The sequence below is a fragment of the Bactrocera dorsalis genome, chromosome 1, assembly GCF_023373825.1.
Source record: "Bactrocera dorsalis isolate Fly_Bdor chromosome 1, ASM2337382v1, whole genome shotgun sequence".
Lineage (NCBI taxonomy): Eukaryota > Metazoa > Arthropoda > Insecta > Diptera > Tephritidae > Bactrocera > Bactrocera dorsalis.
Window position 1 is genome coordinate 79743596 of NC_064303.1, and position 144179 is coordinate 79887774.

General features: G+C 36.8%; 5 protein-coding genes across 7 annotated transcripts; 2 read left to right on the top strand and 3 right to left on the bottom strand.

Annotated features, from left to right (window-relative positions):
- Positions 1–7354: 7354 nt before the first annotated feature.
- Positions 7355–45361, bottom strand: LOC105231584 (lipase 3). Of its 2 annotated transcripts, XM_019992524.3 has the most exons (7): positions 45306–45341; positions 44281–44605; positions 22060–22237; positions 21558–21769; positions 21325–21474; positions 21088–21246; positions 7355–9962 (listed from the first exon to the last, which is right to left on the bottom strand). In XM_019992524.3, the coding sequence occupies exons 2-7, from the start codon at positions 44545–44547 to the stop codon at positions 8952–8954; spliced, it is 1977 nt and encodes a 658-aa protein (XP_019848083.1). In that variant the 5' UTR covers positions 44548–44605; positions 45306–45341; the 3' UTR covers positions 7355–8951. The 2 variants fall into 2 exon arrangements, with proteins under 2 accessions (XP_019848083.1, XP_019848081.1); XM_019992522.3 differs by having other exon boundaries at positions 7356–9962; positions 44281–45361.
- Positions 45362–69643: 24282 nt separating this feature from the next.
- Positions 69644–70578, bottom strand: LOC125778062 (histone H2B.v2-like). The gene is made up of 5 exons (XM_049454237.1): positions 70515–70578; positions 70273–70452; positions 70047–70216; positions 69837–69987; positions 69644–69773 (listed from the first exon to the last, which is right to left on the bottom strand). Exons 1-5 carry the CDS (start codon positions 70576–70578, stop codon positions 69655–69657), a joined length of 684 nt encoding a protein of 227 aa, XP_049310194.1. The 3' UTR covers positions 69644–69654.
- Positions 70579–82721: 12143 nt separating this feature from the next.
- On the bottom strand, positions 82722–85419 carry LOC105231572 (TBC1 domain family member 15). Of its 2 annotated transcripts, none has more exons than XM_049446687.1 (4): positions 85154–85419; positions 84212–85022; positions 83683–84143; positions 82722–83615 (listed from the first exon to the last, which is right to left on the bottom strand). In XM_049446687.1, the coding sequence occupies exons 1-4, from the start codon at positions 85247–85249 to the stop codon at positions 82968–82970; spliced, it is 2016 nt and encodes a 671-aa protein (XP_049302644.1). In that variant the 5' UTR covers positions 85250–85419; the 3' UTR covers positions 82722–82967. The 2 variants fall into 2 exon arrangements, with proteins under 2 accessions (XP_049302644.1, XP_049302647.1); XM_049446690.1 differs by having other exon boundaries at positions 85160–85418.
- Positions 85420–86206: 787 nt separating this feature from the next.
- Positions 86207–86835, top strand: LOC115066627 (uncharacterized). The gene has a single exon (XM_029553171.2). The coding sequence runs from the start codon at positions 86262–86264 to the stop codon at positions 86772–86774; it is 513 nt and encodes a 170-aa protein (XP_029409031.1). The 5' UTR covers positions 86207–86261; the 3' UTR covers positions 86775–86835.
- Positions 86836–102090: 15255 nt separating this feature from the next.
- LOC105231567 (dynein regulatory complex protein 1 homolog) lies at positions 102091–105034 on the top strand. Its single transcript, XM_011212931.4, has one exon. The coding sequence runs from the start codon at positions 102582–102584 to the stop codon at positions 104808–104810; it is 2229 nt and encodes a 742-aa protein (XP_011211233.2). The 5' UTR covers positions 102091–102581; the 3' UTR covers positions 104811–105034.
- Positions 105035–144179: the final 39145 nt, after the last annotated feature.

Below are 144179 nucleotides of genomic sequence, written 5' to 3' on the forward strand. Positions count from 1 at the left end.
ATGTATGAAGAAAAACAAATAGAACGAAAATCAATGTTTATTAAGAAATGAACACTTACTTATGTATGTATGTACATATTTTCTTAGATTACACTACATACGTAATACTAAACTGCAGCATTAATCATGAAATACAATAAAATATTTAGGTACGTATGTACGAATAATTTGTCTACAATATGTATTTGGTAATTTGCATTTGGTTATTTCATGATAAGTAGGTAGGTAATAAGTTTAATTTGGTTTAAAATATTTGGTAATTGTCATTTGACGTAAGCAACTTTTTCTCTTCATTGCTGCTTTATCACGAATTCGTTTCAGTTGTAGTAGACTCACAGTATCACTCTAGGGGTATTCTCTCGCTCTTGCAAACCCCTTGCACGGTGCAAGAATTGCATATATTTCCTCTCGGTGTACCGGCACAACAACAAACACACGCAGAAAATTATTTGCAAGGGCTGTAAAATATGTCAGACCAAAAACCATGTATATTTGCGTGCAATGTCATGGAAAAATATAATTGCAACCCTGTTTTAGCTGACGTTTTACATAAAGTCATATAGTGTCGTTAAATTGTCTCTTACGCTTTGGCAGGTTTAAATATGTAGACGTGACACGCACGTCAGAGCGGAGTCACAATTGCAAATGAACTAAAACAATAATGAAACGCGCGGGGCAGCGGCAGCGACCCCACACTGCGCGAGCGGAATATGCAAGTTCCGACAAGTTCATGATTCCATAATTTCTACGTAGGTACATATAAATTGGTCGCGATTGGTAGTCCGGATAATCGCGAATCCGTATAACTGAGGGCCGGATAAACGAGTTTCTACTGTAATCGAACTACTGACTTAGATCTAGAAAAACGAAACTTCGAAAGTGCGGGTAATCTGTTGGCTGACCTTTGGGGCAAGTTAGTCATTGATAATTTTCCAGTCGTTGTTGAATGTGTTGCACCAACTGTTACTGGACTAGATATTGAACAGGCTATGATGTTGAAAAATAATGCTACTTGGTAAGCTAATGTACGTGAGTCACAATATTTTTTAGAAATATTTAAATGTGAAACTATTGCATGCTGCGGTGTAAGACGTTGTAATCGTTGGAAATTATTAAAAGAAGGATTTTTACCACCACCTGTGTTAATTAGACAGACATCATAAGGTTATGGAGTCACAGGGAATGATGACAACGCTAAGTTTGTCCATTATTACTACAGATATTATTAAATCTCCAAGCATCATCCCATCTGAAACAAGTTCCATATGGTAGTTATTGCCCTAGTGTCGAGTCATACTTATTTAAAAGATCGTGCAGCATATGTGGCCTATATTTTTCTACATATTAAGCCACCAATCAACACAAACAATCATATAAAAAACAAGAGCTGTTATCTATCGCGAAAATTCGTCCTCAAAGAATTGCGGCTAGACGTGCCCGAGAGATTCTCTGTTTAATGAATGATGGCGATGCTTTATGGATGGAAGAAGACGATGTTGATACGAAAAATGTTCCTGTCCTCCGAATTCAGAACGAAAATGAAGTGCCTGATTTACCAGCAATAAAGGATATAAAGGAGTGTGTCAAAATTCCATGGACACAACATGATTAAGTTTTGTATTTTTAATTAGCATAATTAAGTATCTATTATTTCTTGACTAGTCATTCGTTGTGTCTGTACTTTAATATTTAACGAAATGTTGATTTTATTAAAGATTATTCAATAAATATAAGATTAAATAGAATACCCTTTTTTTTTGATAAATCCATAAAATTGGAAAATGTGTGACGTCACGAAAGGGGGGGCTAAATCAAAATGTGACAACTTGTTACAAGGAGGGGGGGAGGTGTTAAAAAGTCCTTAAATTCATGTGACGTAATTTATGGATGGCCTCTAATTAGAATTATAAAAGACGATGCGATTATAGCATCGGGAAAACACAATACATACTTGTATTACTAATCAAATAATAAAGGGAGCTTACTTAGTAACTTAATAGATGACAAAACATATGAAAATCCTACAGGGAAATTTTTGAACTATTGAAGATAAGGAACATTTGAATCATTCTTTGTAAGAGAATATGTTGAAACATAAAATATTAATTTAAAATTAAGAAATATTAATATACCAACTCCTATAAAACAGGAAAAAAATATATCCAGTAGTAATATTTATAAGCATAACTGCATATTTTTTAGATAAATTTTATAAATAAAATAAAACAGGAAAACGAAAAAGAGGACATTTTTATACAAAACGAACAAATCACCTCACTAATGTATACTCGTATTCGAAGATGGGTCGCTTAGAGTTAGAGGTGGGGGAGTTAACATCATCGATATCACAAAAATATTCGAGAAATAAATTGATTTGCTAAAGGCGAAATCTGTTTTGTGAACTTACTGTGGGAAGTCGGTCCTTACGATGAGATTTACGAAAATCTTTGTATGAAAAACTGAATTTCTGTTGCAGTGTTATCGTATCAGTAAAATTTTCAGCAATGCATGAATGAAAATAAAAAATTGAAGTCTTTGCCACTAAATCTCGTAGTTTGCTATTAAATAAAGTTTGCTGTTCATAAAAAATAAATATTTTGTCGCTTTGAGAATATTTTACACTTTACTCGTTTCTGTTTCAAGTGGTAAATGTTCGTTTAGTGCTTGGGAAAAGATCGAAAACTTACATCGATCATGTTCGTCACAGGGCAGAATCTCAGGACTAGCTACTACTGTCCTACAGACTATCATCACCGAATTCCTTGCCGCTAAGACTCGAAAAACTCACTTTTAAATTCAAATATTTGAAAAGAGTGAATAATTTTTAACTGCATATGCAATAACTTTGTCAAGATAGTCAACGGTAATGTAATATTTACATTATATGTTTCTCTCTTTTTATTAGCTGTCAAGTTTTGTTATTCCTACATTCCCGGACCGGACGCAGAGCGCCCGGCAGTACTACTGAACATGTAGAACGCCTGCCTTGAAGCCGGAATATTCCCTGAACCCTGGAAAAAGCAACTGCTGCTGCTAATAAGTAAGGGAAAAGGAGACCCCAACAGCTTACGGTCCATTATGTATGCTTGACACAGCGGAAAAACTATACGAAACCCTGCTTAAACCCACACTTGAAGCTATCAACCAAGAACCTTCTAGCATACGAAAGGAAAAAGCTGTAGGAGCTAAAGAAGTCATCCGATAATAACAAGAGCGCAATAGAACAAATAAAGAAAAAACAATAATAACATGCCAACGAAGATGGGACACCGAAAGCCGCTATTATTCGGTCACGGGTACTTCAAAAAGTACCTCCACAGAATGGGAAAAGTCGAAGAGCCGTCATGCTTGTACAACGACGCGACAGAAGACTACGCTAAACACACGTTCTTTGAATGTGTGCGCTGGCAAGGAGAACACACCGCCGTAGGGGACCTGGTTGGGCCAATAAACGCGTATAATTTAGTCAGCATCATGTTGGAGAGTGAGGCAAAAAAAATAAAAAAATATTTCGCCATAAAGTGAAACAATATTTTTGACTAAAAGCCTCAACAAGATGACAGTTAATAAAAAAAAACATTCTTGTAGGGAAGGGACCCACCCCTTTACCCCTGGGACAGACAGAAACAGTTATATGGTTTTCAATATAATCGGTATGAGGAGTTGACAGTGGTTGTAATCCGATTTCAAACATTTCCACAATAACGGTAAATGTGTTGAAAGAATTTGTTCTGAGTAAATTTAGTTGATATACCTGTAGTGTATTATGGGATTTATGCAGTAGACCTAGCAGGGGTTTTTAAACTACAGATATTTCCACCTAATGCGATTAGTAGTGTTTTGTGGGCTTGGCAACGAACCCGAAGATGGAAGATCACTAAGAGACTTTACGAATATTTTACTGTTTAACTATCAAAAGGGTAGAAATGCAGTTAAAGCAAGGTGAAAATTATATGATGTTAACGCCAATGCCAAAGTTGGTTTGCAAAATTTCATTATCGATCTTGAGTATGCCTCCTTGAAGACGTCTTGAAGCCGATGTGGATAAAATCAAGTCGTTTGTCGATGAAAATCGTCGAATAATAATCCAAAACAATCAGTACACAAGCACATGAAACATTAAGGACTAATTTTGAAGCTTGGCACTTGGGCTCATCATGACCTCAGAAAACGAAATCAGCTCCTTCGGATTAACGACTGAATTTGTTCATCGACTGCTTGCGAGCAACGAAAAATTGTTTGTTTACAAGATTGTTAAGCGCAAAAAATGATAGTCTAAAAATAAGCTAACTTTAAGTGTATGGTATTGTGATCAGCAGGACAAATTCAGTGCTGTACTTTAAGGGAGTAGGCCAGAATTGGTCAATAGAAGAGATGGGATTGTATCTATTTAAATCTTATAATATATAATATATTTGGCTGGCTGGCCTCTTGATATGAACGCCTGAACTTGGTTTTGGAATTTACATTTGAGCAGCTCTACTCTCAGATGTTGAGTAAGGGCAATAGGCTTTAATAGCTTTAATTGATCGGAAGTCATTGTATCATTATAGTAATATTCATATTTAGCGTGAGCCGATGACCAAAAATTATCTGATAAATCTGAATCGTCAATTTCTCCAGTTGTGTCACAAGCAGGTTAGAGACACGTCCAAAAATTGTCAGTAATTTGATTTTTAATTTCTACCATTGTTTCAAGGTTATTTTGAATTGGAGAAGACGAAAATCGAGTGCAGTATCTTGTTAAACTCTCACTTTCTGAAATAAATTTAGTAACAGAACAATCTTTGATTAATGGTTTGCTGTATAATGATAGAGGATGGACTTATGTGGTGTGAGTTTCGTGGTGGGAGAGAGACTCCGTCGTCAAGTACTATCATTCACTCCGGTGGATGAACGTCTAGCCACAATCCGCATCAAAGCGAGGTTCTTCAACATATCGCTGATTTGCGCCCATGCCCCAATGGAAGAGAAGGATGATGTGACCAAAGATGCTTTCTACGAGCACTTGGAGCTCACCTGTGACAGCTGCCCCGCCTCGATGTCAGAATCATGCTTGGGGACTTTAACGGTAAGGTGGGCAAAGAAGGGTCTTTGGCACAACAGTCGGTAAATTCAGCCTCCACGAGGAAACATCCCCAAATGGGTTGATGCTGATCGACTTCGCCGGACCCGAAATACGGTCATCTGTAGTACTAGATTTCAGCATAGAAAAATTCATCAAGCTATCTGTCTGTCTCCGGATCGAAAAGCCACCAACCAGATCGATCATGTTGTGATAGACGGAAGACACGTCTCCAGTGGTTTAGACGTGCGTACGCTCCGAGGTTCTAACAACGACTCGGAGGACGACCTAGTTGCAACCAAGATACGCACCCGCCACTGTTCAGCAAAAAACGCACGTCAACAAACACAAGGAAGGTTTGACGTCGAGAAGTTGCAATCACAACAGACAGCAGAACGGGATTCTACTCGAATTGCACTCCTGCTCTCTGAAAGCACTCATCAGAAACTTGGTCGGCATTTCAAGCTCCTTACGTACAGCTGCAAACGAAACCGTTGGTTTTCGGAAAAAGTAAAAGAACAGCGGATACGATGGCTGCCACGTCGCAGCGGAAAGAAACATACTGTCTACCGCGCAACGTTACAATCGACCACAACAAGTGCGGAATGGGAGGAAAACGCATTCAAGACCGGATCATGTTCTTCTAGAAATCCCAGAGCTGGGGAGCAGTACCAGCTGGGGGAAGCAAAGAAATAGGAAGACCTCCACTCCGTCATGCAAAGTGACCGATAAAAATCTTCATTAATGATATTTTTTACTTTTTCTGTAACTCTAATTCGACTTGAAGTTTTTTACAAGTTTAACAACGTATACAGAAGAAAGGGGCAAAAATTAATGCAAACAATTGAACGGTTACGTTTTGAAACATAGTTATATAGTATATACAGGTATGGACACTTAAATGGCATAAAGTTTGATTTCATATAAATGCTAAAATTGTTTAATCGAAAGTTGATTAAAATGTAAAAGATTTTCATTCAATTTGGTGCTGCTGTACTAGAGTTGTACTGTACTGCCCAAATATCCCGTTAGGTTTTGCTTTATCGTTACCGTTATCAATTATACGTAGTCAGTGCTGATTTTGAGTGGACACATACGTACTCGTAAATATATAAATGGCACAAATTAGTTGCTCTGCACCTCGCAGATTTTAATATAAGAACATCGTTTATTGTGCTGTCAAAAAATAAATAATTAAAAGTATTTCAGTGAAAATATAAAATGTGATCCTGAAAGCAAACTACAATAAAAGAAGGCAAATAATTTCGAACATGTATAAAAAAGGGCAAAAAGTTGCCGAAATTGCTAAACTAAAAGAAATTGCTCGTAAAAAAGTATACAACGCAAGCAAATCATGTATGGAGAATTCCCAAGTATTGGTCAAATGCAGGACTCGGAAGCCAAGACCACATAATACGTACAAACACTGCTATAGTAAGAATCGCCAAAACTGATCCATTTAAATCATCAAGGCCCAATTATTGGGCTTAGAAATATCTCCTAGACTTGACAGAAGACGTCTGAATTAGGCAAAGTATTTCGGACGCATATCGGGAAGAAATCACTTCTTTCAAAAAAACAATATTCGCCAAAGCTCATCAAGAGAAAAGCTTAAATTTTTGGAAATATGTATTGTACTTGTAGAGTGACGCAATCCTAAGTACACTCAGCAGACGATAAAACATGGTGGTAAAAATATTATAGTTTGAAGAACATTTTCTTGGCATGGTGCTAGTAAGAATCAATGGAAATGGCCTCGAACCTAGTAAAAAATTGATTTTCGGCGGAGAGGATAGATGTTTTGTTTTGGCCAGGGCAAATCCCTAACCTATATCCAATTGAAAACTAATATTTTTGCAAGTTTCTTTATTGATGATTAATGACTTAAAACCAAATATCAGGCAAGTAATTGGATTATCCAAATATTAAAATATAGGCATACTCTGTAATGGTAAATTATAATCATAATAATACGATTCACTGGGGTAATTAGTACACATCTAATATCGATGAAAACAAAATACAAATGTACTATATATTAGAATATAAGAATATGTTAAGTTCACTTTGCTTTTTTATGTACCTATTTAGTAATCCCACGAAAAGCCTGTTGCGTTACAAATGGCTAGGTAAAATCGCCTTTTTAAATCGTTCTATGATTCGATCTGTAATCATCGTATAGTTACGAAGTAAGATATTTCAGATGTTTTAGTTTTAATTCATTTAATCTTATTAAGACAAGCAGAGAAGGAAAATGACAAAATTAGTATGTATTAAAACAAATGTTTATACCATAAGAAGAATCAGAAAATATGAAAAATATATTTATTCCATTTTGAAATTATACAAAAGATGTACGCATTGCCAATTAAAACTATCCATATATTGAGAAATTTTATTGATTATAAGAATATATATACAAAAACAAAATATAAAGATTAAAAATAATTTTATTTATGTACATATATATTTACAAACTAAACTAGTTAAAAATACTAAGTTAGGGCTAAGATAGAGTGTCGTGTGTATACTCTCGCAATTTGTAAGAAGTATTTGTACCAAGTAGCCATATTTATGTTGATGCCTATACTGAAATTTGAAAATTGCCTTACTTTGGAACTGGTCAGGGCTTAGCAGTCTACTTTTTCCAATTTTTTAGCGGTGAATGATAGGAATGTTAATAAAATGTGTGTTATTAGATACATACATATGTACATATATGCTGATAAGCCGTATTTTGTATGGGCATAGCAATTTTTTGGATTTAGGGATTTTCTACGCAATCGCAATATAACTTCCTCTGATATCAGGCATCACCGTGAAGTTAACGTTGCAGGGACAGATGGATGAGCTGACGAAAATTAGTGTAAGTATTGGTAAATATTGACAAGTTTGAAAGCACAATTACGCAATACGAAATGGAAAATATGGACAGAGTGCGCCAGCTTGTGTACAGAATCAAAATTCAACATAATTGGAATATAAATTGAGCTAAAATTAAAAGCTGAATTAAATAAGAAGCAAATGAGTTTTTGTTGAACAGGAAAATTAAGCACCACAGCCAACTAGGAGGGAAGTGTCAGGTATTGGAAAGAAGGAAGCATAAATTTGCGGAAGAAAAAAAGTTGTGAGCACATTTACCTTGCTAAATATTAGGCTTATATGAATAAACTATGTATTTATACGTAGGAATTGTTACGTGATATATTTAAAATGAAGCCATTATTATTATTTCGACACGCTCACTGTTATACAGGCATTTGTTTCTATAGATGTTTATATATGGATAGTAGTTACTTATATAGCATTCAAATGCTTTGTTAGATACAAGTATATGCTTAATTATATTTTTGTACAAATTATGTACTAATTAATCGCCATCAGAAGATACTTTTATTCGTTTGTTTATCGTTTGTCATCACAGTCAATAATTGCGGTTTATACTTAAAAATCTAATATTCTATTCGACTTATAAACAAAATAAAATTTAATAAAATAATATGCATATATGCGTACTTATTCAAAAATAAACGTACTGACAGAGTAAAGCAATGAAAGAATAAAGTTTCTGGTGTATTTTTCATCTAAAATTTAGCGCATTTTCAGAGTAAAAAACTCAATGAAAAAATCAAAACTAAATAAATAACAAAAATATAATTCTGCCAACTAAATTTTAAGAATAAGAAAAGAGTATTAAGAAAACAATATGTAGCAATATTATTATTTACAAAATAATTTAAGAATGAATAAAAATTATAAGCAAATATGGATGAACCAAAATAAGACTGTTTCCTCTGTGAATCATGATGCGAAATTTTAAAAATTACTTAAAAAACATTATTAGTTAACCGGATTTGATAAAAACTAACGACAAGTGTAGTGTATTTCACGCACTCCCTTCTACTACTTTTTCCGTCGTTTCCGAGAAGTCGGATGGTGGCGCATTCGTGCTCATGTCCTCCATATTTGATTCTGTATTCGAGAACAAAACTGGCATGAAATCTAACGGTATATTAGAATTTGAAAGCCTTTCTTGGTCCATAGTTTCATGCTCATTTTCACTTGGCTTATAAACTGGATGTATATCCGCGTCTATCACAGATAAATCTTGATTCGAGTTCGTGCTGACGATTGGCAGCGCCGTCGGTATTGGCAGTGTTGGTTTTATAGATGGCGCTGTCGCTGTTGCCGGCAAGAGTTTCGGCAAAATTGAAGCATAAGTCGAATATACGATCCCTCCATGTGGATGTATGCGTCCATTTATAGGCTGACCTGCGCTGCCAATTGTGTTTGAATTTAAATTCGTATTCGAAATTGTTTTGAAATTTCGATCTGTGCCGGAGCGTGTGTTTCCGCTTTTTTTTAATTGTTGATTTTCCAATTCTTGCTGTTCCCGCAAATGTTTCTGCTGTTGCCGATATTGTCGTTGATGTAGTACTTGTAAATGTTGTTGGTGTAGATGTGTGCTAAACTGCTGTATGCTCGCATTAATTTGTAGCGTTTGCTTTTGCTTGTAATTCTCCACGCGCCTAATATTCCTTACGAGGCGATTGTACACTAGTGACTTGACATCGATCGCCCATAAAAAGTCCAAATGATTGAACTTCTCCATGGGCACTAAGTATTTGTCAATCACATCGGGCAACTCGCGTGCCAAACGATCGACACCCGTTGTCGATACCAACATATCGTTCATCGAATAGTAAAGTGCCACCGGCACCTTCACCTTGGACAGATCATAATCGGGCGGTGTCATACGATTGTATTGGAGTTGATTGCGCAAAAAGCCACGATCGAATTGGCGAAAATTCCCCGATTTCATTAGCTGCCCGAAGTGTTCGAGTTGTTTAATTGATGCCCCTGAAGGTGTATGACTCAACATGACTGGTAGCATTGTCTGAAAACAAAAAAAAAAAAACAGAAACTGCAATACAGAAATCAGAGTACATACATATTTAAGTGGTTTCGTCTATATATCTCAATACCTAAACTCAGGCGATAGCCGCGCAAACTCGGATTTGACGGTATCGTTTGAAACTACGAAATGTTAGATATCAACAGTTTTCAAATAGGACGGTATGAAAATGTATAAAATCGGACCACAACACTGTTACTGTGAATAGATTAAGCGCAAATATTGAATAGCTTTCATATAAAAAAGTTCGAAATCAGTCCATACCCTTTTTTCGATACTAAATATCGGAAATTAGAACTTTTCCCATTCGGTTGATTTTAATCTCCCTCAAAGTAATCCCCTCCCGTTGCAATACACTTATGCCAACGAATTTTCCAGTCATCATAGCACTTGGAAAAATCTTCCGTTGTGATGGCCATCAGATCCATCTTCGATTCAGCTTTTATATCTTCAATTGAGTTAAAACGGTGTCCTCGAGGTGGTCATGCGAGTTTGCTGAATAGCCAGAAGTTACACGAAAGAAAATCGGCGAATGTGGTGGTTTCTTTTTATCGATTCGAAAAACACGCGAAGTATAAATTAAAAATTCACCTTTCAATTTGATCACAGTAGTACATATTAATTTGGAAGCATTTACGCATTACAATATATAAAGGGTAAGAGTGATATGATTTATTAATAAAAACATTAATTGCTAAGAAAATTCAAATGTTTTTTGTTTAGTATGAAGTGCAACCGATACAATTAAATTCTAAATATAACAACACACAAATCCCTCTACGAATTCTTTTGCAGCAACGAATTTGATGAACCTAATATCTGAGTAGGGTAGAAGGGGGAGCATTCGCCACTGGGGCACATTCGCCACCCACGGTTATCTCTAAACTCAGTATAGCAATCGAACTTGAATTGTCGATAATGTTTGCTTCATCTGACCACCTCTTGTTTAACTTACTTTGGAAGGTGAAGTTTGCAAGTGATCGTGAACAATCGCGTTTATTCCGTTTTTTGTGTTGCAGTGGAAAGTTTTTAAAGTTTGTATATTTTGTAATAACTTTGTCAATTAGGGTGTTCAGTAAAAGATTTTCATAAGTGTGATACCGACTACATTGCTTTTAGTAAAAATACAAAAAAGGTTTTGATAAAGTGCTGGAGAGTGTAAAAACAAAGTGAGTTTTGAAGCATGCCTGCACCTGGGGCACATCCGCCACACTACAAGTGGGGTTGTTTCGCCGGCATATGTACCCCATGGGGTAAATGCACTACAGGCATTTGTACCATGATGGGGTAAATTTACCATACCCCATCTGGAGAATGAGCACATGAGTAGACATATTAAAACGTGGGAAATATTTTATAAACCGATAAGCGTATTTTGGTACTTGTATCTACATTTTCCACATAGGTTGTTATTAGCACCATGGTTCGAAACTTAAAAAAAAGATAGACCGAAGTGATTTGAATGAGAAAAAAGTTAAACTTGCAATCAAGGATGTTCTTTCAAAGAAATTCAATATAAGTGAATCTGCGCGAACCTATGGCTTGAAACGCACTACGTTACGAGATCGACTAGCGAAGATAAATAAGGAAAGAGCTAAAGCACTTGATGATTCCGGGCAATCCTCGGACGATGAGTCAATTTTGTTCTCTTCGAAATATAGCTCAAAGCAGATATTTAAAAAAAAAAAAAATGGAAAATGAAATAGCAGAATACTTCAAAGTATGTTCAAACCTCCAACATGGATTCACGTACAGAGCTGCACGGAAGTTCGTTTTTGATTACGCTGAAATGAATGAAACTAAAATCCCTTTATCCTGGACAAATAATAAAATAGCAGGAGTTGATTGGATGCAAGGCTTCATGAAACGACACCGTGATTTCAGTTTGAGAAAACCTGAAAACGCCAGCCTTGCGCATTCTATGTCTTTTACCAAAACAGCTGTTATGGCATTTTTTGACAATGTGTACATTCTGTATAGTAAATTTTCGTTTGCTCCTGTCGACATTTATAATCTTGATGAAACAGGAATAACAACTGTTATGCCTCCTCCAAAGGTATTTTAGCACGTTTTCGCATTTGTACATACATCTGTGTCTCGCGAGTTAAGTACAAAAATCACTTTGTTAATGGTGGTCCCAACGGCTGCGTAGGTATTGCTGCTAAAAGTGGGTGCATGTCAACGGACGGCTTCTGTGAAGTTTTGAAACATGTTCAAAAAAACACCCGATGTTCCTTAGAAAGACCGATTTTGCTTTTTTTGGATAATCATGTTTCGCACTGCAGCTTGGCTGCTATAATGTTTTGCAGGGAGAATTGCATCCACATGATAAGCTTCCCACCGCATTCGTCGCACAAGTTACAGCCTTTGGACATATCGGTATTTGGACCATTTAAAAAACATTTGGCCACGTCATATAGTGATTTCCTGGACGAGCTATTACGATTTACGATATACCTCAACTTTCAAAAGTCATTCGTTTCTGAAAACATATGCAAAGGTTTTTCCACAGCTGGAATAAGTCCATTTAACAGACAAGCAATTCCTGAGGCAGACTTCATTAGCGTAGATGTCGAACATCAAATTGCTGATATTGACTTTGCATTAGAATTAGTTACAAACCAAAACAATGTTTCAATTGAGACTGCTACTCCTTGCGAATCTTCACCCATACCATCTGTTGGAAAAATTCCAGAGCAAGTTCGCCCTATTCCTAGAATAATCAAACCTTTTAACTCTTCGAAGTCAAGGAAAGGTTCATCTAAAATTCTTACATCTACACCTTCCAAGGAAGAAAAGGAGAAAATTAAATCAGGGAAGGTGCTGCTACGAAAAACTACCAAAAGGTCCTTGACTTTTAAAAAACGAATATCCTCGGATGAATCATCAGATGATGATTCCTTAGTTACAAGTTTTGCAGATACCGATAAATCTATTGGATCGTTCTTTGACTCCGAGAGCTTGGATTTGAATAATTACGTTCTTGTGCGGTTTCAAGGTCCACAAGATCAGTTTTACGTTGGCCGCATAGTACGCAAGTTCGAAAGTTCTCTTGAAATCGATTTTTTAAGAAAAAAACGCAATTGTGGGTGTTTTTCCAACCTCCAACCGCCAACCGTGGCGTTTGTACCCTTGGCGCATCTGCCCCATGGGTGGGGCGGTTTCACCAATTTGGGAAGTTTGAAAATGTGTTGAAAAAAATATAGAACAATTAAAAACAACCGGTAAGGGAAGATAAGGAAAAGAAGCCCAAAAATGTAGGTTTACAGCCAAGCAAACATTGCTGGACAAAATTTTTTGGTTTGACTTCCACAGCAATTTAAAAAAAAAAGGCGAGTGTGCCCCCTTTTTCCCTTCTTTTTCCACTAAATCAAGTCGTATGTCAAGAATGGCACATTTAATATTGACTTCTAAAGCTTGAAGAGAATCTGGTTTATTGGTAAGGACCGATAACTTCAAATAACATGAAGTAGTCTAATGGTGTTAAATCACATTTCCTTGAAAGACATTTAATGTCATAATTTATTGAAACAATCGAGTCTCCAAACTTTTCTCGCAATAATTCGGTTGTGGCATGTGCTATGGGCTACGTAACCACGCCCTCTTAGAACCAGATGTTGTCAAAGTCAAATTCTTCCAACTGCAGTCATTAAAAGTTGGTTATCATTGATCTATGCCGATCTCCAGTAACGGTATCACCAGATTGATTTCGAAAGAAACACGGACCGATGATTCCACAAGACCAATAGCAACACCAAACATTCAATTTAGGTGAATGAAAAATCCTGTATAAGATATAACAAAGATAGATAGCGGAATAATGTAATGTAGTAATGATGTTTGTCCTTCCAGTTTACTAGTTACTGCCTATATACTCGTAGTATATAGAGCCATACCCAAATTTTCAAATAATAATCTTTATATTTGCACGTTATAATCTGGTTGACTTTGTATGATATCAAAGAGAGTTCAAGATATATCGGATAAAAGAACCAAATCAATATTCAATATATATGGTTAGGAACTCACAGCAAATTATAGTTATCTCTCCATCGAATGCTGGGCGAAAAATAATCTATACATACGAGGAGTGTTCAAAAAGTATCGCGAATTTTGAATTTTCGCGGGTTACGTATATTCGAATTACGAATTTTTTGTGGCGTTATATTGGTACTCATGTCTCTCACTTATGCCGATAAGCTCGGTCATTTTGAATGTTTATTTAAGTTTTGACAGCTACTTTGCTTGCACGTGCTTTGGGTCGTCTTCGATTTTTACCTATCAAAAAAATTACACCACGATAACGCCCCTGCTCACACATCGTTGCTTGTGCGCGACTTTTTGGCCAAAAACAACACACTAATGATGCCGCAGCCACCGTATTCCCCAGATCTGGCCCCCTGTGACTTTTTCTTGTTCCCTAAACTAAAGAGGCCCATGAAAGGACGACGTTACGCTTCTCTTGAAGAGATAAAGACGGCATCGAAGGAGGAGCTGAAGAGGATACAAAAAAATGATTTTTTGAAGTGCTTCGAAGATTGGAAAAACCGGTGGCACAAGTGTATAATGTCTCATGGGGATTACTTTGAAGGGGACAAAATAGATATTCATGAATAAATAAATAATTTTTGAAAAAACACAAAATTCGCGATACTTTTTGAACACACCTCGTACATATGTATGTAATGTATATAATTTCGATTGCTTTCAAAACGTCACTTAATTGACAATGGAATTGAACCGTCAGCTGATTTTCCACAGTAGTTAATACATCTCAATTTTACAATTTCGCTCATATGCAATAACAAGTTTTATTAAAATCGGTGAACAGATGAACGGACCTACAAGTATATCCCAATAAATTATTTTTTTCACTCTTAATAATTTTCAAAAAATAAATGTATATTACTGTAATGTTCGGAATTCCATCCATTCAACAATACTCTTGTGAACATTATGCTGATGATAGGTTTGGTTTATTATTTTTGTACATAAGTTGAAGCAATAAGACTAGAAGTCGAACTTAGAAAACCCAAATGTGTTTTTTTTGGTAATTTGGTCTGAAATAAAACTCTGATCTAACTACAAATAAGCGTTATTTATCTCTTTATGTGAAATAACCTAGATCATACTATCATTCATATTTCGTGAGTTTTGTTAGACCAAAACATTGAGGCGTAAGCTTCTTATGTTAACACAAGGTATTTAAATACTGTGAAATATATGTAAGTTTGTATTTATCTTACGAAGTTAATTATTTTTTTATTGCAAATGCGGTTTGAGTCTTCCCTACTGCGCAATGCGGCATTCTTCATCGTTGCAATAGCGTTCGATTCCAAAAGAACATTTACATTATTATGATCAAAAATTTTTATTTTATTATCTATCTATTGGGATGGAGTCATATGTGGAAGTTCTCGCAAGTGAGGAAAGTTCTCTGATCGCCATTCACTTGGGAGTGGCCAGAAACGATTCTTTAAAATATGGCTCAAGCAGCTCACAACTTCCGGTCTTTGACCAAGTATCCTCTGGGTAGCCCAAGAATATTCCCTACTTAGGGTTGTGCGCTGGGCATGGGACCCGCCACGTAAAAAAACACCCTCAATGAAAGAAAACAACAAGCCTCGGATGTGTGACCCCCCTTTTGATGACGACCATGGCAAACGAATTAAGTATTATGATTTGAGGGCATGCACCTGGAATGTCCGGTCTCTTAATTGGGAAGGTGCCGCTGCCCAGCTGGTAGATGTCCTCGTAAAGATAAAGGCTGACATCACAATCCGCATCCAGGTTCTTCAACATATCGCTGATTTGCGCTCACTTCCGACGGAAGAGACGGACGATGTGACCAAAGATGCCTTTTATGAGTACTTGGAGCGCACTTATGAGAGATGCCCCCGCCACGATGTCAAAATCGTGCTTGGCGACTTTAACGCCAGGGTGGGCAAAGAAGATATCTTTGGCACTACGGTCGGTAAATTCAGCCTCCACGAGGAAACATCCCGAAATGGGTTGAGGCTGATCTACTTCGCCGGGGCCCGAAATATGGTTATATGTAGTACTAGATTCCAGCATAAGAAAATTCATCAAGCTACCCGGCAGTCTCCGGATCGGAAAACCACAAACCAGATCGATCATGTTGTGATAGATGGAAGACACGTCTCCAGTGTTTTCGATGTGCGTGCGCTCCGAGGTGCTAACATCGACTCGGACCACTATATTGTTGCAGCAAAGATTCGCACCCGCCTCTGTGCAGCATAAAACGCACGCCAACAAACACAAAGAAGGTTCGACGTCGAGAAGCTGCAATCACAACAGACAGCCAAATGATTTTCTACTCGGCTTGCACTCCTGTTCTCTGAGAGCACTCGTCAACAACTCGGTATAAGGGAACTGTGGGATGGCATTTCAGACTCCTTACGTACAGCTGCAACCGAAACCATTGGTTTTCGGAAAGTGAAAAAAAACAGCTGGTACGACGGGGAGTGCTGTGTCACATCGGAGAGAAAACAGGCTGCCTACCTCGCAACGTTACGATCGACCACAACACGTGCGGGATAGGATAGATACCGAGAGTTGAGAAGGGAAGCGAGACGCATTTGTAGACAGCATAAGAAAGAGGCAGAAATGCGTAAGTACGAAGAGCTTGATAAGCTAGCCGACAGGGGTAATGCTCGAAAATTCTACGAAAAGATGCGGCGACTTACAGAAGGTTTCAAGGGCTGAGCATACTCTTGTAGAACCCCCAAAGGTGATCTAGTCATCGATCCCCAAAGCATACTTAAATTACGGAGAAAACACTTCTCCAGCCTGCTGAATGGCAGTGAACGGACGACGCCAGGAGAAGGCGAACCCGATTCCCCAATCGATGACAATGGAGCAGACGTTCCATTGCCCGACCATGAAGAAGTTCGAATAGCAATTGCCCGCCTGAAGAACAACAAAGCGGCGGGGGCCGAAGGATTGCCCGCCGAGCTATTAAACCACGGCGGCGAAGAACTGATAAGGAGCATGCATCAGCTTCTTTGCAAAATATGGTCGGACGAAAGTATACCCAACGATTGCAATTTAAGTGTGCTATGCCCAATCCTTAGAACAGGAGACCCCACAATCTGCGCCAACTACCGTGGGATTAGCAACATCGCATATAAGGTTCTATCGAGCGTATTGTGTGAAAGATTAAAGCCCACCGTCAACAAACTGATTGGACCTTATCAGTGTGGCTTTAGACCTGGAAAATCAACAACCGACCAGATATTCACCATGCGCCAAATTTTGGAAAAGACCCGTGAAAGGAGAATCGACACACACCACCTATTCGTCGATTTCAAAGCTGCTTTCGACAGCACGAAAAGGAGCTGCCTCTATGCCGCGATGTCTGAATTTGGTATCCCCGCAAAACTAATACGGCTGTGTAAACTGACGTTGAGCAACACCAAAAGCTCCGTCAAGATCGGGAAGGACCTCTCCGAGCCGTTCGATACCAAACGAGGTTTCAGACAAGGCGACTCCCTATCGTGCGACTTCTTCAATCTGCTGCTGGAGAAAATTATTCGAGCTGCAGAACTTAATCGAGCAGGTATAATCTTTTATAAGAGTGTACAGCTGCTGGCGTATGCCGATGATATTGATATCATCGGTCTCAACACCCGCGCCGTTAGTTCTGCTTTCTCCAGACTGGACAAGGAAGCAAAAGAAATGGGTCTGGCAGTGAACGAGGGCAAGACGAAATATCTCCTGTCATCAAACAAACAGTCATCGCACTCGCGACTTGGCTCTCACGTCACTGTTGACAGTCATAACTTTGAAGTTGTAGATAATTTCGTCTATTTAGGAACCAGCATTAACACCACCAACAATGTCAGCCTGGAAATCCAACGCAGGATTACTCTTGCCAACAGGTGCTACTTCGGACAGAGTAGGCAATTGAAAAGTAAAGTCCTCTCTCGACGAACAAAAGCCAAAGTCTATAATTCCCGTCTTGCTATATGGTGCAGAGGCTTGGACGATGACAACAACCGATGAGTCGACGTTCCGAGAGAAAGGTTCTGCGAAAGATTTATGGTCCTTTGCGCATTGGCCACGGCGAATATCGCATTCGATGGAACGATGAGCTGTACGAGATATACGACGACATTGACATAGTTCAGCGAAATGAAAGCCAGCGGCTACGCTGGCTAGGTCATGTTGTCCGGATGGATGAAAACGCTCCAGATCTGAAAGTATTCGACGCAGTACCCGCCGGAGGAAGCAGAGGAAGAGGAAGACCTCCACTCCGTTGGAAGGATCAAGTGGAGAAGGACCTGGCTTCGTTTGGAATATCCAATTGGCGCCACGTAGCGAAGAGGAGAAACGACTGCGCGCTGTTGTTGACTCGGCTATAGTCGCGTAAGCAGTGTCTACGCCAGTAAAGAAGAAGAATATGCCAATGTGCATAATATAGTCGAAATGTTTCAGAAAAGGGTGAATAAGAATAAAAATTAGCTAATCATAAATGTTTTTTTGCACCACGTACAACAATTTAAGGTTATGATATATGTAAAAGGGAAATTCCAGTTGACTCATCGCGCTCTTGTGTTTATCAGGTACTCGGTTATGTAACACCCGATATAGATATACATAGATACACATACATATGTATATGTGTATATGCATTGCACAAATAAAAGCTACTATATTTACATAAATTTGTATTTACACATACATAAGTAGTACGCACATAAAGTGTTTAGAGCTTAGCGCAGTAGCTCTCCCCGATTATACACTAGTATTTGTTTACTTTTTTCATTGAAGTTGAATAAAAGAGTTGCCAACGCTGTTAGCAATGTATAAGCTCGCTCATCAGCGAAAGTTAACTCAATAGCATTTAGGAATTTTAAGTGACAACAATTTTGCGGTGTGCATTAAATACAAAAGTGTTTTGTGCATTATTTAGAGACACACATACATACACATGGTTCACTTTTACGTGCTCAGAAACTGCTTATGGTAAAATTATGTCACCAAAGTCAGAGGTCTTTGACACACTAACGTCTGCTTTGGTCAAATAAAAGAGGAAAAAATTAACTTCGGTTGCACCGAAACTATAATACTCCTTAAAAGATTCCATACAAGAACTTTATTTTTATTCGTCAGTTTGTAACGCATCTACATATATGCTACATTAATCGATCTGACCAATTCGTTCGGAGATTTTTTCATTACCTTAGACGATAATTCATACCGAATTTCTTGAAGAAATGTTGGAAAAGAAATTTCGTATAAGGACTTGATTTTGATTGGTCAGTTTGATTGGCATGCATATGGGATATTCCATACCAAATCGACCACTTTTGAACCCGACCTCTTTAGATTTTGCTGAAACTTATCAGTCCTTTTCTACCCTTTGAAAAACATTTTTGAGAATTTTTTAAAATTTTTTGTCCAACTTCAAAAAAGTTATGAATTTTTCAAAAAAATGGCTTTTTTATTTTCCAATAGCCATAACTTTTGTAGAAATTGACTTTTGGGGACATTTTTTTTTAATTTTTATATTTGAATGAACTTTTCGAAAAAATCCACGAAAAAAATTTAACACGATCAATTATATAAAATAATCGGGTTTTTTTAAGTAAAATCGTCGTTTTTTGGAAGTTCGCAATTTTTTTGAAGTTTGCAATTTTTTTTCCTCAAAACATCTTTTTTCCGTAAACTTTATTTCTATCATATAAAAAATATAATTTAACAATTTTATGATATAATATTCTCAATTTATAGACTTAATTTACGAATATAATCACCAAGAATCAAATTTTTACCTATTAGTAAGGTCGATAAACTAGGGTTGGACAATTATAGACTTACCTATAGTCAGTATACTAGAAACTATACGCTATACGATTTATGAATACGGTTTTTCATAGTGTCTGAAACATAACCATAACATATATTTTTTTCTTCAAGATTCGAGGCAAATTTAATAAAACCTGTTTAGAATATAATAATGTCTTGTGCCATTTTCCATATTATACTAGTTGAATTTTATCTTCAGGAGTAATTATTTACGCAAAATTATAAGTCCTATAAATCAATATTGACATGGTGATATCTCTAGAAATTATTTAGAATTCAATATTTGGCAGAAAATATCGGGTTCGCATCCATGTAAAATAATTCGCACTCACTTTTGAATTTGCTGATTTTCTCTTGGAACAACTTGAAAACGATAACGATTTTTTTAAGAAAATCATCTTCTCCGATAAGGCTCACTTTAATATACGTAGCGCGGTAAATAAAAAAAATTCGATTCTGATGCGAAGAAAATCCACAAATTATTCATGAATAACCATTACGTTTACCTAGATTGACCGTTTGGTGTGGTTTTTAATCTAGTGAAATAAATGGTCCGTACTTCTTTCGAAATCAAGGTGGTGATACCGTTACCATCAATGGAGAGGGGCATAGATCAATTATAACCAACCGTTTATGACCGTAAGTGGAATAAGTAGATCTTGAAAATATCTGGTTTCAAGAAGACGGGGCTACGTACCACATAGTACGTGTATCACTCGAATTATTGCGTAAAAAGATTCGATTATTTCAAGAAATTGTGATTTGACTACTTCTTGGGGCCAAACTCTCTTCAAACTTTATAAGTCAATATTGAACGTGTTATTCATGACATTTTCATGGAAGAAGTAGGTTCATCGAATTCATTCCTACAAAAAAACCGTGGAGGCCATTTTGATGACGTTATATTCAGGACTTAATTGTACTTCACATTAAATAATTTTTAATAAATCATATCACTCTTATTGGATAACCCGGTATTACCCTTTGGTGCAATTAAAAACATGTATGTACATATACCAGAAATTGCTCATATCATTAGCTTAAATATGGCGATTAAATATTATCTTCTGCCCTAGAAACAAGCGCTATCGGTCACTACTACACCTAATACACGTTTCAATATTTTAAGATTTAATTAGTTTTTATAGCTTTCAAAGCATAACACTGGAATAAAGAAATATTTGTCCAAACTTGGTGGACAAGTCCACTTTCTAAAGGGTGTGAATTTAGTATACAAATTCAGCTTCATATTTCATAATTAAGCGTGTGTACTTACCTTATTCAATTGCTCCGAATTGTAGCCGGCCACCAGGAACAAGATATTTGAACAGACGTCCTGCGTCATTGCGTTGTCGTGGCACACCACTTGCGTGTGATCTACAAACAATTTTGTATTGGGCATAAATTCGGTGATGCGTAGCATGCGTGTCGCTGCCTGAAAATAGTATACAATAAAATTTTGGATCCGAAAGTTGCCTCAGATAGTTTGTAAAGAAATTTCAGAACAACGTACCGTTAAAAAGTCTAAAAACACAACCAATGTTCGAAAAAGTGGACTCTTCATATCAGAAATGAACGCTATGGGAGCTAAAGCGTGCATCGATAGTATTTTTTGTGTATAGGAAGGCTGCTCGGAACACAGAACCCAAAAGACTGCAGTGCCCTGTGGAAAGGAAATAAAATTATTGAAAAAAAAACTATTGGAACCCAGTAGCAAAATAGGCAAAATCGTCGACGTTAATTTACCTGAGAGTGTCCTATATAGTGCAGCTGTTCGTAACCTGTTTTGCTGAGGATATAATCAATGTTTGCGGGTAAATCATATTTGCCCATTTCGTGAAAGGTGAAATCCCAGAATTCCTGGTAATCGCTATTAAGGCTCGTGTGATTCTTCGAATATCGATTGCCACGCGCATTGCCCATCCATATGTCGTAACCGAGATCCGATAACATGTAGCCTAAGTGCAATGAGCACAGTTCAATGAGATGCGGAGAAAGAGAAATTGGAAATAGAAAAATGTGAGTTGTTAGTTAGCAAACAACACATACACAAACATAAGTATGTAGCACACAAGATACATGGAAACACAGTAAGTTAATTAAGAAACCCCATTGGGAAGATATGTAAATGAGGCAATCCTGACAATGTTGCTCAAACGAAGTGAAAGCATGGAATGTAGAATGCAGTCGAAAAAGAAGTGTAATGTAAAAAATAATTGAAGAATAAGAAAAGTGTATTTGGACTTACCCAACCCCGATTTTGGTCCCATCAGCACCCATGTAGCCGATGTGTCCAATATGCCGTGCATCAGAAGCACTGGCTGGGCGCCACGTTTTGGTATGCGATGCATTTCCAGAATATAGCCATCCTTTGTGACCACTGTATGTGTCTCCGATGGGTAACCGTACTTGCGTATCAATTTCGGCTAAAAAGAGTGGAAGGAAATACTACAAACATTAGTAAACGGGTTTTGGAGCTTTTGATTTGCAGCTTGCTGTTTGCTGTTTGTATTTTAGGTTAACATCATAGTGAATAACTGGTGTATTACCTGTAACCACCAGTTATAAATGTTTCAATATGTTTGCTTTTCAGTATTGCAAGTTGAAAAATGTTATATTTGACGTAGAATTTAATTACATTTCAAAAAGTTACTATCTGGACTAACACGGCACTGGGCCGAAAATCTGTTATTCAAAAGGAAAATCTGAAATATTAATCTTAATTTTTTCCATGTATCCCAACACCAACAAATCATCCGAATAAAAAAATGGGTTATGAAATACTTAGATCACATAAAATATAAACTGATAGGATTGAACAATTATGCCCGCAATTAAAAGATGAAAATTAAAACCTTAGAGAACAAAATAGTAGCCCAATTTTTATTTTCAACCACACTATGAAATTGAGTTTTTATCTCAACTATCGACTGTCAAAACAGATGACATCTCGTTTTTGAAAAGTACCAAATATCTTAATCATTATAAATTATCAGTAATTCACTCTGCACTTCCTAAGTAGTATTCAACCAGGTCATACAAAAATTGCAGCAATCACCATCTGTGAACTTAAGAATGAAATTAAATGGCTTAAGCTTAAGGAAGCACTCCGATTCGACTTAACTGCAGCCAAAGTGTTAAAGCTTTTACCATAACAAAGATTACTAAAGCTCACCTATCAATTAACTCATCAATACGCCTGTTACTTTTTCCAAGATTTTAGAAAGTTGGTTCCTAATCTATTAATATTATTTCATAAATCTTAAAACTTTTTGAAAAAAAAAAAATTTCCAAAAATTAAAATCCATGAATCAGTTCAGTTCATTACATCGCATCAGTTCGGCTTCAGAAATAGGCATTCAAATTTTTTGGCCATAAAGTAACATTCCTTAACGTGAAACTAAGCGTGATAGTTAAATGGTTATATTGGGGTTTGTCCGGAAAGTAATAGGACTGATTTTCTTTCACCGCGACTTTGGAGAGTGCGCGCACCGACTAGCTAACGAACGAGCAGTTGGAGGCGATTGTTTTCGAGCTCCTGAAGAGTCAGGACACACATTTTCGTAAAATGTTTTTATTAGTGGTACGGCGTTCGTTAGAGCAAAGGTACGCGATTAAATTTTGTGTGAAATTCGGTAAATCTGCGACAGAGACGTTTGATATGATCAAGCAGGCTTACCCAGATGTTGCTTTAGCAAGAAGTGGTGTGTTTCCTTTTTAGAGGGCCGGGAAGAGGTCGCTGATGAATGAGCAAATGCTTATTGTCTTTTTTGACATTAAAGGCATCGTCCACCAAGAACTTGCTTCGACAAGACATCGCAGCCGATTGGATGTTGCACCGCGACAATACTCCGGCTCACACCGCCTCACACGCCCCAGCTCTCAGGACTGTTCTGGAGAATGCTGGATTTCAAACAGATTGTGTTTATACAGATTTATTTAAAGCCTTTGATAAAGTTTACAACGTTCTATTTTCACTCTGTCTTCTTGCAGTGGACTAAGTCATATTTGCACAGTAGACGTTGTATTGTTATTTTTGATGGGGATGAGGAAGCGTTTTAGGTCCTCTTCTTTTCGTGCTGTTTATCGATGACATTTCCAGTTGTTTTTCTTTTGCTAAATTTTTGTTATATGAATAAAAAATTTCACAGTAAATAATCAAAAACTCCGAAGATGTAATTAAACTTCAATGTGATATTGCTGGTTTTTATGATTGGTGGCTGCTGCACTTTCAGCCTTTTTCTGAATTTAGATAAATGTTCTCAAAACTCGTATGTGGGAGAACGTAGCATCTTACCTTCTTACAATATTTCAAATTGCGCCCTTAAATGTGTAACTGAAATCAAAGATCTTGGGGATATCTTTGACAATACATTTTCTTTCAATAATCACATCAATTATATCACTTCTAAATCGTTTTCTGTGCTTGGCTTTGTCCATCGATATGCTTTGATTTTTTTACTTAATGGAGATATTGATTGTCCCCCATTTTCCCACATTTTATTGTAAATATAAAATATTTCCGAGCGTGTTTTATTCATAACAGTAAACACGGTGCGTTCCAAAGTAAACAGGACTTAAAAAAAAGAACAAATGTATTTTTCGGCAAAATCAATTTGTTGTAAAATATTCAAAATAGTTTCCTTTTGCTTCAATACAACTTTTTACACGGTCCAAAAGCATGTTGACCAAGTGTTTTAGCATGTTGGCCGGTATGGCCGCTAGTATGCCGGAGCAAGCCTTTTGAATGGTCTTTACGTCTCCATAGCGCTTTCTTTTCATGGGCAAATGCATTTTTCCGAACAGAAAAAAGTCGCACGGTGCCAGATTAGGTGAATACGGGCAGTTGCTAATGGTTAACATTTGATTTTTGGTCAAATAATCGGTAAATGTTGGATTCTGAGCAATTTTTGGTCAGTCAATTTGTGTGAAAAAAACCGTGCACACACCTTTGGTAAGCCCAAATGCGATAAATCGATGTTTCGGAGATGTTCAATTCCATTTCCATAAATTTCAATGATGATTTCGGCTGATTTTTAATGAATTTACGCACAGTTTCGATGGAATTTCCGGTGATCACGTATTTTGATTGACCTATATGTTGATCGTCATTTATGTCCTCAAGACCACTTTGAAAACGTTGAAACCACTCGTGCACTCTGCTACAGGATAGGCAATAATCGCCATAAACTTGCTTCATCAATTGAAACGTTTTCGTAAAAGTTCTACCAATTTTAAAACAAAATTTAATTTTGGCTCTTTGTTCGAAACTCATTTTGGCACCGATAACACAAGCATATTGACACACTTCATTTCCAATCACTAAAATGGCATGAAATTCTCAGTGGAAAATCGTTAATGATAGCAGATTCTAACGCACCAGTCGACATATAGGTGGCGCCACCGGGGGGTGCTAGATTCAAAAAGTCCTGTTTGTTTTGGAAAGCTCCTTGTATTTGTATACATAAAATAAATATAATTGGGCGAAAACTTTACCTAGCTCCTATATACCTGATATCAGGATTTTCGAAAATTCAGCTGACTTTGCTCTATAGATTTACTTATTTGTTATTTATTGAGTTATCGCACTCTTAGTAGTTTTCAACATAACCGTTATTTTCTTTTACATTTCAGTAGAGATTGGTTGATTCGGCTTGAGTGATTAAGGAGATATTAGGGGACGGGGCCAAACCACAGGTACCCCTCATCAGTGGAATACTCTGCACAAAATTACAGCTTTATACCTTTTTTTTTTGGTTTTAGCTATGTCATTTTATATATTTCGATTCAGCATAGTTCATTGACTTCTTTTGTTGAATAAATAGATATTATTTCCCGCCATTTAAAGTTATATAAAAAATCATGCTCAAATGAGATATATCTGACATAGTCGTAAAATTTAATTTATTGAATTGGTATGCAAAATGTCAACCAGTAGATCGAAATAGATATTGGGAATATGAGATTAACACCAACCATTGATGAAATCCATTCATGTTCAGCGTTAACCCATGATTATAAAAATGTTTGTTGGAATAAGTAAATTATGTTTAAAAATCCTGTTATTAGTTATATGGGAGATTTTCACGATTTTATCTATTTTAGGGACAAAGATTTACCGTTCGTAGAATATATCACATATGGAGATGAAAATAATTCATATATTGGCCGATATATGAGGTATAAAGTCACCCGAGTCGAAAATATTCTATTAGATATATGGGGCTAAAGAAATATTAGCTCTATTTAACCAATATTTAACACACTATTATCAGGAAAAGATTATTTCCTTACTTCAATTACACACTTTGACCGATAATCAGCCCTAAACAAAAACCAAATACGGTTGAAAGTAGGTCTGGAGATATGAGATTTCACCCAAATGTGAGCGGTACCACTCCCATAGTACAATTTATCTAACGGATTTAGTTATTGATTTATCGCACTTTTAATCATTTTTAACAAAACTTGTGTAAACTTGGGTGATATGTACATACATATATGTGGAATGATTTTGGAGGTTTAAACAGTAAACCTGTCGTAGCCACGCACACTCTTTACAAATTTTCAAACCACAGCTGGTGTTTTATGGATGTGACATTAGTCCGATTACGCCCCTTTACGAACTCAACTTTCTCTCTTTTAAGTTTCATCAAGATTATTCAAATTCTACTAAAGTTACAACTTGCACAGACAAACGGACGGACGGACAGACATCCACACGGATTTCACCCCGTCATCCTGATCATTTACTATATATATATAAACTTATATCTGTCTGGATTAGTTTTAGGTGATGCAAGCAACCGTCAGGTGTACAAACTTGTTATACTCCGTAGCAACATTTTGCTAAATTTATTTAATTGAAAAGAGGATCGCAGAATCGAGTTGACGCGTGCGCAACAGCGTTGATCGAAGTACATAATTGAATGAGGTGGGGCCGATGATGCGGTCCTTTTTGTTAATTGGTTGGGTGAGGTATCACCGTGTGTGGAGTGGTCACATTATATGCGGAGTGTCTCAGGTGTGGTGGGTAGAATAAGGGATTGTCAATATATTTAGTTACGATTTCATTGATGGGTACATGTAGTGATGTTATGTATTACAAATATTATTATTGAACAATAAAAATTTTTATAAGAATCATCGTAAAAGGGAACTAGTTAAATAAAATTGTCCAGAAGAAGATTATGCTAAATTAAATAAAGCAAGCCCAGTTAAAATATTTTTGGGGAAATATGAGTTTTTGAAACAACTTGTGCACGACCAGTTGGATAAGTTAAACTATAATTTTATGTGGGATTCCTCACAATAACTAACTAATTCTTACCTGAAAAGGAATCCAAAAAAACAACGAAATCCCTACCATTATACTAGAGCGTTTTAAATGTTAATGTATTTATCTTGTTTGCAAAAACCTGTTAGATTTTAATGATTTTGACATACTTTTATTAGCATGTAAATATTAAAATAAAGGTATAGTGTTTGGGTCAGCTTGCACATTTTGGGCAATGAGATATCGCATTCAATGGGCTTGCAAACACGGGCCACAAACTGAACAACTCTAAAGCACTCATATTTTCACACATTTCGATGCAAATTTGCAAAAGCCGATAACCACCAAAAACACTTCATAAAGTCAGTGAAGCGGTACTAAACCATTTCATAATTGTTATGTTATACCCATGTTCACATATGTATGTAGGTATGTATGTTTAGTATTTTTTGTTTCTTGTGGTTTTTTTGCTTCTTTGCCACTGTCTGATATGCCATTTTCATGGTAACATAAAGTGTGTCAGGGAAGTGTTAAGGTAAAACAGAAAAAATCTGCACTCACCACATTGCTGCTGCTCGTCAGATCTGCTTCTACTGTAAAAGGTACTCAGTTATGAATTAATGGTTTAGCTACTGGTTTCGCCGACAAAAATATGTTAATTCATGATAATGTCTGTAATTTTTATTGTAAAATTTGTTAAAATATTTTTTGTAGATTTGAAGAGCTCAGATATTAGCATTACAATGAGTATGGAATTAGTAGGATGGCTTTTTCAATGCGTATTTACGTACAGAATCTACAAAGATACATGTTCACTTCAATATTTATTAGTTATATACAATCATAGTATTACGTATGTACATATGTGAATGTATTTAATTATAAAAGTTGAATTTACATATTTTTCTCTTGTTGCTATTGGCATTACTATTTTGTAGAGCAAAAGGGCTACACAAATCAGAACTCCAATTGCATAGGTAAATTTTAAAGTACAATACTTTTACACTTTATTGCACTTTTGGTTAATTTTTACTAACATATTATTATAACGTTAATATTAATCTGCATATTTGAATGCCAGCTGGACTAACGATAATTAATTGTAATTATTTCGTAGCATTAAATTGGCTTTTATATTTAATAGTCAAAGTGTCTAAAGACATTTCAAAATATAATTCGCCAAGCTTTTGCCAATTACTTTTACCTTCTCTGACGCCAGCTTTTAAACGAACCCTAAAGTAGCTTCGTTGTCTACCCAACTCGTGAATTCAGGGAACGCTCTTTATATAAACAATTTTTTGTGTACCTACTTAAATGTTCTTGAAGTTGTTCACCAAACTTTAAACTAACTAACCCCTGCTTTTGGAGTTATTACAATTATTCGTCCACAACGTTTATACAGGGTGTACCAAATTAATGCAAGCTTTCAAGTTTTGTTTCTATAGAAGAGTGTTGACAACCCAAAACAAGTAAGGAAAGGCTAAGTTCGGGTATAACCGAGCATTTTATCGGCTTGCAACTTGCAAAGATCAATGACTGGGAAACTCCTTCATGTGCTGACAAAACTTTATATTAAGCATTGATTATGCCACATACTAAAAACTTTGACTTCGGCTCCATTTAAGTCCTCTCATACCACCTCGGAAGTAGAATTTAATGGCTCTGGTATATTTAGTTAATGATGCATCGCTCTTTGAGTAGTTTTTAACAATACACGATACAGCAACGTGTTTCATTTTTGAAGAATATTTCAAAAATGATGAAAGCTTGACGGCTCTATTTCGAAAATTTCATACAAAATATGGAGGGAATACTGTTTTAACTTCGTCAACTTTGAAGAGAATAATTAAAAAATGTCGGGTGACAGGATCCGATGTAGACGCTAAAAACTCTAGTCGTCCAAAAAGAAGTCGCTCAAATGGCAATATCGAATCTGTACGTGATAGTGTCAGTGACAATCCAGGAGCCTCCATTCGGCGTCATGAACAAGAATTGCAAATTTCAAGAAGTTCCCTCTAACGTTTACTGAATGAGAAATTTTCAGGACATGTACTATCTCGTTTTGGTGACCACAGGTCTATTACAAAAAGCCAACAACCACGCGTGCTTTAAAGGAGGAGATGCAACATTGCATTAATGAAACTCAGTCACATTTAAGCAGAATAGTCATAGAAACTTTATGGAAATCCTTTGCTGCACAAATAAATAAGAAATGTTAAAAAATCTAAAGTTCGATAAAGGAAGCTTTTATTACGATTGTATTAGAGCTAGACGACAAATCGCTATCGTTTTCCTCAGCTTAGGATGCTGTGCGTAAACTAAGAAAATCGCTTAAGTATGCAGAATTATGCAGCCCTAAAGCACAATAAGCTTCAAATATGCCCATAAAAGATGTGAGTGGTATCGAGTTTAATCTGCCAACTTTGTGAGATACTGCTAACAAGTACCTCTTGTCTATTATGTCTACAACTTTGGAAATTAAAAATATTATAAAAGAAGTAAATCCAAAAAAGTCAGCAGAACACTATAAAATTACTCCAAAAATGCTAATGAAGCTACGAAATATTACTATAGTTTTTCTCTCTTTGCTTTTTAATGAAATGTAAGATTCATGAAAAAGTCGCTCATCATCATGATATAATAATCCGGGAAAGCCTTAACACAGGCGTCTTCTTACAGACAAATAAGCCCGCTACCCTGTCTTTCCAAAACAAAGTGTTACCAAAAATGTCTGTTTCCCTACATGAAAGCAAAATACAAAATACAGTTTCAATGCACCCAAATTCGGGTTTCGTAACATGGCACAGCAGGGCAATAAATAGAATTTCTAACGAAATTCAAAACACATTTAAGTACAGAGAGTTTTGTTCAACAATATTCGTTGATGTAGTCCAAACATTCAATAAGGTGTGGAATGCAAGCTTATTACATATATACAATTAAAGCATTATTTCCATTCGAATGGCTAAAAATATTGGTGTGTTATTAAAAAAGAATAGGAAATTCACTTTTTAAGTGGCTAGACCTGCTCTTTATAGTCGTATCTTCTATATAGCAGACATTTCAACTGCATAACTAGCATGAAAATAAAAGCAGTAAATTGAAACTGTCAACATACTGACGTTCCAGTCAAAAATTCTTAGAGCTATAACGGGTACACTAGGGCACATTCGTAATGCAAATACTTACAAAGATCTTGGTTCTAAGTTAAAGAAAGAAGAAGAAGACACCAGAAAAAATAATGAACTTAAAATTCGTAACTATCCAAATCCAATAGCTATTGCCTTGCTACAGTTCTGTAAACAAACCCGCTACAGAGCAACGTATCACCAAGCAGGCTCAACTAAAACCTTGAAATTGTCTAGTTTTAAATAGATTTAAGATTTTATAAGGTATTGTCATTGATTACTTTTAATTGATTTGTTTGCTTACAGTTTTTTCTCTTTGTAGTGTCTAAACAACAGCAAACCGTTAACTACATTTGCACCGAATTTATAATACTCTTCACAAATACAAAAGAGTCGTTACAAGAACTTGATTTCGAAAGTTCAGTATGTGTGCCAGATAAATCTACAGTTATTCGATCTGAAAAATTTATTCGGTGACTACAATATTGCTTTAGACAATAATCCTTGCAGAATTTCCTGAAGATCTCGTAAAATTAAAAATTTAATATACACTGATGAGCGTTTAATGAATTACCGCAAATGAATGATAATGCGTCATGTTGTTGACCGGTACATCCCACTGCCCGAAGGCATCAAAATCACTACATAGTAGTATTAAGCGCTAAGCATTGGCCACTTTGCGACCATTAATAGTCTGCTTTGAGCGCTACGGCTCGCCGGTTTGACAATTTGTTTTGCATATTTACGGCATAGTTGGCAATAATTCGCGTCTCGAGTGCTCACTTTTAACTTATTGGCTTTGTTACAGATATTTATGGTATCTATGTATGAAATTTCTTCCGTATTTACATAAATACGCTGTTGCTTCAAACATACAACATACATATGGTATATGTCTTTTTTATACTGCCTCTATCAGCAATGCAATATTGTTTGCTCTTTTTGTCGAAAATTTAAAATAATTTTTGTGCACTTTTTCATTCATAAATAATGAATCAAGAAATTCAATAAGTTTTGGAAAACAAAAGGTGATTAAAATAGGAAAATCTCCCCAGTTGATACTGTGCGCTGTTAGATATTGTAATCTATATTGAAAACTACAAATTTAGTATAGCTTACTTGAAAAGAAGTAAATAAGTAACAGTCAATATTTACAGAAGGCCTCAATCGACTTTGGGTCAATTTCAGTTGTTCACGACACTTAAAGATAAGTGGCTTACCCTTTGAACCATATTTAATTTTCTATTTATAAAACTTACCAAAATGCATTTACATATAATATATATGTAGCAATTTTACTAATTAGGTTGCAATTGTCTCTCACTTAAGCGATTAAGGTATTTTAAAGCTTTACGGAAAGGCTTTAATGTGGCAAGTAAGAAGTTGAGGACGGCGTCTGAACAATGAGTTATTATATATATTAAAGAGTAATTTGTTGTACATTAAAGAAACAAACTATTTGTAAATTTAGCTTTATTCCAGGTTGCATTTGTATTGCTTCGGACCTCCTCAGTTCAAAGTTATGTGTGCCCAGTGTCGATTTTTGAACATCTCAATATTAATATGTCTGATTTTAAATTAATACAAATTTATGATAATATACCCGTTCATTATGAATAAAAATGAAATAAATATAGGTCAAATGTCAAGGTCGATCGCGAAATACAAAAGAAAAATAAAAAAGTATATTTACATATATCAAAAGGCATTACGAAATTGGAAAACACGGTTTCTTTGATGAAAAATAAAATTGAAACAACAACAAATCTCATTTCATTTCATTGATCTATATGTATGTACTTACATGCTTATACATATTTATAGTTAATTCACGCTATTGGCACTAGGTTATGAATTCAAGCAAAATCAACATTTAAGCGACCGGCGTCTGATGATAATGGGAAAACACAAGAAAGCACAACAAAAGACGCTCTTGACCGCAAGATAGTGAATGAATAAAACGTTTTATTATACAATCATATATACATACGTCCATCCACTCATACATACCTACATAAAGCTCACAAGACATTTTCAATATTGGAGATCATTGAATTGTTATGATTAGTGTTGCAGTGCTATCAGCGGTCAAGTTGGTTACAAGTATCAAAATATGAGAGTTGAGCCACAAAATAATTTCATGAAGGTGATAATTATTTACAGTGTTTAACGTATTACCAACACAATAAAAAAATTAAAAAGCTAAGTTATTTGTATAAATTTACGTATCTACTGTAATTCAAACTTTTTAAAAGAAAGAAGTAAGTCTTTGTAAAGTTAGGCGTCGTTTTCAAAATAAACCTACCCATTAGGTGCAGAAATAATTTACTCGGAATACAAAGAAATATCTATGCTTATTTTTAATTCTATCCTGAACAGAGTATGATCAGTTTGCCACGAAGCCTGTATATATGGGTCATTCCATTCAAAATTTCCATTAACATATTTTTCGCGTGGAAAATTTTTTATGAGTTCTTTGAGGCAAAATATTGGCACATATTTTATTATTTTGACTCAATAAGAAACTCAACGCTTGAAAAAAACGTCTTTAAATATTTGCCTGTACGAAGAAAAGTTTTTCATTATAAAATCAAGTAAGGAAAAACTAACCGAACGTATTATACACTTGCAACGATCGATATATCTATATATAGGTTAAGATGGGTATAAAACGGATGTTTTTGTTTTCGCTTTGAAAAATTGGTTGATAGGCATCTTTAAGAAAGGCTCTCCAAGTATGAGTTCATAATTGCAACGCGAAGGTCTTCCGACTAACAGTTTCCATTTTTTTATATTGTCAGCAATTTAATAGTAAAGCAAAATTTCTACCTTGGTACCAACTTTTACAATGATTTTTCTTAAACCTAACAATTTATAAGATACTGACGGATAAAATTTCATCAGTTTAAAGAAAAATGTTTTCATTTTTCGTATGAATTTTATAATTCATTGAAAAAAAATCATTTTAAATTGGAATGCTCATAGTCTAGTAAAATATTATTAAAAAAATAACTGTCAATTTTTGTATGAGTTATAAAGTTCATAAGAAAAAAATTATTTTCTTTAAAATAATCAAACTTAAACCGTTAATATCTCTAATAGGGTTTAAGCTATCTTTGTACTGTAACATAATAATGGGATGGCGGACAAAATCTTTACTTGAATGGATTTTCACCTAAATGTGGGCGGTGCCACGTCCCCCGTTTCATTTTGACAGCGGCGCCTATAAAGCCTTCTCAGGTGTAAAATTTTCAGTGGTCCGATAACATCCATCGATAAAGCCGTCCCCACTTTTTTGACAAGGACGTCTTATTTTTTACCCAGACGAACAGACCGACAGACACACTGTCATCCGGATTTCAATTCGTCTTATCATCCTGATCATTTATACTATACATACGAGTATAACGCTATATCCATCACGATTAGTTTTAGGTGATACATACAATCGTTAGGTGAACAATAGTATTATATGTATATATTCTGTAGCAAAAGGTTGCAATTATACTCTTGCAAATTATTATTTTTTAAGCTTCATATGAGTCAAAAAGCATTTCTAGACATTGAAACAATGGAATAATAAGCAAGTTCCGCCATCTATCTCTTTTCTTGGCGAACTGCACCAATATATATACTTATTGACTCAATATATATGTAAATGATCAGGTTGACGTAACAGTGGAAATCCGTCTGTCCGTGCAAGCGATAGCTTGAGGACACATTAAGATGTCCTAGTGAAACTCTGTATTAGTGATCCTTGGCTCCTAGGCTATAAAAACGCCAGAAGCATTAAATGTATAACTAAGATGGTACCGAAGATGGCTTTCATAGGAGCCGGAATAAAAATTGGACAATGGGCGTGACATCGCCCACCTTTATATGAAATCATGCTTATAAATCAGGAACAACTTTAAAAATTTCAAACAAAAGTAGTACTGAACACTATCTTGACATTTTAATCTTACGTAATGAAAATGAGTGGAATCGGAATACAACCACGCTTACGTTCCATATTAGAAAATTTTAAATTTCATTGGATCTTGCATTTTTCATTACGCAAATCAAGCACCAATAAAGCTATCAGAATAAAACTTTGCACAATAAATTTTTCGAAATCGTGCTATAATTTGTCGAGTATCTAGACAAATAGAATACATATGTGGAATATTTTTGAAATAACAGCATGCCTTTTGTCCAGATTTCAATACTACCCTCACCATACTTTGGTCAATATGTAATAAATCTTAATCAGTCCTATCACGCAATCCATCGTAGAGTGTTTTTTCGGGAAAGTTACGAAACTGCTATCATGCAATTCGAACAGTTCCGAAAGTAAGTTCGAACTTCGTAGAGTTGCGTTCACTGAATTCACTCGGAACGGAAAATTTTTAAGTTTAGCGGAATTTTTGTACGACAGGTTTGTGCTAACGGAGAAATAAATTTCCATATGTGAGAGTCATGATTGCTGCCAGGAAACTGAACATTCACATAACGTATTTTCATTTTATTGTCACATATCTTGAAAACGTTGATTAAGATGTTTGAAATGCGAATTTGTCACCAAACTTACAATCATGGCATTGATACTAAAGTATCCTTTGCGGTTATAATAAAGAAACTTATCTTTAGTTGGGGCAGCGATTTTAATATGTATTTCTGAAAAAAATCCTTTTTCGCTTCCCTTTTTTCAACATCACTTAAATCGAGGTTTATCCACTGAGGGCACAAATGAGACTGAAGCAATCCCAATACTTCTTTTAAGATGCAACAAAATGTTGACTGAGCCATTGGAATATCGAAGTCTTTACCCACTCCATGCTGATAGCCTCCTTCAGCTAAAAATCGTAAAACTGAAGACAATCGATGAAGTAAAGATATAGACGACGATCTTGAAGAACTTGCATTCCTCTCTAGAACATCGAGGACATACGTAAAGGCCGCCTTATTTAAGCGATAGTTTTTAATAAACCTGTTTTAGAAAAATAATTTTAATAAAATTTAACAATGAATTTTTATGGATTTATGAACTGTACATTGTTTCGTCCACATCGAAAGGGTTACTCCTGTCCCTCAGTGATTTTCGGTGAATTTTTATATCACGCCGACTTCTCTCACGTTCTTCCTCAAGCAACATAAATGAAAACCTTAGCGAATACATATTTTTTGTTCGTAAAATCAATTTGAATATAAACGTTTCCACTTTTATTAATCCTAATTTTTATTTTTTCTTCTACACAGCTGATTTCGAAATGTCAAAATTCAAATTTAAGTCTGGCAACAAAAGTTTCGAATTCACATGAATTCAATGATAGCAAATTGTTCGTATTCGTAGCTTTGCTACGATGGATTGCGTGATAGGGCTGAATGAAATTCATTAATAAATCTTTTCTAATAACGGTGTATCCCCTTGGCTAAAAAAGTTAAAATCAGGGCAACACTTTCCCAAGTCCCGATATACCTAATATTCAGATTTTCAACATCCGCTTGACTTTATACTTCTCTAAGGTTTCTAGTGAAATGCAGATATTTTATTTATAATTCAAAATATCAGCTTTTATATAAAGTTTATGTAACAAAGTGTACTCACCTTTTTTTTGTTCAATTTACCATAAAATAAAAAGAAATAGCGAAAGAAAAACGAGCTTAACCGCCCGTGTGGATATTTTATTGGCACTGTCCGGGACACCAAATACATTTTTTTTGTACAAAAACGAAACGAAATTATACAATGAAATTATGCGAAATTAGTTAAAATTCGATGTTTATCTTAGAAAGATGACGGAGGATAAAACGGAAACGTGAAAACGTAAGCCGATCGCTGTTAAGGTCGAAAAACGAACTGAGCGGGATCTGTTCATCAGTCCTTTTTGAAGCAGATGGCTTGGATCCCCTCTGAGGTGCGTGCTACTCGGAAGATTGCCTCTTTGTCTCGGGATCATACTCAAAGATAAATGGCTCGTCAGTTTCACACAGAATTTAATCGCGTAATTCTGCTCTAACGAACGCTGCGTTTTCGGATTGCACCACACACAGAAACACGTCGCGCGTCCGTTAGCTAGAAACGCCCTCTATCGAATCCAGTTGGTGCGAAGAAAATCAGCCATAGCAAATCAGACGATTTTACTTTAAACAATTTCTCACCAGAGTAGCTTGTAAAACTCAGCTATGTCACCTTTTTTGCTATTACAAAGAGGGATTTCTCGGAGAGTGGAATTGTGAGAATTACCGAATATAACAGTATATATTTGACCTGAATCTGGTCATTCCAACTATTCTAAATAAAACTTTCAATTTAATGTAACAACAAAATTCAATAATAGATTATTTTGTTAGTAAGTAAAAGCATTGTTTAGACGAAAGATAACTCTTTCTAGTTGGCTGTAGCAGGAGCAATGATGCCATAGTACATAAGTTGGAATTATTGCTAAAGATATGTAGTGTTGGTGTGCAATCAGGAGATTGTTTGCTAAAGAATAACATATTTGCACTTATTTTTAGCGTCTTTAAACGCTGCGACATAAATATAAACAAGTGTGCGATTGTCTACCATGTATGTGACATATGTATGTATATACTAACATATATATATGTATGTACTCGGCTTAGTGCATTGATTGGCAAAGCGGCTGAGGTGAAATGATATTTTTACCAGCCGCGCTAAGAGTAAACATAAATGAAGAAAAAAACAAGTAAGGAAGGGCTAAGTTCGGGTGCAACCGATAATATAATCCTCTCACAACTTGCAAAACTCAAATTCTGGAAAAACCATAAAATGTAAAACGTCAGCTAGAAGATCGGAATATAAGCAATTCGGCATAAGATTTGTTTGAAAAACAAATAAAATTGTGCGGAATATACGAAGGAAACTATGAGTTATGGGGTATAGGTCTATCTTGCAGTTCTTTAACGATTCCGATGCAATAGTCGATAACTTGTTTTCTTTTGACTTTTGCTTCTGCCCCCAATGGCACTATCAGTGATCAAGTACAACTTTGAGCTTCAAACGTCTCAAGACTTTGTCATTATATAAAAGGCCTTTGAATCAATCTATCAAGCAGTTAATAATATTTTCCGTTTGTGTGGTTTTCAAAGCTGGAGCAGCAATCTCAGTTGAAATCCATGCAATACTTCCGTTAAAAAGCGCGTTTTCAAATCTTTGCCGATTGTATCCAACAGAGAAAAGAACACTGAGATCGTGTGGTATTTTTGGCAAGTTCTCACCCAGAAATTTTCGCGTTTTGTTTGTCGGCCGCAGATTCTTGGATTTTCTTCGTCAACTTCCAGTTCTTCTGCTATTTTTTTCGTGTCCGAATAAATGTATCGAAATTGTACCTCAGCTTTTTGTTCTCGATTTGAAACGTCTGCGACAGAGACGTTTGATATGATCAAGCAGGTTTACCCAGATGTTTCTTTAGCAAGAAGTGGTCTGTTTCCATGGCACCAAGCCTTTTTGGAGGATCGGGAAGAGGTCGCTGATGAATGAGTAAATCCAAAGTGAAAACTATGGTCATTGTTTTTTTTTTGTGACATCAAAAGCATCATCCACCATGAATTTTTTCCTCCTGGACAAACCGTCAACGCCAAGTTTTACGTGGAAGTCCTCAAGAGACTCAAACGAAGGGTCAATCGGGTCAAGACTTTTCCGAAGAATGCCTTCCATGACGCCTTCAATGCTTGGAAATCGCACTGGCAGCACTGTATCGACGCAGAAGGAGCCCATTTTAAAACTTTCTAAAGAATTGTAACGTTTGGTTAAATACATGTTTTTAAATCGACTCGATCATATTACTTTCCTGACAAACCCTGTAGGCAAAAAATTCAAATTATAAACACTACAGGTTGTGGCAATAACAGGGAGTTACTGCAGAATTTTTCGTTTCTTTGCTTATTTCGTTGATCGATCCGATATCTAACTGCGTAACAGCACACGCATCTGTTCTAATAGATGTGCATAATTTCAAATTAAGATTAATTTTTTTCATTTGTTCATGAACGATTCATCCAAGGGCAACCCCAGTGGGAGATAACTCTGTGTAAGTTTGAGTGTGTTTGCTAACAGTCATAGGAGATATACATAGTTTCATCTTCTACTTTGGAGTCATCAGAGCCACTATCTTCCACAGTATGGTTTTTTAACAGCTTAGCAAAGGCATACGAAATCGTCATGAAACATTCTCTTTCCAGCAGAAGTGAAATCGTCATAACGAAGTATGAAACCTGAAACAATCAAACCTTGGGGGCGAAGCCTCACATTTCTCCCCTCTGAATCCGCTACTGTATATATACACAAATATTTACGAACTTCCATTTCACATTATACTGCATTTACTAGTCAATATGCAAAAAATCCTAATAAATTCAGAAAGAATGTATGAAATCATGACGATACTTTTAAGTTCAATTTCAAGTTTTGTTAACTCTTGAAGGTCCTGCAAGATACGAAAGTAAAAAATGTTCGATAACACCTGAACTTAGCCCTTCTTTACTTTTTATACTCTTGCAACCAGTTGCTACAGAGTTTTATAGTTTCGTTCAACTAACGGTCGTACATACCTATCACCTAAAACTAATCGAGGTAGATAGAGAGTTATATATTTATAAACGATCAGGGTGACGAGAAAAGTTGCAATCCGGTTGACTGTCTGTCTGTCCGTCCGCCAGAGTTCGTAGATGAGCGTAATCGGATCATTGCCACGCCCACAAATCGCCATTAACCGAAAACTTATAAAGTGCCATATTTAAGCACCAAAACTCGTATTTGGCTCAGGGGATTGCAGTAGCCAGGGGCACCAGCGAGAGAAATTTTTGAAAAAGTAGGTTTACTCTAACAAGTTTAATGTATATATCCCGTAATCCACTTAAGCTAAAACAACCAAATTCGCCCAGCACAAATTTTATAAGAACTCCTACCTATAACGGTACTGTTCAAAACTACTAACAGCAAAATAAATCAGTAACTAAATGCGCCAGAGACACTAAAATTTACCGCCGGTATGGTATGACAAGGCTTTATAGGGACCAGGGTAAAATATTGGTGAAATCCCTTATCCCGGGACCCGACTTACCGATTTCGATAAAATTTGGTATGTGGTATTTTTTTCTATGTCGCGTTTTAAAAAATAATCGAAATCGAACAATAACCACGCCAACTTCCCATATAGCACAATTTTAAATTCCACTTGATTCTTTTACTTACCGGTACACCAACCAAGAAGGAATTAGTAGAACGGGATAAAACTTTGCACGAATAATGTCTTTAATGTGTGAATCGGACCAATACTTCCCTGTCCGATTTAATCGGTTTTTGACATACAGACATACCATTGTAAAAGAAAGATTATTACTTAATTTCAGTTATATACTATGTCACACATTGACCAACATTTTCAATCAAAAGTCAACTATAAGTGCCCCCTTTTACTTATAATAAAGATTTTCGAACTTCCGGGTATTTTACACCTTAAAGGCTTTTTGCAAGAATATAAAATGTTCGGTTGCACCCGAAATTAGCCCTATTTTCCTGGTTTACTTCAATTATTTTATTTACCCTTCCGCAAAACAATTTTTTCTCCCATTTCGACATATAAATAAATGTACCAGAGACACACAGAGACTCCCACTTCTCACAAAATTATCATTGTTGCTGTTATTGTTCGTAAATGGACAATCCCAACTAGGAAGTCACAATTTTGTAAAATTACGTAGATTTATTGAAGGAGAATGTCGAGCGTTGAGTGATTTGCATGCATTCAACAATGACGTCTGCATCAAAAGCATAACAAATAAACATATCCACAAAGAGGCTCATGCTAAATTAGTATGTGAAGTGTGTGTGAGTGTTCATAATCTTTAATGGTACACTGCACTTTTATTAGTTTTTACTGTTTCATGTTACTAATTTCATTTTACTGCTTATTTTACTGTTGTAAAAGTAGGTGAATGGATATATTTGTATGTGCAGACACGTTAGACCACTGACTGAGTAATTTCTTCGATAATAGTATACTTGAATGTTGAAATCCTAGTAAACTCCATTTAGAGCTCTAATGCTGGAGTTTACTAAAAAGCTTATCAGTCATTAGCAGTCATTTCAAATGAGAAAAATATTGATTCCGACTGTGACGTGACAGACCACCGATTAAGAGTGCGCTACATACGAGTAGAGCGCTAAAACTGTAGCATGTATTGGGCATGCTGTTTAGCAACACCGCTACCGTGAGATCACATCGTTGCAGTATTTGGTGTTCAAGCGCGATTTGCGCTATCGACAAAACATATATGTATGTAACTCTTCTTATACTCTTGCAACATGTTGCTACAGATCATAATAGTTATTTTGCACCTAACGGTTGCTTCAAATATTTAAAATCTATCGAGATAGATAAAGTATTATAAAGGTTCATATAAATGTTCAGGTCCTCTACCGGCCCTCCAAAAAGGCCTGAGGCCCCCGATACACACCACTTCTAGCTAAAGCAACATCTGAGTAAGCCTGATTGATGATATCAAACGTCTCTGTCGCAGATTTACCAAGTTTCACACAGATTTAATTGCGTACTTCTGCTCCTACGAACGCTGCAGTTTCGGCTTGCACCACTCACGGAAACACGTCCCGCGAAAATGTTTGTCTTGACTCTCCAGGTGCTTAGAGACAACTGCTCAGCCGCTCTCCCGAATCCAGTCGGTGCGCGCACGCTCCGAAGTATAGTCGCGACGGGGGAAAATCAGTCCTATTACTTTCCGGGCAAACCCTGTATTAGCTTTTAATTACCACCGCTATAATTTTTTTTTGCGCTCCAAGACATATTGATATTCAAAATAGTTTTTGTCTTTCTTTGCCCGAAATATTATGAAATGTTATATTGTTAAATGCAACATGTGTGACTTTCTTATTAAACGCAGCCGGCTAGGAGTGCCATACAAAAACAAACAAAAGTAAGTTGTTACTGGTAATTAGAGCTCACTTTATTGTCATTTGTTAAGCACGATTTTTGTGCAGTTTACGAAAAAGCGTAAGATCACAAAAAACAAAAACATTATATACGCGTGCGTTGCTGTTTTTGAAACGAAATAGTATTTGCAATGCCAGCAACAAGTTATTACCACTTTTTAGTATTCACAGACAAATTTTGCTATGTACTCGTATGTATGTCATTTGTCTTCAACTCGTTCATCAAATGACTTTGTTCGGTAATCGATGCGTGCTGAGCATTACAATAGACTATACAAATATATATCTATGCATATATGTATGTATGTACATACTTATAACATTAACACAGAGCTCACTGTTATGAAGTGCCAAAGAAGCCTATAAGTTTATGCTTGCCTAATTCCATATATTGATATATGTATGTATGTATATCTACATATGTATGTACATATGTTCATGTAACGAGAAATTTATCTGCGGCGAATTCATAGGTACGTCCACCTAATAAAATATTATCGACATATTTGTTTATTTATAAGGTTTGACAAAGGTGTGTGCCCTTGGTCGCACAATTGAAGAGTTATCGATCTATTAAACGAAAATACACACCTTCATACATGAATATACTACATATGTATGTACATACATACATATATGCCCTATCATAGGTTATGAATATATGCGCTTAGTAAAGCACATATGTATGTACGACCAACATCTTGATGGCAACGTGCTCACCTGAATTTACCTACATTACTGCAACGCTTCCGATTTTTCACTTTGTTTATTTCCATTGCCTCTATTGCATAATATTGCTTATGCGCACTTTTTGGCAAGTCGCCACTCTTGAATAAATAATTTTTAACATGAAGTACAAATATACATTCATATATATGTACGTAAAAAAATGAGCACACACAGTACACATTGCAAATTACATCCTCGAATTGTTTTCAAAATGCATGTGAAAAATTCATCATAAGTGAGTTGGGACATACATATGTATGTTGTTACATGCATGCATAAATAACAAATAAGGAAGGGCTAAGTTCGATTGTAATCGAACATTTTATACTCTTGAAGCTTGCAAGCATCAACGCCGGGAAAATACTGTCAGGTAAAGCCACAGAGATCCACGCTCTTTCAATTTCATTAAGATAAATCAAATATTGACCGATGCACATTCAAAGTTCAACTGGAAATTTGTATTAGATATATGGGGGTTAAGGGAAGTATTGATCCGATTCTACCTATACTTGACATAATTTCATTAAAACCCCGGCCGGCCCGGCTATAGTAAAACAGATTATTTAGCAAAATTTCGTTTTTTTTTTGTTCAACCTTTCAAGGGTGATACATTGTTTATAGCGACCCTCTTTCGATACAGTTTTTTTATTCTTGGAACATTTTCAAACGGGAAGCTAAAAGGATTTGTAATGAGCTAGTTGGATTGGTTTAGCTTAAGTTGGTTGGAGGATATGTACATTAATCTAATTAGGGGCGGAGCTCCAATCACTTTTTATACTCTCGCAACAAAGTTGCTAAAGAGAGTATTATAGTTTTGTTCACATAACGGTTGTTTGTAAGTCCTAAAACTAAAAGAGTCAGATATAGGGTCATATATACCAAATATACAGGGTGACGAGTAGAGTTGAAATCCGGATGTCTGTCTGTCCGTCCGTCCGTGCAAGCTGTAACTTGAGTAAAAATTGAGATATCATGATGAAACTTGGTACACGACTAAAAGTGCGTTAACCGACTAACAAAAAACGTCAGAAACACAAAATTTTACGGAAGAAATGGCAGAAGGAAGCTGCACTCACGCTTTTAATAAAAATTGAAAATGGGCGTGGCATCGTCCTTTTATGGACCAAAAACCATATCTCAGGAACTACTCGACCGATTTCAATGAAATTTGGTATATAATATTTTCTTAGCACCTTGATGACATGTACGAAATATGGGTGAAATCGGTTCACAACCACGCCTTCTTCCAATATAACGCTATTTTGAATTCCATCTGATCTGTATAATATATACATTAGGAACCAATGATGATAGCGGAATAAAACTTTACACAAATACGGTATTTGAGCTGAGGTATCACGTTTAAAAAAATATGTAAATGACGGATAATGAAATCTCGATTATCACTTTATCATGCGAGAGTATAAAATGTTCGGTGACACCCGAACTTAGCCCTTCCTTACTTGTTTAAATTATAAATATTGCAATCCTCTGCACCAAAGATTCTGCCCATCTCCAATCCCAACCCTTCTTGGGTACCAAGCAAATATATGTATATTATATGTACCAAGTTTCATCGAGATATTTCAATTTTAAGAATTAAGTTAACGGAGCATCAACACCCAAAAACAGATATTAACAATACAGCTCAAAATCAGCTGAATTTTTCTAATTCAAAAACTGCTTTCACTTAAACGGAATATGGCGACTATGTTATACTGACTTCGTATTGAGTTGGGTTTTCTAAGAATGGGAATGAACATTAGAACCAATTGTAAACACTGTAAAGAAGCTTAAAGTTTTCTTTGTAGATATGCTTGTGTATATACATACATATGAACGTTATTATATGTTTATACAAAATGACACCATCTAAAGGCGTCATTTGGTGTATTATTAGCTGATTGAAGGCTTTCCTGCTGCTCTTCAGCTTCTAAAACTTGTAGGAGAAACTCATTAACAATATAGTGCGAATCAAATAATAACTACGTACTTTTCTATACAGCAAGGTATAGAATCAATTAATACAATTCAAATTGGGTCAAAACCATTGTGTTTTAATGATTGCTTTTATCAAATGTAAGCCCTATGACAGATTAGAAAAAAATCTGTACGTTTAGAAATATATTGTGGGGCTTGCGCTATATTTATAACGAATAGTACATATGTATAGTACACAAAAACAAACGTTAACTTCGGCTGCACCGAAGCTATAATACCCTTCACAGCTTGATTTGTTATAGCAACTACTGCATATCATATATATGTATGAACATATTGAATAGTTTATTATATAATATGAATAATAGTACAAATTTATACCACAGCAACGCGTGGCCGGATCCAATAATACTAACATAAAATTACAGTTATATATGTACGTACCGTTATCAATGACGCATCCTCAAGTATATCTGATTTTAAATTTCGCCCACCACCCGCTAAATTCGCATTACTGGCTAAAAACACTGAATTTAGCAGATTCTTAAAACTCAGAGATGTGTAACTGAATGGGGAGAGTATAGTGAAGGCTTCAGCGGTGCCGGCGAGCAGCTGCAATGCAAGGAAAGAGGCAAATGCCAGCGGCCATAGACTGAAAATTTCACTTTTCAGCATCTTTACCGTTGTGTTATTATTATGTTTTCTCGCCATTACTCACAGTAATTCAAAGAAAAACACACTTAACGCACCCAAAAGTGTAGAGATGTTGCTTAATAAAATACAGAAAACAAAACGCGCGTAAATAGTAAAAAATTGGCACGCGTACGGTTAAAATTTTTTGTTGCAGAAATACGTATTTTTAAGAGGCAAAAATATCTGAACAAAGCACTGCACATGCGCGGCACGCAAACGACGAGACATACACGCGGTAGTGCAGCGTGCATAAGGTGGGCGACTGTTTGCGGTTTCTTGCACTTGTTGAGCTGTTACGTTTCTTAGTTTTCTTCGCCACTTTCCCACTGGCTTAGTTTTTTATATTTGTTTTTGAAAAAAAAAAGTTATTTATAGGTTTTTATTTATTTTCTCACTTAGTTTCTTGACTACTTCCTATTTTGAAATTCTGCCTACTGACTTTGTAGCTATAAACGAATTTGGCTAATGTGTTTTAATGCACGCAGTTTCAATAATTTGCTTTCATTATTCAAAATTTCATGCACTATAATTATTGCTTATCGTGTTTTCCTCTGTAGGAAATGCAGTTTACTCAATTTTGAATTTCCGCGCTTTGAGAAATATATATTCAAAATATTTGCACTAATTTCGCGCGAGCTTCACGGCTACCGATATTGCAACATATAAACAATGCACATTTATTTCTGCCTTTGATTTACTGTCGTAAAATGCAATGCTTATATATCTTCATACATTTGCACATATTCACTAATTTTTATGTTTTACGCTCAACATACCCGTAACAGAATATATTTCTTTCGAACACTACCTTTCGCCTCAAACTTCGCAAACAAACTGCAACGAAGCTAAGCGCGTTTTGTAGCAAAGCTTTCATTTTGAACCACCATCTCGGATCGTTGCTTAGTGCTGTTGTTGGTATTGGTCTGTCCAACTCAAGTTACTTTTGCTCACACCAGATTGAGGCGAACTTGTTTGAACGTAGTTTTTAAATGTTGGATCAGAGAACATATAATTTTATGTTCTCTGGTTGGATGTTCTAAGACTCTTGGTATATCCGATTTACAGACACCAAAAATCAGAAATAGATCACAGACGTCTCAGAAGAAGATTTTAACACGGCCACGTGAACAGTACTAAATATTGAATGAAAATTATGATCAGATACTTATTTTGATATTGCAGCCGAATGTTAGTATTTTGGCTTATTTTTCATATGTTTACTGTTTACTTGATCATGCTGTTATATAAATGAAGCAACAATAAATGTTTTTAATAAACTATTCGATTATTAATTACTAGCACCTCACATATGAAGTTCCTATTGGTATTAACCATGCTGCTCTAACAAAAAATGTTTAATCTCCAAATTTCGGTGAGGTATTCAACAGGCCATGTTCTCCGACGCTGATCACAAACTATGGTTCAATGGATTAAAATCCAGACTTCCAGACAACGATTAATTTACAGCTATGAAACCAGGAGTATTGCCGCTGTTACGGTTTTTGACATACATAGGTGTGCTGGAGTAGAATCTTTCTGGAAGATTCAATGCTTTCCATCGAAGAAACATAAAAAACATACTCTAGCTTTTTATTCCTGTAAAATTGATAACATTCTAATTAGAATATGTAATTTTATAAGTAATATTTATAGTAAATGAACAAATGGATCTGTACTTTTATGAATTTTGTAAATTTGGTTTTTACATAATAGTTTTGTATTATCTTTGTTACTTATAGAAATTAAATTCATAGATTCAAAAATCGCTAATGTTTTAATTTGTATTTTTAAAATGAAGTAAAATGAAAAAATTATAACTTCGAAAAGAAAAATACATCACCCAATGTTTGAAACGGGGAAAAGGCTATAAATAGACACAATGAATGTTCTTAATTGAATTATCGATGCGCATACCTATTAAAATTTTTGTTTTCAATTTCTATGATATCACAAAATTAATAATTATTCTTTAACATTCTCAGAAATTAGTTGGCAGGGCTTTAGCAGAGAATGTTAATTGAATTCCGTTAACATTCTCTGTTGGTATCAATAGCGTTCACACTCGCTTATCAATATTTAAACGTTTTTTATACTCTTGCAACGTGTTGCTACAGAGTATACAAGTTTTGTTCACCTAACGGTTGTTTGTATCACCTAAAGCTAATCGAGATAGATATAAAATAAATATCATATATACACATACATCAATTATAAGGATGGGAAGACTGGTTTAATTCCGAGCGATAGTCTGTCTGTCGTCCCTGCAAGCTCTAAATTGAGTAAAAATTTAAATATTATTGATGAGTTCCTTCACAAAAAAGAAAGGGCGAGCTCGTAGATGGGTGTACTCGGACCACTGAGCCCACAAAACTCAATCGAAAACTTATAAAATGCCATAACTATGCACTTAATTAAGCTATAAATCCGTAATTTGGTGCAAGGGGTTAAAAATTTTGTTATAGCCAAGTTAACAACAGCGCGCCAATCGTTTCTCCTTTTTGCTGTGAGACGCCAATTGGAGATTCCAAGTGTAGCCAGGTTCTTCTCCACCTGGCCTTTACAAAGGAGTTAAGGCCTTCATATCTAAGAAAAAAAATTCGTAGAAAAAGTCTTTTTTTACCTTGAAACCCTAACCCCTCCCTTAAGTTGCTACACCTCAGTAGTGCGTTGGATAAAATATCGATTAAAGAATTTGTCTCAAATTTTGTATTTCTAACCAAAACTCGTGTGCGGAATCCTTGCGAATGTTGGAAAATGCTTAACGATGATTCAAAAACACAAAGGCGGTAGAGAGATCGTTACTATTGACACGATTCAATACATTTTTGACACACTAATATACCAATTTCAGCAAAAAACTATTCCGGAATTTCAATATTTATGTACATATATTATATATAATATTTCACACATTGACCGATATTTGCGGTAAAAAGTCAACTATAGGTTCTGAGGTCCATATATTCGGTACCTATTCGCTTGAACAGTTTTATTTGGATTTGGGCGAATACTCTAAAAGCAATATTCGTGACAAGTTTCATCCCGATATATTGATTGCTTCTTAATTTGAACACTGGAGAGGGAAGAAATAAATGAAATTTAAAATTGCGTTACATAGGAAGTGAGCATGGTTATAGTTCGATTTCGCACATTTTTGCACTGTGAAATAAGAATTCTAAACAAAAAAAGCTAATTTCACATCGGTTTCTTTAACCCCCCTTATAAGAATTGTCCTAAGCGAATACGGCTGTAGTGGTCTAAATTTTCAGCCCACAGGTGCCCCTTAATACTACAATCCTCTGTGCCAAATTACTGTAATATCTTATTTTGGAGCTTAATTATGGCGCCTTACTTCTTTAGCATGGAATATGTGTATCAAGTTGCAGCAAGATGTTATCAAGATCAAGTTCTTCCAGTTGCGACCCTACAAATTGTACCACTCTCCGTTGACAGTAACGGTGTCATTAGCGAACATATCTTTATAATTTTTAAGGAAACATAAAACAGGTGGAAAGTCTGTAATTTAAAATGATTACAGACTTTATAATGATTACTTTCCACCTGTTTTCAGTTTTTCAGATACATTGGGGTGGTAATGGTCTGGGCTGATTTAAAGTATGAGTAAAACATGTTCTGTAATTTCTATTGAGATAACTCAAACATTGGCGGATAGTTACAGCATAAAGACATATGGAAGTTGGAAAATCTTTATATTGGGTAGTCGAAAAATTCAACTCTAGATACTGAGGTTCAGTACCCAGAGGCTTGAACAATTGTGGCTGGATTTGGACAATTTTTGGTTATAAGGCAATATTTGTGAAAAATTGTATCCCCTTATATGGATTTCTTCTTGATTTATGTACTGGAAAGTGAAAGAATCAAATGAAATACAAAATTGTGCTGCATGGGAAGTAGACGTGATTGTAGTCCGATTTCGCCCATTTTCACATGGTGACATAGGATGTGAGAAGAATGCCACAAACCAAATTTAATCGAAATCGTCGTACGGTTTCAGAGATATATGATAAAATCACACACAAGTGCTATTAGCTACTGCGATCTCCTATGCCAAATTACAGTTTTAGACAGCGAACAAAGCTATTATACTCTGAAGCAACATGTTGCAAAAGTATAAAACGTGAGACAAATGCATTACATATCACCCATTCACACATGTGTTTGAACAGCTGTTTCTTCATGTGGCAGTAGCTGTTTTCTGCAATCAAAAATTTTTCTAGCAGAAACTAGCAGTGCTCTCTCTTTTTATGCTCTTAACTTGTGCTCTCATTTGCTAGTTTTTTGGGTTAAGGAACGCTTTTCCAGCAGAAACTTGGTTAGCTAGTGATAGTGAGCAATTATGAAACAAACCTGTTTTCTTTGCTAACTTTTGCACGATCAGCTGATCGCGAGATGGGAAATCTCTATTTAATTCAATTGCCATCAGCGTAGCGATTATTGAACAGGTGTTTGACGACATTCCACAGCTTATATCGCCAATTTTAGTACCATCAGTATTGGTTTAAGTTGTACACGTATGTGCGAGAAAAATACATAATGACTGTTGAACGTTTTGACTTGATGGCAGTATGATTTCGGCTCGCGCTAACTATTATAGATGAATCTAGATACAGATGTACAAGTATATATCTTTTTCCAATCTCCAAAACCATGTGTCTATGTAATGATTTTCTATCGATTATTGGGAAATTTCGCAGAATGTGAATACAGAATGTTAGTCTAAAAGTTCCTAAGAGCCTCTGAAATTAAACTTTTTAAATTTATACTCTTTGAAGGGTTTTAAGATGTGAAGTACTTAAATCTACACCAACTCTCTTCAAGATAGAGAACATGGATAGAATGCATTAAGGTAGTAACAAAATTATAAACAGGAGTAAACATTTCTTAATAAAAATAGTATATATATTCTAAAAAATGTAATAATACTCCATTGTTCCATTAAAAAAGAAGGAAAAGAAGAAATAAACAGTTTTCAATATGTAGCACCAGTTTACCGATTTCTGCTTTGCTCATAAGCATTCTTGTGATTAAATATCTATGAATATACATGAATAAATGAAGATGTGCATATGTATGCACACCTAATACCATTTTTACATTTTGTACTGTTCGGTACTACCGTATACGAGTACATACACGGCTACTAATGGCTTATTTCTCTGCTTTCTTCTTTACGTGTCATTTCTCAATTCCTATAGACCAATTTTATTTGCCGTTTTACTGTACCTTTCTTTACGTCCTCATGTTATTAAAATTTTGCTACCCGGCGGCTGTCTGTCCGTTCGTCCGTCTGTGTAAGCTGTAACTTGAGTAAAAATTGGGATACATACATGCATAGTATGTTCTTGGCTACCACAAAAATTGTGTAGACTTAATTAATGTTTTCAAAAAATGCGCTCGGTGCCATTCTCTAATAACTTTTTTGAACTTATCTATTAAACCCCAAAGGCTGTAATACCCAAAATCACTCAGGACAAATGACAAATACTCTTCGCAACCTTACCGACAGGGTAAAGTCAAATTATAACCACGTCCAATCCAGTAGTTGAAAACTACTGAGGCAAACATTATATTTAAAAGCCAAGACGGTGGTGAAAAGCTTTATAGAGGCAGGTGCAAAAATTGGACAATGGGCGTGGAACCACCAACCTTCAGGCTACATGCTATATCTCAGGAACTACACAACCAATTTCATCCAAATTTGGTAAGGGAGGTTGCCCAACCATTCCTATCATGCACTGTGAACATGGACGAAGTTAGATGATAACCACGCATACATACATATAGTGTTATCACGATTCTTTCACCGCCAGTATACAAACCAAACATCAATGAATATAACTTTGCACAAGTAGTGCCCTTAAGGGGCTATACCAGTATGACGCATGAAAAATTAGGCGATTTTCGAAAATTTTTTTAAGAGAAAGTACGCGATTGAATATTTTGAACTTCTTTGAACGTAGTAAGGTATATTTTCAGCTATATTTTAAGATTTTTTTTTTACAAAAATGATGAAAAATAACGGAGTTATGGGCTGTCTTCGGAGGTGCCAAAAAAAAAGTGCCCCAACTGCTGACATGATTCCGGCCGAATGAGTAGCTGAAAAGTTTATTAAGCTTAAAGATATTTCCTATACAATGACTCATGATCTTTGAAAAATATCAAAAATTAACAAAATGACCTAATTTTGAAAAAAAAAATCGTTTTTAAGGTAAAAAATCGTCGTTTTTTAATGCCAAATTGACAATTTTCAATCAATCTAAAAGATCGTAGTCCATTGTATAGTAAATGTATTCAAAAATACTCAGTTTTAATTTGAAGTCGATCGGTTAATTTTTGGTTGAGTTATGATGTCAGCAATTTTGAAAAATGTCGTTTCGAGAAAGACGCGTTTAAAGTTTCACTTATATACTACATATGTTTGCACCTCCGAGCGGTCGCTCTTTAGAACGCTGCCATTCAAAAACTATGCAAGATACGACCTTCCCGATTTCACAGGATATTTACGGAAATATATTCTATCGAAAAAGCAAATACAATTTTTTTTTTTAAGTGTCACACTGGTATAGCCCTTAAGGTGTTCAACCCCAAAAATGGTCGTCAGGCACAAAATATCTGAACCCCAGTACATTTGGTTGATATTTTACCGAATAAATATTGTGCCCAAAAGTGGTCACCAGACACCAAATATCTGGACTCCAATACAACTGATTGAAATTTTTCCGAACATGTCTGTCAATCTGTGTAATCTGGTATTGAAATTTGGGGAGAACCGTTTATTTCTTTTTTTTGAAAAAATCTCTTTTTAATAACAGTGTATCTTTATACCTGTGATTATAAATAATGATCATAATACTTCATAATTTTAATTAAAATTTATGTGAAAATCGCATATTCGGTTACACCTGAACTTAGCGGTTTCCTTCCTTGCTTTTTGCAATTTTTGTATCTAGTCTGTGGATAATAGTATCTCTAGGCTGTTTTTTTAAATATTTTTATTCACGCAAATATTTTTTATGTGTAAACAATTATTTTTAAACAAGTAATAAAGGGATAAGTTCGTTCCAAATATTTTATACTCTTGCAATTCGTAAGAATCAAAGCCAGGGAAATATTTAAGGTGTAAAACGTCAACTAGAGGATCGAAATCCAAACAATTTTTTATAAACATATGTATACTAAATATAACTCATACACTGACTGACATATTCGGCATAAAGTTTGTTAGAAAAAGAAAATCATTATATATGAGAGTTGGGGGTAGTAGCTATTTTCCTCAATATCACAAACTAAAAAACCAACCATATGTAGTGAAGCCAACCGGATGTTCGAAAATCCTAATATTTGTTATATAGGGTAAGTAGGTGTTTGTTGTCCGATGTAAGTTTTGCCGAAATTAGATGGTCGTGTCCCGAGATATAGGCTTTCAGCAAAAAGTGGGCGGTGCCTCGCCCATCGTTCAATCCGGTTCTCATAAAGCTTTCTCATACCATCTCGGTGGTAAAATTTAATGTCTCTTATAGATTTATCGCGCTTTTAGTAGTTTTTAACAGTACCGATAAAATTTGCCTCAGATGTTTTAAATTTTTACGGCATACTCAGTAAGATTCCACTTTTGTTGACAGTAGTACCCACACACACATTTAAAATTTATGTAACTCATGGCTAACTACCAGGTTGTTCAATAAGTTTTGTCGTTAGATAAAAACACAATTTTATAATTCAAAATACACTTTATTAATCAGTATAATCACCCTGAACATTAATACATTTGTTAAAACGATCCTTCAATCCGTGGATCCCATCCCTGAAGTGAGAATCCGGAAGATCTGCAAAGTAAGCTTCAACAGCCGTAATGACCTCTTCATTTGATGAAAAACGCTTGCCACGCATAAATTTTGGAATTCTGGAAACAAAGAGAAGTCGGTGGATGCTCCAACAATTCGAACTTTAATTCATGGATTTTAGCCATTATCAAAATGCTCTTGTGACACGGTGCATTGTCTTGATGAAAAAAGATTTTTTTCTTCTGAGAACAGGGTCTCTTTTCCTCGCGCATCCCAAAAAACTGATGTCATAACCTTCCTGGCCTATTTCCGAACACGAGACCGTTGCGAAGCCGAACAACCAGATTCACACCACTCTCTAGCCTCTTGTTTTGATTCAGGATCATGGTGATAGACCCAAGTCTCATCCAAAGTCACTCCAAATGTTGCGGCACCCATTGTGCACAGTCAATCGACGATCTTCCAAAATCATATTTTGATTATGATTTCTGGTATTTATGCACTTTTTGGACGTCTTTCACGTGGATCGTCTTCAAGGCTTGTGCGACCACGTTTAAATTCAGCAACCCATCTTTCTACTATTCTAACTGTAGGTGAACAATCATTATATATGTACTTCTAACATTCGTTCGTGAATTTCTTTTGGTGCTACACCTTCCAAAAATAAGAATTTTATAACTGCCGATATTAAATTTTTTCCATTGTAAAAAAATACTGTGACACGGTGACAATAAATGGCTTGTAAACAAGAAAAGAATTGTCAGATTCAAAAAAAAAACTTCACATACGTTAATATAAAAAGTGTACCAACAAAACAAAAAAATTTTGAGCTAGTAGGAATGCTCTCTCTTTTCGAACGACAAAACTTATTGAACAACCGTATATGCTCTGTGTTGCTACGAAATTATGTTTTGAATAATTACTACCTCTCTCCAAAATTTGAAAAACTCATTAATTTTGTCTCTTTTCAAAGACTATGAATATTCCACCCAAATTTGCATTCAAACAATTTTTTCGAAAATTTCGTATGCGGGGTAACTTTTTCCATTATAAAAATAACTAGCCGACCTAATGTTTACGACTTTTTCAGTGTTCCAATGGGAATTACGTTGGATTTGTTTGACCTTTTCTCATAAAGAAAAGGTTCATTATAGCAATTTTTTTATTTCAATTTGGAACTTGTTTTATCTTGCAAGGTGGTTTGTATCGCCTAAGACTTATCAAGATACATAGATATAGTACCATAGTATCATAACTAAGCACTAAATTAAGAAACAGAGCGGTGAATTGACACAGAGGATCGCAGTAACAACAGTTGAAAATTGGGCGTGGCCACTTAAGATACAATTACGAAATTGGCTCGAAAAAGGTCCCTTAATAATTCCTATCGAGATTGTAAAAAAAAATTAAATCGAATGATTACCCCACTTCTCATATAACGATTCTACAAAAAACTACTAAAATTGCGATAAGTTAATTAATAAAATGGTCAGAAAAATACAATACCACACCCAAGGTCTTAAGAAAGAGTTTTGTAGGAATACTGCCTTTGATGTATACCATCTTATGACCAAAAACCCCCAGGTACCGAAAATATGGATTCCAGTTCTAATTATGAGCTTCTTATCAAAAATATAGTTAAATCTGTGAGATATACTGTAAAAGTCATGTAGGGGTTATATGATAAAAATATGACCATGTGCCAAAAATGGGTTGTATTGGATCAATAGTTCCCTTAGTTCGAAATACCGCAAAAAAATTTTTTCAAAATTACGGAAGATTTCATACAGGAAGTATTGGTCAATATGAAAACAATTAAAAACTTGACTAGCCCCCATATAACTAATTTCAGGATTTTCAAATATCCGGTTAACGTTAAGCCTTATATTATATATTGTTTTTGGTATGTGGGGTACCTTAATGACACTCTGATAGCATCCGTTTTTGTTAATAGTATGTAGTAATACCGAATAAAAAATATAGGGCCTCTCTGCCAAATGCTTAATGAACGATTTTCAGACTTCCCGTTGGCCTTTTATCGTATATATCGGGTTAATGCCGAAAATATGTGAAATTCCGCTATTTTAGCAAAAATTATCACATTAATGTTTAAACGCTCTATATGAACGAAATTGGTCTATACTTTGGCTTATATTGAATTTTTGCCAAAACCTAAACGTATTTTCCCGGTCTTGATCCTTACAAGTTGCAGGAGTACAAAATGTTCGATCAACTTTACTTTCTTTTTTCTTTAGATTTAAACGAGTTCCTAGAATCACCGTCGCCGTAGACGTTCACTTGAAAGGCGAAGAGCCAGTTCCTTTCCTTTTTCCTTACACGCGGAATAAAAAAGGAAAAACAGCTCTAGACTGCCCTAGCCCCTTAAATTAGGTGAAGCTCTGTTCTGTTGTCCTAGAACTTAAGATATCTTTTGATATTGAACATCAACACTTTTTGCAAAATTATGCAGTATTTGATTGCATAGAATTAGTATTTCGTTTTCGTCGAAAGTCGTTTTGTTCTTTCATAAAATCTTGAAAAAAGTAAAATTAATTAGGGCTTTTATTCAAATATCTGCTTGAATTAAGACGATGTGTTAAAGATACGAAATCAGAATTAATCAACGTAAAAATAATAGCACTTTTACATTTGTAAATTTCAAATAGTATTTACTGTAGGGACAGTATACTTGTATCTCTTTATAAATTCATTACCGTACACACTATACCAAAGTCCTTGTAATACTTTTCTCAACTGTGTCATACACTAACTTGGCTTTATGCGACGGAATTGTGTCAACTCCATCAACACCGTTTTTTCTGTTGTATTCCCTCTTAACTTTCGGAAAAAACCAGAAAGAGGATAACTGAAGAACTGCTACAATATCAAAGTGGAAACTGAGAAACAGAAAAGAAGGTTAAAAGGGCCAAAATGCAGCAATCAACCTTCTCTGACGACGTATGTATGTATGTATAGTGATATTGAATGTACATACATATGTACGTACTCACGCATCCACACAGCGGCTCTGATTCAACTGTAACATTAACCGGAGTCGCAGCAATTTCTGTCAAAGGTAACGGATTTACTAAAAATTTCACAGATGTCGACCAGTTCCTATGTTTTTGCGAAGTTTTGCGGTTGCTTTATTCAAAATTAACGTGAAAGACAATAGAAGAGTTAAGTAAATACACAAACCATCAGTAGTGATTAAATCAATTGCACCAACGAAATATACTCGTATCTACATTTGGATGTATAGCACTAATATAGATATCTGAACATATTCATACACATATGCAAGTATTTATTGCTTGATACCACTGTGGTCTTGGTCTTCGCTCTCAGCTAGAGGTTTGATCACATGGTGGCACAGTTACCACACGTTGTAACTCTTGCTATGTGTCTTCTTTATGACTTACTTTACTTTCGGTTGTTGCTATGTTTTTAGAGTTTCAGCGTCATGCACTATTTAAGTCAGAGTACACTCGTCTGAAAATTATTACAGCCACAAGGTGATGCTGCAGCGGTAGCGTTTTAAGGTTAAGCAAGTGGTAAATAAGCTGAAGAAATGGGGATTAAAAATCATTACGTTGCTCTTAACCTTGAACAAACTGCTGTTGAAAGAAGAAAAACCCGTAGCCATAGGGTATTATCTTTACAAATAAAAGTTCCCAGACAAGACTTGATATGGATCGCTTAGTTTGTAGGGAAGTTATAAGCTATAATGGTCCGATAAGAATTTTGATCCAAATGTATACCATTGCCTTAAACAATAACCCATATCAAATTTAATGAAGACATTTTGTCAAATAGAAAAGTTTTCAATACAGAAACTTGGTTTTGAGCGCTCAGTGTGTAAGTTAACACAACAAATATTTATTTTAACACAACAAAATTAGTTGCAACCTTGTTAAAGTTCAACAACATTCAGAAATTTATTAAAACAAACATCCGCGGCAACTCCCAGAATCGATCGACATTATTGCAGATCATTGAAAATTAACAATCATCTACTTCAATATTTTGTAAATTCTGCTGACCATTCAACATCCGCTAAACACTGCCGTTAAGAACGCCGACGCTACTGCCGTTGAACCACAGCTAGTTTAGGGTATTTTTAAGTTACTATGTTCAGTTACATTTCTTAACTCAATAAAGCAAAACTTAACTTGTATGACAGCTATGTGCTATTGTGGTCTGCAGCTTCTTAGAGAAAAAACATTTGTGTAAAATTTGAGATCGATATCTCAAAAATTGAGTGACTAGTTCATATAGTATATATATAGGCTGACGCTGACAAACGAACAGACGGAGATGGCTAACACTGACGACATCTCCGACGCTTTGTTCTAAGAGTTAAAAACCAGGTGGCAAACTTAATATACCAGGGTATAAAAATACACACATCAGCAACATGAGTATTTGGAAGAGTTGCCCTCCAAAAGAAAGTTACAGGAATGTTCGGACCATTACTAATTTATGGTATACCTAAGTTTGAACTTAAGACATGATGCAATTTATATTATTTAAAATATGAATTCAGGTTTACTCCTACAACTATATACATATAATATAACTATATCGACCTGGTGGTCGATACCTCCAAACACTATTCAAGGAGGCTCGAAAATGTAAAGACCTATTTCGATTCGAACTCTGCCTGCACATGAATAGACTTACTAACGAGCAACGCTTGCAAATCATTGAATTTTATTACCAAAATCAGTGTTCGGTTCGAAATGTGTTTCGCGCTTTACGTCCGATTTATGGTCTACATAATCGACCAAGTGAGCAAACAATTAATGCGTGACCAATTAATTGTGACCAAGTTTCGCACTCAGTTTACTTTATTGGACATTAAACCAACCACACGAATGCGTACAGTGCGTACAGAAGAGAATATTGCGTCTGTTTCTGAGAGTGTGGCTGAAGACCGTGAAATGTCGATTGGGTTTGTGTTATTCGACCACATGGAAGATTTTACGCAAAGATCTTGGTGTAAAACCGTATAAAATACAGCTCGTGCAAGAACTGAAGCCGAACGATCTGTCACAACGTCGAATTTTCAGTGAATGGGCCCTAGAAAAGTTGGCAGAAAATCCGCTTTTTTATCGACAAATTTTGTTCAGCGATGAGGCTCATTTCTGGTTGAATGGCTATGTAAATAAGCAAAATTGCCGCATTTGGGGTGAAGAGCAACCAGAAGCCGTTCAAGAACTGCCCATGCATCCCGAAAAATGCACTGTTTGGTGTGGTTTGTACGCTGGTGGAATCATTGGACCGTATTTTTTCAAAGATGCTGTTGGACGCAACGTTACGGTGAATGGCGATCGCTATCGTTCGATGCTAACAAACTTTTTGTTGCCAAAAATGGAAGAACTGAACTTGGTTGACATGTGGTTTCAACAAGATGGCGCTACATGCCACACAGCTCGCGATTCTATGGCCATTTTGAGGGAAAACTTCGGACAACAATTCATCTCAAGAAATGGACCCGTAAGTTGGCCACCAAGATCATGCGATTTAACGCCTTTAGACTATTTTTTGTGGGGCTACGTCAAGTTTAAAGTCTACAGAAATAAGCCAGCAACTATTCCAGCTTTGGAAGACAACATTTCCGAAGAAATTCGGGCTATTCCGGCCGAAATGCTCGAAAAAGTTGCCCAAAATTGGACTTTCCGAATGGACCACCTAAGACGCAGCCGCGGTCAACATTTAAATGAAATTATCTTCAAAAAGTAAATGTCATGAACCAATCTAACGTTTCAAATAAAGAGATGAGATTTTGCAAATTTTATGCGTTTTTTTTTTTTTAAAAGTTATCAAGCTCTTAAAAAATCACCCTTTATATCGACCTGGTGGTCGATACCTCCAAACACTATTCAAGGAGGCTCGAAAATGTAAAGACCTATTTCGATTCGAACTCTGCCTGCACAAATGGCTGAATCGGATAAATAATTACTTCATCTCAGTCTACATATACCTAATAAAAAAAATCAAACTTTTGGCTGACCTTTTACCAGAAATATCGGTAAATATGAAGCTGTTTTAATGAAATTCAAAGGGAGTGTTATTCAATATAACTAATATTAAAATTTTTAAACATTCGCTTAATAAATATGTAGTAATGTCAAAAATAAATAAAATGGAGTATCGACCCCTATTCCCCATCAAGCGAATATAAGATTTTCGAACTTCCAGTTGGATTTATATCGTCCAAATCGGTCAATATGTTAGATACTTTAGTAAAATTAACTGAACGTATAATGCCGGGTATACTATAGTTTAATGCCGAAAATATCTGAAGCTCTATTATACTACATGTCATGATTTGCGTTACTCTAACAAGCCGGCTTTGGTCCTTTCAACAATATGAAAAATTTGGTCCCATAAAATGCCATTAATTAATAAATTAAGACGTAAACCTGTTATTATTAGTTAAGAAAAATATTATAAGAACCCCTACCCACAGTGAGGAAAATGGGTGAAATCGGATTATAACCCCGCCCTCTACTCACATAACAGTTTTGTTAAAAACTACTAAAACCGCAATAACTCATTAACTGAATACGTGAGAGATATTAAACTTTACACCCAGGAGGATACAAGAAGGCTTGAGCGTGACACCGTTAACATCTAGTTGAAATTACATACGAACCTATTGGACCCATTTCAACTAAAGTCAATACATATCATATCCTAACGATTTTATGCTACATTGTGAAAATAGGTGCATTCGAGCTACAACCACGTCCAATTCCTATATAACACAACTTTAAATTCCATCTGATTTTTTCACCTTTCAATATATACTTACTATATGCATATACTTACTATGGGATTAATAACATTTTGTGGGTATGGCAATGGTCCGCTTACGCCCATCTACCAACTTGTCATTACTTTTTTGCCATGGAATACGTGTACAGAGTTTCATTACAAGATATAAATTTTTCCTCAAGCTCAAGCTGGTATGCTGGTAAGACGCACCGATAGACTGACATTCCCTCGAATTTCTCTCCGATTGCCGTGCTGATCATTTATATATATATATAAACATATATGTATATACTTACGAGTATATTATTATATATGTATATACAACTCCTTATCTATCTTTTTTTGGGTTAGGGGCTAAGCACAACCGTTAGGTGAACAAAATTATTACACTCTGTAGCAACATAGCAACACGTTGCAAGAGTATAAAAAGAGACTGGTAAACTTGAGACCACACTTGCACAAAACGTTATGCATAATATAATATTATATACACATTACACCAGTGACGTCACAAAAGTACGATATGTTTTGTAATGTTGTGACACAAGGCAATAAGACGGAGCAGTCGGATGGAAGCAATAAAATTTCGCAATAAAGACGCAACAGGTAAACGGCGATATGAACATTTATACTGTTTATCTTCTACTCTCTTTGCTCATTTAAATGTTTGGCGTGACTAAAAATAATAGGAGGAAAAAATAAAAACTAAATAAAGAATTACAATAACAATATGAAATAAAAAGAAAAGGAAATAATAATGCAAGCGTACAGTGTTAAAAAAATAGACCATTAACTGGAGCGTTCGCAATGAGTAAAAGTAATAACAACTCATACATACAACGCACAACAGTGCGTTTACACAAGCAAATATGCATCTCGGTTGATTTTAGTTGTTCATTTACGCTTTATATACCGGAGAAAGAGACTTACTGAAGATGTTGGTGCGCAATTACCTTTCGGAAAGCCTGCTACTTATCGGCTAACTGCTAATTGTGTATTTGTTGTCTGTCTGCCTACTGACAGTACGAGCCGACTCTATTTACTGTTTGAGTGACTTCGGTTGATGACTGCCACTTATCGGCGGCATTGTGGCCAGGGGTAAGCAAGTTGCAGTGTTCTGCGTACTCTGACTTACAACTGTGAAACATTGAAACTAAAATCACAACAAACACTGGTCTACAGTGATTACGTTGTCCCAGATGTAAGATCGATTATGGACATATCTACGCTGACAATTCATGCAACTATTACTGATTTTGTAAGATTTATTCTCGTTTATCTTTATATTATTACAACTTGTGGATACAGCGCATATAATAGTTTTCTACACCTAACAGTTGTTTGTATCACCTACAACTAATCGAGAAAGATATAAGGGGTATTCGCTTGCTCTTGCAAGATTGCAGATTGCAAAAATACTATACCGAAATATACAAAGGCACGAGAGCACCCATTGCAGAATCTAGTGATATATGAACGGCTGATTCGGTTAATTTATTGTGAATGACTATTATGCATGGCTATTGTAAATGGGCGCACCTTCTGCATACATTTTTAACAAAAAAAACTTTAACAAATCTTTATAACTTACCTTCCTCAACAATTTAACAACGTAATATGTCTTTATGTAAAATGACAGCTAAAACAGGGTTGCAATTATATTTTTGCGTGACATTGCACGCAAATATACATGGGTTTTGGTCTGACATATTTTACAGCCATTGCAAATAATTTTCTGCGTGTGTTTGTTGTTGTGCCGGTGCACCAGGAGGAAATATGTGCAATTCTTGCACCGTGCAAGGTTTTGCAAGAGCAAGAGAATACCCCTACTGAGTTTTATATGTATGTATATATATACAAGTATGATGAAGACGACAAGATGAGTTGCATTCCGAGTGTCCGTCTGTGTAAGCAATAACTTGAGTAAAAATTAAGATACATTCATGAAACTTCGTATACGTGTTCCTTGGTACCAAAGTAGATTGGTATTGTAGATGGGTGGAGGTGGTCGATTACCACGCCCACTAAGCGCTGTTAATCGATAACATATATGGTAAAGTGCCATAATTAAGCACTGAATTAAGATTCAAAACTGTTAATTAGTACAAGTGGTCCTAGCAGCGAGAAAGACCTGTGGACCAAAACTTACCAAAAATGGGGGAGGCCCTGCTCTCTAAAGAAGAGCTTAGGTGCTACCCGGCCAGTTGTACATGTACTGTAAATTTTTAAATTCCAACTCTTTCTTTCACGTCCAGAAAAATAACTAAAACACAAATTAATATCGGTATGAAAATTTGTACAAGTAGTGCCTTTAAGATGTTATGCTTAAAAATTGTCGCAATTGGTCTACAACTTTTCAAGGACCCAAACACCAAATATCTTACCTCAGTGCATTTCTGAAATATCTCCGAAAATTAATCATTGATTACGTATGTATGTATCTAGTCTAACTTTATACTATTTATGGTTACTTAGGAACAGGCGTAACTTTGATCATTTGTTGATTTGAGGACAATCAAATTTTCTCACTTCTCCAATGAAAGTAGAAATGTAAATAAAGTAATATATGTACATACTTTCACGTCCAACACTTTGAAAAAATACATTATTAATCATAACTTGATCACACATTAAATGACTGACTTCATTTTGAGAAAATAACTTTGGCGTAGAAGTTTCATCTTCCCATTCTTATAATTCAAAATTTAAGCTATACAGCAATCATAAAACAAGAGCACATTCAAGACTTTCTTGAATAAATTCGCATTCTGGAAATTTTGCTAAGATAACATATCCAAGGCAGCAAATAAAAAAATAGTTTGTAGATCTGTGTAATGAATGAATAACTACAATTAAGTGATTATAGACACACTCGCTCTCTGCGCCAGTAGTACTACCACATACAGCAAGCAGAAAGAGTGCTTTTTCCCCATGTGAAGTATTATGGTACTCAGATGTTGCTACCGGTGTTGGCAAATAATGCAGCGAAAGGTGTTTGGCAATCAACGCTAAACTCACCATTTAATTGCCACTTTTATGGGGCATGCCACTGTGCTGCTGTGTTACCAATGACGGTGTTTTTTTTTATTATATTATGTGCTAATGCTCCAGCAATATAGTCTGTCTTTATACCACAGTAAAATGTCGCTCTAATTATTAAATTTTTTTGCGTTTTAAAATTTTATTTAGGAAAACTGAGTCTGATCTTAATAAAATGTACGTACATTTGTATATATTATGCTACTGCAATCTCGACCAAAATTGGTTAGGTTTAACTAAATTGAAAAAAAAGCTCGACTAACTTCGTAGAGTGATAGAACCAGTAAGTAATTTTCATGTCCAATAAACTGATATAATGTAATAGTTAATTGAATTTTAACACCTACACTCTATATACTCCCTTAAATTAAATCCAGCTGTCTAACTTTTTTTTGCTTTCGGATAAAATATTATTGAGCGAATTATGGACGACTAATATTTCAGGAATTCAGTTTGATTTGGAAATAAGCACAATTTAACTACACTCTTAGAAAGTGTGCTCTATCAAAATAACATTTCGGTACAAAGTTATTGAATACCTTTATATTACATGTACATTAAAAATACTGTAACATTTTAATTCTTATAATTTGTGAGAGCACATATTTCTCGGCCCTACCCGAGTTTAGTTCATCCTTTTTTCTGTTTTATAATTTTATTTGTACGTATTGTATATTCGTGTAATTAAATATCTATGTTAATTAAAAATACGGTTGGAAAGTATTCTCATCTTAATTTTACAAGGTTAAATCATGACCAATTGAAAATTTGTGATTTTCTTTTACCTTCTTATTTAAAGAACATTTCAATAATTACAAAAGACAAACGCGGCTTATGATTAATGAAAATAATGTCTGGAAGTCCACAAGGGTTCATTTTGATGATTTCTATAATAAAACCTACGAAATAACTTTCTCTATGATATAAAAGTAAATACTCGAGTATATTTATTTCTCACTTTTAAAATATTATATCTGTAGAGTGGAATAATTTAATCTCGAATAAAACTTGGCACACTTTAAAGTTACATATTTGCTCATAGTCTGTCATGTGAAACAAGAAATAAATGGAAGAGTGTGTAAGAGAATTTTATGGGACATCTCGTTGGCCAGCAAGCTTCATAAACAACCTTTGCACGAATTACGACAACAAAAATACTTAACAAACCACTAAAGAGTTGGCAAAATGTTGTAAGTAATTAAAAGCAGAAGCAAATGTCGTAACGGTAAATCGTAAGCAGACTAAAAAAGAAAGAAAACGTCAAAGACTTATGTGATACAATTGAATAATTAAAATATTATGTGATATTATGTGTGTAAAAAGTAAAGAAAATTCATAATCGCTTAGGCATTGCAACACCACAAACGCTAGCAAAGTGAAAAGATCACTGAATCTAGTGATTTTGGTTAACGTACTAAACTGAAATATCTGTATTTTACATTTTTTTATACAATTACTTGTTAAGCCTAGGTCCAAAGTTTCATCTTACATTCTAGGAAGTGCAGCGCTTAGGTGAATATCTCTATGAATTTCTCTATTTATTTCAATTATGTCTGATATAGTTTTGTTGATATATAAAAGTATCAACGAAATATGTAAAATTGTCTTCATTGTGCCTACAAGATAATTTAATCAAACTCTAATATTATCTTTATGTATTATTCTATTTATATTATGTATTTTTATTTTAATTTTTAAGTCTTTTTTTTTTTGTTTAGGATTTAATTTATTTTTTCATATATGATTTCTTCTTTATGATAGCTTTTTGTAACCCTTTTCTTATTATGGTACTGTAACATCTATTTCTGAGCCTTTTTTAACGTGGCTTTCAAGTCTACGTGGGTTTTTTGATTAAATAAAGTATTAAAAGTTTTTTTTACTTGTTACTAAGTGTATTGTATTATAATATTGTTGAAACGTTCTAATAAAGGCTTCAAAGCTACTAATTTAATTATATTCCTGTTTTATACTTCCTGAAATTTCTACTAATGTCGCATTAGGGAGGGTCATATTTGAACGTAATTTTTTTGGAAAAGTGGGCGTGGCCCCGCCCCCTACTAAGTTTTTTGTACATATCTCGAAAACTACTATAGCTATGTCAACCAAACTCTATAGAGTCGTTTGCTTCAGGCATTTCCATATACAGTTCATGAATGAAAGAAATCGGATAATAACCACGCCCACCTCCCATACTAAAGGTTATGTTGAAAATCACTAAAAGTGCGTTAGCGGACTAAAAAATTTTACGGATGAAATGGCAGAAGGAAGCTGCACCCACGCTTTTATTAAAAATTGAAAATGGGCGTGGCGTCGCCCACTTATGGTCCAAAAACCATATCTCAGGAACTACTCGACGATTTCAATGAAATTCGGTATATAATATTTACTTAACACCATGATGGCATGTACGAAATATGGGCGAAATAACTTTTCAAGGTCCCTGATATCGAACACGAAGAACTCAGTGCCGGATAATGAAATCTCGATTATCGCTTTATCATGCGAGAGTATAAAATGTTCGGTGACACCCGAACTTAGCCCTTCCTTACTTGTTTTCATTTGGTTATTTAGCTGAGCTATTTCAGCTCTTAATTTCATCGAGCCAAATTATGTTGTACACTTTAAAAAATCTTTATTTTTCTTTTTTATATATATTTAATACAATAATGATATAATTTATCTTGTTTTCTTTTTTATTTACATACATATGTATATAAGTTAGCACTCCACACATTCAAAGTAATTAAATACGACACCAACTAAATCGCTAAGAGTGCGACACGTGTAGTGGCGACCTGTGGGAGGCGCAGCGTCAGCAAACTCCATACCCATTGCAGCGGCAAACGTAGGCTTAGAGTTAAGTGTAATTAATTGTAATTTTTAGTTATAAGACAGAATTCAATAAAGGAGCATAGCTCACAAAATATTATTTTTTTATTAAGAACAGTATTTTAACTGGCGCCCGAGCAGGGATCAGCGCGCAAATTAGCAAATTCTCTGAAAATCAACAACGCGAGTGGCGAGTGACAAACGGTACTAAATTAGAAATCAAAGCAAAAACAAAAACACACAAACGCGAAACGCAATAAAAACGCCCGAAAACAAAAAATTACTGTAAGTTTAAAAAGAAATCTTAATATTATTAAAGATATTGAGTGCTATTACAAACAAAATGAAATTTAATTAATTGAGATAAAAAGAAAAAGTTTAATATAATGCCAGACATTGCAGAAGAATTGATCGAACAACTAAACCAGATGAGGTTAGATTATGGGCAAACCAGCCATCCATTAAACCCTCGCACCCCTAACCCCACTCTAATAACGACAATAGGTCGAGAAGCACTTGAACGAATTAATACGCAGACTATAACTGACTTTACCGAACCCGACCACAGCGTTACGCTGAACGCAAACAATATAAACGAGTTAGACAAGATTCTGGACATGGTTAAATTCCTTGGAGAATTTTCGGGACGACAGAATTTAACTCCTGAAGGAAACGCGTGGATAGAATTTTTAAAGCGTACTAGCGAAACGAATACCCAAAATAATTTTAATAACAGCAGAGCTTTTTACTTCGATCTAACATATTCTCACTCGCCCAGACGAAATTAGACCCGAACGGAATATATGATGACATTCCCACCACAGCAATTATGATAATGCAAGTCAAAATGATTTTTTCGCTGCCTTATTACGAATTTAAAACAAGGTGCGGAGACACAGTAGATTTTCTGATCGATACTGAATCTAATAAGAATTATATTCAATCAACTAAGATTAGAAACCCAATTTTGAGCGAAAAGCCCTTTACGGTAAAATCAGTTGACCGGACAATTGAAATTACCCACCATACCTTTAAAGACAGTTTTGGACCAGCGATAGGAAAAAAAATACTTCATATTACCAACTCTAAGATTATTCCACGACATAGTAAGCAACGACAAACTCAAACTTATTGTATCTACAGCCCACTTTGAGAATAAATATTTTTTTAGCGCCCCCCTTTTTTCACCAATTTAAAAACCACTATAACTTCAAATTAATTATTGTGACCTATATATGTATATTAACGGAGAGTTCTAAACGAAACTTTTACTATAACCAGCAACTTGAAACCTGAGCGCAGTAGGTAACATCCAACGGCGCTTAGGTCTCAAGTTAACTCTTACGGGCTCCACCTGCCAATAAGAATGATTATTGAAACACAACTTTATAGTATTAAAACAGAGAATCTTTTATTAAAAAGTAAACTAAAATAATCGATCCATATATAAAAACTAATGTGAAGAATGAATCTGATGCTCTTTAACACGTTCGCGGACGCAAAAAATTTTAAGGAGCTGCAAAAATATACAGGCAATTATTTTTGAAACTAGTTGTAATATCCGAAATCTAATTAGACATATATTATAAGAGTAGTCAGAACATCGTATTTTAACCGTTATATACAATGAATGCTATAGCATCCACGACGATATAGATAATATTTTTCAACCAGAATGACGTGAATGAATTTGTAAATACACTGAGAAAAGATAAAATAATATGAAAGTATCTAATGAACCAATTGGTCATTATTTCGAAATGTGTATTAATTACAAAAACTTAAGATTGTATAAAATTAAATGAATAAAAATTGGCTTTAAAGTTTGAATGCTATAGCATTCACGTCCGCGAACGTGTTAATAAGTTTGTTAATATCAGGTTCCAATTTACTCAAGAACAGTCGCAAGTCGCCAAGTTCGGTAACAAGCAAACGATTTCTATTTTTAGTACGCAGTGTTGTCACAGCACTAAATACACGTTCACACAAATATGACGATGGGAATGCTGTCAAGAATCGTTGAACGATTGACCACAATCCAGAGTACAATTGCGAGATCGGTTTTTGTAGCCAAAATTCTTGGTAACCATTTTTGAACTTGATTTTTATTTCCTCGCTTGTTGTAAATTCTATAAGTTCTTCTTCCAGCTGAGGTGACATTGCTGTGTTGACATTTGAAAACATTCCAAGTTTAAAATATCCTGGTATCGTTCGGTGAAGTCAATGTGGAGGTTTTCCAAATGTTGGTAGTAGGCAAACAATTCGTCGTTACTGCATGATCCTGATAAATTCGGAAAATTGTGAAACTCACGTCTGCCCAGATTATTTTTGTGTAGAAGCAGTTTGGCTGCGAAAGCAGCATCGACGTTTTTTGTTTTAATTAAATTTAGTTTATCGCTTTGCAGTTGGAGATTCATGTCGTTGATCAATTTATACAGGTCTGTCATGTAAGCTATATCATTCTTTGATGTTATGAGCTTGTCTTGAAATTTTGTATCTTTAGTTTCCAAGAACTCTATAACAGAGTCAAACTGGTTGTAGAATCGAGTCAGACAATTGCCTCTTGATAGCCAACGAACTGCAGCATGAAACAACAAACGATTGAAATCCTCGTCATTAGTAACACAAAACTGATGAAATAATTTATCATTCAAAGAGCTGCTGCGGATTTTATTGACTGCTTTGATGACATATAGCAGTGATTGAAATAGTTTTTCACTTAAGTTTCTAGCAACTAAATGTTCTCTATGTATAACGCAATGTACACCAAGGACATCTGGAATTTTATTTTTTAGGTGCGCTATTAAGCCTTTATGGCACCCTATCATAGCAGGAGCGCCATCCGTAGCAATTGAAATAATATTTTTCAAAGGAATCTCTTTCTTATCGCAAAACTTTTCCAATATATTGAATATGGTTTCGCACATTGTTGGTGGTGCTAATGCTGGTTCCTAAATATATGAAACTATCTACAACTTCAAAGTTATGACTGTGAACAGTGACGTGAGAGCCAAATCGCGAGTGCGACGACCGTTTGTTTGATGACAGGAGATATTTCGTCTTGCCCGCGTCCGAATTATTTTCTCCAGCAGTAGGTTGAAGAAGTCGGGCTTGTCTGAAACCTCGTTTGGTATCGAACGGCCCGAAGGGGTCCTTACCGATCCTGACGGAGCTTTTGGTGTTGCTCAACGTCAGTTTACACAGCCGTATAAGTTTTGCGGTAATACCAAATTCAGACATCGCGTCATAAAGGCAGCTCTTTTTCGTGCCGCCGAAAGCAGCTTTGAAATCGACGAAGAGGTGGTGTGTGTCGAAAAAAAAAACTGTACGCTAACGGTAACGGGTATTCCTTTAGTCTAGGAGAAGGTCCTAACGGCGGTCTGTTTTGCAAAATTACCCCCGATTTCGCAATTTATTTACTCTATTTATTTATTACTCAAGAACGGCTAACCGATTTGTCTGAAAATTTCTGATGAGATAGCTTGGAATCTCGAGACGGACATAGGCTACTTTCTATCGTTCTATGTTAAAAGTCACAACAATTCATAAATAAAAAGAAATATACATACATATTTCAAAACATAAGCATGTGTTCAATATTCATGAAAGAATCTTTTGAAATATTCTTTACTTCCAAAATACAAAATAATATCACACAGCTACTGGCAGGGTACAGTGGTTTTTGGTTTGGTTTAGTGGTTTAAATCAAAAAACGTGATTTTTGAGTTAATGCTGCAGAATTGTTCGTTATATCATACTTCATGTTGAGTGAAAAATTCATATGAATACCTCTTATATGCTCCGCTTGAGAAGAGGTGTAAGGTTGGAGTCACCGTGTAAGGTTGTAGTCAGCTGAAAACTTTAAACGCGTTTTCTGGAGAATCGATTTTTTTGACTTATGCCGGTCTTGCAGCAAATGAGCGATATATAGTATGTATATGTGTAGGTGAATTATAGTGATACCCTGCAAAAAGTGAGTCCAGTCTTAGACTGTATAAAAGACAGTCTTTCGTTGACTTACAACCGGACCAAGTCTAGACCAATCTCATGTAAAATCATAGGACCAATTTACACGGAGCATGTCCTAGGCTTGGTCTACCATTCTACCATTTATACCGTCGACAGTCCAGACCAAAGATAGACGGTTTGGTCTATGCATAATACAGTCAGATGCTAGACCAAGTAGACTGTACAAATAGTGCCTATTCTAGTCTATATACATATGTTGCAGACCAAAGTAGATAGGTATTATGCAGTCCGATTGGTCTATGCATAAGACAGTCTCATTGATAGACCAATCGACCTGCACAAAAGCTATTTACTTTGGGCTATGCATTTGACTGTCTTATGCATAGACCAATCGGACTGCATAATACCTATCTACTTTGGTCTGCAATATATATTTTTTTAAAAATGAAAATTGCTGGTTTTATATTTTGGTTTTTTTATATTTTTGATTTCATTCATACATTTCGTTTAATTTAAACATTTAAAGTCTTCTCTTCTTAAAACTAAGTATAATTTATAATAATGATTCCAAAAATAAAAAAAAAAACAATTCCTCAGATAATGATTTCAAAAATTAAAAAAAAAATAATCACATATTCAGTAAAAAAAAAACTTTTTTTATACTAAAACTAGATAAAAAAAGTCAATAGTGTTAATTATATTAGTTATTTCCGATTTTTAGTTTTTTCACTGTGGTCAATCTATATAGCCTTTTTTTAACAATGTGGAGGCATTTCGATAGTTGCTTATCGGGCTTTTCTGACGTCGCCGACAATCCACCTGTTATTAAAAATAAAAGAAATTGAAGAATATATTTAAACAAAAATTAATTTATATACGTACTTATAATCGCATTATACAAGGAAGTATATTTTTTGAGGCAAATCTTGCCATGGACGCCGCCTACATTGACTTCGTTGCACATAGATCTGGAGATAATTTTCTCAAAGTGCTTTTCAGGATCCCCCTTTAATAAGTGTTTTATTGCGTTAATCTGAAATGTTCATTCAAAATTATTAGTGGAATTTACAATAATTCAATTATTAAACTTACATATTCATTGATGTTCACCTCATTTATGGCGTTATTGACGCTTTCCATTTCTTCAATGGTTTTTATAGGGAAGAGTTTGCTCAAGTTCCTCATATCTGCGTCCTTATTAGCAAGAACGCTTAATTGGACACCTTGCTTTGCCTGAACTTCCATCATTTTTTTAAGGTAATCTGGAAAATAATCATTTTTAAAACTATTTGCATCAAAACTTTATTTAAAAAAATACCTAGCATGTTGTCAAATTTGGTGTTCAAATTGTCAATTTTAGCCTCCAAAGATTTGCACCGTTCACAAGTTTTGTTACTGCTATTGCTGTTGGGGAAGTTGGTATTATTATTGCTTTTGAGATAGTTGTTGTTATTGCTGCTGCCGCTATAGTTGTTTTCGGAATGAATTTGCGAATCATCTATAGAATTATTTTAAAAATTATTAATCCGTTATGAAAAGTTAGAAACAAAATATACTCACAAAATATTATTTCATTCTCTTTGCAGTCAAATTGTCTTATCTGATTTGGTTGTTGCTGAGTCATTTTCATATAAATATTTGGTTTTTTTTTATATTATATTTTTTATATTATATTTTTTTATATTCGTTTTGTTTTTTGTTATCTATTAAAAAGTGCAGCTACATATTTAATAAAGGCAATAATAGAAAATTTTGTGAAGAAGGAAGCAACATCAATTTATATGCTACATCATCTGCTTTAAATTCTTCAATTTCTTCAGATAATGAATCCGAAAGTGCTATTCCTAGAGCTAATGAAGTGAACGGAGCTGTAAAGAACGGATGGGCATTTTTAAACCGGACTGCTTCCAATATTATTTCTCCTGCATTTGACTTTTTAATTTTTTTAATTGAAATACGTATATCTGGCAAAATAACGCAGGTATTATCTGGTGTCTTTGAACTTAAATAAAAATTTTTCATCCTATAACTTGTAATTATACGAGTATTATTTTTTTCTTTAATTTCTATTTTGCTTTCATTGAAAAAAAATTCTGAAATTTCATTTATATTTGCCAATTGTTAAAGAATTTGTGTCGGCTTCCTGACATTTTTTTTAATTAATTGCAAATGATTTTCAAAATTATATGCTGAAAATGTGTAAAGACAACCCAATTCTTCAACACAGTTGCAAATATGGAGTAAACCATGGACGTTGTACGATACAGACTCCCGGCCAAATATAACTGCAAAATTGTCAACAAACAATTGTAACATAGCTCTGGCTGTACTCAAATTTCGTAAATAATTAGATGCACAAGAAAGAAGTCTACACGCGCAATGAAGAAGCAGAAATTCATAATAAAAATCTTCGTGCACGTGGTCTTTTAACAATAAGATTCCAGTGTAAAGCAGAAATTGTCGAAACTCTGTTGCTTTCCAATGGTGAATTTCTTTGAAACTCCTTGGCAATCTAACAAACTCTTTTGGAATATATTTCCTTATAAACTCAAATTGGGATGACATTTGTTCTTTTTTGCTTTTGCTCATTTTGTACTTTGATTTTTTTTTCAATAAAGCAATCAACATTTTCTTGGTAACACCCATGTCAATCAAATGCATTGGATCCAATGGCACTTGACTGATCATATTTAAATTTATTTTTTCCAAAGGTGATTTTGAAGAAATAAATTTATTCAAATGATGATCTTTATATTTTCTTGCAACAAAAACAGCATTTGTAATTAAATTCCCAATTTGAGTGGAATACGCAAATTTTTTTTTTGTTTTTTGGCTATTTGTGTTCATTTGGAGCAGCCACGAGCTGATAAATGATGAGCAATACCACAAACAAAAGATTTTGCTGGTGCATCACATATCACAACTCGTACATTCAGTGGAATAAATTTGCCATTGATGGCAACACCATTATTTAATAAAATTTCCAATTCTGCAACAAAACTCTCCAAATATACACAAATATCATCAGGTTTAGTTTTTCCTTCGTAGATTGCAACAGGAAATACTACAGATTTATTACAGCTAACCACTTTCACTAAAATTGGCCATAATTGTTTTTGTGAAGATTTGAATAGAGGTTATCCGTCAATATTTATGTCCACTATGATTTGAAGTAAACTCGAAATTCCTTCAATGTTTTGTATTTGGTTTTGTAAACCAAAATATATTAAATCACCAGGAGATACATCTTTTGTTGATATTTTTTCCAAGTTTACTTGCATCAAAGTAGACGGACTTAACGGAACATCTAATCCACTTTCATTTAAAATTTTCAAAAGTGCACGCAGATTTTTATAAGATATTCTTGCATCTAATTGCCATTCCCTAATTTTTTCAAGGAATGTTCTTGCTTTCGGAATTTCGTCATGAATTTCACAATTAAAACTGTCTTCAATTGTGTTTCCAAGAATGGCGTCATGACGCTCTTCTACCGCGTCATTTGGATTTTCGCTACCACTTAAAAAATATTCATCACGCTTCCCCTTCACTAATCTTCTCTGCCTTTTAGAATAACTCATTTTTTATTGATTATTTTAATTTAATTATATAAATTGTAGCAATTACACTTAAATTTTTATAAATTTTTGTTCAACACACACAATTCAAAACGACACGTGTTCACTTGCAGCCTTTGTTCTTTTTTGTGCTCATTAACATAACAAGTGAATATACGTCGTATATTATACGAGTATTTAGTCGTAATTCGGCAATGCAAAACTACAAGCCACCATCTAGTCACATTGGTCTAGATAAAAAGTAGATTTTTCTATCTATCTTTATACCACTGATTTTGTGTTATAGGACCAATGCTTTTTGCAGGGTAGTTGTAACTGAATAATAAAATGTTGAATAATAATTTAAGATGAGTGCATAGTATCTGACTAATAAGCCTTGCATAGAACAATGCAATACTTATAAAGAGCGATGAAATCTGTGTTTTCTTACGAGTGGTATCTGGGTTTTAGCCGCCAATTTTGCAATTAGATTCGATGAATGTTGGACAGAACATTACCATATAATTAGATATGGGGCGTGAGACGTACCCTCTCCTATTATTCGCTATAGTGTATACATATGTATAACGATATACGATGCAGATGCAGAGACTGTGAATATGTTGTTACATTATACTTATTTATGTATGCACTATTCCTTAAGTGATTCACGATGTCAATAAAGTAGATTGCGAATTTAACTATTCCATTATATTGTTATCACGCTAAATGATATCCTTGACAATCCACGTAGCCGCGGGTTTAAACTAATACTACATATAATAGTTTTCGTTTTTCTAACAAACCTTATGTGCTTCTTATACTATACAAGAAATGGTGAAAAAAGACAGTGGTGCTCTCTAGAAGATAGGGACAAAATGGCCTAGCGGTAATCAAACCAATCTTGTTTTACATTGAGAGTAAAATCTCATACAGAAAACCATTGGGAAGAATACAGCCGCTCTCGGCATAACATGAGAACTAACAACCACTCCACCTGGGAGTCCATATAGGCGAGTTAGGCAATTGTCTAGGGTGTAAGAATTTACTGCGGCATTTTGGCTAACTTTCTATATACACAATCACTCACACCTTATTTGATGCAGATAGAATTTTTATACCCCGAAGGAAGGAGTGGTTGGAGAAATGGCTATGATACAGCCTAAAACCCACAACGTTACCATTGTATGCAAAGACGAAATAACAACTCCCGGCACACAAATAGCACTTACATATATGCATGCGCGCTCAAGATGCTAAGGCCGCACTCAAAGTGGGAAAAAGAAAGGTTGGTTGGTCAATCTGTCGCCTTCGGGAATACTCGCCTATCCCCAGGTGTTATAAGTGTTTCCATTTGGGTCACATGGCTCGTAAATGTTGCAGCTTGACAGACAGATCTTCCCTATGCACGCGTTGCGGAACCGCAGGACACGTAGCGAAGTCGTGCACAAACGTTCCGAGCTGTATGCTCTGCAAAGGTGAGCACTCTGTATTAAGCACGACTTGCCCAAAGTACCTCGAGATGATGAAATCGCTAAGTAAATGAAGATACTACAGCTGAATCTAAACCATTGCGCAGCAGCACAAGGTTTGCTAGATCAGATAATCATAGAAGAGAACATTGATGTCGCCATACTAAGTGAACAATACTCCCAGCGTCCGGAAAGCATATGGATTGCAGACAAAGCTGGCAAGGCAGCAATATGGTCCTGTAAGGGGCAACCCTTTAAGACCTGCTCCAGAGAAAAACATAATTGTTTCACATGGGCGAATATTCAGGAGATTTATTTTGTAAGTTTCTACGCTCGTCCCAGCGCAGCAATTGCAGAATTCGAAGATTTCCTCTTAAGGCTGTCTTTAGAAGCCAGAGGCAAAACACCTATTATAATTGCGGGTGATTTTAATGCTTGGACAACTGCATGGAGCAGCAGATGTACAAACCACCGCGGGCGGCTAATTCATGAATATCCGAGTCAAACTCACTTAACAATAATGAACACCGGAACTCGAAACACTTACCAAAAAGGCAATAAAGGATCCATAATTGACATTATGTTTGCAAACGATTCGCTGAGCAGGCACATTAAGTGGGCAGTGTCCGACATATACACAAACAGTGATCACATGGCAATTATTGCACAAATTTCGTACTTCCGAGAGCAGGAGCTTCTTAGCAGAAACCCCTCCCGAAAGCGAAGTTTGAAACAACAAGAGTTCGACCCAGACCTGTTTGACCTAGTCTGGAGTGCATCAAAGGCATCTGGTGACAGTGCCGCCCACTTGGTATCAGCAGTTCGAAAAGAACTGGTGGCACCATGCGACGCAACAATGCGTAGAACGTCACATCACAACAAGCAGCGACCTGTATATTGGTGGAATGAGGAAATTTCCATGCTGAGAAAGCTTTGTCATTCAGCTAGACGGCGCTTACAGCGTAACTGGGGCGAAACGAACGAAAATCGCCTTAGGGAGGAATTTAAAAGCCACAAGAAGCTCCTGAAGTCGGCAATTAAACGAAGCAAAAAATCATGTTTTGAAAAGCTGTGTGAGGAAGCAAACTTTGACCCTTGGGGTACTGCATACAAAATATGTATGTCCAGATTTAAAAACAAGCAGCAGCAACCTAAAGATGCCTCTTTTATGGGAAAGGTCGTCGAAACACTATTCCCGAAACACGAGAGGATTTCATATGCCAAGCGAAGAAACGAAGCTGTAGAGTCACCCCCGTTAGCCACGGAAGACGAACTATTGGCAATAGCAAGGAAAATCAAAAACACCAAAGCGCCTGGTTTGGATGGCATACCAAACAGAGCTCTGCAGGAAGCCATAAGCTTAAAGCCCCGAGTTTTCGCTAAAATGTACAACGCTTGTTTAAAGGAAGAGGTATTCCCCGACTCTTGGAAGGTACAACGTTTGAATACCTCGTTAACATAATAACGAGTTATTTTAAAAACAGAAGGCTGATTTTTGAGACGGACGAAGGTACCAAAAGCTACTCTATCTCTAGTGGTGTACCCCAAGGCTCAGTGTTAGGCCCACTATTATGATATCTTATGTACGATGGGGTGCTAAAAAGACAGCAACCAACAGATATTAAACAAGTAGCTTATGCGGATGATCTTATGGTGGCAGCAGTAGCCAAACAATTGGCCGACCTGAGAAATAAATGTAATGAGTGTATAAATGGTCTACGCCAATGGTTCTCTTCTGTGAGTCTGAAACTGGCGGAGGAAAAAACAGAAGTTTTACTCATAGGTACTAGGAAGATAGAAGAACGAATAGAGCTCACTATAGGGGAGTGCGAGATTATCTCGCAGCCGCAACTGAAGTATCTGGGAGTAATATTGGATTCCAAATTAAAATTTAAAGAACACCTGGAGTATTCTTCCGCGAAGGCAAACAAAATCTATAATGCCCTATCGAGAATGATGACCAATAGAGGCTGTGTGCGTTCCAGCCGGCGATTCTTAATAGCGAAAGCAATGAGTTCTGTAATACTGTATGCGGCACCAGTTTGGATACAGGCAATGTATATAAAAGCGTATGCTAAACAAATAATTGCAGTGCATATGCTTTCTGCAATTCGAGTAATAAGTGCTTTCCGGACTATATCAACCGACGCTGCTGAAGTATTAACCATCATGCCGCCCATTGACATCCAGGGAGACGAACTCGAGCGTCTATATCAGCTATCAACGCCTAAAACAGAATCGGCAAGGATCGAGGAGAGAAACAAGAGCACTAAAATGTGGCGGGAGCGGTGGAATTCCTCATCCAAAGGGCGATGGACTCACCGACTTATACCAGACATCCACTCATGGATAGACAGGCGACATGGGGACCTAGACTTTCATATGATTTGGGTCATATATGTGCTTAGTGGACATGGATGCTTTAGAAGCTACCTTTTCAGATTCCACAACGACATCAGTCCGAATTGTCGACATGTGCAGGGTATATAGAAGACTTTGAGCATGTATTATTTTATTGCCCTCGATTTTCGAATACAAGGGAAAAGCTAAAAACCACACTCGGTGGTAGTTTACGGTCGATAATTTAACGACACTCATGTGTCAATCGACTGGTAAATGGAAAGCTGTCAGCGAAGCGTCAGCATTCATAATGACCAAACTGAGATCTTTTCAACAGAATAGACGTCCGTCAGTCCGCGCGATAGAGGAGACTTAAATGTCTTGTCCCTCCCACGAAGTAATACTTAATCGGTGGTTCCGTGGGGGAGTCTTGAGTTGGGAGTAGGTTAGGTTTAGCGGATTAAATACTATATAAAAAAAAAAATACCCCGAACAGGGTATATTAAGTTTGTCACGAAGTTTGTAACACCCAGAAGGAAGTGTCGGAGACCCTATAAAGTATATATATAAATGATCAATATGTTGAGCTGAGTCGATTTAGCCATGTCCGTCTGTATATATACGGGACTAGTTCCTCAGTTTTTAAGATATCGTTTTGAACGTAATTTTCTCTTCAGGAAGACAATAATATAATATACAAAGAAATTGTTCAGATCAGCTAACTATAGCATAAAGCTGCCATACAAACGGAATGATCGGAATCTAGTGCTGGTATGGAAAACTTTTGCATTTCACAAGATATATTCACGAAATTTGGTATAGACTATTTTTTAAAGCAACAATGTAATCTCCGAAGAAATAACTCAGATCGGAATTCTATAGCATATAGTTGCCATACAAACGGAATGATCGGAGTTTGCTTCCCAAAACCCTCTTCGGACAAATTCAGGGTGGCAAGTCTTGCTTAAATCTTTTTGGCCATTTTAGTAAATTTTGGAGCGCTTGTAGCAGGATTTTTTTTAACTTGACGCATGAACCACTTACAGTCTCTTTTCGTAAAAATTTTGTTTGAAGCCTGTCGTCCTTTATTCACCACACGATTTTCATGCACAAAACGTACAATAATGTGCTGAACTGTGGATCAACTCAAATTTACTACTTCAGCCATTTCACCTGCCGTCATTCCTTTTCTGCGTGGGAATGTCCGCAATGCTGCAATATTAACTCACGCTTTTCTAAAAATGTGCGTGATCCCATTTTTAACAAATGCAAGTTTACGTAAATAATATAATTTTATGTACGACTCATTCTACAATCATTTGCACACTAATAATACAATTGTGTTTGTTGCAACTTGCGACGAAAAATAACGGTACTTTTAACTGCATCATCTAAGCGGTGTCGCGAGTTTCCATATGTAATTGTTTATTTTTGCATTTCAATGAAACAAATGGACACTTTTCTGTATGTTAAGTTGAACAAGTAAAGAAGGGCTCTAAGTTCGCTTGCAACCGAACCTTTTATACTCTTGCAACTTACAAGAATCAGACGCAGGGAAATATTTTATGGTGTAAACCTCAACCTGAGAATCGAAATCAAAGCAATTTTGTATATACATATACTACATATAACTCCTATACTGACAGACATATATATAAGGTTTGTTAGAAAAACGAAAACCATTATACTTGTATGTAGTATATGGCAGTTGGGGTAGTATTGCCCAAATTTTAGCTATGTATTTTTCCCCAATTACTATACTATCAACATGTCACATACTAAAAGACCAATCATATAGAGTAAAGACAATCGAAAATGATAATATTAATTATGTAGGGGCTAGGACAAATATTTTCCAAATTTTATTTATTTTAGGCACAAAGATACACTCTGATGAGTAAAATACGCTTTCTTATTTTCGTTGAGATAACTCACGTATTGTCCAATAAAATGAATTTCACCAAAAAGTGGGCGGTGCCACACCCATTCTCCAATTTTTACCCCGGCCTTTATAAAGCCTTGTCATACCATCTCGGTGGCAAATTTTTATGTCTCTAGCGCATTTAGTTATTGATTTATCGCGCTTTTAGTAGTTTTGTACAGTACCATTATAAGGGGAGGGAACGGGGTTTCCATCCGATTTCATTCATTTTCACATTTTCGGGAGGAGTTTCTTCGAGCTTTGCAAATTAGGTCGTTGTGTCTTTAGTGGTTTAGGAGATATCCACATTAAACATTTTAGAGGTGCCCCTTGCTACTGCGATCCCCTGTGCCAAAAAGAAGAGTTTTGCTATATATCTTAATTTAGTGCTTAGTCATAGCAGTATACAAGTTTTCGGTTAATTACGATTTGTGGGGGTGGCAGTGGTCCGATTACGTCCATCTACGAACTTGAAATATTTTTTGTACTAAGAAATACCAAGTTTCATCGAGATACTTCAATTTTTACTCAAGTTACAGCTTGCACAGACGAACGGTCGGACAGACAGAGAGACAGTCAACCAGATTTCAACTTTTCTCGTCATCCTCATCATTTATTTATATATAACCCCATATCTATCTCAAATAGTTTTAGGTCATACGTACAACCGTAAGTTCAACAAAACTATAATATTCTGTAGCAAATAAATAAAACTTACTCTGTTTCTTGTCGTTTTTGCAAAATGTTAAGAACTATTTTTTATTTTCCATAGATAATTCTATCTGCATCAAATAAGGTGTAACTGACTGCATTTCATTTTTATATTCTTGCAACCAGTTGTTTTTATTTAATTTCAAGAAAGTTACCAAATTTTTTTAGATATGTACATATATGACTTATATGTATCAGCTGCAAAATTTGCTTACAGACTGCGATTTTTGAAAATTTAATTAAAAATATCATTAACTCACCTTGAATCCTTTATACATCGATGTGGAACATGTTTCTACGGAGTATAATAGTTTTATTCATCTAACGGTTGTGTGTATCACCTAAAAATAATTGAGGCTATATATACGTACATATGTATACTAGGGGCTCCGGCCACGTGTTGCTGTGGTATACATTTTATACTATTATTCATACATATTATATAATAAACTATTTAATACAGTGAAATTTTCATTTACGAATAAAGGCGAAAACGTTTTTGTTGGTATAAGAATCCAGGGGATTGTACTTGAGATTTAATTTTGAATATGTTTGTACTATTAAACGTCAAAGGAAAAAAATAACGAATTTAAGGCTGTTTTCCCAGTTAAGTCAGTCCTAGTTAGAAAAAGGTTCTTTACCGAAAGAAGGAACCTTGGTTAAGTTTACCAGAACTTAACTGACAGATGGCAGCTAACCAGACATTGAGAAAATGGTCCTTAAGATGTGGCATTTTACTGAAAATTATAATTACAGTTGAACCTTCTTAACTCGAATCACCATAATCCACAAAAAAACTTCAAGTTATGGTAGGAAATTTTTATGTAATTTGACTTCTGTTGCTATTTCAAGAGTTTAAATTATGGAGAACTTCGAGTTATAGCAGTTTGAGTTATGGAAGTTCAACTGTATTCTATTTTTTCGGGATTGTGAATACATGCGTATTTATGAATTGTTTTTACCATCCTCTCTTCTAAGTTGGTTCGAACGGGACACAGTGTGCTAAATTTTACTAAAATCGGTTCAGTAGTTTAGGAGTCCACCGCGGACAAACAACGTGACACGTATTTTTTACTAGCTCTTTACCCGCGGCTTCGCTCGCAGTGGAGCCATTAAATAAGTATGAGAGATAAAGGGTAAGGTAAACAGGCTACATAAAGTTGACCATGAGAGAAGCATGGGTTTTCTAAATGCACTCCTGCTACCTGTAATGCTTGTCCTTGTGCCTTCTTTATAGTAACAGCAAAGCTAAGCTTGACGGGAAACTGAACCCTTTTAAATTTGAATGGAAAGTCAGTGGGAACAATTGGTATCCGAGGTATTATAACACTATTTCCCTTATCGACACCTGTTAAAATAGTAGCCCAAGTATATTCTGTCCCAATTTTGTTATCCGAAGCTTTGTTCCATTACATAGCAGAGGAGCATCTAGATTTCGTATAAGCATTTCTGGTACATTTAGTTTCAATTGAAGTTTATGTGACGGTACACCCGATAGTTCAAGTGAATTTAAAAACTCCACAGGATATGAAGTACTTAGTTCCGTATCTATAATTGTATCCATTGACAAATATTCCTTAATTTTTCCCTGAACCTCGTTTAAAATATCAGTGTTGATCGTATTAACAATTTCATTTCTTGGTGCTAATATTGCTCTTGCACACAACCACTGATCACTACACAAATTTTGTCGCAATTCCGGAAAAACATTAGCAATTAAATCCACATCACTTTCTACTAAATTACAAAATTCTCTTGACAGTAATATGTAGCCTTCAACGTCAACATCTAAACAACCATCACCAATTTTCAACAACATTTCTGCGTAAAGTCCTGAATCCACGTCATTATGAAGATGCACTCTCATATTCGTTTTCAGGCGGAGTTTTTCAACTGTCGACAATAAGCGTGATGATTTAATTCAAGCTTGAATTTCATCTGCTGGTGTCCTCCTCTGAATCACTGGGAGGGTTTGACGGAAATCACCGGTCAATAAAACTACCATGCCATTTTGGATATACCAGATTTCCGCTTCCGTGGCATTAACATCAGCGAGTAAGATCTAAAATAATAAAATGACTGCTAACCACAAAAATTACGGATTACCTCAAAAATTTGAATAGTTTTATACTGCATGTAACGACAGAAGAAAATAACAATAAATATAGAAAAATTAATATTATTATGTTAATACAACTCCAACAAATAATTTCGACCAAATTAGTTATCACGAAAACGGTACTCACGGACTTTTATTTAGATCATTAAAAGAGAAATAATTCTTTCATACATAACTTTGTGTATCTTGAACCGCTTTCGCAGCGCAAGGAACGGAAGCCCTCAAAGATAAATAATTTCCCCCAATGTTCCAAAAACAACAGTTACCTTTTAAATACTGTGTGTGAAAGTCTGTAGTAATAAGGGCGTAAGTATCTTTACAATAAGGGAAATAAGGATTATTGCTTGATGTGCCATATCTTCGCTTGAAGGCAATCTTGACCCTCCACCTTGATATAAGCAGTGATATTTTAAACAACCGTCGAATAGCTTGAATTTGTTGTTGTAGCTCATGAAAGTTTGAGTTAGGTGTTATAGATATCTAAAAAAGGAATTAAAAGTTCTCAAGACCTTTCGCGAGCAAGACCGCATTAACTCGAGTTGCAGGGATCATCTTATGCAATCGTAAAAAAGTGTTTATACGTAGGTTGTCTTTTATATTTCGGAACTAGAAAATAAAAACAAATATAAATCATCGAGAATTATTATTGTTTTCTCAAAATTTTCCCCATCTCTCCCTTTTGAATGCGTTTGCACCAATTTTCGAAGCACTTCTGCCACTCTAACTGAGGTATCTCCAAAACATGCATTCTGAATACATCAACCGCTTCTTCAGGTGTCGAAAAACGTTGACCTCTTAGTTTATTTTTTTTCGTACGTGAATAAAAATAAATCATTCGGTGTCAAGACTTTATAGTGGCTTATTCATCAAATCGAGGTTTTAAGTGCTCAAAAATTCGAAGATGATTTCTTGAAAGACTTCTGACACAAAAATGTTTGTATACCACTCAGAATATATTGCTCTGGTATGTTCTAGTGGTTTTGTGATACGTACAGTTTTTCGGAAAAACATGCAACCATTTGCTCGGAAGTGCTTCGTTCGCGCTCAACAAATTATGTTGAATACCGCGTAAAAATGTCAACAATCAAATATTCATGCAATATTAATGCCAGTCCCACCAAAGTCCATAGTTGTTTTAATCAATCCACGATATGTACATACATATGTCACATGGCAATCTTGCAATATCAGTTTTCAAACTGCATCAATAGTTTCTGGAATAAATACTGATTTTAGAAGACCTCTTCTTCTTTTTGGAGTGATCTACGACCTCGATTGGGTTCACCATACCATCGATAAACACTAGTCCTTAATGTATGTAGCTTCATCGCCAAAAATTGGCCGTATGTTCAAATCATCAGTAATATCTAATAATTTAGTTTTGAATACAATGAAGGATTTGATATGATTTTTTTTTTTAATAAAATAGAGCATACATGCATGTAGATATACAAAGAAAATACAATTAAAAAATTTTCGATCACAATAAGACATTTCGTATGATGAGTCATGGTATATGTATGTATATACAATGGTATATTGTAACCTATGGCTCCGCGGGGAGCAAAGGGTCACAGTAAAGTGAATGTAATCATTTCAATAAAGTAGTCAGTGCTTCATACATACATAGCATATACAAAAATATTGGAATTTCGTGTTGGGTTACTTAAAAACCACTATACATGTTTATACTTGCTGATAACATCGATTACGCGAATACAACTTAAGGCGAAATTAACCTTAGAAAATTGAAAAAATATTACTCATAACACAATGTAAAAAAGGGCACTCATTGTCAACTGATCGTTGCGGTAGTTTTGCTTAAAAAACACGGAGTCGTTATTATATTTAGCAACTAAACTTGATATATAATAGTGGTTTAAGGAACCACAATGTTTATGTGTAGTTAAGAAACATGGAACGTTCACACGCTTCTTCGAATTGCTCTTCCATTCGCTTTTCGTTTTCTGGTTTGCGTACCAATTCATATAATTCATCGGCAAAATCAGTGCCAGTGCCAGAGTGTTCTTCGCCATTCTCGGAGTCTGAAATCGGCTCTCCAATAATCTGACGAATATCGTTAGGCAGGTCATCTATCGCCTTGATTTGCAGATAAATTGCCTCAGCGATTTCCAAAGTTCGCTTCACATCGATGCGGTTCGTTAGTTCGTTGATGTGCTTCAAAATCTCATTGAACTGGTATTTGTTTTCGATAATTATATCGGTTTGTTGGTCTAATATGGCCACTGATATGAATAAATGGAAATTGGGACAGGGTAGTCCAGTCCAAAGGCACTCCCACAGCTTCAGCACATCGTCGTTGGAGAATTCACGTTTATACCAAACAAGCAGCCAGCGAAAGCAAAAGAACATATTGTCAGCCTCTTGCATGACCATATATTTAAAAAAACGTGGATTGCAAAATTCTACTAAACGACGTAATTGGTTAAATTGTGTTTTCATTGCAGCCTGATCCATGTCAAAATTGGCAAACACCATATCCATAAAACCGACAAAACACCAAAATGCATCGACTTCATTGCCCTGGAAAATGTTTCATGATATATATTTGTAATTACTGAAAGTGTAGATATATACATTTATATATTACCTGAATGGAGAGTATGGGTGCTAGCAGATCAGACATACCCTGGACGTAGCCCAAGTCAAAGTTGTACATTACATAAGTCATAAGTATGCCTTGTAGTACCATCAAGTTTGGATTATCTTCACCAGCGAAGAATTCCAGTGTACGATCTGTACGTTTAACGTCCTTTTCGATTTGGCATTTACGATCACGAAAACCGCTGAAATGCTCTTCTTGTGTAGCAGTCATTGATAGCCATTGGGCTTTCATTGTATAATATTCTTTAGACTTTTGTTTGTATCGTTGTATGCGTTCAACTTCAGTTTCATCCCATTGGTAATAGTTGAGCAGATATTTCCAAACTTCGGCGCGTAAATTATAGTGAATCCCACCATGAAAAATAAGGTTCTTTATTCCGGAAACATCAGAAATGCGACCATCTGCAGACTGGAACTCCAACCACTGTGCTTCATTTAACGGCTTAACTGTAAAATGATTAAAGTATTATGTTATTAATATTATTACATTAAATTGGAAAAGCAGAAAATCTTACTTCTCTCAACCATTGGACGATCTGGCAATGTATTGACTACCTTCTCATCCTCTTCTTTGACGTTTTCAAGCTCACCTTCTACCGGTGACTGGCTCTCACTGCTGTTACAGCTACGAATTTCATCATTGTTACCTATGTGTTTATTACGCATGGTATAATTTCTAGGAACACTACCCTTAACACCCGAGGCTATGTCAGGTAAAGTTACTAGTAGACCAGTCCACGTATTCTTCACCCATCCTTTATCTTTCTTTAATTCTGTATTCTTTAGATCCTCGATGTTTAATTCGGCAAATGTACGTTTTAATTGTTGTGTTTCCGTATTGAGTACTGCATACTCTGCACTTCCATCCAACCTACTGTATGTGTGTTCAATTATGTGTTGATCGCACATGGATTTTAAAAATTGATCAGCATTGCCGTGTTGGAAAAAGAATTCACTGTTCACATTATTGTCGACTTTCTGAATAAAGCATATTACTTGGCCACGGTCTTTTACAATTATTGAACTCAAATTATCAAGGAGGGTGCGTATTAAACGTGGTTTGTTCGATGCTATCGTTTCTGGAGTGGCCTTTATATTGAATGCTTTACATTCGGAAATTGTGCGCGAACGTCTTGGAATTGTGTCCACTACTGCCCAATCCTGACTATCATCGGCAACAAGGATGCTATCATTTGGTCGCCATTCAATATATAGACGTCGCGGTGTATCATAACTAATGACCGATAGTGAACCACTTGTATTCAGATCTGCTATGTGTTCTACACTGCCTCTCCGTAGTAATACTCCATCATGTGTGCACAATACCTACAAAAAATAATGCTGATAATCAAAAACAACAGTATGGGTTTCTTTATTATTTATAAATATTTAAATCTTTATTTACATTGGTATATATAAAATATCTTTTTAAATATTGAAATGGAAAATAGTATTACTTTTACCGTGCTAGTTGGGAATTGCGCCGTTGGTGGAGATCCTTCCGAACCCAGTTGTACGCCCTCCTTATTATTATATTGGACAGAATTTATCATTTTGCAATATTATGATTTTTTACAAATTGAAGGCTTGTACTCCGCTTCTTCAAATTAAATAAAAAACACTCTTCAATATCTTCTATTTTATAAACAATTTACGTCTTCCTCAAATTTTCACTTTTTCTTTACTGACTTGGCTTTTCTTTAACTTCATATAAAACACAACAGCTGGTTGGTAATAGTTTCAATAGCACTGTAAACTATATGTTTGAGGAGCAATGAAAGGAGTGTCAGAGCTAAAAATGAGAGATCCTGTAAGCAGTCTCTAATCACTATTTGAGACATTTTGAGGTAAAGTCTCAATTTGCGACTAGTTACTGTTTACTAACAGTCTCTAGCGTTAGTCTCAAAATTGAGACCTGATAGTTAGCAGGTCACAAAACTAAAAAGAACTCTTGAATACACCAAATAGAGATTATTTTATATATTAATCGATTGTCGTTTTTTTTATATTTTGTAAGCCACTCTAACACTAAAAGGTTAAAAATAAATCAATTTTAGAAAACTACACAGCACGACTGCAAAACGGTAGGCTTGCAGTTTTCGCTGTCGCTAAATTAAAACCATTTTTAATTTTGCAAACGACAATGGGCACCTGCAGTGAAATGAAAAATTACCCAAAACTGTAACAAGCTAATGTTATTTATCAGAACATGCATAAAAGAGCTTTGATTTCTAATTACAAGCCGGTGTCGTCTCAAAATGTTCAAGAAGATAGAGTTAGACGACACTTGCAGACAAGAAAATTTTGCTGTTCGCTTGTCGAAACAGCAGAAAACGTTGATTATAGAGCATGTTCAGAGAGCATTGATTAACGTTGTCTGCAAATATACGACTTCTATTAGGTTTGCTCCGATTGCTTTTGTATTATCATTCTTTTAGAGAAGATGAAGCACTCTGTACTTTTTTGCTGGATTCACAATGATGTGTTTTTACACTACCCTGTTGCCAGCTGATTTGTGTTATGTTAAATTGTCAATAAATTATTGTTTTGGCATTTGGTTTATTTATGTTCCAAATGAAAAGTAAATCGGTTAGAAAGCGTCAACGCAGTAGACGACGCGCTAGAAATGCAAAAATTCAAAATCAATCAGAAAAAAATGCGAACGTAGAATGTTCTAAAGGAACAGCTTCAAACAGCAAGTCATTTATTGATCCCGTTACCAAGGCTGCTTCTTTATGGCGTGGTATATATGAATCGCTTGTGATCCGACAATGTGAGCTCAAAATCGACTACTGGAAGCAACGAGCAATGAAATTGGAGGAGGAAAACAAAGAATTGCGCAATCAATTACAAACCATCGTCCCAGACTATGAAACATCGTCAGAGGAGGACGATGAAGAGCAACGTTACTTAAATGGTGAACATCAATACGATGATGACGAAATTTCACCGGAATACATGGAATTTAGGTCTGTGACACTAAAACATCGTGAAGAATTACAAAAACAGCGAAAAATAGAACTCTTAGAAAGTAAAAATGATTATGATACTCCCATTGTAAGCCCATCGCCATCTTAAATCTCTAAGGACTTTGTAAACAACAAATAAACGATCTTTTTATATCACAGGCAAAAAATTATCTAAAACGTTTTAATCAGGTTGATTTAGTTTAAAAATATGTGTGATATCCAAACAATAATAAATAGCGAACTAGTCGCAAATTTTCATTTGTGCCTTTCAGAGGAGGTTATGATACAATTACAATGAGAGACGTGCGGGGTAATATTTTTGTTTATCGATAAAATGTTGGAATAACGCTAATGATACTTGCTGACTTCCAGGATGCCTTGATTATCGCCTTTCCTTTGTTCAGCAACAGACCCATTTGCTTCAGAGGTAGAATAGAATTATATAAAAGGTCCATGGTGTGTCGATTGGCGAAACGTTCCGCTTTTCGAAGGGATAATCGTCAGGATTGGTGGATTTAATCACACAAAATTATTAACGGATTTTGCCAAAAAGTTTAACACCAGGAACTCGAAAATTACAGAATTGAGCATTTTCAGTGTTAAATGAGAAAATTTATGCTAATTTCAATGTTTAGAAATGCTTACAGATTCGTGTATTTACAATGCGCAAACCACTACATATAATTTATAGATAATATAAATATGTGCAAATTGACCTATTTCATGATTAATTCCATAAAATCTATTAAAATGTATTTATAATAAAGTAACCTTTTTATTATTACCTAAATATGTAGCTATATGTAGCTATATGTTTATACATTTATTGGTTTTGGTCATTAAAAGTTTTGATGAAACTTGGTACTGCCAGTACTTTTTGCTTTGTCTACAAACCATCGTTAATATGTATGTATGTATGTACATTAATTCTCAACACTTTGTGCTGTTGTTTAGGGTTTGTTTGTTATTGAAACCAAGTTAAACTTTTATAATATAGATTATTTATTCAGCACTATGTGCTGTTGTTGAAAGTCTGAATTACAACTAAAACTTAAAAATAGAAGCCCTGCTTGATTTCCCTGCATTCAAGCGACAATTTTGGCATTACCAGTGGCTACTGCACCTGATGTTGCTTGATGGCACCTGCTGTTGTTGTTGTTGTTTAGACAACAGGTGAGCCGCTGCTCCCGCGCTGATGCTGTAGCGAAGAGTTTGCTGGGTGATGGGAAAATGCCGACGCGGACTATTCCCGCGCTTACTGGTTGACGTGGAGTAGTTTTAAGAAATTTTATTATACTTATTTGAAGAGTAGTTATGTATTCTGCTATTTCCTTTATAGTTGTGACGATCGAGGCCAGCGTCGGATTGTGTGTTTTCTTGATCGTAAGTATTATATACATACATATTTCGTATCTTATCTTATTATCTTATTTAACCTTCCTATACTCGCGCCAATTTTTGTAACACCTATACTCGCGCACTATATCAAACAACTATATCAAACAACTCTCTAATAGGTGCCAGTTTATCCAGTTTTATTATCTCTTCCCGAGTATCTTTACTGTCAAATCTGAGACAACGCATCAATAGAAAGAACCTGGATAATCCCATAGTCAATCGAAATATCTCCGGGGATGACCCGTCACTTCTGGAAAAATCTTTGGCATTTAGACGAGCGTTCCTTCTGACTCCAGCAAACAGTAAAAGGCCTAAAAAAGCTTCAATTTAAATATTGTCTGTATCGGCGCAGTCTCTCTCTCTTGTGAAATTATGCTTCATGCGATTAATTTGTTCATTAGTGTACTTTACTATCAGGTTGATAGTGCCCTCCGAAAAAAAAGCCGCCACAGCTCACCTGGTTCTTTCAAATTTCTAGCTTCTCCTCTAGCGCCTGGAAGTTGAGTAACTATGTTTCTAGCACGTCGCCTAGGTGGGTTTGAGGCAGGATCTCGTCATTGTCATCGTCTTGCTCGGTATCGTATGTCTCTTCTTGTACCTCCACGTTATCTTCAACCTCACTGTCATTTTCGTCTTCATAGCTTGAGCTAGAACTTAATTCTTCCAGCAACAATCTGATTTGATCATCGTCCGTTTTGATATGAATTAAAACCTAAAAAAGAATGATAAAATTGGTCAAAATATAATATATTTTACTATATATACTTTATAAAGTAATCAAAGTCCGTAAAAATATACAAATGCACGAAATAAATTATATTAATACTTACACAAAAAGTTACACCTATACTCGCGTCGGTCTTGTGGACCGATTGGTGATGAATGCTACAACACGTGCGTTTCGCCCGAACGCGCGGCGTGCACTAAAACGAAGTTAACCACAAATCCGGCAGCTAGCAAGGAACTCAACTTCTTAGGATTTATCTGCATAAAAATAATTACAAAAATGTATTTCGTCGGTCTCACAGACCAACACGCGAGTATAGGAAGGTTAAGATAACGAACATGTTCAATTTTGAACATATGTATGTAAAGTTTCAAATGATAAAAGGTACATAGATTTTATATAAATTATTATTGTAATAACCGGTGATCGAGGTAGAGGTACTTTTTTTGACAGATCACACGGAAGTCATGTCCAGCTGTCTTGTGCCACGTTTACAAGTCGTTCAACTTTATTACGAAAGTTCACATTCTGTAAAGAAAATGTTTCGCGCGCGTTATGTATGGCTACCCCAATAATTGTAATTTGAAGACAACCATTTTCTCGTCATTCTGATCATTTACACATGTATACATAACCCTATCATATGTATACAACCGTTAGGTGAACAAAACTGCAGTTATACATACAAAAAAAATATATATGTAATAACAATTTAGTAAAGTAAAAAAAAAAACACAAATGAATGCAGCGAAATAAATTACAAATATTTATAAAAACAAGAAAAACTCGCACGTCTAACCGGATGCTTGCATTGCCAATGATGGCACCATCCAATCATTAAGAAAGAATTTAAAAAATGATACATCAAAATAAAGGAAATATCTTCTTTTTTATTTTTGGAAACTTAAAAGTAATAATAAATTAATTCACAGCGTAAAACTTAAAGAAATAACTCTCAACATACAAAATTCGTTCCACATCACTAATCGGAGTTTTAAACAGCTAATGATTACTAATATTCGTAGCATATCCTTTTGCAGATAAAACTGCTTCTAGTCGCCTTGGTATAGAGGCGACACATTTTTGACAAAATTCTGGTGGTATTGCGTGCCAAACCTCAAAATAGCCGTTTCGAGCCCAGCAACATTGGAATACTGCCGTTGCCCACTCTTTTAGCCGATATGCATCCCCCAACCTTTACTGACCCACCGCCGTGCTTAAGTGTTGCCCTAGTATGTTTTGGCAAGTAAGCTTCGTTGGGACGCCGCCATACAAAACTTCGGCTATCAGATCCCTGCAAGTTAAACTTGCTTTCATCTGTGAAAAGAACCTTGAACAAGAAGAAATAATACTGTTTTATGATTACCAATTCAAGATTATGCCATTAAGACTATGTGTGCTATTTATGTGACCATGGCTGTATGTATGTATGTATGCATAAAATAAGACAAGTCATCAAAGACCAAGACCCAGTGATTCAAAAATTGTAGAAAGTGGAGTAAATCTTAAATTCCCAGTGACGTCAAAATTGTAGGAGCAAGTTTTTGATAGATCTTGTACTCCCAGTGCAAGTAAAACTGTAGGAATAAGATACATACTGAAATTTCCATAAAAAAATGAAAAAAGAAAGTGTTAAAAAAACAAACAGACAAAAACGTCGAAATAAGTGAAAATATTTATATTTTAATGAAACAGAAGTTCTCGAAAAAGAAAAATAAATCAATTTAAATAAAATGGCTCATAATAATAGGACTTTAGAAAATTATGTAGATGCAATTACACAATTGTTAGAATTAAATTCAATACATAATCAGAGGTCAATAAGACAACGTATTGAAAAATATGTAAATTCTTTTGAAAATGATGCCGGGCAATTTCCAGCTTTCATTGATGCAATAGATAGGATTCTGAGGGATTATCTAAACCAGCAACAAGAAGTTTTTAGAGGAGCGTACGATCCTCAGGCCATTCACCAGTTGGCAGTCAACGAAACTCGAACGAGTTATTGAAAATTGACCTCAACGGATTGACCAATTAGTTGGTAAACACCAAAAATCTGCAACGAATATGATAAAATCAGAACAAACACTCGCGTCAAAAATACAATAAAATCAATGCAGTTCATCATAAACAACATTGTTGATCGATTCGAGCACCCGCCAGGGTCAACTGATCTGATGCAACACGAACAATCTGTTCTTCGGCAATCACGATCGAGTAAACGGTATGGCTGGCTTCGGTTTCAATCGTGTCATGTCAGTTCTTAGCGTTGCGACGATTGTTTGAATCGATGTGAAACTTCGGGAAAACTATAAGTAAATCTACGAATTCAAACATACATATGTATTTAAAATAGAACATAAGTGCACGAGTATATCAGTCTTTGCATGAGTTTGCATCACTTCGGGTATTTTCTGCTGATGCGAACGTTCGTAAACAAATCAGGTAGTCGTATAAGCTGATCGCTAGTGATTACATGAACCGAACTGACAGAATCAGACAGTGTAACATATCAGTAATTAAGTACATATAAACAAAAATTTAATACTCGTTGTAGTTCTCTGGTAAACACCGAGATCCGTATGTTCATGTTCAAGAAAAAATTGTGGCTGTTGCATCGTCAATTAAATCGTATAATTCATAATGACATAAACCCGGTTAAATCCTCTAGATTTGTCTATTCGCCTAGAGTTTTGCCAAAAATTGTTGACATGGCCTAAGAGACACTAACTTGATCAATTGCCTATTAATGTCTAATGAGGCCCATTTGGTTCTAAATGGAAATGTAAACAAGCAAAATTGCCGGATATACTAGAATATGGAATATCCATAAAAATCCAAAAGATGGAACTTCACCCAGAGTCACTGTGTGGTGCGCAGACGTATCCCTTTCAATAGCTTTTGGTTCCAGCAAGATGGAGCACCTCCATTAAATCCATAATATGGCAATTCGAAACTTCTAGATAACAAAATAAAATTTTCTATACGAAAACAATTAATTTAATGCATTTATTAAAAAAAGTGATTACGCTTTGTTTTTGTAGCACGACTTGTGCGTCAATACAACATAAGAAATATTTAAATATTAAATCTTATTTGCACATTGTCTATAAATATTATTTTGAAAATAGAATAATTTAATTAGTTTTGCTTGCATTCATAAATAATCGCAAAATGATTTTCATACAAATAAATATGATTGCAAATAAAGGTATCAAAAGGCCAACTTAGGTCTGTAAAGTCGTTGTATGGTTTATTTATGAGCACAATTTAAAATGAATGCTCAGCTCTGTTCACGCATCTCTGTTGCAATTTCTCCTTCCGAGCCTGATGTCTCGTTTTTTGTTAGATTTTAACAATTCTTCTCTACAAATCTACATTCTGTGGTTTAAGTCTCATGTCGAAAATTAACGCTTACCTGATGAGTACTCACACATATGTTAAACTCATATTCGTGCAACAAGCGTTGGATTATTCCCACAATGCCTTCTTCTCTACCTTGACTGTTTCGTATTACACATTATGCTAAATACGAGTTTGTGTACGCGATTCCATTTTAAAGCCCAACGATTTAGATTTAAGCAAATTTACAATAGGGTGTGTCTTCAAAGCTCCAAGTTATGGCTTTTTTTATATCTTTTGAATTTTCTACCTGACTCGGTTAACTACCAAGCAGCTGACACGATTTCTAGTGGCATGAAGATCACGTATACTCGTATTCTGGAGACTAATAATGAAGTTGGAAGTATAGAGGTCGGAGGGGTTAAAATCAAGTTTGAATTCTCGGTAGCGAATTATATACGATTACGCAATTGCATCGGTGGGTTTGTGAATTTCAAAGCTTATGGCGATGGTTCTTCAATAGTGAAAAAAGAATGTGTAGGACACGTTCTATAAAGGAGCGTGAAACAGCAAAAAAGACCATTATAGATATTGCAACCAATACTATTAGTATAGTTTTCAACTCCACTCGGTTAAAGCAATTCAACTTCAAATCAACCCAACTCTGCTTTGGTGTTACGATTTTCAACTATAGTCGAAATTTGATTGGTGTTGGCAATCTTGATTTGAAGATTTAACAGATAATTAAACAGCTGACAATTTTTACACAAAAAATCAAAACAATGTAATTTAGTAGTGCTCAAGAAATTGTAAATAATTATTAATTTTATTGCACATTACTTTTGTTTTTTTGTATAGTATATTGCGATGACAAAAATGTTGTGTTTCGCATAAGAAAAAGCCTTCGTGATTTAAACTTCCTAACACCAAGAAAGCCAAAATTTCACTGACAATTATATATTTATTTTTAATTATGTTTATTCTATACTCATTAGTTATTTTCATTCAAATGAGGAATCATTTAGGTACAAATTATCTAGGTTGTTACAAAACCTGCTTTAAAATTTTATGAACACCATATTTGTTAAATGTTTCCAAAGTGTAGCTTGGCCTGTCCATTTTCGGGATTTCACTTCATGAGCTTCACAAATTTTTCACTTTTCTATGGATTTGTACATAATAACTGATTAAATTTGTTTGAAATTATAAAAAAAAAAGTTTGATAACGCATCAAACCAATTTTTTTGACGGAATGAGTTGAAAACCATAATACAGAATTTCAAAACTACAACTTGAAAACCGTAACAGGAGTCGGTCAAAAAAGTCTGTTTGGTAAAAAAAAGCTTAAAGCTATAGATTGCCGCTTTGGCTAATAAACGTCACTATGATTCCATGACAAATATGAAGACTGCCTAGTAGGTAACGTACTTGCTCTACACCTGGTAGGAATGGCAAAAAGCTGCAACTGCTAATGCATGGGATTCAATGAAGATTTGAGCAAAGAGAGTTTGAACTAACTTACTTGGTGAATCGCAACGAAATACTTGGGAGGAAACACTGTCAGCCTGTGTATTCAACGAAAGTGCATTTGCCTGTATAACCCTCATGCAAGACGGGGTGAGTAGTGGAAAAACCGACTAGAAAAGGATGCTTAAAAACAAACAAAATAAGGCAGGATTTATAGTAGACAGGGGCAAAAAGCTGCTTTTGACACCGTGGGTGATTGCAACATCGATTATGGAACTGGCTGTGATGATTCAGTGCGCAGTAAGCCGATAGAACTCGCTTATTATGAACGTTTAATCCTAGGTCTCTTAGTGTCCAAACCTTTAAAGCATTTTATCGCTACTCATATCTTCAAAGTCGGTGCCCCTAATAATTTCAAAACTAGTTGAGAGTTTTTTCTTGAAATTTCTTAATATTTTTTTTATTACACAAGGTTAGCCGATTTTTCTCAAATTTCTGCGTTACCTGTCCAAAGCGATTATCTAACGATATAATTTTAATTTTTTGATTTTAAATTATTCATAGCTATGAGGGACACAATTAAATTTTTTAATACTTTTCCATGAAAATTTAACAAAATATTCTTCAAATGACATACTACAATGTACAATTTATTTTAAAAATATACTTTAACTGTTTCATGAAAAATGGAATTAAATTGGAACTTATTTTGTACCAATTAACCCTACTCCCTCCTTACTGCGAAGTATCACCACAACCCTGGTAATGGCATCTACCTCAATAATCTTAGCTAGGGCTTGAGACGTCAAGATGAGACACTAAAGAAAATTATTTGCTGAATATTTAAGAATGTTTGTAGCCGAACCCTTAATCATCATTAAATCCTTACAGATTAAATCCCATCATACCTCATTAAAATCGCTCAGTTGTAGAGACTTTCCCTCTCTCTCTTATACGAGCCACCCTAATGAGCTTTTGGTCTTCATCAATCTCAATACACGTATATCTTACTCGTTAACTTGCACATCTATACTCACGTACGAGTACAATGCAGTAATTAATTAGTTGCCATAAATTTGGCACCTTTTTGGAAGAAAAGGCTATAATTTGTACTTATAACGGTAATACGCCCTACCGTTCTTAATGTCTTCATTTGCTTTGATGAGTTTGTAGCGTCAGTGGGTTAATTTGAGTAGCGGTAAATCAAAGGTAAAATTAATGCGCATAATCTTTTCCACGTGAAAAATACTTGACTAGCTTCCAAGTTACAAAGGAAGAATATGGTTCAGGGAGCTCCAGTAAAAAATGATATAAAAACGTAAAGATCGGTCGAGTTGATGTGGAAAACGTCAATCAGAGGGAACTTATTACATTAGGGATATGAGGCTTAGACCAAGGTCTAGACTAATTCCATTCATAATTCAGCGCTAAACATAATTTTTAAGAAAACTTGCTCATATTACAATTCGACCAATTTGAAAGGTTTAAAATTGAGGAAAAACGGAAATGAATTTCTGTTATAGTATATCTCACACATTGACCGATTTTTCAATTGGAGATTCCAAGCGAAGCCTCTTCCTCTGCTTCCAATGGCGGGTACTGCTTCGAATACTTTGAGAGCTGGAGTGTTTTCATCCACACGAGATGTTGTCATCGTCCATGTCCCTGCACCATATAGCTGGGCGGGACTTATAGACTTTGGCTTTTGTTTGTCGAGAGAGGACTTTCTTTCTCAATTGCCTATTCAGTCCGAAGTAGCACCTGTTAGCAAGAGTTATTCTGCGTTGGATTTCGAGGCTGACATTGCTGTTGCTGTTAATACTGGTTCCAAGATAGACCAAGTGACGTGGGAGCCTAGTCGTGAATGCGATGACTGTTTGTTTGATGACAGGATATATTTCGTCTTGCCTTCGAAGAAACTACCTTCTCTATTTAGTTCTGCAGCTTGAAATGTTTTCTCCAAGAGTAAATTGAAGAAGTCCCACAAAGAGGAGTCGCCTTGTCTGAAACCTCGTTTCGTTGGTATCGAACGATCCTGACGGAGCTTTTGGTATTGCTCAACGTCAGTTTATACAGCCGTATTAGTTTTGAGGGAATACCATATTCCGACATGGCGACATAAAGGCAGCTCCTTTTCGTGCTGTCAAAAAGAGCTTTGAAATTGAGGAAAAGATGGTGTGTGTCGATTTTAAAAGCCACACTGGTAAAGTGCAATCAGTTTGTTGACGGTGGGCTTCAACCTTTCGCACAATACGCTCTATAGAACCTTATATGCGAAGTTGAGGAGACTTATCCTACGGTAGTCGGCGCAGATTGTGGGGTCTGACTTTTTGTGGATTGGACAGAGCACACTTAAGTTCCAATTGTCGTGCATGCTATCGTCTGACCATATTCTACATAGAAACTGAGGCATACTTCTTGTCACTTCTTCGCCGCCTATTTGAATAGCTCGACCGGCAATCCATCGTCCCTCGCCGCTTTGTAGTTTTTAGACGGGCAATTGCTATTCCAATTTTTTCATAGTCGCACAATGGAACATCACCATCTCCTGGTGGTACGCTTTCACTGCTATTCAATAGGCTGGAGAAGTGTTCCCTTCATAATTTCAATATGCTCTGGGCATCAGTTACTAGATCACAATTGGGAGTTCTACAATAGTGTGCTCCATGTTGAAACCTTCTATTGGTCGCCGCATCTTTTCGTAGAATTTTTGAGTATTACTCCTGTCGGCCTGCTTGTCAAGCTCTTCATACCCACGCATTACGGCCACTCTTTGTATATGTCTGCAAGTGCGTCTCGCTTCCCTCTTCAACTCTCGGTATCTATCCCATCCCGCACGTGTTGAGGTCGATTGTAACGTTGAGAGGTAGGCAGTATGTTTTCTTTCCGCTGCGACATTGCACTACACAACGTTTCAGCTGTTCATTTGCCTTTTCCGAAAACCAATGGTTTTGTTTGCAGCTGTACGTAAGGAGCCTGAAATATGTCCCACAGTTCCCTTATACCGAGTTGCTGATGAGTGCTCTCAGAGGACAGAAGTGCAAGTCGAGTAGATAATCTTTCGGATGAATGTTGTGATTGCAGTTTTTCAACGAAGAACCTTCCTTGTATTTAATATCGTCCGAGTCAATGCTAGGAGTTCGGAGCGTACGCATATCTAAGCCACTGAAGACGTGTCTTTTTTCTATCACAACAAGATTTATCTGGTATTTCGGGCCCGGCGAAGTTAATCAGCCCCAACCTATTTGAAGATGTTTCATCATTTAGGCTGAATTTACTGACCGTTGTACCAAAGATACCCTCTTTGCCCACCTTGGCGTTAAAGTCGCCAACTTTCGTAAGTGTGCTCAGGGCAAAATTCAGTGATATTTTAGATGCGTATTGTGGCTAGACTGAATCCACCGCGGTGAATTCAAGGACTTAGTCTCTTTCCTACAATGAATCCCACACCGAATTTGCGCTTCTTTATATGGCAACTGTAGTAAATGCCTTTACGCCTTTACTCTTACGAGGATATTAACCAGCTGAGCAGTAGCACCTTCCCAATTATGTGCCGGACATTCCATGTGCATGCCCTTAAATCGTAAGGCTTCACCTTTTGGTTACCCAGATGACAGGAAGTTGTGAGATGTAAGATAATCGTTTCTGGTCACTCGCAAGTGAATGACGCTCAGAGAACTTTATTCCTTGCGTGGATTTCTATCATGGCCTCATTCTCTTTTTGGTATTAGTAGAATAAGAACATTGCGTTCATTAAGACTTACATAGATTAGTGTTAGAGAGACTTATAATTTCACAATTTATTTTCCTTTAAGCTATGCTTTATTTGTTACTTTTCATTACTTTTTTAAATTATTTTGTTTAACTGATTACTAAAAAGATGGCAACCTTCACAAAGAAGTTTGTTTGTTTTATCAGTATACGTTTGTTTATAGAGTTTCAATTCGACTCCAAAGGGCTAAAACATTTTTCAAGAAGCTATACATGATGACACAAATAAGGTCGTTGATGGTTTGCGTTCAGTTTTGAGGAACCATGTTATTACAAAAAATTCGTTAGATTTGCCAATGTTGGATTTAACCCAAGTCTTGCGAATAGAATAATAGGATAATGTTCTATTTTCCCTAAAAATCCCTGATCTTATTTAGGACTCACATTTCTAGAAATATTTCCATATTTGATTCTCCTTCGTCCTTTCTTCTTAGTCCATATGACTACAGGGTACAGTTTTTAATGGGTCCAACAAAACTTATTGAGGTACTCTCCGGACATCTGGTATAAACTGGACCTCTTAACCTTTCGTTCTCATTTGGCTTAATACTTATGACTGAATTGGTTGCGTTCAGTGGCTGCCAATCATACCTTCAAGGCAGTCTCTTAACAGGTGGACGCGTCACAAACACGTTCGCTTGCGGACTGCAATTAAAAAATTAACAATTTTCTGATTGCTTGAGCCAATAACCAGGCGAAGCTTTCCATGGTCCTCTTGTCGAGTTCGCCATGCCAGCCACCATTCAAATAATGCAACTACATTACTTTTAAAATATGGCGCGTTGTCATGCAATGATCTTGCTTGCTTGCTTGTGTATGCATATGTATGTATTATATATATATATTTACAGCCTTATGTTAGGGTACTGAATGATGGAGCTTCGTCGGTTATGACAGAGACAACACCGAAAGTTGTCAGGTGGCACATGTTGCGGCAACTCCACACGACAGACATTAATAACGCTCCGTAGTCAGCAGCTCTGTGAAAAAAATGCGTCAGAAAGAAGATATTCTCTTCTTTTTTGCACACCACATGCAGATATCGCCATTTAATTAGACCTGCCATACGCATACATACAAACGTGTGTGTGTGTTTAAGTAGTAGTGAGGAGGTGTGTCAATGCCAGTGAATGCTTTTTATAATCTAATGGACGCCATTTTGTGATCACTTGCCTCATCTAATATGTTTCGTGTCCAACAGTATAATAAGCACATATTGAGCAAGTGGTAGATCTTAACAAAAGTGTTATACTACGTATATGATGACTAGGGTTTTGATCTACTTACTTATTTATTTACAAAAGTTTTAAGTACAAGATCTAGTTGATTTTTGCACTTTTACTCGAGATATAGTTTGTCAGTTAAGATGAAATTTTCCAATTGATAAAGAAGTTATCGTAAAGATCGGTACAACGATCGGCTCCGGCAAAGTGACATCCTAGAGCGACGTTTTTGCTTTCACAAATCATTCTCCACTGTACAAAAAACGTGTAAAAAGAAGTACAGAAGAGCTAAGTTCGGGTGCAACCGAACATTTTATACCCTTGTAACTTGCAAGAATCAAAGCTAGAGAAATAATCTAAGGTGTAAAACATCAACCAGAGGATCGTAAGCTACACAATTTAATATTTATATACAAGGTGTGTTCCAAAGTAAACAGGACTTTTTTAATCTAGTGCCCCCTGGTGGCGCCATCTACATATATGCCGACTGGTGATTAGAATCTGCTATCTTTATCGATTGTTCAGTGAGAATTTCATGACATTTCATTAATTGTAAGTGAAGGAAGTTACCCACAAAATGCCATTTTATTTCAGAAATAAAATTAAAGAGTATTTTTGAATATAATAAATAATGTTAAGATACCAATGAAGTTACAAATTGCAGCAACGTATGCAGATTAAATTGTTAATAAATCCAGATCCGTAACTGAAAGTGATAAATTTGAAGCGACGTGGCTTGATAGAGAACTTGAAATAGGTGCTGCATTCAGCTCCATCTGTGATATGTTCGATTGATATTATACATTCTCCGCGCTTTATCCTCCAAGTTTTCTAACATAGAAAAATTAGTGACTGGAAAAATAAAAAATAGCGGGAAAGACAACGGCAGGGGATTCTTTAGAAATAATCGATCGATTTGGTAAAGTCATCAAATATTATGGATACGCTTCTTGTAACGTTCCGAAATTTAATCAGACACGAAAAAAATGGCGGCAGCGCTGAAAGTTTACGAAGAAAAACCAAAAGCGAAAATTTCTACGTGCGAACCTGCGAAGAATACTACGGGGTATCAGTGTACATTACTCTGTTGAATACAATAAGCGAATATTTGAAGACGTGCTTTTCTAGAGAAGTATTGGATGGATAAATGGAAAATGCTATTTACTGATTCATAGATAGATTCAAGAGCCTTTTGGATGACCACAACGTCGTCCGACGTTTAAAGCTCAAAGGTGAACAGTGCCATTGGGAGCAGATGCAAAAGTCAAAAGACAATAAGTTACCGACTACTGCATTGGAAACGTTGAAGAACTGTAGACCTTTACTCCATAATCTCTAATTTTCCGCGCATATTCTGCCGAATTTCTGTGACGGATGTGAGCTCTGAAAGCTCTTTTTCGACACTATGCCGCATGAGGACGTATCTGAGGACGAACATGCTTCAAGATATATTGATTGGCCCGGCGTTGCTGTACATGCATCATGACATTGAAGTCACTGTAGAAAATAGAGTTTTTCAACTAAATATTTATTGTAATTGGTAGCACTCGAGACTGGCAAGGACATTTATGGACAAAATATGAAAAGACTTTTTCAATATTAATTGCTTCTTGATTTATGTACTGGAACGTGACAGAATCAAGTGGTGTTTAAAATTGTGTTATATGGAAGTAGGCGTGGTTGTTGTCTGATTTCGTCCATTTTCACACTGTGACATAAAAATATTAAAGTAATATAAGATTTCACCAAAAAGTGAGCGGTGCCACGCCCATCGTCCAATTTTGACACCGAATCTCATAATGTCCTGTCATACCATTTCGAAGGTAAAATTTAATGTCGTAATTAGTTTTTCATTTATTTAGCTTTTAGTAGTTTTAAACAGTACCGTTAAATGGGGAGTGAGCGAGGTTATCTTCCGATTTCATCCAATTTCACACTGTCGGTAGAAGTTCTTACAAGATTTGTATTCACAAAATTTAGTTGTTGTAACTTAAGTGGCTTAGGAGATACATACATTAAAATTGTTAGAGGGCGGGGTCTCGCCCACTTTTTCAAACAATTTTGCCCACAGGTGCCCTTTGCTTCTGGGATTTTTTTATATATTGATGTATGGGCGAGGCAGTGGTCCGATTACGTTCATCAATGAATTCATATTTTTGTTTTGTAGATACCAAGCAAGCCTCATTCCAAGATACCTAAATTTTTACTCAAGTTACAACTTGCACGGACGGCAGACGGACGGACAAACAGACAGTCACACGGATTTCAACTTTTCTCGTCATCCTGATCATTTATGTATACATATATATGTAAAACTCAATATCAATCTCGCTTAGTTTTAGGTGATACATACATATAACCGTTAGGTGAACAAAACTATAATATTCTGTAGCAACTGGTTGCAGGTGTAGACAAATCTGTGCAAAAAGAAGATCAAGTGTATTTGATAAGAACTGACAAAAATTAATCTTTCGCGCTATGTTAACATAAATAAACTTTCAGCGCTACTTACGAGTACTCATTAATAATCTGGTTTTCTTGTGGAAAAATAATACACATAGCGTAAACTCAACTTATTTCTATAATTCAGTGAAATTGATTAGACTTAAGCTGAAGGATTGTAAAGTAAAAAAAGTGTCAAATTATATTCGTTAACAAAGCCATCGAAAAGAAATAAGCCTAAGTAGTATCTTTGGCGTGCGATATTTGTCATCTTAAATTAGTCGACATCTTTCCTTACTTTTTCTGAGCTTATACATATGTACATACTATACATATGGTATACCCAATAATATCCCTGAATGACTTTATAGAAAACTAAATAAATCAGAATCTTGAAAAATAGCAAGATATAAGTGTGAGCGGTGCCACGCCCCTCGTCAATATTTGACACCGGCTCCTATAAAGCTTTCTCGTACCATGTCGAGCGTAAAATTTAATGTTTTTTGATGCATTTAGTTGATGTTTTTGGGGGAGTGGGAGCGGTTATAATCTGATTAGCCCATTTTCGTAAGAAGAATTAAAAAAAATCTCCTGTGAAAAATTGAGCTATATTTTCTTTAGTTTAGTTGTGTCACTTTATAAATTTTCGATTAATGGCGTTTTGTGGGCTCGGCAGTCGACCGATTACGCCCATCTACCAACTCGTCCTCACTTTTTGCCAACAAACACATGTACCAAGTTTCATCAAGATATCTTAATTTTTACTAAAGTTGCACGGACGGACGATTAGACAGACAGTCACTTGGATTTCAGCTATATACTTGTATATAGGTGTTACAAACAATCTTTAGGTGAACAACTATTATACCCTTACCAAAAAATTTTGTCGTGTCGAATAATAATTCTTTTCTTTAGTTGGCCCTTGGTAAGGCTGTATGCTATAATAATAATATTAAGCAGATCATTGCAGTATTTATACAATCCCAAAATTCAGAAATTTGTTAATGTTTTAAAGGTTGAGTTTTAAGGTACGATAATATTGTAAAATTATTTTCTTATAAACTACTGCAGATAAATCGATGAAACTTTGTGCACTCAAAGAAAAATGTAGTAATCTTTTACATATTTTTTTTTTTAAATGGAAAATGTAAAGTATACGAACAACGCGGAGAGGCTTTACGGGAAAGTTGATATTTCAAAAAGACAGTAAATGCGGTATTTTGAGAGATTCGCCAATATATTTTTTTTACTAACTCTTTTTACTTTATTCTATAATTTGATTTCGTTAGACTGAGCTCGGATATAAAAATGTGTTTTTGATTCGTAATGTACTTTAACCAATAGAAGCTAACCAAATAAACTTGGTAACCAATGCTTTGTAACGAATCAACATTCAAACTCAAACAACTGCCATAGAAACAATTGAATTTGTTTGCTAACAAAAATAAATAAATCAGTTTGTTGGTAAAATATTTTCGATATACCGCGAAAAAAGTATTTTTATTGTAAATATATTTGCTAAGAGTTGTACTAGACACCCACCGTCATGGCTTTGGAACCTACAGGATCGATTACCTCTTTGGATGCTATGTCGGGCAAATCCTCTGCTCACGCCTCTATCGTCGACATTGGATCGCGCTCTTCAAATGCTAGTAATTGGCAAATGGAGAGAATGAAAATGTTGGTAAACTCCGCAGATCCAATGAATTCATCGAAAGCATTGGATGAAAGACGAAAACTTGTTCGAGAAGAGTACAAGATGCGAATGAAGGCCGCACCAAAGACTTTGGTACAAAAGACCGAAGAGAAAAAAGATCCAGTTGAGCGCCAACTAGAAGATAGCGATCATAAATTAAAGGATTTGATAGAGTTTGGACAGGAGTTGGTGACGAATGTGAAGGTGGCAAATGAGAGGCGAGAACTTATGCGTCGCGAATATGAGAGTGAGCGTAGTGGTATACTAAATAAGGATCTCGAAAAAGAATCCATTGAGTCAATGGCACGATTCAATGAAATAGCATCGAAATGGTCGGAGCTGGAGGAATTCAAAGAGCCGATGGCATTATTCGAACACTTGGAGGAGCAAAAAGAAAAAGTAGCTGCTTTAATGGCGAGCAAAGATAGTCTCATTGAACAGTGTCAGAAAGAGATAGATCGCATAAATGCCAAGTACTATGCCGATCAAATGGCACAAGCAAACGATGTGCGCTGCTTAGTTGAACGCATTGACCGTCAAATTGAGGTTATTAAGATGGCTTACACGAGTCATTTAAATATTTTGGAGAATACGATAAGTGAAGAGCGTGAAACGATCGCTCTGTCTGAGACCAACAAGTGGAATAAATTCTACGATGATATGGCGGAGAGTGAAAAGACGAAATTCGATTTGGCCAAGCAGAAGGAAGAATTCTACGCGGCTGAGGTGGCGCGTATTGCAGCGGTACAAGAGGAGCTAACATGCAGCACTCGTATACGGCTAGAAAAGGAGGCCGAAATGTTGGAGTGGGAACTGCGTAATGTTCGCAATACAGTGTTGATGAATTCAGAAAAGCTGGACTACAATTATCAGGTGCTACAAAAGCGTAATGAAGAGAATATAGTGATTAGTAATCAACAAAAGCGTCGTCTGGCGAAGCTTAGTGAGAACATAGCCTCGTTGAAAGTGAGAATCAGCGTGGTCAATAAACAACACGAAACTAAATTGCAGCGGTTTTTGACTGAAATACAAAAATTGCATGAGAGCATAAGCGACCTCGAACTAAAAGCGCAACAGTTTCGTTCTAACAACAAACGGAAGTTCGATCTCGTGTGGGAAATCAATTTCAAAGAGTTGAAAGATCTTTTAACGAAGATCTTCGAAATTGATCGCATATTACACGAACAGCAATTGGCAGCACCATGGTCTATGCCTGATATCGATTGGACCGACATTAATGAGGCTGCCAAAGCATCCAATAGCAGCACACTGAAGGCCGCTAAGAAGAAAAAAACGACTACTGATTTTCCAACACGCGCGTGCGAAGAGTTGCTGGAGAAGGGTTTAGTGCGTAATATTTTGCGGAAAATTGCTGATCGCGCCGGTTTTCTCATTGAAGAAAAACTTCTAAAGATTCTAGAACCCTATTCGGAGAATGAGAAATGCATTGTACGTCTGGATAATATATTCATCGCTTTGCGCGTCAGTAATGTAAAGATGATCTCAAGGTTGACAGAATGTTTTCTGCCATACGCCTATTGCCCGAATTGTCCAGGCGGACTACCGAAGCAGGCCATGCACGAATTCTATCGCATAGGACGCGAGTTCGAAGATATGGTTGCTCCAGATGAAGACTTCGATGAGTACGCTGAAGAAGAAAACCCAACGGAGAATATTAGAATACAACAACAGTCGGAGGAATGCCGCAGCAAGCTCAAAGCAGCACATCCCAATTGTAAAAACCACTATTTGGTTGTCGAACCAGTATTTGTACTAATGGCACTCAACGAATTCACTAAAAAGCAAATGCAACAACAAATGCACTACAAGAAATTCCTGGAAGCAAATGTGTTGCTTAGCAATACGATTCCATTTGATGACGAGACGATCAAAACATTTTGGAGCAAGTTCAAGAGCTTTTTCCCCAAGGAGAAGCGTAAGCTGTGGGTGACTCTGGAGCATGGTCTGAATCACTATGTGGAGGTGCTTAAGCAACGAACCAAACTTGATCAAGAATGTGCCTTCTTGCGCCGCCAAAATATGGAGCTGAAACATCTGCTGCAGAAGTTTAAAGTATAAGCGATGTATTCGATGCAGATATATTTAAATACTACACTGCTTTTAATAACTGTATTATTAGGACCTTTTAGTATATTTATGTACGCACACACTTTTAAATTTTTTCCAATAGTGTCTTTGAGAAATAATACGTACGTATATATTAATGTTGCATACTGTCGAAATTATTACTGTAAAGAAACTTGATACATAATAAATACCAATCAAATAGCATCGATGCTATTAATTTAGACTCATGTCGCTGGACACCATGCCGATTGACCTTTAAAGGTCAAACTTTTACTTTTAATGACTTCTTAAAATAACGGTCCGATAATTATTTAACCTGACTGCTTCAATCGCAAGAGAAATTCACTTTCGTGAGCATATTTTCGTAAACGAATACTGCGGTTAGGGATTCTTATTTTTTAGAAACCGAACAAGTGAAAACAAAGGTGTATACAGCGATACTTTTTCTTCCATGGAATGCGTCAAATATTGGTATTATTGCTAGTAGTGGCAAGATTAAGCGAACAATTAATTTTAAACGATTATTTCTTCTCAACTAAGGAGCTACAATTAAAGAACTAAAGCGTAAATGCCTCCAATACGTAGTGCAGTGTGGAAATTCCTTTTCAAAGAAAATTCAGCGAATGTACGAAGCAAGTTATGATGCAAATATTATGGTACATCAAGTATGATTCGGCATTTAAAATTGAAACACGCAAAGGAGTAAAAAAAAAAATAAGTAAAAGTAAAAAAAATTGAACCCTTGTTTGGCAGCTGTAACGCTAACAGCAGTGTTACGTTGCTCGTCTCAAGTCAATATCAGCAGCAAAGCACAGTCAACTAAATATTCATTCCGCTTTTTCAAATGTGCAAAGTTTTGCATCAAGTGGTTTCAAAAATACAAATTATCGCAATCAGTAGTGGAAATAATTTTTTCCATTCTAATTTTTGCATTGTTGCAACTCCTATACGAGGTGTGTTCAAAAAGTATCGCGAATTTTGTGTTTTTTCAAAAATTATTTATTTATTCATGAATATCCTTCAAAGTAATCCCCATGAGATATTATACACTTGTGCCAACGGTTTTTCCAATCTTCGAAGCACTTCAAAAAATCATTTTTTTATCTTCTTCAGCTCCTTCTTCGATGCCATCTTTATCTCGTCAAGAGAAGCGTAACGTCGTCCTTTCATGGGCCTCTTCAGTTTAGGGAACAAGAAAAAGTCACAGGGGGCCAGATCTGGGGAATACGGTGGCTGCGGCATCATTAGTGTGTTGTTTTTGGCCAAAAAGTCGCGCACAAGCAACGATGTGTGAGCAGGGGCGTTATCGTGGTGCAATTTTTTCGATAGGTAAAAATTGAAGACGATCCAAAGCACGTGCAAGCAAAGCAGCTGTCAACAATTAAATGAACATTCAAAATGGCCGAGCTTGTCGGCGTAAGTGAGAGACATGAGTACCAACATAACGCCACAAAAAATTCGTAATTCGAATATAAGTAACCAGCGAAAATTCAAAATTCGCGATACTTTTTGAACACACCTCGTATATATTTTCAGGAAAAGGTTTATTGGAGTTGATGAACAACATTTTCCACTTTACCAAGTTCAAGCTAGGAACACAATAAAAGCATAAATGGAAAAGATGGACGACAATGAAGCTGAAAAATTTAAAACAATGTTGCCGCATGTGCCTAATATCAGTTTGATCACTGACATATGGACGAAGAGCATGTTTGGTGTGACAGCGCACGGTTTGTTTAATAGCAAATAATTTTATGGGACAATTGGCGTTTTCAAATTGACAAAAGTTCATACAGCTCCACATATTTCGAAAGTATTACAAAATTCTCTTTCGAAATTTTCCTTAAACAAAAGGAATGTTCTCGCAGTGGTAACAATAACGGCACTAATATTGTTAAAGCTATTTTGACAGTTCATTGAATGACGTTGAAGTCTGCAACATCATCAGGAGCTGCAGAGCAGTAGTAATAGCTGAAGGTAAAATGCTAAAACCTATTTTAGATGTGAAAACTAGATGGAATTCCATAAGACGTGGATGCTCGATCACTTCCTGAAGCTGATTCAATATATCAGCCAAAATCTAATAAGCTTTTCTGAACCACCACCGATGATTACAAATAAAAACCAAGATGAGATAATTGAAATTATACATTTGTTGAGACCCTTGGAAGCAATGACGACTTAAAAAGTAGAAAGAAAACGCCACATTAAGTCAAGTTATTCCATTTGTCCATTGTGAACGCCAACATAACGCCATGAACTTTATTTGCACTTCTGTGGTAGCAGAAAAATTTAAAACAAATATTTTAAGGTGGGTTAGGGTTTTAATGTAAAAAAAATACTTTTTTTGCTAATTTATTTCTTAAATATGGATTGAGTAATTTTATTTGGACCTTTTGTACATTATTGACATTTTCATTCAGAAATATTGAAGTAAGTATAAAACGGTAACAGAGCTTCCCCCAGAACGTTTTGAGAAAAAAACACTTTGCGGTGTTCACGATAACTCGGCTGCTAGTTATCCCAGAATAAAAAACCAAGAGAAAGTAATTAATCATAGTCCAATCTTCATCCCATTGTTCTCTGATAACTTTTTTTAATTGAAAAATTTTTGGCGGTCATTTAAAAGAAACCTGTTATTTTCCACTAAAAAATTCCGCCATTTTGTAAAAGAAAAAAATATTACTGAACGGTGTGGGGAGGCATATCATTTGTCAAAAATAGGTACAAAGTTCGAAATGTTCAATAGGTCCGCTGTTTTTAATGGCGGTATCCACTTTGCTAGATCCAAGATTCAAAACAATTGACTTGTCTGCAGTAATGCGTCATATAAGACAGAGAAATGACGGAAATCGAGAATAAAGATGACAGTCTTGGGAGTGGAAGTGTAGCTTCCTCCGCAGACGACACCGAATGCGATCGTTGAATTACTCATAAGATCCTGGCTCAGAAAAGAAAAAGAAGCGACCATGGTTCAACGCTACCACAAGACAAGACTGTTTTTTAAGCCACAGACATTATATTATTTTCTCGAGAGGGTGTGAGAACGATTTATAAGAATCGGTGCCAAATGGGACGATATGCGTGATACCGCCCACTTTTGGGTAAAATGACAAATTTCAGAGCCCGATCTTTTAACTGAATGTAACAACCTTCTGACATTCTTATGTTACAGTGCGAAAATTGGCGAAATCGGACAACAACCACGCGTACTTCTCATATAACACAGTTTTAAATTCCATTTTATTCCACCACTTTATAGTATATATTTCAAAACGCAGTTAATTTAGCGGGATAGTTTTTTGCACGAATAGTGCCTTTGAAGTACGCTACGTCCATCAGACTTCCCGAAATCGATTTTTGAGACTAGTTAAAGAAGTTGGAACCTCACTGGGTCAATTATTTCAAGCTAATAACATCCTGAATTTGGCAATAAAGAATTTTTCTTTTGTAGGCTAAATAGTTTTCGGACCGACCGACATCGTAATTGACTCAAAATTGGACCCCTTTGGTTACAAAACAACCAGGTTACAGTTTTGTAATACCTTTGTATAAAGATTGAAAAACCTTTTTATATTAAACTATTTTTATTCCAATGTTGTTTTAAGCCAATATCCAAAAAATAGTTTTACTCATGTACTTTATTCGATGTCACCTTTGTTAGAGGAGTGGAGACAAGCCAGTAAAGTTGTTAGATATGCAAATGGTAGATCAAGACTAGAGAGGTGAGTAACTCACATTACACTTAGGCATTTTCTTACACACGTATGTAAATACACATACATATATGTTTGTTCGCCGTCGAGTGCCATGCCGCCGCTGTCGTCAATGTAGCGCACTATGGTAAACACTAATTTATGTCACTCGCAATTCATTAAATCACAAACTCAATTTGGCAGATATACTAATTAAATTGAAATATTTGTGATTCTCAGTCAACATGAATTTCGGACACAGGAGCGACAAACGACTCTATTGCCATGGCCGCCGCTGGCTGATATGAACGCATAAATGCGCAGTGCTTATATGTAAATATGGTTGTGTGTACGTGCATCTGTGTAAGTACGTGAATTTCATACGCTTCCTGCTAATTGCACGCGGCCGTTTGCTTGTATGGAAAAACTCTTCTTGGTGGCCGAAGAGCTCCTTGGGATAGTAAGAACAAGCTCGCATACATAGCTTTATTATGTACGTTAAGCCATTTGTCGAATTTTTTCTGCGCTGGTGCCATGTTGTTGGTTTCATCGCGGCTGGTTGCGAGTTGCAATGGCGGCGCGTAGTTTACGCGAACAAGTGACAGTTAGCAAATGCCAAATGATACTGAGTGTGGTTCTATTGGCTTTGAATGGTACAAATGTAAAGAAAAAGGTTTCCGACTTGATTAAATGGCCGAAGTTATACTAGCTTACTATTCTAATAATGACTTTCATGATAATTTAAGAAATCACAAAAACATTTTGAAGTTTTCTTGTATTTTATCAGAATATATTAGCTCTTAACGAATTTTATAATAATTTGTGGTCTATTACAGTTCTTATTTTATGTGGTTGACAGATCCGTATCATGTTTCGCGAATATTAGATCAGATTTTAGTCGTCTTATAATCTTAATATCTTTGTTCGTTCAAATCTTTCAGTATGCACCGAAGCAAATAAACTTACAAATATCCCCCTTACAAATACTACGCTATTTTCTTCTTATCGAAAGACGACCTGAAACCATGTGTCACTGAAGACTTTAGTCTTCTCACAAAGAAAGAATTGTATTTAACTCATTTACAATGCATAGTTTTAGTCATTAGTTGAGAAAAAAAAACGAAACAAAGGTCAGTTTTCGATTTACACCATATTTCGGACTATGGTGTCATGGCAGTTTACGAGGGAATAATATTCTCTTTTACATGTGGTTTGAAAGTTGTAGAATCGTCCATTCGTCGGATGATATCAAAGGAAACATTCCAAGAATGGTAGGAGCTCTACCAAATAACTGGCACAAGCGTGAGTGCCGTATTGTCTAACAATTGAGGCTGAACCGTTACAGTTCAAAGCTCAGATTTAGCGTCATCCAAAGGCAAGTTTTTCTAATATAAAGACATAAAAAATTTAAGTATGATTTTTTTAGGGTGTCCGACTTTTAAAGCCGAGATCTGATTGCCGTAGTAGAAACTGACAGGAGGATGGAGTCATGTGTAGAAGTTCACGCAAGTGAGGAAAGTTCTATGATCGCCATTCACTTGGGAGTGGCCAGAAACCATTCTTTTACATATGACTCAAGCAGCTCACGACTTCCGGCCTTTGACCAAGTATCCTCTGGGTGGCCTAAGAACATCTGTTTGAAGAAGAGCTAAAGTGAGAAGGCGAAATATCCCCCTGCATAGGGTTGTGCGCTGGGTTTGGGACCCGCCACGCAAAAAACACCCCCAATGAAAGACAACAACAAGCCTCGGATGAGTGACCTCCTTTTGATGACGACCATGGCAAACGAATTAAGGACTATGATTTGAGGGCATGCACCTGGAATGTCCGGTCCCTTAATTGGGAAGGTGCCGCTGCCCAGCTGGTTGATGTCCTCGTGAAAATAAAGGCTGACATCACCGCCGTCCAAGAAATGCGATGGACGGGACAAGGACAGAGACAAGTAGGTCCTTGTGACATTTACTACAGTGGTCATATAAAAGAGCGCAAGTTTAGTGTTGGATTCGTGGTGGGAGAGAGACTCCGTCAACCCAAATGGGTTAAGGCTGATCGACTTCGCCGGGGCCCGGAATATGGTTATCTGTAGTACTAGATTCCAGCATAAGAAGATACATCAAGCTACCTGACTGTCTCCGGATCGAAAAACAACCAACCAGATCGATCATTTTGATGATAGACGGAAGACACGTCTCCAGTGTTTTAGATGTGCGTGCGCTCCGAGGTCCTAACATCGACTCGGACCACTATATTGTTGCAGCCAAAATTCGCACCCGCCTCTATGCAGCAAAAAACGCACGCCAACAAACATAAGGAAGGTTCGACGTCGAGAAGCTGCAATCACAACAGACAGCCGAACGATTTTTTACTCGGCTTGCACTCCTGCTTTCTGGGAGCACTCGTCAACAACTCGGTATAAGGGAACTGTGGAACGGCATTTCAAACTCCTTACGTACAGCTGCAACCGAAACCATTGGTTTTCGGAAAGTGCAAAAGAACAGCTGGTAAGACCAGGAGTGCCGTGTCGCAGAGGAGAGAAAACAGGCTGCCTACCTCGCAACGTTGCGATCGACCACAACACGTGCGGGATGGGATAGATACCGAGAGCTGAAGAGGGAAGCGAGACGCATTTGTAGACAGAAAAAGAAAGAGGCCGAAAATTCTACGAAAAGATGCGGCGGCTTACAGAAGATTTCAAGACCGGGTGATCTAGCCACCGATGCCCAGAGCATACTTAAATTATGGAGGGAACACTTTTCCAGCCTGCTGAATGGCAGTGAACGCTCAACACCAGGAGAAGGCGAACCCGATACCCCAAGCGATGACGATGGAGCAGACGCTCCATTGCCCGACCATGAAGAAGCTCGAATAGCAATTGCCCGCCTGAAAAACAACAAAGCGGCGGGGGCCGATGGATTGATGGCCGAGCTATTCAAACACGGCGGCGAAGAGCTGATAAGGGGCATGCATCAGCTTCTTTGCAAAATATGGTCGGACGAAAGTATGCCCAACGATTGGAATTTAAGTGTGCTATGCCCAATCCATAAAAAAGGAGACCCCACAATCTGTGCCAACTACCGTGCGATTAGCCTCCTCAACATCGCATATAAGGTTTTGTCGAGCGTATTGTGTGAAAGATTAAAGCCCACCGTCAACAAACTGATTGGACCTTATCAGTGTGGCTTTAGACCTGGTAAATCAACAACCGACCAGATATTCACCATGCGCCAAATCTTGGAAAAGACCCGTGAAAGGAGAATCGACACACACCACCTATTCGTCGATTTCAGAACTGCTTCCGACAGCACGAAAAGGAGCTGCCTTTATGCCGCGATGTGTGAATTTGGATTCCCCGTAAAACTAATACGGCTGTGTAAACTGACGTTGAGCAACACCAAAAGCTCCGTCTGGATCGGGAAGGACCTCTCCGAGCCGTTCGATACCAAACGAGGTTTCAGACAAGGCGACTCTCTATCGTGCGACTTCTTCAATTTGCTGCAGAAGGAAATAATTCAAACTGCAGAACTTAATCGAGCAGGTACAATCTTTTATAAGAGTGTACAGCTGTTGGCGTAAGCCGATGATATGGATATCATTGGCCTCAACACCCGCGCTTTTAGTTCTGCTTTCTCCAGAATGAATAAGGAAGCAAAGCAAATGGGTCTGACAGTGAACGAGGGCAAGACGAAATATCTTCTGTCATGAAACAAACAGTCGTCGCACTCGCGACTTGGCTCTCACATCACTGTTGACAGTCATAACTTTGAAGTTGTAGATAATTTCGTCTATCTTGGAACCAGCGTAAACACCTCGACGAACAAAAGCCAAACTCTATAAGTCGCTCATAATTCCCGTCCTGCTATATGGTGCAGAGGCTTGGACGATGACAACAACCGATGAGTCGACGTTGCGAGTTTTCGAGAGAAAAGTTTTGCGAAATATTTATGGTCCTTTGCGCGTTGGCCACGGCGAATATCGCATTCGATGGGACGATGAGCTGTACGAGATATACGACGACATTGACATAGTTCAGCGAATTAAAAGACAGCGGCTACGCTGGCTAGGTCATGCTGTACGGATGGATGAGAACACTCCAGCTCTGAAAGTATTCGACGCAATACCCGCCGCGGGAAGCAGAGGAAGAGGAAGGCCTCCACTCCGGTGCAAGGACCAAGTGGAGAAGGACCTGGCTTCGCTTGGAATATCCAATTGGCGCCACGTGGCGAAGAGAAGAAACGACTGGCGCGCTGTTGTTGACTCGGCTATAATTGCGTAAGCGGTGTCTACGCCAGTAAAGAAGAAGAAGAAGTAGAAACTGACAAACCAGACATTTCGAAATAATGTCATTGGGGAATATGTAGTACTTAGGTTAGGTGAAAATTCACGTCATCTGTCTATCCACCATTGGATGTCAGGTTTCAGTCAGTTTCTCTTCTCTATCTCTTTCGATACTGTTTTAAACTGATTCACCCATCATTCTTGATAAGGCCTTTTATATTTTATTTGCTATTTCTGACATGTACGCCAGGCGCTTCTTGAATTTAAGTCTTGAATCTAATTTATGTCTGGATACTTCATTTGTGACTGTAAAGTCACCTTAAGTCCTTACGAGCACTCTTCGTTCTTCTACCTTCCGGGTGCTAAGGAGCCAGTTGCAGACACACATAAGATAACCATTAGCGTTGTCAGAGCTTGTATATTAGTGTATGGTGTTTTTTGATAAATTTATCTGAAATTTATAGCTATGAAAGACAAGTCAAGATAGGACGGGTAAGGAATTGTAATAAGCAAGCTCAAAAAGACTAAAATATTTTTTTTTGTATTTTTTGTAAGAAGTTGGTATAATACATTTAGAGTTTTGATTACTATTCTATTAAGGTTCAGATCTGACAGCTCTTTATTATCATGATACCTTCAAAATGTAAGATTCGTTGGTTGATAAAAGAATAAGAAGAGAACCATCCTAGCACAATTCTTGAAATATTTTTCGATTGAAAAATGATAGAATAGGGACATGCTGAAGGGAGTGTATACGTGGTAATATAAATCTCTACGGATTTGGGTAAAAGCGCTGTTTTCCACATTAGTTTGTTTCCGTATTAGTATTTCGTATGCTACTTTTTGTTGGCGTTGGGAGTATTTATTGACATTTAAGTTACAATAACATGCCACAGACAGTGGCGGAGCGCTACAGCGAAAGCGACGGTAGCAATGTCAAGCTGTAAATTCCTTTGGAAAAATACCCTTAAGCGGTATCCAGCCTTCAAGAACGCTGTGCAGATTCCAGCGCTGGTCGATGTTCCGTTTATACATTCAAATACATGAATTGTAACCCTTCTTCCTTGTTATGTCGGCTGCGGCTGTCATGGACATTGCTGCTTGTAGCCTAGCTGTCGATGCTGCAGCGGCAGCTAAAATCAATAGCTTCTGCCGCATGGCTGGAGCAGCTTGTTTAGTGTTGTTGTATTTGTTTTGGTTACATTGACAATTTTCGCTGTTTTGCCTGTTCAACTGTCAGTTATCATTCACTCGGCGCAAAACAACTGACAAAATTCCACCGCAACCGGCAGGGACGCAGCGAAATCCGCAGCATAGAATATACAAGTATGCGACGGATTGACTGTTAGCCAGGTTGTTGCTGCTACGATGGCTGTCACAACACTCCAAGCGCCCCGGTTGCTTGTGTTTGCTGTCGCTAATGCAGTTGCCGCTTCAGATGTTGCCTGTCGTTAGCAAAGTTTCTGCAAACTCATATTCCCAAACCCCTTCCCTTAGTGCTGTTGTAGAAAAGTTATCCATTTTGAAAAGGGAGTGTGGTAGATTATCGATTGGCTGAACAAAAATGCAAAAGATGCACGAAAAGTAACAAAGCGCTGTTACAACAACAACCACTGATTTCGTAGTTAATGCAAATGATGATGTTGATATATTGCGATTTCGATAGAGCTTCTCAAATGACAGTTTTATATCATAAAGATTACGTATACATATACATAGTTTCCTACTCACACTTGAAAATAAGCTAGAAAATTATTATCTACCAATTATATGGAAATTATCATAGTATCGATTTATTCGATGTAAGAAAGGTTTTAAATCAATCGGGATGCCATTGTTTAATTTTTGAATATGAGAGACATAAAGTATAGGTTGCTGACTTTCGAGACTTTAGCAACTATTTTACATAAGCTTAATTGATGGGTTGTAAAGCCATATTAATTATACCTCACTTAGCTGATTTTTCTCTTTGTGCCTTTATTTTGTCCCCGAAGCAGTAAATAAACCTTATCCTGGGAGAGTCGAACATAATCAGTTTAGTATTCTAATATTCAAGAATACATTTTAATTCGTAGGTCGCCTTTTATATTTCCGGATCAGAGAACAAAAACAAATTTTAATTATCGATAATAATTTTTTAGTTTTTCAAATTATTCTCCATTAAAATCAATCTAATTTTGCCTGCGCTTAAACCAATTTTCGAAGCACTTTTGCCACTCTGCTAGAGTATCACCAAACCATGCGTTCTGATTGCATCAACCGCCTTTTCAGGTGTTGAAAACGTGACGAGCCTAGACGATTTGGCTATGCACGTCTAGTCTCACAGTTTTCCATTTCATCCCTAGAAGCTGCTCATTTGTCGTAACCGTCGATATCGGATCCCTATATATATGGCATTTATATATAACTACCATACAAACAAAACGATCAAAATCATGTCCTTATATGGAATATTTTTTTATCTGACAAAGAATACTGTCAAATGGGCTATTCACTTATTCACCTTCTCAGCCGCCTGGGTTGTGTTTGCGCCTATATTGAAGAAAAACTGTATAACTAAACTGTAACTAAAAACTACATGAACGTTTTTTTTAGAAAATTCATTTTTCTTTCTAAAGCTTTATCGGGTCCCACCAATTCGACGTGAGCAACGGTACAATATATTATCTTCCTACCGTAACTCATCAGAGGAGGTATTTTATTGATCTAGATGTTGGCTTAAGATATGTGTAGTCAAGAGGAGTAAAGGCGTGAATGCATCCACACTTTTTTGTTGGAAGAGATCGCATATATTTTTCAAATAATAAAAGCATACTATTGTGTAGTTATTTCAACGAAAGTATTTTCAACTTAAAATCCTGTTCGCTCTTGTAGATATTTTTACTGCTAATGAATCGATGATTAACTTCTTTAGCTACTACAAGTACCGATCTGCTACCTAACGTACATACTACTCGTATATCTACTTAGTACATGCGAATACCAAGCATTGTAGGCATTCAACACGACGCTGCGCGCTTGATTGAAAATCGAACGAATTGGAAGAGCGAAACGTCAATTGGCCACCAAATTGAGAAACAGTTGAATTATAGGAATAAACAGAGAGCTTAGGAGGATGTTATTGGATGATTATATGGAGGATGTGGTACGGTGACGATACCTGGCTTGGCCTCATTGATAATGATCAGCAATCGCGGCTTGCCACTCGCCGCATCAAACGGTGGTAAAAATGGCGAAAGAAAATAAGCGAAAGAAAATGCAGAGGAGGCTAGGCAACACGGTGGTGTAGCTTTGGATGAGCCCCATTAAAAATTTACTTCCATACACATGACGAAACTAAAATTAATATCGATCGCCACTCACTGCGCGTCTTAAACGAACGCAACCACAGTGGACGCCCGGAGGAAAAATAGATGTACTCCTACTGCGGTAACCATCGGCTGTCTACGCGATCTAACAACCGCTACAGCCGCAACGTGTACTAGTGCGCAGATCAAAGCCACAGTCAAACTATTTATGCACATATTTGCAATGACCCTGGGGACGTCCGAGTTGCTACAACCACACCACGATCTCGCTGTCTTGTGTGGAAGTGAGTTTGCGATGAGCGAAGTGGCGCAACTAACACCAGCATCCGTCGCGATGAGGCTAGGAAAAGCCGCATGCCTTGATTCTACTTGTCGCGCCCCATTTTGTGGTGTTCATCACCACTCACACTGTCAGTTTTGCCGTTGTTTGTCGTCTGTATGATGTTGTCCTATGAGAAAATGCGTCATAAATGCGTAATGTTGATGACAATGACTGTGAATATGATGTACGTTCAAGTGGTTTGAGCTGCTGCTGCCGATATTGTTGCTGTTGTTACTTAACGACTGACTAACCGTGATTTCGTAATGAATCACAAGTACAACAAACGCGACGGACGCGCAAAGACAAAAACCGCAACAGTGTGTTGTTGTGCTGAGGGCGGTAGTCGGGTTAAGAGGTACTGCTGCCTGGATGGTGCTGTGCGTGGAGAGAAATAAGTGGAGAGCCACAACACAAATTTACAGCATTCTGCATTGTGGCATGGTCAGCCATCATTGTGGGCACTTTCATGGCCGTAGATGCTTCATCTTCATCATAATCAAGCGTACTTGCCTTTTGTGTGGCAAGTTTGTGGTCGTAGTTTATTCGTGGCTAGTCGAGTTGGGTTAAGATGAATTTTCGCTGGAATGTTGGTTCGGTGTATGCGGAAAACGCGCCAAGAATGGGGTGTAATGCAATTTAATGAAGTAAAAATCTAGCGTATTGTTGGAGATTAACCGTACATGTGGAGGTAATTGTACGTACATACGTTCGCATGTATGTATGGGTAATCCAATAGGTATTTGGGTAGATTAGGAAAATCGAATAACTCGTTAGAAGTTGCAAATGGCTTGTGAGTATTACATTTTGTCTTAAGCTCCGTTCTAAAGAATTTTTGTCTACCGTTTATTTACAAATTAATGCATGAAAACTTAACTGTTAATTTACTCAATTCGACCAACGAGGGAGGTGCAAGCGGGTGCGCTGTCTGGAAGAAGACTGTAGCAACATTAAAACTAAGAGATAGTTTCCGAAGTACAATTCAGTGAACAGACTACGCCTAGAATGGAAACTAAAAGCTGCTGAAAAAATTGAGGACGAACTTTGCTCAAAGAAACTCACGATGGAAGGCTGGGAAAAAATTTTAGGCCACCAGTAGGAGTTGAGAAACCGCTCAAACAAAAGTATTTCAACTATATCGTCCCCTCAATATACAGGTAATGAATAATTTTTCCATTCAATTACTGCACACTTATTTTCCGAAAACATAAAAAAAGGCGTAACCAAATCTGGAAGAGACACAAAAGAGATGTTCTTATCATACTTTACTAACAGGCGCTTTACAGTTTAAGTAAAGGAATTTATCTCAGTGAAGTAACCAATTGTAGCTGCAGTTCATCACATTCATTCTAAAGAAAAAAAGAAATGATGTCAAACACTGAAATTAAACAACATAATGACCTCTAAAGCAAGCGAAGTGAAATACCTTGGTATTCACCTAGATTGGCGTTTGACCTGGAAGATACACATCTCTGCAAAAGTACAGCACTTCAAACTTAAAACCGCCAGTCTAAATAAGTTATTTGGTAAAAATTCAAACCTATGCTTGGCCCATCAAATCCCTCAATACAATTCAGTCATAAAGCCAGTATGGATGTATGAAATACAATTATGGGGCTCCGCCTGCGTAGCTAGTATTCATAAAATACAACGATTCCAATGAAAAACGCTACGAGACCTAACAGGTGCAGCGTAGTGCATCCGCAAGGAGAATATCCACAGAGATCTCGAAATATTAATGGTAAACACAAAAGTGGCAAGTACCTGGCAAAAATACCTGTCGCAACTGCAAAATCACCCTAATCCTCTAGCGAAAGCCCAGCCAATGTTTTGTTGAGTAACGTTCTATCTAAAGTTTATTACTATTACTGGACTAAAGCAGCAATGAATCGTTAGGCTTAAATTATGTAAGCATATTTTTTTGTTTTCAATATTTCTTTATTTATTGGATCTGCTTGGTAAAGCCTAACAATAAGTATTCAAATCTTAATTATATTTAAAACTAAAGAAGCTCAAGATTGTGGTTGAGCTGTTTTGGTAAACGTTGCTCTCTAGTAGGCTGGTAGATCAATAAAGCCAATTTAAATTTGTTTTCGCCACTTGAGCCGTCGATCCAGGTGAATCCTAAGATAAGTAAGTAAGCAGATTCCATAAGTAATCATTGGCTTAAAGAAATTGGTAGAAGATACTGTTTCAACAATTGACAATTGCACTTGTTCTCAACAAAGCTTGCTTCGCTCACGCGTCCTACTTGGGTGTCTTTAATCGCTGGGCTGTCATCTATGTGTACGCAGGTATCACTCATGTTCAAACCAAATTTTGACGGTCTCTACCGAAGTAGAAAAATTACAGTAACTAAGGGCTCATTGACTTTACAACAGCGTGCCGAAAGCCCGAGTACGTCAAGAAAAGATCAAAACAACAATGAAGTAAGGAAAATAGTATTGGCCAATAGCCCAATGACCAGTAAAGAAATTTCCGAGCAATTAAATATATCAACTCGCTTGTACCATTCGATTTTAACAATTGATTTGTGTATGAGTCGGGTTGCCGCGAAGTTTGTGTCTAAATTGCTTACTTTCGACCAAAAACAGCGACGCGTCTTGTCATTGCTCAGTAGACCTAGATCTGTTCCAAAAGTCATGACTGGTGACTTGGAAAAACAAGTTCAATAATTTCAGTAGTAGCTGCCGCATGAGCCAAAAAGCGAGCCAAGTTAGGTATAATGAGTTCTTGCCGGAGGGTTATACGGTCAATAAAGAATATTACCTGCATGTTATGCGCAATTTGTGGGAAGGTGGCTCTTGTGACTATTTTGTTCCCAAGGTAATCGATATGGTCGTCTTCTGTATTATAGATTCAAATTTCAGGTAAATGTAACAAAAGAATGGAACAATCATCCAGCCGAAGTTATCGGAAACTGAAAAATAAAATATAATTTAAGTGGTATAACAATTAAAACAGCAATGTCAGGTTTAGAATCTCAAATTTGATCAAGAAATTTTCACCAAAATTGAAACTTAGAAAAAAGTTTTATTCCGTATATTCCCGACAACCAAAAAAATTGTTTCGGAAATATATACTGTAGGTAGGTAGTGCAATTGGCGCTAGCTGTGCCATTTTGGTGCACTAGTCGTAGACCTTTTTGTTATTGCTAATACGTTTCACCTGCTCTTTCAAACCATTTTTTGGTTTCGATGAAGCTATTAAGGTTTGGTGTTCGCAGAGAAAGTGGAAAATTGTTTCGTTATTCCCTACTAGTTTGCAGCCTGTTGTTGTAGGGCATACTTATTTTAGACGCATGTTCTCCAAATGGTCAATGCTCTAGATACTGTTCCTGGATTTAGTTAATAAGTCGTTAGTTCTTTTCTTGCTATTATGTTGGCCATATCTGTTTATTTATATTGCATTTTATTATATTTTTTCATTTATTATTTGCTAATTGTTGAAATTGTATATTGAGCTCTCTCCTGATCGATTCTAGTGGCCTTGGTATCCACTCTACCTCGGATTAGTTTAGGAAAGCTCCTGCTTCTGCTCGTATCGTATTAAGCGCGTCAGTCGGACATGACTCGTTTGCACCAGTAACATCTGCACATGTTACTCTTTGTACTCCATTTAATTTTTTGATGTTGTATTGTTTCTTTAGCGCAGGCCACCATACCAGTGCTCCATATGTAAGTATAGGTCTTATGACAGCCGTATACATCCACAATATTATAGGTTTAAGGCCCCAATTCTTGCTTACGATTCTCTTGCAAGTAAAGGGTGATTTTTTAAAAAAAAAACGCATAAAATTTGCAAAATCTCATCGGTTCTTTATTTGAAACGTTAGATTGGTTCATGACATTTACTTTTTGAAGATAATTTCATTTAAATGTTGACCGCGGCTGCGTCTTAGGTGGTCCATTCGGAAAGTCCAATTTTGGGCAACTTTTTCGAGCATTTCGGCCGGAATAGCCCGAATTTCTTCGGAAATGTTGTCTTCTGGCTTATTTCTGTAGACTTTAGACTTGACGTAGCCCCACAAAAAATAGTCTAAAGGCGTTAAACCGCATGATCTTGGTGGCCAACTTACGGGTCCATTTCTTGAGATGAATTGTTGTCCGAAGTTTTCCCTCAAAATGGCCATAGAATCGCGAGCTGTGTGGCATGTAGCGCCATCTTGTTGAAACCACATGTCAACCAAGCGATCGCCATTCACCGTAACGTTGCGTCCAACAGCATCTTTGAAAAAATACGGTACAAACCACACCAAACAGTGCATTTTTCGGGATGCATGGGCAGTTCTTGAACGGCTTCTGGTTGCTCTTCACCCCAAATGCGGCAATTTTGCTTATTTACGTAGCCATTCAAACCAGAAATGAGCCTCATCGCTGAACGAAATTTGTCCGAAAAAAAAAAAACCGAACACTGATTTTGGTAATAAAATTCAATGATTTGCAAGCGTTGCTCGTTAGTAAGTCTATTCATGATGAAATGTCAAAGCATACTGAGCATCTTTCTCTTTGACACCATGTCTGAAATCCCACGTGATCTGTCAAATACTAATGCATGAAAATCCTAACCTCAAAATCACCCGTTATAATAGGCCATATATTGTTCTTTTTGCTTTATTTATTTTTCAGAATAGTTTGGTCAATCTCCACACCCAAGTATTTAGCTGAGGGCGATTTAGAGAGTGTTGTACCATTTAGTACAGGAAGTTGAAAGTTGGGGATTTTGGATTTGCTTGTGAATAGCATCAGTTCTGTTTTATTAGGGTTTATACCTAGTCCATTGTTTTTAGCCCATAGATGTAACCTGATACTAACAACATTATATCATCTGCATGTGCTATTGCTTTCACCCCTCCTCCGTTTAATTGGTGTAATATTTCGTTCAGCGCTGCAACCCATAGAAGCAGGGAAAGGACCCCTCTTTGAGGCGTCTCTCTGCTCACATAACTTCTTTGTGTTGCAGCGCCGATTGATGCTATAATCTTCCTATTCTTAAGCATCGATTGTATCCATCTGCACACCATGTGTCAGAGAATTAATGATCGTGCTTCTATATTATTAAGGCTCCCTTTATATTAAGAAATGCAGCCTTGGTGTATTGTTTGTAATGTAGTAATTTTTCAATTACACTTATCACATCGTAAAGGGCAGTTTCGGTTGATCGGCCCTTAATGTATCCATGTTGGGACTTCGATAACGTATCCGCCATGGTTCTTCTTATATGTAAGTCCATTAGCCTTTCCAGTACCTTCAGAATAAGGGATGTGAGGCTTATACTAGTAGGTCTGAAATCCTTAGCATTATAGTGTGTTTTCTGCCTGGTTTTATTAGGACCACCACTTTAATTCTTTTCAAGCTTCTTCGGATCTAAGACAGTTGAATGCTCGCTTTGTATATATGTCTACTATCAGGCTCAGGTAATCAGCTGAGTTTGACCGTGGTTCTGGTTGAAGGTCCAAACATTTCCTTCCGCCTTTATGTAAGCAATATTGGGGGGTTCTTTGGATAGTATTTTCCTTAGTCTAGCGGATGCTCTGCAACTTTCTACCGATGTGCAGAAAGATTCGCATGAGTTAGTTTTGGTTTTCCTAACTGATTTTTTGTATTTTTTCATGATATACTTGTAGGGTGCCTCATTTTTCAAAGCTGTTGTTGCTTTTATAGTAAATTTTTCACATGCTCTTCTTCTAGGGTTTCGATATTTGAGAGTACTGCATTTCTCGCGAATGCTGAAGAGTACCCAGGAGTGATCCGACATTGATGGCTTATCAGACACCCTCCAATCATTCCCAACGAGACTATCTGTGCCTGTTGATATCGTGAGGTCCAGCACTTCTCCCTCCCGTTTATGAGGGTTGACAGATTTGCTTTTTATGTTTCTAATATTACCGAAATAGTGTCCATGTCGGGTCATTGGAATGTTCTCATTGTATGAAAATACGAATGAAACCGTTCCGTTCATGACATTTTTCCAGTTATGAGAGCTGTCTGTAGTTAGAAAGCAAAGTAATTATGAATTGCTGTATCAAAATCAAACTGTTCGTTAGTTTATAAAACTAGTTGTAAAGCTATCAAATATTGTTGCCATTTCAAAAATGTTTGTAATAAAAATATAAAAAGAAAAGCGATTTAAGGATGTTTTGGCTACTTCTATCATAGTAATAACATTTAAAACGACGATAGAGGATTACATAAGATGGCCCTACGCATTTATTTTCCAAGCAAACTTAAAGATTAGGCAAATTATTTTGAAATGTGCTAGAAAACGTCTGCGGTTAACCTTTTCAATTAATCTTCATACAAGACAATGAGAGTATTTCCTGTCAATACTATAAGAAATTATTGACACGTCTTAAAAACAGTCGAAGTTGATTCCATGAATCACTCAAAAACAGCTTTGCTCCGAAAGCATTCGCTTGAAATCATCGTGCCATAATGCATAAAAACACTCAAAGTGAAAGCGTATGGAGGAAATGATGAAAACTGATGCATTCGGAAATACATAGCAACTAATGAAGTCTCTGGAAACAAGCATGTTGTTAGCAATAGAAACAAAAAATCTATCAAGAGATTGGACGAAGAATTGCGAAGAGTGCGAACAGCCAGCCAGCCACACACACAAAGTGCCCAATTTTGACGGCTGGACATGTCGAAAGCGCGACATCAAAAGCAGCAGCTAACATCAACAGCGTCAAAGCTTCGTCATTGCAACTACCATATGTATGTTTACATATACGCTGCAATTGCCTACAATAATGGTGTTGGCAATTCTAGTTAGTCGGCTCAGCGTGGTATGCATGTCGTGTTGCCTTGCTAATGTTGTTGCCTTTGCTCCTTGCTGTTGTTGTTGTTGACTCTGCTATTGTTCAAGTCACATGCCGCTATTGTTGCATGCCGCACTTGTAATGGCAAGCATGCGTGTGAGCTGGTATTTTTGCCACTCTCTCTCTCCACAGAAGTCGGAAGTATTCTTTGGTTTGTAGTTCTAATAGACGCACATCTCGAAAATGTCTTTAATAATGACAGCTACTATGCGCGGAACTCGGCAGTAGTGCGCGGTTGTTGGCAATGTACAACCAGTGACATGCCATAGTCTGACTCAGCAGCTTGACTAGGTGAGTAAGTATGTATGTACCATATATATTGCAAGCAGGAGGAGTAAATTCTTAATTAACATTGTAATCCTTTTGAAGCATTAAGCTCTCAAGAACACCATTGAGAGAGCTGAGGACTTTATCATATATCTAAAAAAAAAGTAAAGAGTTAAAGTTTCTTGTTGCTGTATCTAGAAAAGCGTTAAAAAAATATGATTACTTGAGTACCGGAACATGTAGGTATCCTAAGCCACGAGGGCGCGGAGTTTTTAATGCATCCGATGTTTTAAATCGAGGTAGATATAGGGTTATATATGGTACATACATACATATATGAATGTTCAGGCTGACGACATGAGTTGAAATTCGGGGAAAGGTTGCCAATTATTTTACTGCAGTTTTTTTTCGGTTTTTCAAAAGTGTATATTCTATCATACATATTTTCGGGACCTTTATATTAAGCAGCGGATATATGGTCTCTATATGTTTATATTTCCATAAAATTTTATCCATTTCCCCCTCCCTTGCTGGCTTTTACATGTCGAGCATATCGGTAGGGAGATATATCAATAACACTATTGTATATTTGAATATTAATATCAGTCAGTTTTGGTGACACTAGAAATAATCTGATAGGATCAAACTTTATCATAACATATATTTATTTTTTATGAATATATTCCGCTGTGTGCGGTAATAAGTTTGACCCTCGACGGATAATAATTATTAAAATAAATTTGTTTTATTAAAAACCGTCATAATAATATTCCACAGTATTTGCAAAGCTGCAATGCTGGACAAAATTTTTGAATATCAATATTTGTTTTTATTTTATTTTGACTAGTGTTTATTTGTTTGCATATATATACTTGTATTTACCCAAGAACGTTAGTACAGCACGATGAGATAGTTATTATTGCCAACAATAATACCCAATTGGTGTGCAGCATTACGCCGGTTGCCAAGTAGCGGCCAGCACACAAACATAAGCGCGCACATACCACTTTTCTATGACAACAATGCCAACCAAAACACTTCCCAAGCCACAGCGCTAGCCCGCACTGCCATAACGCTATGTATAAGTGTACGCAATGTGCTTGTCATTCTTCGTCGACAGATAGATGACTGACCAAATTGGCAGAGAGTTAACTAGTCGGAGTCACGAACGCGCCTCGGCCGCATGGACACCTCCCCCCTCTTAGCCCGTGCACACAGCGACAACAACAATAATTACCAACAAGCTGAGTTGCTGACGGCTGTGAGCTCTGGCTGACAATGTTGCATTGTGTGTAGCCGCTGGCGATTATGATGCCTCTTCATATTTCGTACCGTGCGTGTGCTACGCTACGCACTGCGGTCTCTACGCAAACATTTGATGTTGTTGTTGTTGTTGTTGTTGCCGTTGTTGTGTTTTTTGCTCAATGCTTCATCTTTGCTCTTACATGCAGTGCCCCGCTGTTGGCGATTGGCTGCTAGCTGCTTAGCAACAATCAACGCAGCGACGCAGCAATCATTTACTTATTGCTTCCCATGCAGCTATCAGCGGATCTGGAGCATTTTGATTGACTACTGGCATATTAGTTTGCTGCCTTGCGTGCCTTTGATAATTTTTCCCTTTTATGTGGTCGCGGCGATATTTTCGTTGTTGTTGCTCTACGTGGCATTGTCATGGCGGCTCCTCTTGCCACGCGCGCCGTAGCACTGCCACTCGATGTGGCGCGAATGTCGCAGAGGCGTCTGGATATCCCGCATTTTTTGTACTTGTGGTTTTTGTTATTATTGCTGCTGATACTTTTGGTGTTAATCATATTTATTGGCAGTGCATTCGTTCGCTTACTACAAAGCACTTACGTGAGTGTGTCTGTATGCGTGCGACGTTCTCAACAAATGCGCGACGCGAAGTTCTAGGCGTGCTCAATTATGAAGCGTTGCGCTGTGTGCATTGCGCCATATCGCCAACTACGCGATGTTGTTGCAAACATGTTTCCCATTGTAAGTGCTGGTGTTGCGCCACTCCTAGTGTGTGATAATTGTTGAATGTTACTTTGTTTTCGCTTATTGGAAATCGAATTGCTATTTTCACTCGTCTTTTTAATAGAGAATATGTTATTGCTGTTGTTGTTGTTACAATAGTTGAAGTCATTTCATATTTTCAATTGAGTAGGTGCAATGGTTGAAGAAGAAAGCGCACGGCGACTGCAAAAAAGTTGCATTGCAACACGTCCTCGAGTGTACGCGATTCGCACGTGCTCACTTAGAGTAGTAGAAGCAACAGTAATAATAACAACTACAACTACTACTTCGTTCAATTCATGTCCATATTGTGATTTTTTCAATATCGCACTCTTTTTTGTTGTGTTTGTTGGCCACAAACTTGATATAAGTTTAATTGCTCATTGTTGTTATGCGTTCTAATTGCAATTGCCACAAAACATCGTGTAAACCAATAAACGATATTTATGCATACATGGTGCCTGCTGTACAGACACATTCTCACTCTCATTCACAACTACTATATGCCACAAATGAGCACGTCCACATAACACATTTTACATTTATACTATATACTCGTATTCAGTAAATTGCATCCAGAGAGTGGTCATAAGTACATACAACATTCGTCATAAAATAGCCATACTCTGTTTCAAGCATTCTTAGTTAAGAAAACGTAGTTGCGATTCTTAGGGTCTTTGAACATATGTACATAATTTATTTCCCCAATTTTGAAGACATTTGATTGAAATAGTATAGAAACTTCTATCATCTCTAGCAGACTGGGCTTATATTCTTCACGCACGAATCTCACTTGCATAACGAATTGCACTATGATTAATTAAAAGCTCCAGAAATAATCTTCAGAAACTTATTTAATTAGCTTATATAAGAATTTTCTAACATGCAGGTCATAATAAATATCAGAGATAATCTTTTACGCGTAAAGTTATGTCCTAATGTCAAAATGAGTCAAATCAATATACGTATGTATATAAGAATTTCTAACTTCCTGTTGGCTTTACGCAGTACATATCGGTCAGTATGTAAGATATCTTAGCAAAATTGAGTGTAATTACCATATGATACTGGATAAACTACAGTTTAACGCCAAAAATTTCTGAAATCAGCCCATGAATTATTAGAGCTATACAACATAAAGTGATTTTTCGATTTTCTTCAATATTTTTGATTTTGCGTAGTACTGGTATAAGTGTAGTTGGCGTTGGGTAAAGATGGACACACGCCTCAAGAGAAGCTTGTGAAAATATACTCTCCCATTTATTTTCAAAATAGCAAGAATTTATCGAACAAAACGGTATATATTTGGCTAAGTTAAAACTTTAATTTAATCCAAAAATAACGGATTCTTTTTACTAGTCATACATACATATTTATTAGAGCCACTTCTTTACTCAAGATTTTTACGGAGTTGAAGTAATAGGACAATTTTGGAGTGTCGAGAAACTGTGGAATTAATTTCTTGCAATTTTCCTTCTATATAGATAGCAGTTTCTAAGCTTAGTCTGATTTTGGCCGAAACGAATTTGTGTCAATTGTCGATATCACTTTGATATTTAGTTGATATTAAGAGATTAAAAGAGCTTCCACACTTGACATACCTGCCCCAGAAAGACCGCTGTAGTACTTGAGTACATAAATACACACCTGAGTATAAACCTTTGTGTTCTAATAACGGGGAATTTATCCACGCATTGAAAGTGTAAACGATCTTTTATTAGCCGTCAAGTGTCCTAACGATAGCGCTTGAGCAATGAACACCCAACTTTGTTCATGTACGCATTTTAAAAATATACACACATTCATACATATACAAATTGTATAAGTTATCGCGAGAAAACGACACACCCTAAAGTTATCGCGAGGAAACGACACACCCTAATTCCCGTCGTAATAAGAGCCTACCACTCTGCACATGTCGCTAAGTTAGCACATTTTGCGTGAGAACATTGGCCAGACATCAAAGTAAACTAACATCATGCACGAGGCGCAAGGTCAGCAAAACGTCAGCAGAGGAGCCACAACGCGATGCGGATTGGTGGCTTGAGCTAAGTTAGGGATAATTATAAGTTTCACTTTATACTTGACAACTAAGCCGAGATGACGGCAAATAAAGTAATTTTGAATTAAACATTACATTTGAATAATTTATATAGTTGGTGCATATACAAAAATTTGTATAAAGAAAATCGCTGACTGTTTAGATTTAATTGTTGCCTTTGACAACAGTAAAATATGTACAGAAAAATCATTACAAACACAACAACCGCAGATGGTTAACGTATTTGCGGTTTGTATTTCGAAAAGGTGCCAATACATCGCATTGTTGGAATTTTCAGCGCCGCGACATTTAATCGATGTTAGTTATGTCGCTTTGACGCTTTGACTCTTTGAAGTTGTTAGAAGTTGATTGCCTTTGCTGTTGCTGTTGTTGTTGTCAAATGCTAACACGCGCACCTGAAAACAACCCTGAACTTCTAATTGAAGCAATTAACATTGCAAAAAGCATTTGCACGTTAAATACTTATCAATAAGCTAAAAGAACTTATAGACAAATGTGTGTCAGTAAGACTGATTATAAAAGCGCAGGTGTGACCAGAGCAAATTAGATATTGCTCTACAAATGATTGAAATAACTTAAAAGTTGTTAGCAAGTTATGTTAAGCCGTCAACAAATCTGTTATTTTTATACTTTTGCAACCAGTTGCTACAGAGTATTATAGTTTTATTCATATAACGGTTGTACGCATCACCTAAAACTAAACGAGATAGATATAGGGTTATATACACCAAAATGATCAGGAAAACGAGAAAAGTTGAAATCCGGTTGACTGTCTCTCTGTCTGTCCGTCCGTCTGTGCAAGCTGTAACTTGAGTAAAAATTGAGTATCTCGATGAAATTTGGTATTTGGGTTTCTTAGTACAAAAAAAAATCTATCCGTTGGCGTAATCGGACCACTGCCACTCCCACAAATCGCGCTTTAACCAAACACATATGTATAAAGTGCCATAAATAAGCACTAAATTAAGATATAAAGCTGTAATTTGATACAAAATATCGCAGTAGCAAAGGGCACCTGTGGACAAAATTGTTTGAAAAAGTGGGCGAGACCCCACGCTCTAACAAGTTTAACGTATATATCATCTGAACCACTTAAGTTACAGTAACAAAATTTGCTGAATACGCATCGTATAAGAACTTCTACCAACAGTGTGAAAATGGATGAAATTGGAGGATAACCCCGCTTACCCCCCATATAACGGTACTTTAAAAACTACTAAAAGTGCGATAAATCTATAGCTAATTTATTGGTGAAATCCCATATCTCAGGTGGGAGTGGCCAATTTGGTACGTGACATTCTTTTCGTATTCCTATATCACGTTGTGAAAATGTGCGAAATCGGACACAACCACGCCTTCTTAACTGAGCAAAAATAATGCTTTTAGTGTGTGCCACCTTATCACCAAAATTTGTTTAAATCCAATTAAAACTGTTAAAGCTCCGAATAACATTAAGTGCCAAATATTCAGAGCCCAGGACCTTTAGTTGACTTTTGATCGAAAACATCGGTGCGTTCCAAAGTAAACAGGATTTTTTGATTTTAGCGCCTACTGGTGGCGCCATCTATATGACGACTGATGCATCTCTGCCATCTTTATCGATTGTCCAGTGAGAATTTCATGACATTTCATAGCTTGGAAGTGAAGTTATTGCGTTTAAGTGTCAGTATGTTTGCGTTATTTGTGCGAAAATCAGCTTCGAACAAAGAGCCAACATTAAATATTGTTTTAAAATTGGTAAAACTTTTAACGAAACGTTTCAATTGATGAAACAAGTATATGGCAATGAATCCCTACCCCGTAGGAGAGCACGAGTGGTTTCAATGTTTTCAAAGTGGTCGTGAGGACATAAATGACGGTAAGCATGTGGGTAAATCAAAATCAGTGATTACCGGAAATTTCATCGAAACTGGGCGTGAATTCATCAAAAATCAGCCAAAATCGTCATGGGAATGGAATTGAACATCTCCAACACATCGATTTATCGCATTTTGACCGAACATTTGGGCTTACGAAAGGTGTGTGCACGGTTTGTTCCGCAAAAATTGACTGACGACCAGAAATTGCTCAGAATCCGTCTCATCGATCGACGCTTGTGACCGATAATTTGACCAAAAATCACATTTTAACCATTAGTCATTCCCCGTATTCACCTGATATGGCACCGTGAGACTTCCTCCTTTTCGGAAAAATGCATTTGCCCATGAAAGAAAAGCGTTATGCAGACGTATAGGCCATTCAGAAGGCTTGCTCCGGTATGCTGACGGCCATACCGGCCAACGCACTAAAACACTCATTCGACATGCTTCAGGACCGCGTAAAACGCTGTATTGAAGCAGAAGGAGGCTATTATTTGAATAAAATAAATTGATTTTGCCGAAAAAAACATTTTTTTTTTTTAAGTCCTGTTTACTTTGGAACGCAGTTTGTATATATTTGAAATTAAAGGCTAGTTCTTTCCAGACAGAAATGGGTTGTGTCAGTAATGGGTTCAATCGGACCAATACTTCCCTTAGCCCCCATTTACTCAATATAAAGATTTTCGAACTTCGGGGTGACTTTGTATCGCATATATCGGTCAATAAGTGAGTAAAAAAATAAGAGAGCGGGTTTTACTCATAACAGTGTCTCTTTGTGCCTAAAATATAACTAATATCAGGATTTTCGAACATCCGGAAGACTTTACTATATATTATTGGCTTTACACCTTAAATTATTTCCCTGGATTTGATTTTTACAAGGTGCAAGAGTATAAAATGTAAAATGTTCGGCAGCACCCAAACTTAGCCTGAACGCTTTGAAGACAGTTGATATCTGAGCCTATTTATCGTTTTAAAATACTGGATGGAGCAGCTGTTCAGACTAGTCCAAGAAATTGGACCTTTGTCGACGCCGAAGATGTGATTTGGTGCGCTTTAATGGTGAAAATAACTTTCTTTCTGTAGCTGTGTTTTGTAATTGAGCGTCGAATCGGCCAAATAAATCGATATAGTAAAGTCTGTGTCCGTTTTGCCTTTTCCAGGTAGTCCTTGTAGATCACACATTGTGAACCCCGGTGGCAAGAACCTTACTCACCAAGAGAAAAGTGTTTTCTTTACCACGCAAGAAGTTACCCAGTGAACTCCATTGATTTATCGAATAAGAAAACTGTTTGAAATCATGAGGATCTCAACTGGGTTATTCCATATGTATACTTAGACTGTGAAAAGTAATCGACGCAAATTTTTTGTATTCATAGAAGCTCAGAATTTGTCAACATGACCTATTGGACTCCAAAATTTTATTATCCAACAGTGGAAAGATGCTTTTTAGGTTACACAGCTAAAATTAAAAATCTATTGAACAATGTATAAATAATAATAAATATATTTTTGTCTTTTAATCTTATAATGAACTCTAGTGGCTACCTTAGGCTTAAATGGTCTAACAGTTTATAATATACATGTCATAATCATAATATTGAAGTACCGACCGTTATTGCAGTTGTGGCATGCAACATTGTTGCAATAACAGCGGGCTACTTAGAGTGTGAAAAAGTGAACGAGTCCCCATCGACATCGCAAGAAACCATGATTGTAATGATGATTGTCTGAAGAATAAACGAAACAAGCATACTAAAAAGAATGACGAAAGCTTTACAGAGGTACACTGTAATGATGATGCTTACCAGCGCCATTTTGTGCGCTGACATGTAGCCGTCAAATATAAGTTAGCTTGTGTGCCATTAAAAAATCCAGTTGCCGTCTACGACATTTCCTATTAATGGCAAAAGAGGCTTGATGACGATTGGTGACTGATATCACCGCCGTCCAAGAAGTGCGCTGGACGGGACAATGACTGAGACGAGTATGTCCTATTTACTACAGTGGCCATATAATGTAGTGAAAATTCGGTGTGGGACTCGTGGTGGGAGAGAGACTCCATCGCCGCGTCCCGTCATTCACTGCAGTGGATGAACGTCCACCCACAATCCGCATCAAAGCGAACTAGCTATGAGATCTGACCACACCACGATGTCAAAATCGTGCTTGGCGACTTTATTGCCAGGGTTGGCAAAGAAGGTATCTGTGGTACAACGGTCGGTAACTTCAGCCTCTACGATGAAATATCCCCAAATGATTCCAGGATAGGAAAATTCTTCAAGCTACCTGGCTGTCTATGGATCGAAAAGCCAGCAACCAGATCGATCATGGTAATGTGATAAAAGTAAGACACGTACGTACGCTCCGAGGTCCTAACATTGACTCGGACCACTATATTGTTCCAGCTAAGATACGCACTCGCACTATGTGCAGCAAAATCGTACGTCAACAAACACAAGGAATGATCGACGTCGAAAAGCTGAAATTACAACAGACAGTTGAACAATCTTCTACTTGACTTGCATTCCTGCTCTCTAAGAGCACTTATCAGCAGCTCGGTATAAGGGAACTGTGTAACGGCATTTCAAGCTCCTTACGTACAGCTACCAACGAAACCATTGGTTTTCGATTATGGCAAAAGTACAGCTGATATGATGAGGAGCGCCGTGTCGCGGTGGAGAGAAAACGGGGTTAGTTGGGTCGATGGATTGCCGGGCGAGCTATTCAAACTCGGCGGCGAAGAGCTGATGAGGAGCATGCATCAGCTTCTTTGGAGAATATGGTCGGAAGTCACTTATTATTCCCGTCCTGCTATATGGTGCAGAGACATGGACGATGACAACATATGATGGGTCGACGTTACGAGTTTTCGAGAGAAAGTTTCTGCGAAAGATTTATAATCCTTTTAGCGAATTAAAAGACAGTGGCTACGCTGGCTAGGTCTGGTCGTCAGAATGGTTACAACACTTTAGCTCTAAAAGTATTCTCCAATTGGCGTCACATTGCGAAAAGAAGAAACGGCTGGCGCGCTGTTGTTTAGTCGGCTATAACCGTGTAAGTGGTGTCTACGCCTGTAAAGAAGAATAGAGAGATCTCGTCTCCATATCTTTCAAAATGGTTGTGATTATTATTGAGTACTCGAAAAAGTATCTTCGTATTTCTAATCAAACTTCAATTAATTATACTCTTGCAACCAGTTGCTACAGAGTATTATAGTATCGTTCATCTAACCGTTGTACGTATTATATAAAACGAATCGAGGTAGATATAGGGTCATATGATATATGTATAAATGATCCGGTTGACTGTTTGTCCGTCCGTCCGTAAGTGCAAGCTGTACGAGTATAACTAATATAAGTATATTCGAATATCCGGCTAATTTTACTCTATTAAAATGGTTTTACACCTTAAAGTATTTCTCTGGCCTTGATTCTTGCAAATTGCAAGAGTACAAAATATACGGTTGCGCTTGATTTTAGCCTTTCTTTATTTGTTTTTTTTTTTATATTTATAATAATAACAATTTTGTACCATTTTGGTCGATTTCGTTTTGCCATTTTTCCGCTAGACACATTATTTCATCAGTGTAAAGCTTTCATCAATGTAAATCAATATTTCGAAATTTCCAGGACGGAAGCGAGTGAACCATTGTTGTGCTACACGAAGTAATACAGTATCGTATCCGTAAACTTCCTAAATTTCATTGATGGCTTGCGTGGCATTCTTCCCTTTTTAATAAAAAAATTTCATAATATAAGGAATATCTTCATTATTTTCACCAATTTTTGAACAGCTGTAACTTTTTTCAACTTCCCTGAATTTGATTTTAAATGAAGCTTAAAAACTCACCTCTCCAACACTAAATGGTATGACACAATGTGATTGGTAGCACTAGAGATATACGACTGCACTGGCTGGTGTCACTTCCCGGCGTGTTCCGGCCTGCGCACCACACATGAGTGGAGTGAAACCTACGTTGCCCCATGCTGCAGGAGTCTGCCCCCGCAACTCACAACAGTGGCGTCGCCTACCAACACCCCAGCGCAACAACTACCACCTACACGTCACTCCTTCACCCCCAGGATCACCCACGGACACCCGCGACAAACCCGGCTACTTCAATTTAACTGCAACGGACTCCAGAGCACGATCAAGGAGATAGTTGCACTAATGAATCGGGAACGTGTATCGATGCTGCCGGTTTCAACGTTATACGTAAAGATCGCGAGCGAGATAGTGGTGGTGGCCTAGCATTCATATTGCACAACACCGTGCAGTATTGTCTAATCGATGAAGACATCGACCCCAGGGATACTATCCTAGAATGGCGATGTCGAACTCAAAATATTTAAAATATACATCCCCCCAGTTACATGCTGTCCTACAGGATATCACCCGAATATAGGTGCGCTACTTCGTGGTGAAAACCGTTTGGTACTAGATGACTTTAACGCGCACCACGATCTTTGGCATTCCTGCCTGTCAAATGACCGTAGGGGATGGAGCTGGCGGAACAGATTGACGATTCGACATTCTGCACAATGAATGACGAAGCTCCCACCAGAGTTATGGGCACCTGTAATAGCTCCCCTGATATTACCATTGCTAGCGGTGATCTGATAAATAGCATAACCTGGCGACCTATGCTAACTCTCGCATCGGATCATCTGGCCATAATTATCTCGATCGAGAAGCCTCCTGATTTTGTTTCTGTGGACAACCGCACCTTCATTAATTTTAACAAAGCTATTTGGGTCGGCTTCAGAGAAGTTACTGAGAGCACCTTCGACGCTCTACCTATTCCTACGGACGTATGCGTTGGCGAACGTCAATTCCGCAAGGTGATCGCAGCAGCTACCGCTCGCTTCATCCCGGCTGGGAGAATAGCGGAAATCCGCCCCAATTTCCCAGCCGAAGCAGCCGTTTTAGCTAATGAGCGCGACACCTTACGCCATGCCGATCCCGGGAAACCAGCATAAGCCTACGAAATGGATAGAGTACCTGAAGTCCTGCAACCTCTCCACCGGTGTGAGTAAGCTTTGGGCTACTGTCAAAGCTTTGTCTAACCCGAAGAGACATGACGACCGAGTTGAAGTTCAATTCAATGGTCATGCCTCTTCGGATCCGAAGAAGTGCGCGAGCTACTTTAGCCGGCAGTTTACACTGCAAGCTTCAATAGACAAAGCTAAACGATGTGTTAACCGACGGCTGCGCAAAGTGCCAAACGAAGGCGCGCCACTTACTTTCACCGATGAGGAGGTTCAGGGTGTCATCAACACGGCAAAATCTTCCAAATCCATTTGCCCTGATGGAATCAACATGCTAATGCTAAAGCATCTAGGCTCGACGGTAGTAAGATATCTCACCAAGGTCCTCAACTTGTCGCTGACCACTCTTCAAATACCGGAAAGTCGGAAGAGTGGTCCCACTACTGAAACCTGGGAAACCCGCCAACAAAGGGGAATCTTATCGTCCGATAACTCTCCTCTCCCCAGTAGTGAAGACACTTGAGACTTTGTTACTCCCGACCTTCACTCACCACCTGAGCCTAGCCAGCCACCAGCATGGATTCCGAAAAGTGCACAGCACCACCACAGCACTTAGCGTCATAAACGCCCAGATAGTTCGTGGCCTCAACCAGAAACCACCCTGCGAAAGAACGATCCTCGTATCATACAACTCTACTGCAGTACATTGAAAAAACCACGCTCCCTCCAGGGCTAAAGAGGTGGACCATGAACTATCTGAACGGTTGTCAGTCATCCGTACTATTTCGAGGTGAAACATCTAAACTGGGAAGAATTAAACAGGGGGTTCCGCAGGGTGGTGTCCTCTCCCCGTTACTGTTTAACTTCTATATCTCGAAACTTCCTCAACCACTAGCGGGGGTTTCCATAACCTCGTACGCTGATGACTGTACGATATTGACGTCGGGCAATGGAATCGATGGCATGTGTTCGAAGGTAAACAACTACATACCTCACCGACCTTTCTCGTTTCCTCACTGCATGGAACTTATCACTCTCCCCCACCAAATCCACAGCGACCATATTTACGAATTGGACGAAGGAGTATAGACTTGAACTTAATATTGCAGTCGACGGCGTCAAAATACCGACTGTCAATAACCCTGAGATTTTAGATCTTAGGTGTAACCCTCGATAGTCTATGCTCCTTCTCTCCCCATCCGACCGCGATTATCGCCAAAGTACAGAGCCGCAACAAAATCTTCAAGTCGCTAGCCGGCAGCACATGGGGAAAAGACAAAGAAACGTTGTTAGCAACATACAAAGCAATCGGCCGGCCGGTCCTCAATTACGTAGCACCCATATGGTCGCCTGGATGCGGTGGCACGCAGATGAGGAAATTACAGACCTGTCAAAATACTTCACTCCGGACCACGACGGGATGCCTTCTGATGTCTCCCATCGAACATCTACATAGTGAGACGCTTATGCTCCCAGTTAAGGAGCATAATGAACTCCTCTCCAGGCAGTTCCTGCTGGGATGTTTTCCCAGAAACCACCCCTGTAGCCACCTGCTTGGAGCGGAACCGCCTTCTAGGAGAATCAAAAGGTCTTTCCAGAATAGACCCTGACATACCTAATGTATGTCCTGCATGCAACGAGTCTCCGCATGACACTGACCACCTCTTTGCATGCCCTACGAACCCCACACATCTAACACCCTCCTCCCTCTGGTCCGACCGCGTCGAAACAGCACGTTTCCTGGGCCTACCGTTAGATGACCTCGACGACAACACAAATAATCCTTACCACCCGAACGGGGATTAGTATCCCGTTAAAACAACAACAACGACTGCAACGACATCTATTGACAAAATACGAAAATACTTTTAACTACCCAATATTTGTTTGATGGTCGAGCGAAAATTGGAATACGTTCCAAAATACATATATTTTAAAATTCACTTACTTCGAATTTCAGAACTCGAAAAGTCAGATTAGTCTAATAGTCGCTTTGTCTATATATTTTTTTTATACAAGAGTTTCAAGTAATAACGTGGACTGTTAATATATACAAGTAATAACGTGTTTGATTATGCTTCAGAACCTGTACTTTGTAAATCCTTTAAAGCTTTAATCGCAAGCTGCATTTAACAGTTCCTTGTTAAAATTTTTATTTCATTTTATTTGTTTGACAACTTTGTCCATTCATTTAAAACATTTAAACATATGGCAACTCATAACCAAAGCATGAACCAAAGCTGACTTTTGCGACAAAGCAAATCCAAATGTCATCGAAATGGCGGGGACTCGCTGAACCGAGTAGCGACTGAGTGACAAGTGACTGTACGACAAGTGCAATCAATGCTGACGTCACCGACAGCCGCAACGACAGGCACGTCAGAGATTTCGGTGTGAATTGTATTTATGTCACATGAAGATCACATAATATTCGTTGGATGCTGCAAGTGTGGCTAATTCAAATCAACGCATAAGCGGATGAATAGTCAAATGATGGACATGCCGTCTTATTGACAGTGGCCACTGTTACAGCAGTCACGAAAAATGACAATGATAAAATATTATATATAAATGTTATTACTTATTTTTAATATTTTTTATTGTTCAAAGTATTCAAAATAACACCAGGGCTAGTTAATTTATGCTCAATTTATGCTTGTTTCAAGCAAGTGCGAGTTTGTCGCTTAAGTCTTTTGTTCACATTCACAGCAAGGCCATTGGCGTAGTCAACTCACGGCTAGTGGCGTGCAACCCACTCAACAAATCAGCTTAATTTAACTCCATTTGGTTGCAACAATTGCTATTTTATTTTATCGACGTGTTTTATTGTGTTAGTCAGTTTGTTTTTTTTTGGTTTTCCAATATTTTTGTATGCTGATATTTTCCTGCACTTAGTTGAAGGTCAATGTGGTTCGTTGTTATCGTTACAATTGCTCGCATTTATACAGTTATTGTACGAAAATGCTTTAGAATAAATATTTTTCTTACTCGCCAAGCACGCACTCGCCAAACTGGCAATCGCTTTTGACGCTTTTATTGCAGCATATGCGATTATACATATTAGTTTGAATGTATATTTGTGTGTGTGTAATTGTAGTTATTTCGGCTTGCAACAATTGCCATTTGTGTCCGTATGTTTTAATTCCTTTTGCCGCTGCCGATTACAAGCGCGGCACATTCTTTTTCGCTCAGCACAATCGCTCGCTCGACTTGGCACCGCTAACCACCCCACATGCGCAGCAACTGTCGGCATGCTGACTACTTTGTTTTAGTTATTGTGCTTTTTGCTTGTTGGTCTTGTTGCGTTGTTGTCTTAAGAATGCCTGAAAATTTCAACCGTTTTAATTCAATTACAACGCTTGTGAACGCTATCGACAACGGCCCTTGTTTTGTTTCAACAACTGCATGGCGGTTGCTATTTCAAAGACATGTTCATACGTATGTGTATGTATGTCGCATAGCTGATCTTTTATGCGCCTGTGAATCGTCTAATGACAGCGGCGAACATACTTTGCGGAATTTAAGGAGTGTAAGTTATGTTTTTTTTCTAGGTTTTGACAAAAATGCTAATCATTGTGTTAGCTATGGAATGGAGCCGGTGCAAACTATACGACTTTAAGTGTAAGATATTGAAAGCTAGCTATTATAATATGTTTTATAACTACTGTTTTAAGAACATTGAGAAATATTCAAAAACTATTATCGATGACTTATATCCGCATATGGTTTCATGTAATTGTTGATAAGTCAAAGCGTCTTGGCTATTGAAAAACTTCTAAACACGAAGAAGTTTTTCTTCAGAGGTATTTCTTGAGATATGGTCTTCTTCATGCTTAGTTTGGGTGGAGCAGTTTGAATAGCTTTATATAGAAATATTGTTATTTTATTGCCTTCAAGTTTACCAGGTTGGGTTGTGATGTGTTTCATGTAAACAACTGAAAAAGTCCTCCATTTTCATTTCATTAATGATTTAAGATTTAAAGATTTTTCTCTTAAAACTGTAGATCATACATAAATAAAAATTCAATTTGTACTCAATAATACGCATTTATACCCACTATGTTTGTGAAATGTTGCAGCTTGGTCGAAGTTGACCTAATAATCAAAAATCAAATTGTGTTGGCTAGCTTCTTAACTTGTTTCCGAGACTTCCAATCAAAGTTGTATTTTAACTTATTTCCTATGTGGTAAGAAGTTCAATGTTCTACTCATCCGAAAGACGTTATGAGTCCCAAAGTCCATAGGCTCGTTTCGAGACGTGTATGCAAAAAATTTTTAGTATTTTATTTCTAAATTATTTTTTGCTTTCAGTAAAAATATACTTCATTTAAGGGGTTGCGTTGGTTTTGAACTTTGACTGATTATTCTTTTGTATTTTTTCTTAATAAGTCTAGAATATTTTCCCAACATTTTAAAGCAATCACAATAAAAATGTAGGAGGTAAAAGCTTTGGGAGAGGGTCCGGTTGGGCTAGACCGGTCGCCTACTCCTATCCCCCAAACATTAGTTTCCAAGTCGGTCGGCTCAAAGTTGTAATAAATTAATTCATTAATTGCTTATATGAATTGGTTTTCTCGGCTGTCAAAATCCACGTTTCTTCTTACTAATGTAGTGGAAAGGCTTTGGCTGCATTTCCTTCATGCTTATGAAACAGTAAAACATCCTACACGGGGAAGTTTGTAAATCGTAAAATACTGATACGACGTAGTTATGTGGTAGTCGGATGAAGAGTAACCTTAAAAACTAAATACTTTTTTCTAAAAATTTGAGCAAAAGTTCAAAATTCAACTCTCCGCTTGACAAGAGTTCATATCTAAAATATTAAATATAAGATACATACTTATAGTAAAAAGAAATGCACTATTTTTGCATTAAGGTGAAGATTTTATTTAGCATAGTATGAATGATCCATAACTTCTTATCATATTGCAGGTAAGTTTAAAATGCCAATCTTATAGAAACTATCATCCCTGTTGACACAAAAATGGAACAGTTGAAGTTTCTCTTGGGGCGAATTTTTAACAGCAAAATCAAAAAACTTTTCCTGTAATAAACCCCTGGTGCCAAGTCCAGACTAACTAAAGTCATGGAGCTTTTTGTGAGCCGCTTCTGGAACGATCCAGATTTTGGCACTACAGGTCCGAATTAAGAATTTTGTAGTATAGAACCAGCTCATGATTCTCTGCCAATCCCACCAAGTACCAAGCACCAAATACCATTATCGCTTATCAAAACGCAACCACGGAAAGTCTCATTTAAATTAAAATGCATAAGATTTTGTGTTAATAGTTTCTTTATTTATTTAACTTTGAGCTATATACCCTTAATCCAAACAAAACAGAAATGGTTTTATTCAGCAGAAAATATAAAATCCCGGCGGCACCGTTGCCGCACATGGGAGGTATTCGCCTGCAACCGGTGGATACAGTGAAATATTTAGGGCTCATCCTGGATAAAAAGCTTTCATGGAAGCCGAATATCGAGGAGAGAGCAAAAAAGGCATCTATTGCCTTATACTGCTGCAGAGGAGCTCTTGGAAAAAGATGGGGTCTCTCACCGAAAGTGGTCCTCTGGCTCTATGACACCATAGTAAAGCCCATCTTGTTCTATGGTGTCTTCACGTGGTGGAGGGCTTTAGGGAAGACCACACTGGCCAAGAAACTCGAAAGCGTTCAACGGGCTGCGCTAATTAGCATATGTGGTGCGTTAAGATCCACCCCAACCATGGCACTTAATGCAATTTTGAATATAACGCCGGTGGACATTGCCGGTAGATGCATAGCCGCGAAGGTGGCTATCAGACTCAGAGAATCTGGTTTCTTAAAGGAATGTGCATCTGGTCATTCGGATATCCTTACAAACTTTGACTGCATACCATATCATCTGGATCATGGAGTCGCCAAACCGAAACTCTGGCGGCTCCTTCTCTGCCCACATACCGACGAGGGAGATGTGGGTGGGAAGAAGCCGTTGGAGGAGGGGGGCAGCAAGCTTCTTCAAGGATGGGTCAAAGCTTGGGAGAAGGTTGGTGGGGGGGTCTACTGTCGGGAGCTCTCCATCAACTCCTGTTTCAGACTTCCCGACTACTGTAGTGTATTCCAGGCTGAGGTAGCAGCTGATTTGCTGCTACGGGGTGCATCCACCTTCAGAGAAGTGACTATTCACTCAGACAGTAGAGCGGCTATATTGGCCTTGAACTCATTCACAGTGCTTTCAGGGTTGGTCGAAGAATGTCTAACGTCGTTATCTCTAGCAGCTAGAGTTTTTGTGATTAGACTGGTGTGGGTACCGGGCCATAGCGGAATTGCAGGCAATTGCAAAGCTGATGAGTTAGCAAGGAAAGGTACCCTAGAATCATTATCGGTAGAATGGGAACGGATCGGCGCTCCTGTTTCTTCTTGTGGTCTATTACAAGATAGCTGGGCCACGCGGATGCTCGTCCAACGCTGGGCCAGCACCGGCACTTGTGCGGTTGCAAAAGCCTTCTGGCCCAGGATAGATCGTCGGAGATCCAATGATCTCTTAGCCCTCAGTAAGGCTAACCTCTCATTGTTAGTGGGTCTTTTAACAGGCCACTGTCCTATTGGCCTACATGCGGTAAGAATGGGAATCCTACCGGATGCCGACTGCAGAAGCTGTTTGGAAGAAGATGCGGTAGAAACAAGCCAGCACTTCCTGCTTGACTGTCCCGCTTTTGAGAGGTCAAGACTCAGACACTTGGGGACGCATACCTTTGGACACCTCCCGAACTGGCGGGTGTTGAAGTTAAGCGTCTGTGTAACTATGTATTGGCCACAAAGCGTTTCGCCAATATGTAAGTCCGAACACGGGAGTTCCTTTTTAATGGCATCACAAAGGACTAATTATTAGTCTACGTGGGATCTTTGATCAGCCATCTTACCTAACCTAACCTAACCTATATAACCCTTCTAATGGATTAATCTCTATAAATGTAACAATATATAATAAATAGTTCTATACCGATGACAAATAATTCAGATTCCATGCTGGTTTTGGAAGACTTCAATTTACCTCGTGTCTCTTGAAAGCTTTCCATGATTACATCGCACCTATTTGGACGGTCATAGGTTATCGAGCTGCATTTTAACCAAATTATTTTCGATGCGAACAAATTTTGAAAATTCTTAGATTTAGTGTACGTTTATTCCATTTAAAAGCCCTCCGTAATTTAGAGTGATTCTCTTGTTCTACCAGAGGATTTGTATCTCCCTGCTTTGAACATAACTGTTGAAATCATTGGCAATTAACTTAATAATAGCCATCAAACTTTTAGCTTCTGTACTTTAACTTTGAATGATTAAAATGGAGATATTGTTAATAGAAATATTTATTTGAAAAGTACGTCCGTTTATTTGAAAAGTACATCCTGAATAAATTCTACTCAAAATTTTCCACCATCACAGGCTCTATACGAATACTTCAATTAACGTTCCAAATATTTTTGAAGAATTTAAATAAGTAAAAACTATCTTTAAATTACGGTTCAACAAACAAAAATATTTAATTTCTCTCATTAACAGGGTATATTTCATTCAATATGGAAAAGCAATTGCCCTTTGATTAAAATTTGGTGTGAAAGTTATAGAGGTATTGCAAGATTAACAACTGACTAATTAACCTGCACTTTTTGACGCCATTATTGCAGGCCAAATAACATGAATTTCTTGTTCTTAGCATAGATTTCGTAAATGGAAGTATACGAGGGCTGGTATATATATTTCTGGCCTAATAATGAAAATAGGAATATTTATCAACGAAAATGGTTTTAGTGTTTTTCAAAATATTCTCCATCAAGATTTATACACTTTTGCATGCGCTCAAACCAATCTTCGAAGCACTTTTTCCATTCCGATTGAGACACCTCCAAAACATGGTTTTTGAATGCTTCAACAGCTTCTTCTGGCGACGAAAATCGTTGACCACGCATTATTTTCTTGATGTGTGGGAATAAAAAGAAGTCATTAGGTGCCAAGTCAGAGCTGTACGGCGGATGACCCATCAATTCGACGTTTTGGCCGGTCAAAAAGGCGCTGGTTTGAGCCGATGTGTGAGAGCTCGCATTGTCATGGTGCACAATGATTCGTCTTCTCATGTTCGTTTTTCGAATTTCCCCGAAGACTTCAGGCAAACAAATGGTGGTGTACCACTCAGAATTGACCGTCTTACGTTGCTCAAGCGGAACAGTCGCCACATGACCAGTTTTGCCGAAGAAACAGGAGACCATTTGCTTCGAAGTGCTTCTTCCACGAACAACTTTCGTAGGATTTGGCTCGTCTTGGAAGACCCACACGGTCGATTGCTGTTTTGTTTCGGGCTCATACGCATAGATCCATGATTCGTCACCTGTGACGATCTTATAAACGTCTTTTGAAGCCTCTATCTGAACGTATGTTACAAGACGGTCTTGCATTATCAGTTCACGTACGGCATCGCTGTTTTTTGGCACAACGGCTGTTTTTAGACGACCATCACGGAATTCGTCTTTGAGCGAGCGTCGGCCACGATTGAGTTCGTTGTACCAGTTTTTCATAGTGCTATAGGATAGTGCTTCATAGCCATACAAAGATTTTAGTTCATCGAAGCACTCTTGTCGTGATAATCCACGTCGAAAGTTGTGAAAAATGATCGCACGAAAATGTTCACGAGTTAATTCCATTTTTTGGCCGAGATGAATTTTTTAACTCCCTGTAAATAAAACAATTCGAGATTAAATGACAAAACGTTCTGAGTGATGTTATGCTAAAAAATGTCAAACTTTCCAATGGAAATGTCAGATTGCACCTGGCAACACTTAGTGTTGCCTAGTCCAGAAATATATAAAGCAGCCTATGTATATTCTGGCAGTAGCAAAGATCGAAAAATAATCTCTCTACCTTTTTACATAAACTTGTTCTTCTTTGGTGAAACCAAAACTAACGTTGTTTATGTTTTTTATCGAAATTTATATAAGATAAAATGGGCTTAAGATACACAACCTTTCCAATAAAATAATAGTTAGCTATGTAATTATTGATAGTCATTGTAACAGTAGCTTCATGGCTGGCGGATAACTACCGATAAGAACTTAACTACTTTTGATCGGATAGAAAATTGCCAATGAGATAGCTCTTGGAGTATTAGAGAGGAAATTCTAAAGAAATATGGGAACTTACACTTTAAATATATCACATAACTTAAAAAATGTATTAGAAGTAGTACGCATTTTATGAGGGTGAAACATATACCGATAATACTTGTATTCTTTTTCTAAGTTTATAAAATGATAATCAATTTCCTTGTAGTAATTGCTTTTAAAATTTTACCCCAAATCTAAAGTCGGCATATTTTTAAACTCTTGCAACCAGTTGCTAGAGAGTATTATAGTTTTATTCATTCAACGGTTGTACGTATCACCTATAACTAATCGAGGATAGATATATATAAATGATCAGGATGACGAGAAAAGTTGAAATCCGGTTGACTGCCTCTGTCCGTCCGTCCGTGCAAAATGCAACTTGAGATATTTCGATGGAACTTGGTATGTGAGTTCCTTAGTACAAAAAAAAAGCGTTCATTGATGGGCGTAATCCGACCACTGCCTCGCCCACAATTCGCCATTAACTAAAACACATAAAGGGCCATAACTAAAGGCTAAAGCAAGAAGCACTTGTGCGAAACATTTTTTGAAAAAGAGGGCATGGCCCCGCTCTCTAACAAGTTTAATCTATGTATCCCCTAAACCACT

What these genes read in the sequence shown, in the direction of transcription:
- LOC105231584 (XM_019992524.3), bottom strand. Translation starts at nt 44,547, where the DNA reads ATGGCGAGAAAACATAATAATAACACAACGGTAAAGATGCTGAAAAGT. An exon ending in TGTTTTTAGACTTTTTAACG is followed by an intron (nt 21,247 to 21,324) that starts GTACGTTGTTCT and finishes TACTATTTTCAG; the next exon opens with GCAGCGACACGCATGCTACG. An exon ending in ATTCGGAGCAATTGAATAAG is followed by an intron (nt 9,963 to 21,087) that starts GTAAGTACACAC and finishes TTTTGTTTTCAG; the next exon opens with ACAATGCTACCAGTCATGTT.
- LOC125778062 (XM_049454237.1), bottom strand. Translation starts at nt 70,578, where the DNA reads ATGACTCAGCAACAACCAAATCAGATAAGACAATTTGACTGCAAAGAG. An exon ending in CAAATTTGACAACATGCTAG is followed by an intron (nt 70,217 to 70,272) that starts GTATTTTTTTAA and finishes ATTATTTTCCAG; the next exon opens with ATTACCTTAAAAAAATGATG. An exon ending in CTTGTATAATGCGATTATAA is followed by an intron (nt 69,774 to 69,836) that starts GTACGTATATAA and finishes TTTTAATAACAG; the next exon opens with GTGGATTGTCGGCGACGTCA.
- LOC105231572 (XM_049446687.1), bottom strand. Translation starts at nt 85,249, where the DNA reads ATGATAAATTCTGTCCAATATAATAATAAGGAGGGCGTACAACTGGGT. An exon ending in TCCCAACTAGCACGGTAAAA is followed by an intron (nt 85,023 to 85,153) that starts GTAATACTATTT and finishes TATTTTTTGTAG; the next exon opens with GTATTGTGCACACATGATGG. An exon ending in TCGTCCAATGGTTGAGAGAA is followed by an intron (nt 84,144 to 84,211) that starts GTAAGATTTTCT and finishes ATCATTTTACAG; the next exon opens with TTAAGCCGTTAAATGAAGCA.
- LOC115066627 (XM_029553171.2), top strand. Translation starts at nt 86,262, where the DNA reads ATGTTCCAAATGAAAAGTAAATCGGTTAGAAAGCGTCAACGCAGTAGA.
- LOC105231567 (XM_011212931.4), top strand. Translation starts at nt 102,582, where the DNA reads ATGGCTTTGGAACCTACAGGATCGATTACCTCTTTGGATGCTATGTCG.